Source organism: Apodemus sylvaticus, chromosome 16 (assembly GCF_947179515.1).
Source record: "Apodemus sylvaticus chromosome 16, mApoSyl1.1, whole genome shotgun sequence".
NCBI classification, from domain to species: Eukaryota; Metazoa; Chordata; class Mammalia; order Rodentia; family Muridae; genus Apodemus; species Apodemus sylvaticus.
Window position 1 is genome coordinate 67,464,047 of NC_067487.1, and position 144,179 is coordinate 67,608,225.

At 45.0% G+C, this 144,179-nt stretch overlaps 3 protein-coding genes across 3 annotated transcripts; 2 read left to right on the plus strand and 1 right to left on the minus strand.

The window, feature by feature from the left end:
* Positions 1 to 734: 734 nt before the first annotated feature.
* Positions 735 to 71,832, minus strand: Dmgdh (dimethylglycine dehydrogenase). The gene is made up of 16 exons (XM_052159686.1): positions 71,746 to 71,832; positions 68,371 to 68,539; positions 59,124 to 59,222; positions 57,672 to 57,836; positions 53,312 to 53,516; positions 45,407 to 45,655; positions 42,855 to 43,053; positions 40,711 to 40,880; positions 39,950 to 40,103; positions 37,856 to 38,021; positions 37,146 to 37,276; positions 35,844 to 36,061; positions 33,325 to 33,482; positions 30,424 to 30,483; positions 6,802 to 6,936; positions 735 to 1,075 (listed from the first exon to the last, which is right to left on the minus strand). Exons 1-16 carry the CDS (start codon positions 71,829 to 71,831, stop codon positions 830 to 832), a joined length of 2,610 nt encoding a protein of 869 aa, XP_052015646.1. The 5' UTR covers position 71,832; the 3' UTR covers positions 735 to 829.
* A 173-nt stretch (positions 71,833 to 72,005) lies between these two features.
* On the plus strand, positions 72,006 to 87,484 carry Bhmt2 (betaine--homocysteine S-methyltransferase 2). Its single transcript, XM_052159838.1, has 8 exons — positions 72,006 to 72,038; positions 75,804 to 75,936; positions 77,661 to 77,752; positions 79,880 to 80,071; positions 82,166 to 82,313; positions 82,703 to 82,885; positions 83,500 to 83,728; positions 87,403 to 87,484. The coding sequence occupies exons 1-8, from the start codon at positions 72,006 to 72,008 to the stop codon at positions 87,482 to 87,484; spliced, it is 1,092 nt and encodes a 363-aa protein (XP_052015798.1).
* A 17,329-nt stretch (positions 87,485 to 104,813) lies between these two features.
* Positions 104,814 to 122,914, plus strand: Bhmt (betaine--homocysteine S-methyltransferase). The gene is made up of 8 exons (XM_052159929.1): positions 104,814 to 104,992; positions 107,788 to 107,920; positions 113,597 to 113,715; positions 114,826 to 115,017; positions 115,354 to 115,501; positions 118,647 to 118,829; positions 119,715 to 119,943; positions 122,166 to 122,914. Exons 1-8 carry the CDS (start codon positions 104,960 to 104,962, stop codon positions 122,350 to 122,352), a joined length of 1,224 nt encoding a protein of 407 aa, XP_052015889.1. The 5' UTR covers positions 104,814 to 104,959; the 3' UTR covers positions 122,353 to 122,914.
* Positions 122,915 to 144,179: the final 21,265 nt, after the last annotated feature.

The window sequence follows — 144,179 nt, forward strand, 5'->3', positions numbered from 1 at the left end:
CTGTCAGCTCTTAAGCCTTTGTTTGACCTGTGTTGTCAAACGCTCTGTGAAAAGCTCTTCAGAAGGGCACCACGTGGTGTCAGCTTGCATTAATTCTTGCTCAAGGAGAGCCACTCAGTATTCAAACTGTGCTTGTGCTGGCATAATCTATTTAGCCTTCAACTTGGTTTCTGGCAATTTCCAAGTCCAGCTTCCTTGGGAAGATTCTTCTCTCTGCAAGCCTCGTGCAGGAAGCAGCTTAGGAAAGGCAAGCACAGTGTCCTTAAAGCCGCTTGCCGCAGGAGCCATTAAGAAACTGGTAGACATTTGAGGGAACTGCATGAGAGTGTATGTAACACAGTGATAACAAATGCTATTTCCATCATGCACATATAATGAAAAGTTCAATCTATCACTTTTCCACTTAAGGGGAAGTTTCTCAATAAAGCAAGTCTGCCCCACCATTGATTGCATCTGCATCTGTGAAAGATAATTTATTCATTTGTTCTCAGCTATCAGCCTGACATCCCGGAGTCCTTAATTTCCCACAAGAATCATGATTTCATATTGGCAAACACCTAATGTTTCTCCGATTGGGTTTCATAAACACCAATAATAAAAAGTAATAAAAGTAATAAAAAAGTATTTGTCTTAAATTCATTTGAATAATGAAATCAAACAATGCAAACCATTCAGTCATCAAACCATTGTGTTTAGGAAACAATGAAAAGGTTTTTTTTTTTTTTTTTTTTTTTTTACAAAGACACTGATCTGCATTTTGATGATTTTGAAGTGAAGGCTTGGCTGCCTTTATCCTGGCAAGAGCAGGAACCAAGAGCAGTTCTGTCAGCTACAACTTGGTTGTTGGGAATGGGTCTTTCTCAAGGTTTGTCTTTTTACCATCTTTCTGAAGCCTGGTTCTGGTAGGTTCTGTGAGTACCAGGGGTTCTTGTATAATGGTTGCTGGGTAATTTTTACCCAGGAGTTCAACCTCCACTTGCTGTCCCACCTCACTGAGCTCGGTTGGGACATAAGCAAACGCCAGACTCTTCTGGATGAGATAACTGTAGCTTCCAGATGTTGTGTTGCCAACCACCTGAAAAAGAACAGCTTTCCTCAGCATATCAGCATGGTTGTCACTTATGTGCCTCTCGTCCCCAGATGTTTCCTGAGCTATAAAGTTGGTTCACGGCAGGGAGAGGTCTATTCATTGTACAGAGTTGTGGGTTTCATTCTGAAATAGCCGCACACACGCACATCATGTCCTTCACTCCATCCTTTCTCCCTCTTCCTGCTGGTCCCTTTCTTCCCAGATTGTCTCCTTTCTACTTTTATGTCTTAGTGACAGATATTCTTAAAGTCTATATTCCACAGATGGAAGCAAACATGTAACATTGTCTTTCTGAGGCTGGGTTCTGTCACTTAACACAGTGCTCTCCAGTTCCGCACATTCTTCCTTATGGCTACTGAGTAAAACTCCACCGGATGCTCGCACTATGTTTCCTTTGACTCTCTTCTGATGGACACCACAGCTGATCCCGTGTGCTTGCTAGTGTGAATAGTGTGATTGTGGGTGTGATACTTCTGTGGCACGCCGATCAGACTCCTTTGTGTGCTCTCAGGAGTGATGTGGCTATCCTTTCTGATTTAGTTTTTAAGGAAGCTCCTCACGGATGCACACAGTAGCTGCACTAGTTAGACTTCCCACCAGTGATGTTTGAGTGTCTCTTTGCCTCTCACGTTTTCACCAGCATTAGTATTGCTTGAAGAATTAGTGTCTGGGGGAGAGCATCTTCAACCTTGCTAATTATAAGGCACCTAGGTTTAGTGTACTGTTCAGTGTTAGTTCTGCCCTGTTTCCTAGATGGCTCAGAAGTTTAAGAACATTTGCTTTGGGGTTTTGGCACCCATGTCCTGTGACTAACAACTACCCATAACTCCAGCTCCTAGAACAGTTGCCCTCTTCAGGTCCTTGGGCACTGCACACACATGGTACACATGCATACATGCCAGCAAACAGGCATACACTTAAAATAAAAAATCTCTTTTTGAAGAAGTCAGAATTCAAAACAAATTGTTAAGTCAAAACACTGCAAAAAGAATAGAAGACAGTAAAAGCAAAATATGATATATAAAGAAACATAGATGTACACATACACAGACACACACATGCATACACATACACACACATACACACACTCACACATACAGATACACACTTTCACATGCACATGCACACACACACAGACACAAACAGACACATACACACACACTCACACACACATACACACACATATACACACACATACACACACATTCACACATTCACACACACAGGCACACAGACACACACTCACTCATAAATTCTGCTGTTCCTTCTTGGCTGCCCTGTTCAACACTTAACTGGCTCTGACTGGCTCTCCCAGCAGGAGTCTGCCTGCTCACTCACAACTCAGCTTTCAAGTTGCTTCTAGTCTTGTAGATGTTAACACACTTACCAACTTAACCCGTGTTGCTGAGGTCTGGGTTCTTTATCTCTTTGAAACCTCGAAGAAGCTCTCCATGAGATTCTAAACTTATGATGAGAACTGGTTGGTTAAAGGACGTGAATGTTTTCACCTGGCATGTGATTGACAGCCAAAATACAATACCCGCTATGGAAGCCGCTTTGGGTCAGAGTCTAGTGACATAAGACAAGGATTTGGGTCCAAGAGGATGGGGGTTTACAGGCTGTCTGGGCAACTTTGGTTTCATTTCAAAGCCTGTAAACCAGAGATTTCTGTGTGGGGTGGGGGAGTTAAACTGGCTTGCCTCAGCAGCCTAAGAAACAGGAAGAGCTCTGGGTGACTCTGGCGCACACGCAGTCCCCTGATTCACAGGTCACAAGCCTGCAGTCACTTCAGAAACGCCTCAGCCATCCTGTCTCTGCTAACTTCTCCACAGCAACTTCCTTGCAGTCATTTCTGAGTTAGTCACCTAACAAGACTGTTCCTTTGGAGTGCTAATTTTTAAGTGGTCTTTGTGTGTTGGTATTGACTTTCATGTCTACCTTCTGATTCAGGGGTTAACAGGCAGGAATAGTTTCGAAGTCTGGCCCTTCCTTTTATCTCACTTATAAAATCTATATGTTTTACTATAAAATAGAAAATATTATTTCCCAGCACAAACTAAATAGCTCTACCTCAATTCTTCTGGGCTCAATCTGACTCATTTGATCTTCTCACCCAGGGCACACAGCTGTTCTGCCCCCTACCGAGGAGATCTTTGTATTTTGTTTAGTAGATTTATTTTAGCCTTTTCTCATTTGTCTCTTTGGGAAATGACCTTTCAAAGGAGTGACACCCTTTAAAATTGTGTGGTACCTGGGCTTCTTTCCCTGTCCTTAAGTATTGCAACTTGTTAACAGAGCAGGAGGAGGAGGACCAGGAGGAGGACGACCAGGAGGAGGACGACCAGGAGAAGGAGGATGACCAGGAGGAGGACCAGGAGGAGGAGGAGGACCAGGAGGAGGAGGAGGACCAGGAGGAGGAGGAGGACCAGGAGGAGAGTGATAATGACAGTGACCACTATCAGTATCTCCTGAACGCTTTACACTTTCCCATAAACCTCTTCCTAAAAACTTTCTTTGCTGCTTTAGTCTTTCAGCAATGTCTTGATTTTTAAAAACTTAAGCCAATTTAAGCACAGGCGTTGCCCAGCCCCCACTCGGACATTTCCAGAGGCTACACATCACTATTTGATGTGAATCTATTTCATGGACTTTCCTTGTGGTCCACCCTTCTGTCCTAGTGTATAAACTCCACAAAGACAATGGTTCTCTTCTGTTTAATTTGTAGTTATGCCGACAACATTGCTGGCACAGAGTAAACTACAAAAACATATGATGAATAAGCAGGTAAACTTATACTCTATCTCCAATATTAGGAATGTTTGCAGGGGACTGGAGAGATGGCTCAGCAGTTAAGAGCACTGACTGCTCTTCCAGAGGTCCTGAGTTCAATTCCCAGCACCACATGGTGGCTCACAACCATCTGTAATGGGATCTGATGCCCTCTTCTTGTGTATCTGAAGAGAGCTACAGTGTATTCATATACATAAAATAAAATAAAAAATTCTTTTTTTAAAGGAATGTTTGCAGGAATAGAGTATCAATTATCAAAAGCATAAGAAATTAAACCGAAATTGAGAAACAAAAAAGCAAAAAAAATTATACATCATTTTAAAATATAAAGAGTATATATGTAACCAAGAGGGATAGCTTCTCATGTTTGGTTGTATAACTGTGGCAATTGATAGAGAAAGCTCTAAATGCTCTCTGTCTTCTCTGCCTTCACAGTAACACAAGCCTTTAACCCCAGCACTCAGGAGTAGAGACAGCATAGCCAGGTCTACATTCTCTCTCTCTCTCTCTCTCTCTCTCTCTCACACACACACACACACACACACACACACACACCATCAACACCACCACAGACAACAACCACAACCAAAAATAAATGCTCTCAATACAGAGAAATGACGATGTCTGTGATATTGGAGGTGTCAACCACCTTACTATGATCCACACATGGTGCCATGCATTAAACTGTCACATTGTCCCTTGAAAATATGCATAATTAGTACGGCAATTCAAACCTTTAAAAACATTTTTAGAGGATGATCTAAATGAGGATTAAAGAAGAAGAAGAAAGAAAGAGGACCTTTTAGCATGAATGGTCCGACTAAACATCAAGAGCAGACAGGGTTATGTTAGGAAATTCAAGAGGGAGGATCCTGTAACTGGGTTAGAACTCCATTAGCAGCTGGCATGTGGTAAGAAAGGTGAAAGACAAACTGGTTAGGGATGTGATTCAATTAGGAGAGCACCCGCCCGGCATGCACAAAGCCCTGCGCCCCATCCCGAGCTCGGCATACAGCTGGGTGTGGCCGTATGCCCCTGAAATACTAGCCAGCACTTGAAAGGAAGGAGGAGGATCGGAAGTTCAAGGTCATCCTCTGCTACAGAGTGGGTTCAAAGCCACGCATTTAACATGAGACCCTGTCTCTAAATCACAGGAAAAGGGAAAACCAAAAAATATGTAAACTCAGCAATGTAACCAAGGCTAGCCTCAAATTCACTGCATGTCTCAGGGTGGCCTTAAAATGATAAATTTCTGGCCTTGGTTTGTTGAATCCTGGGATAACCAGAATTCCCAGCTAAGAACATGTATTAAGAAATGAAGTCTAGAGCCGGGGAGGTGGCTCAGTGGCTAAGAGCATTTGTTGCTCTTGCAGAGGTCCTGGGTTTGATGCTCAGTACCCACATGGTGGTTCACAACTCTGTGATGTCATTTCCAGGGGACCCAAAGCGCTCTTCTGACTTCGGCAGGCATCAGGCATACATGTGATGCCCATACACACAAGCAGGCAGAACACTCACACACGTAAAATAATACAAACAGATTTTTAAAAAGGCAACGAAAACATGCCTGAGCTGGGAGTAGAGAAAGCGAGGAGGCAGGGGATTCACGCGGGACAATTCACATGGATGAGTGAGCTCAGCCCTGGCTGAGACCGGAAGCGGAGGCCAGCCTGGAGTGGCAGAGGGAACGGGAGGTCTGGGGTAAGCCTGTTGGCTTCATCGTGTGCGATAACATGCCCAGATGGGGAGCCGTGGCGTATAATGAAGTTGCAAAGTGACTTCAGGGGTACACCAGCCAGGGCAGAATTAGGACAAACTGGATTAGTCAGTGTGCTTTACAGGAAGGGGCAAGAATCAAAGCCCAAATATAGGTAGACTGAATTCTGCTCCATCCACCAATCACTAGCCACTCAAAGAATTTACCCAATCTCTCTGAGCCCCAAAGGCTCTTATTTACAACAGAAATGGTCACATATATCTAACAGGGATGTTGTAAAACAAAACAAGAAAATGTGAAAAAAAAACTCTGGTGCGTAGGGCAAGTCAACCACATGAGTTCTGTCCAAAGGCCTGAGGTTGTGTGTCTGTTCACTGAGGTTCTGACCGGATGCCACAGGTTCCCCGTCTCCAGCCACTACCACGGAAGGGATGGAGAGAATGAAAGCCAACATCAGAGACCCTGCAGTGGGTGAGAAAAACTGCGGGCCCAGGATCTCAGAGTGTGGTGCATTGACAAAGCTGTCCCTGCTCCACACGGAATAACTAGCTCTTGGAAAAGCCTTGAAGGGCCAGGACTCTCCCATCACCTCACTGAGCAGCCCACAGCAGCCAAATCACATTCGAATGCTGAGCTGTGTTGGACTTGGCAAACAGAAAAGCTGAAGGGAATGGGGTCCTGGGGCTGGGCTATATCCCAGTAACCCCGGTTATACCAAACTTCCAGAATGACGTTGACAATGCAAAGTTGGAAGGTGGCCATTGTGCTCTTCCTGAAACACCAACGGCGGCTGCTTCTCAAACTACCCTCTAAGCTGCAGTCCTCTTTGTCAGGATGTGTCCACTCGGATTTGTGGTTGTTATGCCAATCGTATCTTTTAAAGAGATTCTTGAGAGATTAAATCAGATCACCACGTTCTTATAAAAGTCATCTTTTGCATTCGCAGATATAAAAATAAATTGCTTCCCAATATTTTAAAAACATTGGCTATATATTTTAATGCACATAGATTCTTTTGCTTGCCAAAAAAAAAAAGAGCAGCATTTCAGTTTTTCGTCAGTTAATTACTTTGTGTTTCTTTAATGTCAGCTCAGAAATCAAGTGTGTCATCCTTTCAATAAGTGAATAAATTAGAAAAAAAAAAACTGCCTGGCAGTGCCCGGAGAAGTGCGGTCGTGGGTGATGTGGTAGGCCTGGTACTCACCTTGCCCTTGTACCAAACGCTTTCATTTCCCTCCGGATCCACATCCTCCGTTGCCAAGGTGAGGCAGACCAGTCTCCGTTTCAGCCCCTGGGCGTTAATCTGCTTCAGGGCTTGCTTCCCTATGAAGTCGGCCGGCTGCAGGAAGCCACGGTAATGATGATGAATGAGGGCCAGGACTCCGTGACAAGGTTAGAGATGCACGCATTTAAATGTGTCTTTGCTATTTTCTCACCAATTACACATTAAGTAAAAATACAGATTGGATCAAACATCCAGACAAACATTTCTTAGTGCCCAAATGACAGTCCCAGCCACCTATTCCTTGGGAATACATTAAGCTTAATGTAATAACTTGGGCTGACAATCTTACCAGAACCTCCTTTGCAGAAAACCATAAGACACGGTACCATGATGGTGGGTTATAAAACAGGCCCCTGTAGCTAATGAGTCTGGACATTGAAATCAGTTACCTGAACAAAGGTCTCAATTTCTACCCAGTGGAAGCATTTGATGAGAAACAGACTTTTTTTTAAACACGCAATGCCAAAAGAATGCCCCACCCCCTGTCCCCAATGCTACATGTCTCCTCTCCTTCAGAGAAACATTCCCTGGGATGTATTCACCTATAGAGCTACCCTCATTAGTTCATTCAGGAGACATCTGAGCTAGATAACGAGCCAGACTCCAAGTTAGGCACCATGCCAGCCTGTGGGGTGACAAAGTGAGTCAGTCACATGCAGGCATTTGTAACAAACACCTTGTTCTTGAAACTTGCTTCTTTCCCCCTTTTTTCCTTCTTCCAGGAGACATATGACAGATGACACTCCTGTTCCAATGTGAGGATTTTCCCTTCCTTCACCAGTCACACACCCCACCACTGAGCAGGTGACACAGACAAGCAGTAACTGATCACTGGGGACACTGGATAATAAAAAGAAGAAGGTAGCTCTACCCAGCCAGAATGTCCGGGGACCTTAGATAATGTGAGGCACACTTACAACTCAGAGGCTTAGAGCAGGACACTGCCCGGGAAATAGGAAGACTCCACGGACGAGAAGATACACAGCCTACAGAAGCATGTCTTATGGGACGAACAGGAAATTCAAAACACAAAGCCTGACTCTGCTGAAAGATATTATAGATGCAATAAAAACAAAAGCCTCAGGATCTGTTAGCACGGACAGATTAACCACACTCAGAAACAAAAGCTAAATCAAACCAACAACAACAATCCCCCCACCCAAAGAAGCAACCTCGGGCTTCAGTTTCTTCCCTAGCTAAAAAGAGAACAATCAAGCATTCCAAAGATGTCCTCCATGGCCAGAACTAAAGATTTATATAGTGATTTCTCAACACAAAACTCTTAGGACTGTGTGTAATACACCCATGACCTCTGAAGGTCAGCAGGAGAGGTCTTCACACCCCTTCCACCTGATACTCCCTCATCACCCCTCCCCCAGCGTGAGGCTTCCCGGATGCAGCCACACCACTCGTGAGGATTGCAAATGTAAGCTGTGACCTGCGCAGGATGCTGAAGAAGGCTTCCATTAGCAAAGTTTAAATACTACAAAACCAAAGTCCAATTCTCTCTCCCTTCACAGCGTAACCCAGCTTTATTTGATATGATGAAGGCAGCTTTATTTCAAGCCCAGAGCATGACCAGGTTGTGAGATAGTTACTACAGGAGGAGTTGGAGAGGGGAGATCACAGAAAGAATCTGAGTAATTTGGATTCGTAGATAATTTTTTATTTTATTTTATTTTCAAAGAAAGGTTTTATAAAGGAATTAACTCTACAGGCTTAAAAGTCTCCTGATGAGGGCCTGGTGAGATAGCTCAGAGGGTAAAGACACTTGCCACCACGCCTGCTGACCTGAGTTTGTGAGGGAGAACCTTACACAGTAGAAGGAGAAAACTTACTCCCTCGAGTTGGCCTCTGACCTCCAAAAAATATGGCAAAGCCTCTCTGCTGTGTGCACACACAATAAATGAATAAATGTAATATATTATTCTATACGATCAGAACTGTAGAAGCTGGAAAATATAGACAACACAAAGCAAGTGAAGTATACTCAATGATAATAGTGATCATACCTACACACAACGCTATTAGCACATTGATACATTTCTTTACTATCTTCTGTGCAAAGCTTAGCATTGTCAACTTGACAGGATCTAGGATCACCTAGACAAGGCCCAGAATGTGCCCGTGGAGGATTATCTAGATTAGGTCCCCTGGGGTAGGAAGGCCCATTTCAACTGTGGGCGGTTCCATTCTGTAGGCTCTGGCTTTGGACTGGACCAAGAGGAGAACAGGAGCTAAGCACTGGCAGTGCCTCTGTCCTGACTTCTTTTATAAAGATTTTTGAAAGCATTTGTCCATCTACTTGTGTGCTGGGGAGGAATGAGAGGGTGACTGTGTGCCACAGGGTTCTGTGGAAGTCAGAGGAAAAGGTCAGGGAGTCACTGTTTTCCTTCTGCTCTGTGAGTTCTCAGGGATTGAACTCAGGTTCTCAGGTTTGGCAGCAATCGCCTTTATCCAGTGAGCTGTCTTACTGGCCCTTCCTCTGCTTCCTTACTTAAGTGTAATGTGACCCAGCTCCTCCTGGCATGCCTGGCCCTCTGTGGTACTCTGTTCCCTCAAGCCCTGAATGTCAATGAACCCCTTCTACTTAAGACTTTTGCCAGGCATTTTTGTTTTGTTTTGTTTTGTTTTGTTTTGAGACAGGGTTTCTCTGTGTAGCCCTGGCTGTCCTGGAACTCACTCTGTAGACCAGGTTGGCCTCAAACTCAGAAATCCGCCTGCCTCTGCCTCCCAAGTGCTGGGATTAAAGGCGTGCGCCACCACCGCCCGGCTGCCAGGCGATTTTATTACAGCAAAAGGAAAAGTAACTAGTGCACTCTACATATTCATATTGTTTTTTTAGATAAGAGTGTTCTAAATATTTATATATATTTTTCTCTAACAAGAATATTAGGTATATAAATGACACAAAGAATATTTCAACCTTTCAAATGATTATTCTATTACTTTATGGCCCATCTACCTAGGTTTTAAAATTAAAGTCATAGTAACCTTTAATGTTTAATGTTTGCTACGGTTAAACCATCTCAAAATACAGAAAAAAAAATGACCCTTTATAATGACAAAAACGTTTGTTCTTTTTTAAAGAAAATTTTCTACAACAGACAAATGATTATGGGAGTTTGTCATAGTCTTTCTTCTCATGGGAGACAACATCTGTGTGAAATAAAGTCAAAGGACCTCGGATTGGGTGGAAAGCACTTAGATCACAGGAGTGGACACTACATGGTGTGATTTGCAGAATGCTGGTGGCTCTGAAATCGGTCCTTATCTCCTGTCATGGAACCTGAGTCTTCATGACTGGAAATTGGTTCAATCTTGAAGGCTTTTGGCAGTTAAAGAATTTCTGCTGTTAAAGAATTTCCTAGCAGACCCAGGCACAGTGGCACAAGCCTTTAATCTCAGCATTCGGAAGGCAGAGGCAAGTGGATCTCTGTGAGTTCGAGGCCAGCCTGGTCTACATAGTGAGTTCCAGAACAGCCAGGGCTACACAGTGAGACAGTATCTTACACCGGTCTCCCCACAAACCCCAAACAAACAAAAAGAATTTCCTAGCAAGTACAGATTCAACTGTGAAGCCCTGTTCTGTGTCAGACACTATGTAGAATGTGGTCTTGTGACCTTAGGGAAGCTCCAGGAGGACTGTGGATTCCTTTTTCCCACAGAACAACATATTTAGTCCTGAAACTACTCATGTCTTAACATGCAAAGAATAACACAGACAAATGGGAGGTACCTGCAGTCAGCAATACACACGTGAAATATGAATTCTGCCCAAGTCTAAAGAGCACGGATGTTTCTTAAATTTAAAATGAAGAGCATCTAGCTGTTTGGTTTGGGACCCAGACAAGGGACTGAGGTGTATATCAAAGCAGGCCTGCCCTGCAGGTTCACCCAGCATCCTTAGTTCTTATTCGGCCTATCCTGCTCCCAGCCTGAACTTTCCAGCCCACAGGCTGGGCTGCCCTTCCCCCAGAGGGCTCACTCTTCCCTCTATAATCCAGACATTGTGATGTCCTAACTCTTTCCGCCCCCCCTCCCTCCCTCTTCCCCATGGAAAGACTCCCCTCACTCCCCATGGTGACTTCCCTGGCCTTGGTCCTTTGGGCCAGTGAACTAGTCCGAGAGCAGCTTCCCAATAAACCTGCATTTAATATAATCGAATCCATCTTGAATTGGCTCATTTCACCGGCGGAGAAATAACCTATCAGCAATGTGTGAATGCAGAATGCAAATGTGCATTCTGTAATTCTGTAATGGAGGTGTCCTCAGAGGGCACTCGGAGAAGTGAGCAACTGGGGCTGATGGCGGCAGGCAGCATCCTGTCAGGAAAGCACTTCACAGCTAAAGCTGAATTTTGAATTCAACGAGTCCCATCATAACTTAGACCAAAGGTGCTTGAGTCTACGTCATGAGTTGACCTTCACAACAACACAGAGGACAGGCTGGGGTTTGAAAGACAAGAAACAGCTCAGCCAAATACACACCATTTAGACAACTGTCCTTATCCATTCTTCAGATGAGGAACATCTAGGTTGTTTCCAGTTTCTGGCTACTATGGATAAAGCTGATATTGGACATGGTTGCACGAGTGTCCTTGTAGCAGGGTGGGACATGATTTCAGTATATGACCTCCGCTGTTCAAACCAATGGCATCATGAACTTTGCAAACAACTGGATAGACCGAGGAAAAATCATTCTGAGTGAGGTACCCCAGACCCGGAAAGACAAACATGGTATGTTCTCAGTTATAAGTAGACATTAGCTATTAAGTAAAAGTTAACCTTGGGACAATCCACAGACCCCGAGAGGCTAAGTAACAAGGAAGGCGCAAAGGGGAGGGGTAGGAATGAGAATGGGAAATAGAGTCGATTTTGTGGTTAGACTGGGGCGGGGCATAAGAAGGATGGGCAGGGGGTGGGGTGGAGGGAGAGTACTGGGAGAGACCACTAGAATTAGGGGAACATTTGGGATGTGATCGGGAAAAAACATTGAAAGAACAGAGAGCCTGTTCTAGCCCTCTGCTTCGAGCCAGCTTCACTGAACCACTGAGGTCGATGACTGTTTTACCCCTGAAGAGGTCACAGCAACTGACCGTGTCCGCGACTTTTAGAAACAAGGAACAGTGCATAAGAGCTACCGACTCTGGTATCAGGATGGAGACGGGAAGCTGGACTACAGCCTAACTCTGCCTTTGCCACATTCACAACTGAACCAAGAGCTAAGAAGAAGCATTGGGCGTGCCATCGAAGGGTAAGACAAGCAAAAAAGTACGGGCAGAAACTTCGTCTAGGAAAAAAAAAAACTGATAAGAACTCGGGATAGCTCGGATTGTAGACCCTTTACAGGCGCTAATCCTGAAAGCACTTCAGGAAGGACCCCAGTCCCAGTCAAGAATACAAGAAGAGAGCTCTGGTTTTTCATCTCCCCTAAGTGCACACACCCTGTCTGGAGGCAGTAGGGGAGGGTGTGACCAGAATTCCAGTTTCATCCCTTCTGAGGAACCACTTTAAAATTGGATCTCTAAGTTTTCCTGGTTACAAAAAGAAAAAAAGGAAATAGGTTATATCTGTTCCCCAGTTTCAGTGCATCTCCTAAGTGATTTTACATGCTTACAGGTTTATGTTATATTTAAGTATGTGTATATGTAAGTGCTGCAGGGGAAAGGGTATGTATACATGTGAGTTCAGGGGCCCATGGAATCCAGATTCCCTGGAGTTGGAGATACCAGTGACAATAGGTGAGCCACCCGATGCGGAACCGGTCCCCAGGGAGATAGCTACACGCTCCTAACCACCAGGCACAGAGCATTCACTACTTAACTCCCCAGGCTTTCCTAAGTGGTTACCTTTTCAAAGGAAGGAATGTTACAGTCGCTCAGGTAAGGTCATTTAAAGGAAAGATATTTCTGTGGGCAGGGTGGAAATGTAACCAAAAGTCCATTTTGCTGGTCAATCACTTTGCTAAGAGGCCGTGCCTCTGAGAGGGTGATTTATATATTAAGCCCTTTTAAAGAGATGGGAGGAATAATTATCCCTTTGAGATAATATATTTTTCCTACCTAGAAAGCCTGTTCCTGGCGAAGTTAAATCTGGAATCTCAGCCACAGGGTTGGGGATCATCTGCCCAGTATGCTGTATTAGAGAAGAATAACGTTTTCTTTTTCTCCTTTTTATCTTTGTCCTTTTCCCAGACACTTGACGATGCTTGGGCAGGCATTCCTGAACCCTCTGGACTCTTCCCCTTTCCCTGTATGCGGTTATTCTCCCTCCTCAGCCCCTCCCTCCCATCCCCCCACTCCCTATCCCCCCACCCCTCTTCTTCAACTCGGCTGCCTACAAAAGGCACAGCCCTCCAACCCCCTCCTCTGGGGAGCAGCTTTTCTTTTAAACTGCCGTTCTTCTTTTAAACTCTAATAAAATGGCCCTTGAGATTCCTTCTGAATCTGTTCTTAAATTCCTGTAATTAACTGTTAGCATTCTGTCTAGGCTCCGCCCCACAGTTACCTGGCAACAGCCAGGCATGCCTGACTCTATAAAAGGGGCCGCTTGCCCCCCACTGCCCTCTCTTCCTTCTTGCTCTAGCTCTGTCCTCTCACCTCTTCCCCTCTCTTCCCATCCCTTCCCCCACTCTCTCTACTTGCTCATGGCCAACCTCTACTCCTCTGCTCTCTCCCTCTGCCCTCCATTGTCTCTACTATCCTCTCAACTCCTTCCCCATGCTCTGAATAAACTATTCTGTACTATACCTGTCATAGGGCTGGTCCCTCAGGGGGAAGGGATGCCTCAGCCCGGGCCCACAGAGGCACCCCCTTCCCCACACCTGACTACAAATCCATCAGATATATTCCTTCTCTCCTTATCTTTTTTAAAACACAACATTAACAAGACCAAGAATCCAGAAAAGAGTGCCAATTTCCTTGGTAAAAGGTGGCTCCCCTGGTGGAGCTCCCCCAAAATTTCCAGCAACAAAATAACAGTCATAATTCAGTAAAGACTAATTCTTGGTGAGTAACCGGCTATTTGTCTTGACAGCTGTGTTCATAAACCCAGCCATCCTCACAGTAACCCTGAAGTAGAACCAGCAGGGCACCAGTTCATAGGAGAATAACTTGAGGCGACACAAACCACCATCTGTATACTTCATCCCTGGAAGGTGTGGCTGATAGAATGTTCTAGGGGCTCATGTCATATCTTGGTGCCCTCTTCTAACTCCTATTCCTGTTGGCCATGAGGTAAAGAAACTCCTCGCCCATGTGTTCTCACCACCATGATGTTATACTCAAATGCACGAGCCAAGCCCTCTGAAACCCTGAGCCAAAATAAATCTTCCTCTTTTAGGTTCTCTCTGGCATTTTGTCACAGCAATGAGTAAAATAGCTAATACACACACCAGGGCGCAGAGTGAAGCCAGCCTCTGCCCCTTCACACACCCCTTTCCAATCTAGCAGGGCTCCCGACTTGGGAAGACTTAAAACACCATCATGAGATTTCACCCGTTTTATTTGGTTTGTCTCCCAAGATGGCAGATTTTACTTTACTATCTACTAATCAATTATAAATGAGAAGAAATTTGTCTGAAGGTTATGCTGTTAATTAGAAGTGGTACTGTCAGAATGACCCACAAACAGAAATATATCTGTTTAATAAGGTATTGATGAATTACCTATATAAACAGCAGTTGATATCTTTGAGAAATGTACAGATTTCTGGGGCACTGGGACTTCAGCTTAAAAATAGTCTTGACATGTTTTTTTTTAATGTCAATAAAGGTCATTAAGGTGGCCACCTGTAATACATTCTAAATATAACATTCACACATATACAAAGTCAGTGTTGAGCAAGAGGTTAGAATTCATCCTCTATAAGCCCCATCAATGACATACCTGCAGCCTGAATGCTAATGCAAATGAATTAATTTAATCTAGTATTTTTAGGGGAGTGAGTCTTAGGACAATCAAGTGCTTGAAGACACGGATATAGAGTTGGGAAAGGAGTCCTCCGTAGACCAGAGGAGAAAATAAGGCCAAAGCCTCTGGCCTTTCCTTTCCATTTATATGGAGAAAATGCCACCAAGAAAATTCAGGGTCAGCATTAGTTTAACTTAAGTGTTTGGCTCATATTCCTTAAACTCAAATATTAAAAATTTTAAAGATAGAAAGAAATAACTTTCACATCCCACAACCAGAATCCCCAGGACCCAGGCATGAGCACCCCAATCCATTCTGGTTTTTCAGGCTTATAGACAGTGGTGTGGATCCTGCTGGTTACCAGCTACCACGGGACAGAATGGAGATGAGATTCCAGGTGGCAGGTTCCTGCCACTGTCCCTCATGGCTTCTGGTTTAAAATGGGCCCAGAGTGTTACTGAAGTCAGCTGGAGGAGGCCTCCCTGTGAAGCACATGGCCATGACCGGCCTGTGACTGGGTTAACTGTGACATCCTTGGGGCAGCTGTTCAGCCATCTGTGTGTCTGGGCGACTCGGATGCTGAGAGAGCATCCTTTGAGTGGCTCATTTGGGGAAAGGCTTGACTTAGCCTTTGCCCCATCAAGACAAACCACACAGTCTTACTTTTTTCCTACCCAGGGTTAGAACCACAGAAGCCTTCAGCAGCTTGTGGCTTGGGCCAGTCTTGCTGTAGTATAAGAACCTCAAGGCCAGCCAAGGCTGGAAGTCTTCCTGCAGTAACAGAAAGATTGAGCAACGAAGCTCAGACCTGGTGGGGTTGTTTGTTTGTTTGCTTGTTTGTTTGCTATGCAACCAAGCACATCTTCAATAGGCCCTTTGTAGCAAAATGTTAAATAATGAGTTTAGCTGGTGTTATTGGCTGGAAAATGAACTCTTTCACACACATAAAGTTTTCACTCCGCCCTTAGCACAGATGGCAGAGAAACAACTAGCGTTTTCCTAGCTAAGATTACTAGCCAGACAAGAATCCCACCCCGTCCCCAAGTCTTTAATGGAGCAAGAAAGGGGACTTTGCTGGGTACAAGGAAGGAGGGGACAGATCAGAAACCGAAGGAGCAAGGGTAGTGGCACACATCTGGATCCTAGCACTGGAGTAGCACACATCTGGATCCTAGCACTGGAGTGGCACACATCTGGATCCTAGCAATGGAGTGGCACACACCTGGATCCTAGCACTGGAGTGGCACACATCTGGATCCTAGCACTGGAGTGGCACACATCTGGATCCTAGCACTGGAGTGGCACACATCTGGATCCTAGCATTGGAGTGGCACACATCTGGATCCTAGCACTTGGGAGGCAGATGCAGGAGGATTGGGAGTGTATTGCCAGTTTGGACTAAGTAACAAAACCGTGCCTCAAGTCTTAACAAGACAATCTAGAAACTGAGCAAAACATCTAAAACAAGCCTAAAGCAAGCCAGTCACCAGGGTAATTACCATTTAAACCAAACCAGAATGTTTGAAAGCTAAGAGTCTCCACACAGGCATTCCGTGACCTTCATTCGGTTCAGTTTTAAAGAATTATCTATTTTATATGTACGAGTACACTGTCGCCATCTTCAGGCACAGCAGAAGAGGGCATTGGACACCATTACAGATGGTTGTGAGCCACCATGAGGTTGCTGGGAATTGAACTCAGGACCTCTGGGAGAGCAGTCAGTGCTCTTAACCGCTGAGCCATCTTCCCAGGCCCTTAATTCAATTTTAAAGAAAATACTAGTTAGGCTTTGAAGCTTATTACTGACAACAAAACAGTGTCCTGGACCTTTGGCTTTATCACTAATGCTTTTGTGCTTAACGTCAGCCACAGCTCAGGTTTAGCACTCTCACAATCCAGTTGACTATCTGCAAATTCTGTAAGATCAGTCAACCCTCAAAAATGTCCTGACCCCCCGCCCCCAAAAAAAATGTTCAGGAAAAAAAGCTGCCCTTGTGTTAAACTTCTGCAAACATTTTTCCTGTCATTCCCTAAACACTAAACTACAAGATGGCCCCATGTGAATTCATGTTGTGTTATGACTTCTGGGATTGTGAAGTACTCAGGAGGATGCGGAGGGCTCAGAAGCAAATGCTATGCTGTTCTCCAGAACACGGGATTCTGTATGCTGGAGGGGCAGGGGCTTCACTATGCACCCACCACAGGGATGGCTGGAGTTTTCACCTCTCTGTAGGATAGAGAGGAAAGCAAGTGCCCATTTCGTGTTTTAAGTATAGTCTTTAAATGCAAAGTAGATAAGTCTCCAGGAAATAAGCACGAGGAACTCAGTCCCGGCTGCAATCCAAAGCCCTCCTTGCTGAGTTCTTAACAGACACTGGGAGGGTTTCCCGCCTGGCTCCTTTCTTCTTTGCGCTTCACTTAGACAGCTTTAATCAGATGGAAAGCCACTGATGTTTAGTGTGGCGACAAATGTTCTTCAGCTCATCTAAGGCTCATAACCAGCTTGTGAGGTTTAAGCTTTCTTCATCATCTAAGAGAACTGAGGTGCTTGTAGATGAAATACCCTGTCTGTCTTGCACTAGCAAGTAGAACAGAAGCCACTGAAATCCTTCAGCAGCCCTGCTTAGCTGCCACTAAGAGGCTGCAGCTGAGGCAGCGGGTCCCCTGGAGCATGCTGAGCCCCATCGCAGGGCAGGTCCGCAGGAGTTCCAAACACCGCCTTTAATGTCCATGCCTATCTGAAGAACCCAGCTCCCAGAACAGAGCTCCAAAGGCTGCGCTGCTTTCCAGACCTTTCTACGTGGTTATTCCGCAGCCACAAGTCCTCCCATTTGCCAGCCACTTGTCTTGTGTTCCCAGATGCTGACAATATCCCTTATTGTTCCCTCCACCTCTTCACGTGCAGCCCCTCCGGTGAGCGCCATGATATCTCCTGATACCGCTCACCCCTGGGTGAGCGCCATGATATCTCCTAATACCGCTCACCCCTGGGTGAGCGCCATGCTTTCTCCTGATACCGCTCTCATTATTTCCTTTCCCACCCTTCAGCCTCTGCTCAGCTGACGCCTTTGCCCTTTCGCCACTAGACTCCTTCAGTAATTGGGGAAAAGAGCTTCCTGTCACACGGACAACTTTCTTTTAATCGGTTTTCCATCAGCAGAGTGTCACTTCTTTCTCAAAAGCCTTAAATCACACCTCAGGCTGGTGGATGAGAAAACCCCTTTGTGATGGGCACCTCTGCTCTCTTAATAGCATTTCTGGACATGGCTTTCAACAAAATATATTTACTGAACATTCTTCATATGCCAGCCCTGAGTTAGGTGTAGACAGTTAAAATCATAAAGCATATTTTGTATCTTTAGTTCCTGAATTGAAGTATACCATTCTGTTCAAAAGAAATAAAGAGAATAAGCTTATTTTTTGAACAAGTAAAATAATTTCAAATACTCAAGCCCTACAAGGAGATCATATCTGTGAAATTTACTTTGGGTTTCATAATTTACTTTAGAAATGATCCAATAAAAACCTGACAATATCTTTAAAAGATCAATTGTAATCACGAAGTTAATTTTATTCCTAAAGTGAAAAGGCATAACTTTAGAAAAGAAAATATAATTCAATAGATAACAAGTTTTAAAAAAATAGCTGCTTGAATGTATAAAAACCCTTTGATAAAACTAATATCTATTCCCAATTAAAAATACCAGGAACAATAGGGACCAACCAGTTCAACCTGATACAAAGCAGTTGTGGTTGCCTGTGTCAAAAACCTGGTGGAACCTACAAAAAAATCTACTAGAACTACTATGTAGAGTTAGTAAGATTGAAAGGTACAAAAAAAATGAATGGGTTTATTTTATTCAAGTGTGTGTGTATGTGTGTAGAGGTGTGTACATTTGTGTGTATGTGTGTGTAGAAGTGTGTATGTTCTTGTGGGGGTGCACAATATTATATGTGTGTGTACAGGTATGTGGGTGTGTGCATTCTTGTAGAAGGTGCACAGGTATGTGTCTATGTGTGGAGTGCGTGCGTATGTGTGTGTATAGGCGTGTAGTATGTGCATCTTGTAGAGGATGTACTTGCATGATATGTGTATGGGATATATGTGTGTGTACATCTGTGTGGATGTGTGCACTCTTGTAGAAGGTGCACATGTATGTGTATGCACAATGAAAACTAGACATTGGTGGTGGTTATCTTCCTCTATTTTCGCCACATATTTTTAAAGACAAAGTTGCTCACTGAACCGGAAGCTCACTGAATAGACTAGAACATCTGGCCATCGAGCCCCCAAGATCTCTTGTTCCTGCCTACCCAGTACTGGATAACATGTGCACACAGGCATGCCTGGCTTTTTATGTAGGAGCTGGGAATTGAACCTCAGGTCCTGATATCATGGGCAGCGAGCACTTTACCAGCTGAGCCATTTCCCATGCTCCCAGCTGCATGTCTATAAACTGAAATTAAAACAATTAAAATATGAACTTAAAATGCCGTTTGTGATAGTATTAAAATATGAAATATTTAGGTATGAATATATACAGGGATATTCAGACTTGCATACTGGAATCTACAAGATATTTCTGTCAGAAATTAATGATGATCTAAATGGACATACAGATATACATTGTTCAAGTACTGAAAGACTTGAATTAACTTATAAATGCAGTGTATTCCCAGTCAAAATCCCAATAGGGGTTTAAAAAAAATCAATTCACAATCTGATTCTATGATTTATGGGAAACCCAAAAGACCTAGTCTAGCCAAAATTAATCTGACTTAAACTGTAGTAATCGAGTATTATATAGTAATATATTATAATATTAGTATCACTAGCAGTTTGATGGAACACAGCAGAGCTCAGAAACAGGGCCAGAGCCGAGTCCTCCCTTACACAAAGGCAGTTAAGTGCACAAGGTGCAGCCTTTTCAACAAGTGCTGCAGGAAACCAGAGAGCACATCATGCAAACAAACTTAATCCACACCTTACAACTCATATAAAGATCAACCAAAAGAGGATCATAGACCTAAATATAAGAAGGTTGCTTCAAAGCTTGTTTTAAAATAATTAGTTAAGTTTAAATCAACTTATTTAAGTCTAAAATGTTTACCGTTTCTAGAAAAGAACACAGACGGCTGTCCCTGAGACTTTGGGTTAAGCACCAGGTCTTGGATAAGAACTAAGAACATTACACACGGAAGAGCAGTGGCCGGCAGTGGCTGGAGGGCAGTGACAGGCTCAGAGTGGGAAGGTGCTTGCTGACAAGTCTGACGGTCTGAGACTCACATGGTGGAAGGAAGGAAGGAAGGAAGGAAGGAAGGAAGGAAGGAAGGAAGGAAGGAAGGAAGGAAGGAAGGAAGGAAGGAAGGAAGGAGAGAATCAGCTCCAGCGAGTTGTCCTCTGGCCTCCGAGGTGCACATGTGCCCTCCCCTTCAATCCACTGATGAATCAATTAATATGAACTGTGTTAAAGTTCAATTGATAAAGACTTTACATTTCATAAGTTAAAAACTCTTTCAAAGACACAGTTCAAAAAGTAAATAAGAAACAGATTGCAAAAATATTTACAAGGCATGTACCTGATTAAAAATAAAACCTTATATGTAGAATATACAAGGAACTTGATAAACTCAACAATAAGAAAGCAAACCTCACTGAAAATGGGTAAGAGATCTGACCAGACATTTATCAAAGAAGACAGAAATGGTAGACAGGCACATAAAAACAATATTCAACATCATCAGCCATAAAGAAGACAGCTTACAGCCAGTCTGCAGTGCACAGAATGGCTCTGACTAAAGAGACTGTCAGAATAGACATCAGATAAGGCTGTAGAGAAAGTGAAATTTCCACATGCTGTTTTTAGAAATATAAAATAAAAATTATATACTTTGTAAGAATCAGCATCTTTAAACATTAAACTAGGGGCTGGAGGGAAGGCTCAGCAACTAAGAGCATTGGCTTCCAGAGGACTGGGGTTCAATTCCTCGCACCCACATAGCAATTAACAATCCAATTTCAATGAATCTGACACCATCTTTTGGACTCCATGAGCACTGCATGCACATGGTGCATATACACACACACACACACACATTACACACATACATGTACACGCACACACATACATGTACACACATACATACATATACACAATACACACATACATATATATACATATAAATATACACATATATACGCATATATATACACACACATACACATATACACACATACACACAGCCCAACACTCATACATATAAAAACAAATATTTTTAAAAATAAAATAAAGGTTATAATATATCCTTGCTATTTTCCTCAATAATTCCACTCCTAGGTTTCACCCAAGAGAAAATAAAATGTATGTTCACAGAATCACTTGTACAGAAATGCTGCTAGGCAGTACGATACATGCTTGTAATCCTAGTACTTGGGAGGCAGAGTCGGGATGGTGAAGAGGGCAAAGTCCTTTCAGCTAGTAAGTGCAGAGCCAGCCTGGCTAATGGGCCAACCCCACCTGAGTGGGGTTCCTTGTTTGGGAAGGGTGTTGTTTGGGAAAGAACTCAGTGCTAGTCTCTCCTGATGTCGGCTCTCTCTTCTCCTTCATTCATGCTTTCTCTCTACTCTCACCAAGATGGAAGCACATAAACTACATTTCCTTACCTGGTGACAGTTTGTTGTTGTTGTTGGTTTGTTTTGTGGTTTTTGTTTTTTATAGAAAGCAGTATTCATCTTACTCATCACTGTAGATATGGCCTGCTCACTCCGGTTCTTGCCAGGACTAACCCACAGGATGGACTATACTCTGAAACCAGCTAAAGTAATCCCTTTTCTTTCCCAAATTGCTTCTTGTCCAGGAATTTTATCACAGCAACATAATGAAATGGAACCCTGTTTAATTCCATTTATATAGACACTCCATTTATTCTAAAAGATGCAAAAATGAATTAGAGGGACAGAAAGCAGATAGACGGGCGCCTGGGGTTGGGTGGAGCCTGGGAAAGGTTGAAAGTGAGGATTTCCAGAGGTTGTCATTATCCCTTATGCCTCTAGGGTAAGGGACATGCTCTCTTCATTGCAATTATAATTTCATTTTGGTATGCATATCAAACCTGTCAAACTGTTTACTTCAAATGTCAATGATGCTGTTGACATAAAATAATATACATAGAAGAAAATCAGTCTAAAATTACTTAAAATGTCTTCTGAGACCAGAGTTTCCACAGATTTAAAAGTTTTAAAGCAGTTAGTAAAGAGCACACTTGAGCTTTTAGGGTAGAAATGTTGTTTCAGAACTGAAACTGGATATCTATGAGGATGATAATTCAATAGCCGTTAGTGTAATATATTCTGACAAGTGTTTGGGGAAGGACAAACTACCCTTCAGCGCAGGCCTAACCTCTCTCCTTTTTTTCCCCCTTATCACTCAGCAGTGAAAATGGATAGGAGAATAAGGATAGTGTAATTAAAAATGGCACAAATAAGCCAGGCGGTGGTGGCACACGCCTGTAATCCCAGCACTCTGGGAGGCAGAGGCAGGCAGATTTCTGAGTTCGAGGCCAGCCTGGTCTACAGAGTGAGCTCCAGGACAGCCAGGGCTATATATAGAAACCCTGTCTTGAAAAATAAACAAAGTCCAAAAAAAACCACAAAGAAAATGGCACACACACACACACACACACACACACATATATATATATATATATATATATATATATATATATATATATATATATATATATATATACTATCATAAAGGAAACATAATAGCTTCAACCTCCATGTCAAGTGACTTTTTGTAGAATTTGAGGCTTACAAAAAGGAAGCTTCATTTTACAGATCAGAATTCTCAAGTATAAAATGAAATTAAGTTGTTTTCTCTGGTCACATAGATAGGGTTGGATGACTTTTACAAAACACCCAGGGGCTCAGCAGTTAAAAGTTCTTGCTTCTCTTGCAGAGAATCCCTTGTTTGGTTTCTACCACTTACATGACAACACATCACCATCTCTGACTCCAGTTCCAGAAGATCTGATGACCTCTCATCTCAACTCCATAGGTGCCAGGTATGTACACAGTAGACAGATACACACACACACACACACACATACATGTGGTATTATATACACATGTACAAGTATACATTAGTATTATACACAAGTAAATCCCAGTGCTGAGATTCATGGTTCAGTAGATAAAGTGTTATATGAGGACCTGGGTTCAGCTAATCTGCACTCATGTGAAGTCAGACATGGGAATATGTCAATGTGACCCCAGCACTCTTATAGCAACGTGGATGGTGGAGACAGGAGAGTCCCAGGACTCTAACTGGCCAGCTCACCTGGTATACACAGTGACAAACAGTAAGAAACCCTACCTCCAACAATGTGGAGGTGAGGACCAGCACCCAAAACTGTCCTCTAACTTCCACGCAAGTACCACTCATGGCTAAACCCCACTCTGTCCACACATGTCTTTTAAAACCCACTCAGGACTTGTGCTTTCAGTCACTCAGTGGTAGAGTGCTTGTCTTGTAGGCGTGAGACCCTCGTCTCGATCTCTACCTTTCCCAGGGAAAAGAGCCCTTCGCTGCCCACCTCTGAAAGAACAGAACAAAGATGTGGGTCATGATCTGGGTGACAGACCAGACCTACTAGCTTCCTCTGACGCTGCAGATCCACATGCCATGCTCTGATCAGTCCTGTCGCTCAGGACTGTGACCACACAAAAAAAGAAAATGAAACAACACAGAACAACTCACGGGGGGTGGGGGGGGCATTGGGAAGCAATCTGGATCCTACTTTTAGAATTTGGTGTGGAAGAGGCAGCGGACAAAGTGGCTCAGCAGGTAAAGATAGTTGCTGCCAAGCCTGATAACCGAGTTGGAGTTCTAGAACCCACGGGACGGAAGAAGAAGAAAAGTAATTTCCACAAACTGCCCTCTGATCTCTACCTGGAGGTGGTGCCATCCCTGGGGAAATGACCCTGGGTTCTATAAGAAGGACTAAGTCGATAAGGCAGACTAAGAAAAGACTACGTCTATAAGGCAGACTAAGAAAGCCATGAGGAGCAAGGAGTGCATGTGTCCTCCCCTCTGCAAAACAAACAAAAGCAAAAACAAACAAACAAACAAACAAACAAAAAATGAAAACAAAACCAAAAAACCCAAAACTTTAAAAGAATAACATTGGCCTGGGGCAAGTCAGGTGTTTTCAAATCAACTACATCAGAATAACTGCATTCAAACAAATTGTTGAACGTCAACTGTAGCGACATACACTTGTAAGACCAGCATGAGTAAGAAAAGAAGCAGGATTTACACCAATTTATGCAAGATGATGGAAAATTTGAGGCCAGCCTATGCTACCCAGCAAGACTCTTGAGAATGCAGGATAAGCATTCTGCATTTGTTATATCTCTAGAACTCTTCTTTACTCTCTCCCCTTTCTTTTTCTTATATGTGTGTGGTGTATACATGTGTATCAGTCTGTATGTGTTCAGGTCCAGGTGAACATGTGTGCACATAGAGGCTGTAGGCTGATATCTGGTGTCTTCCTCTATCAGTCTGGGCTGGCTAGTTTTATGCCAGCGTCACTCGAGCTAGGAGTTATCCAAAAGGAAGGATCCTGGGCTGAGAAAATGCCTCCATAAGGTTTGGCTGTAAGGTGTTGTCTTAGTGATTGATGGAGGAGGGCCAGCCCACTGCGGGTGGCGCCATCCCTGGGATAATGGTCCTGGGTTCTATTAGAAGGCAGACTAAGAAAGCCGTGAGGAGCAAGCCAGTAAACTGCACCCCTCCGTGGCCTCTGCATCCGTTCCTGCCTCCAGGTTCCTGCCATGTTGTGCGTTGCTGCCCTGACTTCCTTCAGTGATGACCAGTGATGAGGAAGTATAAGCCAAAGAAGCCCTTTCCTCCCCGAGCTGCTTTGACCATGTCTATCATCACAGCAATAGTAACCCTAACTTTTGAGTCTCAGGGAGCCTAGATCCTCCTGACCCCTCCCTTCCTGCCCAGTGCCTGGACCCACTTATCTGGACGCTGGCAGTCCAAACATAGGTCCTTATGTTTGAGCTGCGAGTACTTTTGGCCTGGTCCTATGCAGCCCAGAGTGGACTTTAACTCACAGAAATCCTCCTGCCTCAGCCTTCTTGTCACTTTTTTATTTTATTTTATTTTAGGTTTTTTGGATTTGTGTGTGTGTGTGTGTGTGTGTGTGTGTGTTTTTCCCCCGAGACAGGGTTTCTCTGGATAGCCCTGGCTGTCCTGGAACTCACTCTGTAGACCAGGCTGGCCTCGAACTCAGAAATCCACCTGCCTCTGCCTCCCAGAGTGCTGGGATTACAGGTGTGCGCCACCACCACCCTGCTCTTGTCACTTTTTAAATTTTGAGTCAGTATAGCACTGTAGTCATCCTGTAGCTCAGGCGGGGCTTAAACTTGAGACCCTCTCCCCAGTCTCAAACTTGCAAGTAGCTGGGATTACAAATGTGTACCACCAGGGCCTGGCTGAGACTCGTGTTAATTCAGGTAGGGTGGAGAGTGGGCCTTGGGGCTTCCTTTTTAAGAGTATAATGTAGGAGAATCAGGGCCCATGGTGTCAAGGCTGACTGACCATCAATGAGAATGGCTGGCTTTCTGGACTCCTGGTTCCTCAAGTCTCCTTGTGGTAGACACCACCAACAGCATCATCACCTATCAAGACCTGCTTTCTAATTGGCTGCCCGGATCCACGTATTCCGCCATTTGGCATTTTAATACCAGCTTATGTTGTCGGCTGTGGTGTGGCTCAGCTTTAAGTGCTCACCTAACATGCACAAAGCCCATGTTTTGCCCCCATGATATCATATACCTGTAATCTCCACACTAGAAGGTAGAGCCATTGGTATTGAGGTTCAAGGTCATTTCAGCTCTAGGTCAGTTTGAGGCAGTTGGAATATGGAAGACCCTGCCTCAAAGAACAAATGTAGTTAAGTCTTACTGAATCCATAGGCAAATGTCATCCTCCTGATATGTGTTTTACATTTCTCTACTATTGGCTTCTGGAATCTGCATTGTCTTCTAACTTGTGGTCAATATATGTCATGTTTTATTCTGTGTCTTTGGCTAGAAAATCAAGACAGAAAGAGGAAGAATAGATGTATAAGGAAAAAATATGCTCTATCTAAGAATGTTTCTCTCAGCACTTAACTCTCTCTGGCTCTAGAGATGACAAAGATTTGGTAATTGTGAAGGAAAATTCCGTGAATGTCTATAGCATCCTGAAGCAGCTGCTGTCCCACAGCTCATGTTAGAATAATACATTGTTCCATTTCCAGTGATAACCAATGCCTGCTGACTTTCTCCCCACATAAACTTCTTTTGGAATAAATCAAAATATCATCAATAACAAGAGTAATACTTATTTTGTTAGTAGAAGTTTAGTTGTATTTCTAAAATCACATTTTTATTTCTGTTGACCTGTGTTGCTGGTTTGAAATTCTTCCTTTTGGGGTGCTATTCCTTACTTCCACAAGATGGCACTGCTGTGGGCCGTTGCAGGCCCCTCCCCAAGCAGAACAGTGTTTTTAGAATACAGGTTAAGAACTCAATCTGCAGCTTTCCTTCCTGAAAAGCCCAAACTTCTTGAGTTCTAAGAGGCATCAGAAGTGTATCTTTAACCTAGTACTCAGCAAGATGCAGAAATGGTATTTAATACATGTTTGAGAAGTGGATTTATGTGTGTGTGCTTGTGTGCAGTGTAAGCATTTGTGTGCATGTGTGTATGTGTATATATGCATGAGTATGCATGTGTATGAGTGTGTCTATGCATGTGCACGTGTGTATGTATGTACAGGTGTGTGCAAGTGTGTGAGTGTGAATATGTGTCTGAATGTGTATATGTATGTGTGTGTGCATGTGAGTATACATGTGTGTGTATTGTGATATGAATATTTACCTGAGTGTGTGTGCATGTACAAGTGTGTGATCATGTGTGTGCATATTTAATAATTGTGTGTGTGCATGTGTTTTTGAATGTGTATGCGTGTGTGAATGTATTTGCACGTGAATGTGTCCATTGAATGTGCATGCATGTGTGCCTGTATATGTACATATGTATAAGTGTGTCTGTGGACATGACAGTGACCACTATGATTGACCACCACAGTGACCACAAAAGTAGTGACCACTTCAGCTGACCACATCAATGATTCCCCCCACTGAACACTGAGTGATGATCACAATGACATCTATGACTGTGTGTCTCTGTATGTTTGTGTAAGAGTGTAAAAGCATGTGTGTGAGTGGTATGTGTATGTGTGTGTGTGAGAGCATATGTTTGTAGATGTGATGTATGCATTTGAGTGTGATATGTGTGTCTGTGTTTGTATTACAGTACGAGTGTGTACATGTTTGATGGTGTGTGTGTGTGTGTGTGTGTGTATGTGTGTGTTGTGTCTTTCACATAAGGCAGTGCCATAGAAAGAGATGAGCTGGTAATGGAAGATTCCTGTTCTTCATTTCTTCCTCTCTACCTCCTCAGGAGTTTTGACAAGAACATGGTTCATTCTAACAGAGCATGGAGACTGCTCTCCTCCCTCCCTTTCCTCCTTAAAATGGGTGTGCAGACATGCTGGCTATATATGCACACATACACACATAAACACACACACATATACACATCTGCATTTGTATACATATACATATACACATACACATACACATACACATACACATATACATATATTACACATACATTACACATACATTACACATACATATACATATAATCTATCTATATACACCATATACACCACCATATACACCATCATATACACCATATACATATACATTACATATACATTACATATACATATACATATAATCTATCTATCTCAAAGACATGCCTGAGGAAGATCTCAATTTATAAGACAGTTTATGGAGTTCCATAATATATGTTGCAAGGAAAAAGAAATCCAGGGTAGAGTTTCAGGTCCGCTAAGCCCATAGGAAAGAGGACTGTGTTAGAAAGCGGCGGGTGACCAGGTGTCACACTGGACTTCAGACCTGGCCTAAGGGGATGCTCTTCCTCGGATGGTCTTAGCTCCCTGTGGCTTGCTCCCACCCTCAAAGGCAGAGGAAATGCTGGGTCCCATCCCACCCACCCCTCCCCACTCCAACAGCCACCTCCCCATGTGGCTCACTGTGGCTGCTGCCACGCATTGAGCATTTAAGGATTTAGGGAAGCATTCTAATTATTAACTTTGGAGGTAAAGAAAGGAAGAAATGGCTTCAATAAAATTCTAAAGTTGTTTTCATTATCTAAAGTTGTTTCATCTTTTTTCATTATCCAAACCAAATATTCCCCTGTATTCCTTCTGCTTCTGCCTGGCATCTATTTTCCAAAGCAATGTGAATTTTGGATATCACTATCCTTTTAAATCTTATGGAACACCTTCCAATGGGTTTTGAAAGGAACAGCTTTCTGTATGTTAAATGTCTGAGTAACGGTTTTGGCTCATAGGCACAGGACTTGACTTATCAAGTTATAAAGCTTAGGTTACAGCATTTGATTTCCAGGAGGCTGTCTCTCATCATAGACTGACAAAGTTGTGACACCACCAGCAGGGTGTCACAACAGCCAATCAGATCTAGTCTCTTGCCCGAGAAATGAGCATGTATCTTCTCTCCCATGGGGTTGATAGCAACCAACCCCCTGAATTCATCCCATGGTGGAAAAGACCCAGCTCTGGTAGGTAGGGCCAAGTCCTTGGGCTCTGTTTATCCAACACAATCATCAAGAACTGACTCTTTGACACCTGAAGAAGAACCAAGAATTTAGCATCCAAAAACATGTCATCAGTCAAAATTGGCATCTTTTAAACAATTTGCTTTGGAGCTCAGTTTGGGTTATTTGATTATATCATTCAAAAGAGTTAATAAATTCATATGTGCACCTGCTGATCGTCATAAAGGAGATCTTAAAGCATTTATTTCCATATGAAGACATCATTCACTGAGACCTTCTTCCCACAATAATATCCAGAACACAGAAGCAGAAGAACCAATCTCTCCTCTCCCCATTAGGGGCCAGTAGCAGAGAGCTAGGTGCTTTGAGGAGTAGTGCATTTTAATCTTTATTTTAAACAGTCAAATTCAGACTTCTGTCACCACAAGGAGCAATCTGCTACCAGGGGCTGCTCAAATTCCAAGCACCTGCTTTCTCTAGTCTAAAGACAGATGGTACATCATAAAAATAAAAGACAGGGAAAATGCACAGAAAAAAAACGGATCCCTTCAAGAATTCTTTATGGGGTCCCTGCCCTTGAAATCAAACACAACAAGTACACACATTTCCTGTCAATACTTCGGCTGAGAATTTGGGAACTGATGCCAGGCATTAAAAAAGTTTCCATAGCCCGTTTACATAATCCCACCGGAGAGGAAACCAGCCTAGAGCTTATAAACATGGCAGTATATTTGGAGAATCCTAACTAATAGCCTGACAGAAGCTGTTCCTCCTAACCTCGACACTGTCAACTACTTAGGCAAGTCCTTTTAAATTCTTTCATAAAACTCTGAAGCTCTGAAGCACTGTTCAACAGCATAACCTCATCTCCATGTGTGGGGCTGGCTCCGAGGAGTAGGGCCATAATAAACTGGCCTCCTATGATATACATTTCCACAATAATTATGCAGCACCGTGTTTCTCAACTCTTAGGAACCCCTGCAGGGCTTATTAAAACACAGCTTTGGTGGCCTGGCTCCCAGAAATCCTGCTTTCAGTAAGTCTAGGATTGGACCTGAGAATTGGCATTTCTAACAAGTTTCCAGATGAGACTGAGCCTGGCAGTCTGAGGACCACTGATGTAGAGTGTCCCTTTGGCATATGGATGTCAACAATAAATCTTTGGACTTGTGTTGGCTCCTCAGTAAATACCCACTTTGTACTGGGCATATTGGAAGCACATCTTTTGTTTATATGTACATGCAAACCTGATTCATAAGCACCTGCTTAACTCAATGTGTCAAGGCTTCTCTGTCTTTTAGGCATCTGGAAAAATCAATGTCCAGACTGCTGAGCTAGCTGATGTGTAACCTCCCCAGCCATTGATACACACGGGACATATATACAGCACAATTTCTATAAAGATATCTGTTGAAATCTAGCTGTTAATCATCTTGTGATTTTTTCTAACTTTCCCCTTGGATTTTAGTCTTCTTTTAATTATTTTTAAAAAGTTTTTTGTGCATTGGGGTTTTGCCTTCATGCATGTCTGTGTGAGGATGTTGGATCCCCTGGAACCGGAGTTACAGACAGTTGTAAGGTACCATGTGGGTGCTGGGAATTGAACCCAGGTCCTCTGGAAATGCAGTCAGCACTTTTAACCACTGAGCCATCTCTCCAGGCCCTTGTGTTTTAGTTTTAACCCTCAAAGAAGATGAATTCTGTTGCCTTAAATCTCTGGGCACACTCCCACAGATGAAACTGGTCAAATTATAGTGTATAATTCATACAGAGTGTTGCGCGATGTTTAGTATTTATATTCAACCCGTTTCTTCGGTACTCACACTTGGCTAAGTTTTAAAGCGCGACTGCCGTAAAACACTGCCATCATCTTCTCATGTACACTGGGGAGCGTAAACATACCTTATTCAGCTTGACGAAATATCCCAGTCCAGCTTCCAAGGGGTTTGTGTCACAGTTCATCTGGAAGGAAAACAGGTTTCGAATCCCAGATGAGCATTGCTAGTGTGGTTCACATAAGAACTTTGCTGTCCTTAAAAGGCTTAGGACTTCAGAGAGCTCTGCCTGACTCTTCCTCCGGGTGGGGGGTTAAAGGAGTGAGTGTACCACCATTCTCAGCAAGTCTTAGTACAGGGCGAGGGGAGCTGAAAAGAACACTAAAACAGAAACAAACCCATCACCCTGACTCAGCAAACACTGACAAACACTGGCTCCCACCTTGAACTGACGTACAACAATGACTGAAACCGAGACATCACTCTCTTATATTATTCTTTCCAGAATCAAGGGCATTTGATGGTTTTTGAGTAAAGATTCTTTAAAAGACTAATTATGGACTAGTCTCCAAAGCAGTATTTACAATTCAAATGAAGCCTTTTGGCAAATGCTGTCATTTTTAAATATAGCAAACACGGAGACTGACATTGGGGCTGGTTTCCACTGCTCTTATTTTAAAGGGGTAATTAATTTATTTGTTTTTACTATGTGCACATGTAGGTCTCCATGTCTGTGTGTGGGTGTGTGCAGGTGTCCATTCCCAGAACTGGGGTAACAGGAGGCTGTGAGCTGCCCAGTGAGGATGCTGGGAACTGACCTCCAGTTCTCTGCGAGAGGAGCACACACCATTACTGCTCTTAGCCACTGAGCCATCTCTCTGGCCTCAGGTCTTTTACCTTAATAAATATTTGAAGGCTAGTACATGATGTTCCACAAACAAGAATCTTGTGTATATTATGTAATAATTTTAATTATATAATTGCAGTTTATTTTTAAAGTAACAAGTAACTTTGCTTATCTTTCAATTGGCCATGAATAGGAATAAAGGGAGAAAAGCAGATGAGAGAACATTGGCTTTTGCAGAGTTCAGAAAAGAAAAGGGGAAGCTAGGATTAAAGCTCAGAACTAGCTAAATCACGATAGGATGCACCAATTCCGGGGAAATCCAATATTTATGTCTAAACCTCAACGAAATCATAGGGTTTTGTCACTGTTTTGTTTTTAAGGGTTTTTTTTTTTTCCCTCCTCAAAATCTTATCAGAAGAATCTAATTTCTACAATGAGAACTGAGGAAAAAGGAAAGAAATAAACTCAGTGGGAACTGTTAAATGTATAGAAATGGGAACAGAATACCACGCTGTACTCGGTTAACAGTGTTAATGTGAGGAAGACCTTTCTGAAAGTCGGGCTGTTCGGTTGTTTCTTCTCCTTACAGCACTGAGAGCTGCCTGCTCTAACCTCCCAAAGAGTCGACATAAACAAGATAAACGCAAGACTGCTTTGCACCACTTAAAATTGTTCTCATGTTTCCTAAATTAGTTTAAGTTACTCTGAAATTATTTTCCAGTCTGCCAAAATTCGAGATTTTTTTTTTCAGGGAAACAGCGACTTCGGCGGCGTTTCTGCACTAGAGGGCGCTCTGGCACTGTTGGGAAAGAGGTGGAGCGCAGTCAGAGGAAGCAGGAAGGAAACAGAGATGGTTAACTCTCTAGGGGTGGCTTCTCTGTCCTTTTTCCTGAGCATGGGACAAAACTGTCCTGTTTTCTGAGGGCAGCCAGTCTCTTCTGAGTCCTGGCTGAAGGCAGAGTTCACGGCCGCAGGCAGGACCAGGCTTCCTGCAAGCTTCTATGATAAGGCCCAAGAGTACCTGAGCTTTCCAATTAAATTAGACATTAGTTTATGGTGTGTTTGTTCCACTGATTACTAACCATCTTTATGTCTGTACTGATTCTTTAGGATCAATACTCCATTTTACAAGAGAGCAGAGCATCCAAGAGATTGGTAAAGATTAAATTTAAACCCCAGAGCCCCCACTCTAAGGCTCATGTTTGCAATGGCCTCTAAAACATCAGTTCTCTGAAGAAGTTAGGGTTATATTTCTCCCACAAGGCAAAGAGGACCCTAATCACAGGAATATGGATATTGTGACTCAATGAATCCAGTGATTGTATGCAAAACAAGAGCCGTGGTAAAGGTAAGTCATGGAACAAGGGCTTCTGGGAATGCCCATAGGAGCTTTATCTTGATGACCACAGTCGATGAGGGAAGACCCATCATAACTGTGGACACCATATTTCCTGCGCAGGGGATCCTGGGTAAAGTGCAGGAAGCCAGCCTAGCAGCTGTCCGCAGGCATGCGATCATTCCGGATTCCGGATGTGAAGTGACCAGCTCAGGCTATTGCCACTGAGACTTCCCTGCTCCGAAGGACTGTAACCTGGACCTGTGAACTGAAAGAAACCCTGCCTCCCTGAAGTCGCTCTTGCCAGGGTATTTTATCACAGGAACAAAGAAGGAAACTAAGAGGAAGCAAAGCAGAATCAGTGCCTATGAAAATGTTGTCTAAATGGTTAAGCGTTGTTCAAGGAGAAACCCTTGGTTCCCACTATTACTGGTGGGGAAGACTAGACCGACACACGCGGGACCACTGTCCCTGTCCCTCAAAAGAAAAGGACATTAGTTCACCCAAGGGTGGTTATGAGAAGAAAATGAGACTTAACAGAGGAGAAAGCAAGGATTTGAAAGGTGATACTTAAATCTTCTGCCGTGTGCCTGCCAGAAAATGTCTGGGGGGTTCTCCACCAAGCAGGGGATATTAAGGCAGACTAAATGCTACCCCCAAACCCAGTCAGTGTTCATCTAGGAAGTAGAGAGGTTGGGGGGTGTCTTTCCCTACTCAATGTCGTCGAATGGCATTTGATTTCTCTGTTAGCCAGAGTTGACAGTAATGCTATGAAATCGAGTCCTCCACCAAACATCAGACACAATAAGGTAAGCATCCGTTAGTGGGGATGCTAGCGTGCCCACCTCTGAGCCCCAGGCTCGGAAAGCCTTCTCCAGTCTCAAGGCATTCAGGGCGTAGGTTCCAAAATTGCCGATGCCCTCCTCCTGGCCCGCACTCATGACGCGCTCATACAGAGCTGCAGAGTCTTCTCGTCTGTGGTACAGCTCCCAGCCCAGCTCACCTGAAATGCACGGGCGGAGCCCACACAGGCATGAGAGCAGTGTGTGCAGGGCTGCAGTGTTTGCTGCTAGGCCTGATGATCCGGGTCTGATCCCTGAGACCCAGACAAAGAAAGAAAAGAACTGACTCCCACATGTTGCCCTGGCCAGCCTCGCCTAACGTCCTAGTCTGTGATTCTCTGAGCCAGGAAGAAGCCATGTCTTGGAAAACAAGGCAACATACGTGGTTGATCGCTGCCTCCCCCACATGTAAACATGTGGCCCCCCACAAACATGCACAAACATGCGTGTGCATCCACAAAAATAAAGGAGAATAGAGTTCAAGGTTTAGACACTCCAGCTTGCAACCCAGGAACCCAAAGTCTTAAACATATAAAAAATAATGTGGAAGTATTCCCATGTCTTCCTTGGGGATAGCCAGTTGTAGTCCTTAAACTTCTTCTGTTTCTTGTCCTCCCCTCACCCCAAATCCTTTCATTCACGTTAGAGCTATTTTCTAAAAACCAAAGGGGGAAAAAGAAAAAAGAAAAGAAAGAAAGAAAATAACAACCAAAGAGACTCTCTCTCTCTCCGTGTGTGTGTGTGTGTGTGTGTGTGTGTGTGTGTGTGTGTGTGTGTGTGTGAAGAACTTCCTACACCAAAGATATACTCTGTAAGGCTGGATGGAGGTCTCCAGTGAACATACACTAAAGGAGGATGTACCAGGGGCCATTGTCCAGTGCAGCAGTTCCCAACCTGTGGGTCCTGTCCCCTTCTGGGGGGCTTAACAAACCCTTTCAATGGGGTCACTGGAAAGCACAAATATTTACACTACACAACACTAGCAAAATTAGAGTTATAAAATAGCCATGAAATAATTTTATGGTTGGGTCACCACAACACAAAGAACTATATTAACAGGCTGCGGCATCAGGAAAGCTGAGATCCACTGTTCTACAGAAAGCTTGCTGTGGTCACCTGTGGAAGCCACACTATCTGAGTGTTCCTGTATAGTGTGCTGACTGTGGTCTTCCATTCATTCTAAGGATGGTCTTTTGTTCCTGTCTCATCTACACTTCCAAAGAGAAGCAACTACAACCTGGTGGAAGCTCTGTAAAGAGTGGGCGTGGCCAACAGACTTCCTGTCTTAGAGTTGGGCAGAAAAATTCTTCCTTCAAACTCAGAGAAAGTTAAGCAGGGGGTGGGGGAGACTGAGCATGCATGAGTGTGCATGTGGATGAGTGTGAGTGTGAGTGAGAATATAAATGTATGTGTGTAGGTGAGTGTGAACATGCAAGGGTGTGAGAGTGTGTGGCTGTGTGTGAGTGTATGTGTGTGAGTGTGTATGTAAGCATGTACTGTGACTATGAGTGTGTGTGTGTGTGTGTGTGTGTGTGTGAGCATGCATTGTGAGGGTGTGACTGTGTATGACTGTGTGAGTATACATGTGTGAGTGAGTGTGTGCATGTGCAAACCTGTGTTGTGACTGTGTGTGTTTGCATCTGTGTGTGTGTGTGTGTGTGAGAGAGAGAGAGAGAGAGAGAGAGAGAGAGAGAGAGATTGACAGAGAGAGAGAGAGAGAGAGAGAGAGAGAGAGAGAGAGAATGCACTGTTAGGGTGTGACTGTGTATGGTTATGTGTGAGTGTGTGTGGGTGTGAGTATGTGTGAGCATGTACAGTGAGGGTGTGACAGTGTGTGAGGTTGTGTGTGTGAGTGTGGTTATGTATGAGTATGTGTGAGATGTACTATGAGGGTGTAACAGTGTTAGTGTTAACTGTTAACATACACTGTGTGTGTGAGTGTGTGAGTATACATTGTGAGGGTGTGACTGTGTATGTGGCTACATGTGAGTATACAAGTGTGTATATGAGTATGTGTGAGATGCACAGTGAGGGTGTGACAGTGTGTGACAGTATGCAGTATATGAATGTGTGTGTGTATGTGTGTGATGCACTGTAAAAGTGTGACACTGTGTGATTGTGTGTGTGTGAGTATATGTGTAGTTGTGTGTGACTGTGTGTGATATGCACAGTGAGGGCATGGCAGTGTGTGTGGTTGTGTGTGTGTGTAAGTGTGTGAGAGATGCACTGTGAGGGTGTGACTGTGTGACAGTCTGCAGTGTATGTGAGTGTGTGTGTATGTATATGTGTGTGACTGTGTGTGATAAGCACTGTGAGGGTGTGAGAGTATGTGATAGTCTACAGTGGGTATGAGTGTATGAGTGGTTATGTGTGAGTGTGTGTGGTTGTGTATGAGTGTGTGTGTGAGTGTATGTGAGATGCACTGTGAGGGCATGACAGTGTGTAATTGTCTGCAGTGGGTGTGAGCGTGTGCCCCATTTCTGGTAGCCTTCCCTTACTTTAGCTTGTTTCCCCATTCTTACCAGTGTAGGAGATCCTGATAGCAGTGACAGGAATGTCAGAGATCTTTAAAGACTTGGTTTGAAGAAACTTGAAGACGTCGTCGCTGAGATCTTCTGAGGTCAGCTTCTGAAGGACGCTCCTTGCATATGGCCCTGCAACTCCCAGGACCCCAAGCTCATCGGTTATGTTTTGAATTTCCACATCATATCCACCTCTGACGGCTGCTTCTTCAATCCATCTGCATCAGGGTCATAAGCCCTGGGTAAACGTTACTTGAATAATGCATGTTTCTAACATATTATGTCTCTGAAGTCTTCCTTCAAGTTTGGAATTATCAGAAAGTCCCTAGAGGGTCAGGGCACGCAGCCATCTCACTCTGAAGGTTGAAGAAACTGAGTTCCCTAGAGGCAAACTGCCCACTTTAGACTTGGGAGGGCATTCTTCCAGGTAACTAGAGTCTCCCAGTGTAATGAGCTTTGCCACGGTTATAAATAGTGATGGTTCTGTTGCATTTAAACTAATGGTCCCATCTTCAAAAATTAATTTAAACCTGAATTTGCTTCAATACCTGTACACAAGATGCATACTTGTGCTGCCAGCTATTAATAATGTGCCTGCCACCAGACACATAATTGCTCTGACAATCACAAGGAAAAGAGGAAAAACTCCAGTCTCAATTTCTAAGTCTTGATGAGTTTTTGGAAGGCAACTCTCAGGCCAGGCTATAATTTATTGAGCTGTCCCTGGAGCTCTGCGAGTCTATCATGGTGTTCCTCTAGACGAGAAGAGACTCAGTGGCTAAGGTGACCTCCACACCCCTGTACTTGATCATCAGATTTCCATAATTCTACCACTCAGGTGAAAATCCGAGTCAGAGCCTGATTAAATAATACTGTCCCCCACACTTTCAGGATATTAGACTAAAAAGACAGGAAGCTTTACAGTGGACTGAGGGTCCAGGCAAAGGCAGGTCAGCAATTTAGCTACGAGCCAGTGCACCCAGGGTATCCCAGAGGGAGACGCTTACTAAGGGAGATGGCTGACTGAAGGAAACCGGATGTGGCACCTTAATCAGTCATGCTGACTTGAGCAGGTCACTTTAACCCACACCTGTTTCCTCATCTGCAAATGAGGATAACTTGTACTCTGTAAAATCTTTCTATTTAGCACATGTTTGTTGTAAATGGGGTGTACATGTTTGCACACATGCTGTAAGTGTGTGCAGGCAAAGGTTGACACTAGAATACTAGCACGAGAAAAACTGTGCAAGGTTGAGTCCCTGTGTCACCTGTACAAAATTATTTCACCAGATGTCCGTTTACCTAAGATCGTGAAGTTCCGACCCAGATCCAGTTATCAGCAGGAACTCCCCAGGAGACTGGTGGGACACAGTCAGCTCAGCATACACTCGACCTCTGGGTGTCAACATGTGACTTATGTTTGTAAAACCCACCTGCACAAAAGAACTTAGAATCATTTGGGGATAGAGTAAGTGTCTTCACACACATGTCAATTGTGTGTACCATGGAGAGCCTCACCTCTTACTGTTTATGTCAAGTAGATGAACTAAACCAAAGATTTATTTAAGTTTTCCATTTAAGCAATCATGTGAAATTGTTTGTCCTAAAAATGGTACTTCAGAGTTAGGAAGATGGCACGGAAGCAAGTGTACTTTTGGTCAACGCCACCCTAAATTCAATCCCTGGAACCCACAGGTCAAAAAGAAAGACTTTTGCAAGTTGTCCTCTGACCTTTACATGCATGACACACATAGATAAAATAAGTGTAATAACTAAAAAAAAAACAACAACACACTTATTTAACTATAGCCAACTTTTAAGATCTCGTTGCCATAGTAAATGAAGTCATTAGTTTCCTAGATGACAATCTACTCAACAGAAATTTCAGTTGAGAATTAGCTTGCACACTCCTGGTCCCTTGAAGTGTTCTAGCATCCTCTTGGAATAAGTGGAGTCAAAGAAGGTTAGATCTGGGTTTTTAAAAGCCAGAATCCTGGACCTTGTCTGTTTACCTTGGGAATGACATTAGCAAAGAGATGGTCCAGAAGTCGGGTGGAATCTCGGCCTTTGATGCTGAACTTGCCAAACGGAGACAGGTCGATCACACCAACTCTTTGCATAACCTGTTTGTACTCAGAGCCCACCGGCTCAAACCAGTTTGTGCGGCGGAAACTTGGCCTGAAACACAATATTTACTGCCATGTTATCTAAAAATTATAAAATATAAAATAAGAATATTTTCATCAGTTTCCCCCATCTAGGAAAGCCTTCTGGAAGTAGGGGAGGGGCACCCTCAAATCTGTTCTGTAAATCATATACAGGTTTTGGAATCTGACCTTTTATAGCTTACTCATCCGTCTGTTTGACCCATTTTTATAGTGAATGAAGTGTTAATCAGTGAGAAAAACAAGACAGAACTCATGGGTACTCTGGTCTGGCAGCATAGAAGGCACAGCCCAGGGGTTTGGAAGCCTGGGTGCATTCTAGAATCACCTGGGAGTGTTTTTAAATACCAGTTGTAAAGCCTCCTTGAATCAGAATGGAGTGTGTGTGTGTGTGTGTGTGTGTGTGTACTTGTGTGTGAATGTTGTGCATATCTGTGTGCATGTGTGTACATATATCTCTGTGTCTGTGTGTATGCACCTATGTTTGTGTCTCTGTGTGTATGAGTATATATGTCTCTCTGTGTGTATCTGTGTATGACTATATCACATGTGTGCACATGCACACACATAGCTAGCCAGCACTGTGAATACAAATCATTTCTACTTGTTAAAAGGGGATGGGGCACCATGGCAGGTTCCAGGGGTGCCCAGCCCTGAGAAAAACAATGGTCTAGCCTGGAACCTTCTCTCTGCAGAGAAAAGGCACAGAGTGGCTTCTAGGTCCTTTGCAGTCACTAGTGACAGAGCAAGGTCTGGAACAAAGGTCACCTGACTCATCTCCACTTTAGCAAACGGACATCTAACATGGTGTTTTTTAGCTTCTGAACAGGGTGCTAAGTCTGCAGAGTTTTCCTGTAGCTTAACTATTAATTTTTTTTTAGAGAAACTTAAGCCAGATCTAAATGTCACAAGATGAAAAAGCTAGCATTGATCTGAATCATGAGAGCATTCCAACCATTCTAGACCAGCCGCCTCTAGAGCCAAACTCATCTACAGCATCCCCACCTCTTTATTCTACACCACTTAACTAACTTTAAAGTAGACATCAAAGCCTGTCATTTCATGTGCTTGTATGTTCGTATGTGAATGCATGTACACCTATGTGCTTGTACATGTTGAGGCCACAGCCAACCTCCATGCCCTATCTCAGGAACTGTTCACCTTGTTTTATTTCCAAGACAGGGTTTCTTGCTGGCCTAAAGGTCACCAACAGGCTAGCTGGCTGGCCAGCAAGGCCCAGGGACCCACGTGTCTCCGCCTCCACAGCATCTGCCCGTGCACCCAGCTTTAATACACGGGTACTGGGAATTAGACTCAAGTCCTCGTGTTTGCATGACAAGTGCTTTACCAACTAAACTATTGTTCTAGTCCCGAACCCTGTTTAAAATAGCAAAGTGACAGGTTGACAGGAACTGTAAATTAGCTTCTAGATTTGCTGTTCATGTTTTCTTAGTTTATGGGTTCTCATTGGGAAAAATAATCACCATTTAACCCCAAGTCCAGTCATGGCATGCAGCAATTCACAGGGACTCAGAGGCCTGTTTCAGTGGCATAGCTGGTTTATTTTGACCCCAAGTAGGGGCTCTGTGTGCTTCATGACCCAGAGCTGGGGGTCCTTTCCACACAACATCTGAATGCCACGAAATTTGTCCAGAAACCCCAAGCCATGACAAACCTTCAGCAGCCAATTAAAGCCATGGTTGTACTTGAGAAAGGTTCCTCTGAGATTCTGATAACTGCCAAGTAGACCGGGCATCTCTGAGACTGGCCAGTGTCCCCTGGGCTAGTCTAAGGAACACTTCCATCATAAGGAGGTAATTGATACCGAGTAGACTCGGTGTTCATCCGAGTTATGACGGAGAGGAGTCCGTGCCCTGTTGTCCCTCTCCGGTCTACCCCTGCAGTGGCAGCCCTAGTCAGAACCACAGGCAGGGTTCTTACCTATACTGGGTGTCCTGGCCGGGCTTGTAGAACCAGTGCGGCTGTTCCCAGCCTGCATGGAAGCCCATGGAACATTTGGACTCCAGGGTTTTGTAGAGCCCGCTGACTCTCTGGGTTGGCCTCCCAGCAAACCGCTCTTCCTTAGGATAACCAACTGGGAAGGGAACACCAGTGCTTTAATAGTTTATAACTGAAATGATGCAATACACTGGAGGGGTTTTAAGACTGGAAATGGTGAGGCTGACAACCCAAAAGCATATATATGTTTTTCCCTCAAAGATGTCAGTTACACCGATCATCCAAAGGGCAAAGTGAAAATACACTGTTTAAAATCAGCGATGGATCCAAAATACATTAACCACATACGATGACACATGCCCTGCCGTTTCTTAAGGCACAGTGCTGTTTACAGCCTCCCAGGCCCCCCCCAGTCCCCGCCAGCCCCAGCCAGCACCGCCCCTCTAGCACCCCCCCCTCCAGGCGCCCCGCCCCTGCCAGCACCCCTGCCTCCTCCAGGCCCCCCCCCCCGCCCCCTCCAGCACCCCCGCCTCCTCCAGGCCCCCCCCGCCCCCGCCAGCACCCCTCCTCCAGGCCCCCCCGCCCCCTCCAGCACCCCCAGCCCTTCCACCCCCCCAGTCCCCGCCAGCACCCCTTCCCCCTCCTCCCTCCCCCCCCCCCCAGCCAGCCCCAGGGAACAGCACAGAGGCTCTAAAGAGGAAGGCACTGCAGATCTTCCTAGAGGACAGCAAGTTAGTAGTCACCAATGTTGTTGAAGCCGTAGGATTCTCGGGCTTTGACCTCGGTGTACTGCGTCGTCGTCCACTTGCCATAGCGATTGGGGTCCAGTTCTATCAGGTCAAAAGGAGGTTCTCCATGCAGGATCCAGTCACTGAGGTACTTCCCCACCCCGCCAGCGTGGATTATGCCATATCTTTTGGATACAGAGATGTTTTGGATGTTACAAATGTGGTGCATTCAAGTGGTGAAACCTGTCCAAATACCTTCCAGGACATCAGATTTAAAGTCACTTACGCTCTTCGGGACACACAAGTAATACAATCGTTATGTCTTATTAATCTTTTTTTTCAGCTGGGCGGTGGTGGCACATGCCTTTAATCCCAGCACTTTGGAGGTAGAGGCGGGTGGATTTCTGAGTTCGAGGCCAGCCTGGTCTACGGAGTAAGCTCCAGGACAGCCAGGGTTATACAGAGAAACCCTGTCTTGAAAAAAAAATAATTTTATTTCCTCAAAAACAAATCAGTGCGTGTTGTGGCATGCAACTGAAAGGCACCTCACTAGGTTGCTGGCTTGCTTTTACAGTTTGTCTGGGGATACCATACCTACAGATGGCCTACGGCTGCCAGCCAGTAAAGATGCAGACTTCGGAGATGTGGTGGGTGCTCTCTCTTTCCTGTCAGCCTGCTCCAGCTGACAGGAAACTCAGTGGGGGGCGCCCACCTGCATCTCTTCTCAACTCAGTGTAGTGCTGGTTCTCTTAGGTGATGCCTCCACGCAAAGAGCCTTCAGCTCAGAAGCGTTCACACAGAGGCAGGCACACAGTGGGTACTTGTGGGAAGGGTAGAAGGGAACATGACCTCTGGCTTCTGTAACTAATCGGTCACTTGGAAGGGACGGTCTGTTTGTCTCCTATTTTTACAAGATGATGATGCTTCCGAGTCTTACATAAGCCAGGCTGGTCTCGGACTGACTGCATAGCCGAGGGTGGGCTTGAACTTCTGATCTTCCCAGGCCTCCGCCTCCCTACCCTTGGTATTAAAGGGATATACCATGAGGCCTGGCCTATAGGATACCAGGCATCAAACCCAGGGCTTTTTTGTATGTTAAGCCAGCACTGAGCTGTTTCCACAGCCATACAAAGACGCTTTAAACCTCTCATATGATTGAAATATCAAAATGACCGCTTCCAGCAGGCTTAATCTAACAGAGCCTTTCATACAGGTTTATCTATGATAACACAAAAAGGGGCTTCTGAGGAACTGAATGGAGTGAGAATCATGGAGAGAGAATCAAGGGAATCTGATGCTAATTGGGAGAACCCCATCCTCTCCCTGGGTTTGATCCCCACCACCACATCTGTAAAACACCCTAACACAAACACTCCAGCACCCCCACCGAGAGTAACCCAACAGCCAGAGTCTTGGTTCTAAGACACGTGGGAGGAATCTGGCAGAAAGCAAATGTTTTCTCCACAGCTGCACTCCTTTAGAAAAACGAATGTACCTTGTCTGTTGACAAGTCAGTTCTCTGGGAGAAGAAAAAGCTGTCACTTTTGTGTTTGTAGCTCGAGGCTTGGCGCAGAGCTGGTAATCATTAAAGATTATTTGAACAAACAGCCAAAGAGAATAGAGAGGAAAACTAGAGCATTAGAGAGTGTGATGTGATGGCGTGGTGAACTTGACATCAGTAGTCAGCATATTCATGGGACAGATATTAGAAACGAAGCACAGGCCAGGACCGGCATCTTAAACAGGGAACGGCCAAGGGAGTCACACAGAAGTAAATCACATTAGACAAACAGGAATCACGGTGAAAACACGTAAGCCCTGTTATCCATTTGATTTTTTGAATATGTCACATTTTGTTATGAAAATATTTCTGTCCAGTTGGGGCAAATTGACCCCTTGGAAGGTAGTGGCGTGAAGAGTAGAAGTGACAAGAAACACATGAGGAAAGGGACTGCCCTCCGTGTGCTAATCTTTTCATTGACGTGCTTAGGTGCTTAGCCAACTACACCATCAGTTCTTTCCTTCCTCCCTTGCCTTACCCTCACCGACCCCCATCCCCGGACTCTTCCACGGTTTCCATTTTGGGGCCCCATATTTGAGACTGGAATTTAGCAGTAAGCACTTCTACAAGAAATGGCAAACCTCAGGGGGCTACTCACCCAAAGCCAATCGCCACCCAGTAGTTCCTGACCCCCTGATGGGGCCCCACCATAGGCAGAATGTCGGGAGAATAGGTGATAGGGCCGTTGACGATATTGATGATGTCCGCCTTTCTCAAGACAGGGACCATTTCCATGGCAGCTTCCAGGTGGTCTGCGATCCGGTCTAAGTCAGACTCAAAAAGTTCCTTCCCAAAGCCTAGAGAGGCAGACAGCGTGGTCAGAATGTCCCCCATGTACAGACAAGTCTCAGGTCGATGCAGTCTCTGAAACAAGTGCCTGTATGGAACATCCTTCCTTTTTCTTTAGATGCTAAACTTGGGGCCACTGAGATGGCCCAGAGCATGAAGGCACCAAGTCTGACAACTTGGGTTCATTCCCTAGGACGCATGTGGAGGAAGGCGAGAGCCGGCCCCTGCAGGCCATCCTCTGACCCATGCACATGTGTCCTGACATCTGAATGACCGCATTCACACATCAGTCAGTCAATCGATCCATCAATCATCAATCAACCAATCAATCAATCCATTAGTCCATCAATGTAAGAAATATTAAGTCTAAACTTGGCACTCACTATCCCCACACCAGTACCCCTCACATTCTTGGGAACAACAATGCTATTTTTCATGAAACAAAAATAAAGAGAGAAAAAATTGTGCTTGTCCCCTCCCCCCAATATTTAACCCAATCATTAGGTTTAAAAGAACAATAAATTGGTTTGTCAGGATATTTTAAAAAAATCTTTCAATTAACAGAAAAGTGAGAGCAAATGGACTATACTGTTCTTCCAGGACACTGGAGGAGGAGGACCATGCTCCGGGATCTAGAAGGGAGGACCTGAGAGCTCCTTGAGCCGTCTTTCCACCAGACAACCTCCTTCCCTCAGCTTGCTCCCATGTGTGTCTGCACAACTACCACCATTTTCTTGTCCTAGCAGTCACTGTGACTCAAAGCAGGGTCACAGATAAGCGTCATGACATTTGTCCACACAGTATCCACCCAGCCCTTCTTGAGAACTACAGGTCAGGGCAGTGGCATGAAACCTCCAGGCCACCAGGGTTGCCCTAGGACACCTGGACACCCATGCCAGGAACAACTCACAGTCCGGCTCTCCCTCCCTCCCACTAGGATTAATTAAATATTTGTTCAGCATTTACTTGGAAGAAAAGCCACAGCATGGGCAGTGTGGAGAGAGAGAGAGCCCCCACCTCAGCCTCCCCTACTGGCTTAGCTCTCACTCTGAAGTCAGGAGCAATTCTGCTCAGGTCCAGATGTGCGGGGCCTATTTGGCAAAGCCAACGCCCCTTGGCTGATGGACCAACCTCTGGAGGAGGCGAGGTGGGAAATAACAGAAATCATTTTCTGTGACTTGAGAGGGAGACAAACTATCAACTTACAATGCCAGAAAATAGGGCTGGAGAGGTGGCCCTGTCTAGAAAAGAACTGGCCTTACAAACACAAGGACCTGAGTTTAAGGCCAGAGTCCATGTTTTAGATAGATAGATAGATAGATAGATAGATAGATAGATAGATAGATAGACAGATAGACAGATAGATCATAGATGGATAGATAGATAAATGGATAGATAGATAGATAAATGGATAGATAGATAATGGATGGATGGATAGACAGACAGTAGATAGATAGATAGATAGATAGATAGATAGATAGATAGATAGATAGAGCTGGATTTGGCTCTATTCTGGTATATCTTTGGTTCATGTACTATAATTCTAGCACTAGGGAGATGGAAGCAAAGTAGATTCCTGGGCCTCACCAGCACGCTTAGCTTCTGATGAGTTCCTGGCCAGCAAGAGACCTATCTCAGAAAATAAAATGTAGACAGTATCTGGGAAATGACGGCCAAGGATGATCTCTGGCCTTCACGTGTACACACATCGATACACACATGCACCTGTATGCATGGACAAGCACATATACACAAGATTAAAACTAGAGGTGTAGCCTAGACAATCTAAGTCTTGATTTGGCTTCATGGGAAAAAAATGCAAAACAAAACAAAACAAATTTTTTTTGTTTTTGTTCTGGCCCTTCTCCCCCACAGAACTAGAAAGCATGGCCCCTCTTGCTGAAGCACACAGCTCTGAGCCTCTCCCACCTGTGAGGCACAGAAGGGCCTCTGCCCATCGCTCCACCTTTGTTGGGACTCTGGCTATCCAGTTGTGGGTTGGATATCCTGTCTTGGGTACCTGCAGTGTGAACCACTGTCAGAGCACATGCATCTGTGTTTAGATCTTAAAACTAGGCTAAGCAGGCAGATCGAGGAAGAGGAAGATGGCAGAAGGTTGGCACAGGCAGATACCTAGAGCCTTTCCCAGCAGCCTCAGCACCAGTGCCAGTTTCTCTTCTCAATCAACTGTGTCTCTCAGCTTTCCTCCCGCCTGACTCACTCTCTACTATGGTAACCTCCAACCCCACCCTCATGCCGCCCGGACACCTGAAGGTCAGCACTGGGTTTTTGTCCTGTTCTATACCTGGGGGAGCTGATCCATCATCTCTGACCCACACACCATTCATTAGCTGAACCCACCTGGAGGGACTCCATGAGCGACCCAGGAGGCTTGGAGTTTCATCTTCTCCTGACTTTCATAGGGACCAAACAGAAGCCCGTCCCTTTCCTGTCGGAGGTAGTAGGATCCTTCCAGGTCACGGAGGACTGGGAGCTCTTGTTTCAAAGCCTTCACTTCCGGGATTGTTGATGTGACCACATACTGGTGTTGCACAGGGATGAGGGGATGGTCTAGTCCAATCATTTTACCGACCTCACGAGCCCAAAATCCTTAAGTGAGAAAACCGTTTTAAAAAGGCCTATGACATTGATACTGCAGTTTGTATTTGGAAATTTCATTGTTTATTTGGTTCTAGTGCTGGAAAGCAAACCAACGGCCTTATACATGCTTGCTAGGTGGGGCTCTACCGCTGAGCCACATCTCCAGCCTCTTAAATATTTTTGAGCATTGCAAAATAGAATGGGAAAGAGGATAACAATTTTGATAATATCTGAAACTCAAAGAAGCTCCTTCCATGAAAAACCTTATTACCCACAAGCAAAGGTTAAAAAAAAAAACAAAAGGTAACCTAAACATATAAAAAGTACAAATTCATATAAGAAAGGCAATAACACAGTAACTCTGCGTGTAGACAGACACAGCGAGATAGAGGGCGAGCCCTTGTGCCAATGTCATCAGCATAGTTCAGAACCGCACAGCACACAGCAGTCCTCGGAGTCAACTCCTAAACTCCCTCTTAAACCCTGCTCTCCTCCAGTTCCACAGACCCCAGGCTGTTCCGTTCACTTAAAATTTAGAGTCTATGTACTTTGGGAGGAGAACGCATCAAGATCTGCTACTTCAAGCGTAACGGTGAGTTTGTGATGTGCCTTCTAGTCAAGCACTGTAGTCAGAAGGCTAGAGAGACTTGTAGGTAGGCTCAGCGGGGAGACTTTCCCCGCACGCGTGAGGTGGGTTCATCCTGAGCACTGCGGGAAAGACGAGGAAACCTCAAGATGGAGACTGGGCACATCCGTTCCTGAGACAGATGTTTCCCCTTCTCATCATTTCCCAAGGTTTGCTTTTGCTGCTACTGCCCCAGCGGCGGCAAGGAGGGCTTGATCTCACTCTCACTTTCACTCCTCTCTCTTGCTTTTGTTCTCTCTCTCTCTCTCTCTCTCTCTCTCTCTCTCTCTCTCTCTCTCTCGTGTGTGTGTGTGTGTGTGTGTGTGTGTGTGTGTGTGGTTACATGTAGCCAGAGCTAACCTCAAACACATGTAGCCCAGGCTGTCACTGAATTTCTGAACTTCTAGCCTCCATATATCCTCCAGTGAAGGAGGACTACAGACACGAGTCACCACACCCAGCTAGCAAGACCTTATTTTAAATAAGCACCACAGAGTTACCCATGAAAAGGTATTTTAGAGCTGGGAGGTGGTGGCGCATGCCTGTAATCCCAGCACTCTGGGAGGCAGAGGCAGGTGGATTTCTGAGTTCGAGGCCAGCCTGGTCTACAGAGTGAGTTCCAGGATAGCCAGAGCTATACAGAGAACCCCTGTCTTGAAAAAAAACAAATCCAAAAATAATAAATAAATAAATAAATAGGATATTTTAGGATATAAAATGGTCAATGTATTTTTTTTCTTCTCTGGACAAAGGGATGGTGTGCTTATCCATCTGTTAATTATTCTTAGGGAGGGGCTTCTGATGAGCAGCTTGTTTCATAGTAGTTTTGAGGAATTATCAAAGGACTGGCAAACCCTCCCGATTACTGCTTTTAGATTGTAGTCTAAATTTTCTACTGCTTTTGTTTCTGCTTTCAAAAAGAAATCTGGCAAGGGGTTCTGAGAGTCCTGTCATTACATAGTTCAAGGCTAGGTACAGAGGTACCTGTGAGTCAGCCTGGGAAGCAGACCAGGTCCCCTGAGCAGCCTGCAGCCCTGAGCAGCCGTTTGTTTCTGTCTAAGCAAACACCACCTAAGCACTCTGTTGTGCTGCCCTGGCCTGTCGGGTTATTCAAGCTTGAGTAATCACCCCCTCACTGGCTCCCCGTTTGTAAACTTGAAATCCAACCTGTGGGCATCAGAGACATTTGCTGGTCTTTAATAATTTAGAGACTTAATTTATTGCAGCCTGTAGAAAGGTATAAATTACCAGTGTCAGGATTTTCTTTGTAGGAAAACATAGCAAAGCCATCTATTGTTGTTGTACATTGCCAGGACAGTTTTAGATCTAAAGTCACATTATTTAGCCAAGCAATTCAAACTACTGCAGTATCCCTGATCCAGTCATTTCTATTAAAAACATAAATTGAAGAAAATAAATCTGCCCTATTCAAACATAATTACGAATTTCCGAGTCTAGCGCCTGGCTTATTAATGCATTTTATCATAGAAACAAAGTCTACACATTTGCCCTCATCCTTAAATTCTATTTACCCTTTGGTGTTGGTATTTGAGAAGCCTCCTTTTCTGTTTATTGAACTGGTCTAAGTCTAGCCAAGACTATACTTCAACTCCTGCCAGAGCTCCTAGCGACCAAGGCCAAAGTGGAGGGTCAAGCGCAGAAAAAAATCATCCTAAAAGGAAAAAAAGAAACAACAACAACAACAACAACAAAACCCCACTCCTCTCCACCTGCAAAGCAACTGAAGGGCCGATAAAAATGAGCATTGGAAATGTCTTCTGTGTAAGAGTACAGGGATAGCCATGCACCTCAGTGGTAGAGCATTTACCCAGAGGGCATGAGGCCCTGCGTTCTACGGCCAGATGCAGCAGCAGCAGCACCACCACCACCACCACGTATACAGGATAATTAAATACAGGTCAGCTATTGCTAGAAATGAGGTCAGAATGGAGGCTGGTTCAGGACCAAGGTCACGTCTTCTAGACAGCTTGCACACTATGACAATGGAGGTCTCCTACTCTGGTACTCTGTGACAGACAAAATGGAGCAACTCTTCTGCTTCCTGATTGGTCACATTAGGAAAATTCTAAGTAAGATTTACAAAGTCCTCCCAGGTTTAATGAGTCAACTAGAAACAAGGTCAACGGGCACCTTCCTTAACATATACAAGAAAGCTTTACTTCATAGTAAACAGTATCTCCTTGTACTGCACTGTGCTGTGTCCCTGTGCTGTGCTGTGTACCTGTGCTGTGTCCCTGTGCTGTGCTGTGTCCCTGTGCTGTGTCCCTGTGCTGTGTCCTTGTGCTGTGTGCCTGCACTGCGCTGTATCCCTATGATGTGTCCCTGTGCCCAGGCAAGGGTTTGGGGAATGATAGTAGAAGCCAGCTCACTTGTAAAGCTCTGGATACTAAAAGGCAGCTAGCGTGCTGCACACTAAGATGAGATGGTGGAGGTGCTGAGAACCTCTCCTTAGCCTGGTTGGTCATAACTATGGTCGCGTGCGCGCACATGCGCGCACGCTCCTCAGAAGACATTTTAGCATGATGATATGGGCTATGTCCATACGATATGGATATGTCATCCATACGTAATTGGGGTGAAAGCAAAATGATTTCAAGTTTGGAGCCACTGACATTATATACAGTTTGAGGCCACTTGGGCAGTTCAACAAGATCTTAGCTCAATTTAAAAACAAACAAACAGGTGTAGCTCAATGGCACAGTACTTAATGTGAATGTGGCCCTGGGTTCAGTCCTCAGCAACCTCGAACCCCCACAGCAAAAAAATGCGGGGAGGAGTCCTTGAAAAAAAATCATCCAATATAGACAGTGTCGTTTAAAATGCAGGTTCTAAAGTGGGAGCTTCAGCTCAGCAGCAGACACCAGCGCCCTGGCTAGTTTTATGTCAACAAACCAGAGTCATTTGGAAGAGGAAATCACAACTGGGAAAACACCTCCATAAAAGTGGCCTGTGAGTAAGCCTGTGGAGCATTTTTTAAATTAGTGATTGAGGTGGGAGGGCCCATCCCATGCGGGTGGTGGTCCTGTAGTGTTCAGGAATCAAACTGAGCACAGGCTGTAAGTAAGCACAGTCCTCCATGGCTTCTGCTTCAGTTCTGGCCTCTGGGTTCCCGCCCTGGCTTCTCTTCGTGATGGGCTATTACTGGGAAGTATAAGATGAGGTAGACCGTTCGTTCCCCAAGTTGCTTTGGTCATGGTGTTTTATCACAGCAATAGAGACCGTAATTGAGACAACCATCCTAGCTTGTGCAAGGCTGTGGGCCCAATCCTTAACATTTCAAAACAAAACATGTATAATAAATATATCTTGCAAGCCCCGGGGTAGACTCCCTAAATTAAATTTTTCCTGAAGCCCAAGAAATGTTCCAAGGTAATTCCCAGGTAACCTAACTTGACAACCAAGTTCCTTGGAAAGCCATTTACTAGCAGATGTTTGCTAGATGGTTTGGGGCAAAAGAAAGAAATAATCTCATGAATAGCACCGAGAAGTCATGGTACGCGGTGCTAATGTTTCCCCGACAAAGACGTAAACTCTCAAGAAAATAGGTACCATAATCTCAATTATTACTATATCTATTTTTTTACTGCTTATTTTAGCCCTGGGTATTTTATGTTATTAGCTGTTTATTATCCACAAGAACTTTTTGGGACAATATTATTATCCCCAGTTTATAAATTGGTAACTTGCCTCAAGTACAGATTTGGCAATGCATAGGTCTCTGGACAGAGAGCCCCAGTGCCTTGGACAAGACTAAAAACACATCAGCAAACTCACACAGCTCTGTCCTCACCCATTCCTTCTTATGGGCATCCCAAAGACTCAGCAAGCAGCCTTTACATCTAAGTGTGACTACGTTTCTGTGTCTGCATTCTGGTTTCATTAATTGGATTACCAAGCTACCCTGAGGATTTTGCCCAAAGGTCTGTGGCATCTTCCTCTCACTGAGTAACTCTGGGAAATTTTCCAGCTGCCACAATCTGCAACCATTAATGCAATGCATGCTTTTATTCATAAAATTGATCTTATTAAAGCATCTCAGTGCTATAAGAGGGGTGGGTGTTGCAGATCCCTGTTCACAGCAACCAATACAAACACACACACACACACACACACACACACACACACACACACACACACACGCATGCAGGCCTGCATACACACACTCCTCTATACTTCCCAGCGATTACCATTATATAAACAGTAACTTCTGCCCAGTTGAAGAAAAGGAAGAGAAAACGAAAGGGGCAGATCATAGGTTGAAGATTTGGTATGAACAGGACAAAGAGTGAAGAATTGAAGCAGGCAGTTCACATAGCTCTCAGCAAAGAGCTTACCAGAATACCATGGAAAGAGTAGAGGTGGTTAGGCAGCTTTGAGGAGCAAGACCCACTTTGAGGAGGATCCCCAGTTTATGCAGGGCCCTCATAGAATAGGTCCCTAGAAGACATCTTCCCAGGCAGCACAGTCTTTTTCAAGGGCTATCTGCCACTGCTCCCCTGAGCCCATCAACCTCAGAATTTCACAGACACATGGGGGACCCCACCTGATAGCCAGTTCCTGGGTTTAGGGCAGATCTCTTTGGAGCACTCTTACTTTGCTCTTCAGAAATGCCTTAGATGTCCCAGTATATGCTTTAGAAAAACATTGCAATGCTACCTTATTATATAAGTAATTTTATCCATTTTAGGAAAGCAACTGGGACATGTGTTAAACATAGAGTTATTTCTTGAAATGTACATTAAAGCTGCATGAGGTCCTGAATCGCTATCTTGAAACAAAGCACAGTAGGTTCTCTATGAAGCTTGCCTAAAATGAGCACAGCTATCGATTACTAACGTCTGCCACTGGAACTGGATATGGTGATCTCTGTGTTTGCTATCACTATGATAGCAACTAAATGTTTTTAGGACTGAATTCAGAAGACCATAAGCTGTAAACTTACAAAGAAACTTTGCTATCTGGTGGGGAAAATGAAGGAGTGATTTCCAAACCCAGTCTTCTAAGATACCTTGGACTAGAGGTTTCTGAGGATAATGGGATAGAAGAGCAACAGACAGAGAATCAGGGGAAAATGAGGTTCAAGGTGAGGTATTTATTCAATTGTTTTTACTTTTTAGTCAAGTCTTATAATACTTTTAGTTTCAAGTATCTTTGTTTTGGTTTGGCTTGATTTTATTTTGGTTTGCTTGGTTGGTTGGTTGTTTTTCTGGTTTTGAGACAGGGTTTCTCTGTATAGCCCTGGCTGACCTGGAACTCACTCTGTAAACCAGGCTGGCCTTGAACTCAGAGATCTGCCTCCCTCAGCCTTCTGAGTGCTGGGATTAAAGGTGTGCCCTACCATGCCCAGCCCATTCAAGCGTATTTTAAAAGAATAATATTTTATGCTTTTCCAATAGGAGTCATGACTTCAGAAGAATCTGCAATACTAACGTAAACTTTTAAATATTAAAGACAATGCTTTTTCTAGGTCCGTTTAAAAAGGTTTTTAAGGGGCTGATAAGATGACTCAGCAGGGAAAGGTGCTTGCTGCCAAGCCTGACAACCTGAGTTTGAGCCTTGTAATTGTGGAAACTTTGATTGTGAAAACCAAGTCCAGCAAGTTGTACCCCAACCTTTATATACAACAGTATAGCGTGTGTCTCAACCTCCTAAAACCGATTAATAAAAATATAACTTTAATAAATAAAATGTTTTTGTTTTAAAACTGATATCAATCAGATTTGTGGTTCAGGGGAGGATCTATAAGAAAACATGTTTCAAGTGTATTTTCATAGTATACAATTTTTCTGATAACAATAACAGTAATGATAATAACATAGACTATTTTCATTTGATAATTTAAACAATAGCTCAAAAAATCCTTTGGTGGCCTATGATTGTTTTAGGTTTAAATGAGCTATCATGAACTGTAAGAAAATATAAACTGGGGCTGGACTGATGGCTCAGCAGCTAAGCACACTGGCTGCACTTCTAGAAGACTAGGGTTCCATTCAAAGCATCCACATGGCGGCTCACAACCATCGGTCCCAGAGGATCTGGTGAGCTCTTCTGGCTTCCAAGAAAACCAAGCATGCACACAGTACACATGCATACATTCAGGCAAAACACTCACACACAGAAAATAAGAATATATAGATACATTTTAAAGAGAATGAATACATTATAAACCCAGTCCCAGCAGCACAGTATTTCCATGGACTCTCTTTCTGAACATGTGGAACCAAGGATGACTTCACGTGTAACCAACACATTTAAAAGTGTCTCAACACAAAAATTTAAAGACCAGTGTCCAGTCCTGTCCCCTCCCCACTCCCGCCCCTGCCAAGTCCTGGCCATGTAGCTCAGCCGATGGCTCTGACTATACTGGGTCCTGGCTCCACAATTAGAACGTGGGTTGGTCATTAGATCATCAACTAAACCTCCAGCCTTCACTGCCCCATGAACAGTAAGAGAACAGCTTAGCAACAAGACTGAAATGTGCTTAATAATGCTCTGAAAGGAAAAGGGTTAGAAGTTTTTGACTAGTCAAAGTAATCCAGATGGGTAAGAGAGACAAGGAAAGAACAGAAATGATTACATCTACGATAAAGACAACATTAAGAACAGTCATATAGTAAGAAACTGAAAAGGTGAACCTTAGTCTACTTGTTTGTTTGTAGTTTGTTTGTTTTGAAGTAGGATCTCAAGCATCCCAGGCTAGACCACCCCTCCCGCCAAATAGAGCCAGAAAGGACCTTGAACTTCTGATCTCACTGCCCCCATCTTCCGAGTGCTGGGATCTCCAGGTGTGCTGGACAAGCACTCAGTCAATTGCCAACTGAGTGGCATTCCTAGTCCCTGAGTTTAACCATGAGCGTTACCAGTAAAGAACAAAGAAAAGCCTTGAAAGGAGAAAGCTGCCTAAGTTGTCCGGATGCAACTAGAGCAGAAAAGAATGGAAACCTGGGAAGCAGATGCAAGGATGGAGGGAACAGCCGTCGGGGATGGGGAGGGGTGGAGGGGGAGAGCTGGCGGCTCACCTGCAGCATTCACAATCCTATTTGCTCTCACAGATCCTTGTGGAGTCTCCACATCCCATGTTCCATCTGGCCTGGGCTTCAGAGACGTCACTGGCGCAGGATACTTTAGAAGGGCCCCATATTTCCTAGCCCCAGCAGCCAGGGCCATTGTCAGAGAATACGGATCAATGTGGCCATCTCCTGGGTTGTACAGTCCAGCTAAAATCTAAGTCAACCATAAGAAAGTCAATATTCGAAGAAATGTGTGCTTATTATTCAACGCAAATATAGCCTGCTGACAGATGCTTAACAAAACTAGACTTTAAACGCGTGTCAGTGGCTGAACGTATGCAGAGCAGAGTGACAGAGTGCTTGCCTGGCATGCTTGGGGTTCTGGGGTTTGCTGCCAGCACAGAGGGAGAGCATCTTGGCAGCATTTAACACGACGTATCCTTGCTAAGTCGTACTCAGACTTGAGCAAGATTCACAATTTCACTTGTCACCATGAAGCCACTTGATAAAGCTTTGTAATGGTCTCCAATACTTGGGCACATGCCACTAAGACAAAGACTATAGTTCCCAATCTTCCAGCAGCTATTCTCTGCAGTCAATGGCTAAAGCTAAGGTTAAGTTCTAGCCAATGGGAGTGCAAAGGGAAGGGAGGTGCAATGCAAATATACGGCAGCTTCTGTGAGCCACTCCAAGAAGGTAAGTAGTGTACGCCCATCGTGGTTAGTTTCTCCATCCTGGGATCTGGAATTCAGATGTGATGGCTGGGCTCCAACTGACACATGGAACACAAGAGTCAAATCCCTGGACCAACAATGTAATGATCTAGAGGGCGGCTTTATCACTGAAGCCTTGATGGCTCAGTGACTATTCAGTGCTTTCTTAATTAGGGTTTCTTTTTCTGTGATGAAACACCGTGACGAAAGCAACTTGGAGAGGAAAAGGGTTTTTTTTTTTTTTTGGCATAGGCTTCCACACCACAGTTCATGACCAAAGGAAGTCAGGACAGGCACTCAAGCAGGGCAGGAACCTGGAGGCAGGAGCTGAGGCCATGGAGGAGGGCTGCTGACTGGCTGGCTGCTCATGGTCTGTTCAGATTACTTTCTTACAGAACCCAGGGCCGCCAGCCGAGAGGTAGCACCACCCACCGTTGGCTGGGCCCTCCCCATCAAAGCCCTCCAGGCTTTTCTCAATTGAGGTTCCCTCCTCTCAGATGACTTTAGCTCGACTCAAGTTGGCATAAGACTAGTCAGTGCAAATGCTTAAAAAATGAGAAAAAGACTTTCTTCAGCATTATTATTTTTCATGTTTAAACCCAAATCTAATTCTGGTTGACATATCAGTTATAACTTTTTTTTTTTGATTTTTCGAGACAGGATTTCTCTGTGTAGCCCTGGCTGTCCTGGAACTCACTCTGTAGACCAGGCTGGCCTTGAGCTCAGAAATCTGCCTGCCTCTGCCTCCCAAGTGCTGGGATTAAAGGCATGTGCAATAAATAAATAAATAAATAAATAAATAAATAAATAAAAGGCGTACGCTACCGCTGCCAGGCCAGTTATAACATTTAAGTATTCAACACTGTAAATATGTTAGTGTATATCCGATATCAGCTGGGTCTGATGGTGCAGGTCTGTAATCCCAGCTATTAGAAAGGCTAAGGCAGGATTACAAGTTCAATACCTGCCTGGAATATAATCAGTTCAAGGACAGCTAGGAAAGCTTTTGGAGACCTTTTCTCAAAATAAGAAACAAAAAAATGATCTGGGGTTATAGTTCAGTGCCAAAGTGGTAGCCTAGTATACGAAAGTGCTAGGTCTCAATATATATGCTTGATGAAAATTTATGCTCGGTTCACAATTCAACAATGGCTTCTTGCACACCTACTCTGTGTTAGGACTTCAGCTTAGGTACTCTGGGGGAACGAAAGGGGACAACGTGAGCTGGCAGAGGCAGCATAGCAAATGCTCTAATGAGATCTCATCTATTTGCCAAGAATTTGCCATCAACTGTGAACAGGGAGTCTTGACAAATATTTTTTCTGCATCTGTTTAGATTATTTTGTGCTCTTTGCCCTCTGTTCCTGTGATGGAATACATTGATTAACATTTAGACTTTAAACCAACCTCGCATTCCTGGGACACTCTCTATTTGGCAATATCACAGAACTGGTTAATTCAATTTACTAGATTTTTATTAAAGACTTTCACATTTACATTCAGAAAGAACAATAGTATGTCTTTTCTTCCTTTGTTTTTGTCTGGTTTTTATATCAGAGACATACTATATCAGAGACATACATCAGAGACAGTGTTATAGGTTGTATAGGAACATATTCAATTCTAATTTTAGAAGACTTTGTGAAGGATTCACATTAATTCTTCAACTATCTGTTAGAACTTATCAGAGATATCATCTGGGCCTAGGTCCTTCTCTGTCTGAGTTTTTTGTTTGTTTGTTTTAACTAAAATTTAGTCTTTGTACTTATGGATCCAGTGCAAGAGACTTTGGGTTTTAATGGAATTCACACCATTGCTGATTCACAAATGTCATGCTGATGTTTTGTAATGGCTTTGTGCTTGCTGTAGTGATCCCATGACTGTTTGGTTTGGCATGTCCTCGTCCATGTGTTTCCATTGCCTACTATCTTTGAGGAAATCTGTAATGATGAAAGCTTCTAGGGAAGTGTTTCAGAGTTGACATATAAAGAGATACAGGCTGGCAAGCCAAGGACGGGTAAGATTCTACACAGAGTTTTACCAGCCTAAGACAGAGACAAGAGCCGAAAGGCTGTGATTGTTCAAATAAACACAAGCTGTGCATGTCCTTAATGACGGGTAAGGAAGGCATTCTCGTCAGAATGGCCTAAGATAGTCTCAACCTTGTTTATGAAATAAAAAGTGGGGAGATGTAGAGAATCTTTTAGGGTGCTGCTTAGCAGGAATCTGACATTGGCCAAGGACAAGGAAATGGGCTTCAGGCAGGAATCTGACTAGGCCATGACAAGGAAGTAAGTTCAGGCAAGAATCTAATTTTAGGTTATAATAGGGAAGTAGGTTCAGGCAGCAATTGTAATTTTAGGGTAGAACAAAAGAAGTAGGCTTCAGGCAAGAGTCTGATTTTGGGCTTGGACAAGGAAGTGGACTCAGATATTTTGGTCATTTTGACCAGCCCTTGGAAACAGCTGTCACAGGACTTTGCTTACTGCCTGGCTTGCTCCTTGGCTATTTGTGTTTATTGTCTTCCTTGTTCCTCATTGTACTACTATTGCCCTTAATACTTGCATGTAATTAAAATGGTATAAAAGTGGATTGGGAAAAAATAAACTTGCCTCAGCCTCAGAACTGGCTGGCATCATGCTACTAAATACATACATACATACAAACATACATACATACATACATACATACATACATACATACATAAAATAAAGAGATATAAGTGGATTCTTAGTAGAACAGCAGAGGTGGACTTCAATGAAGACAATGCCGTCACACAAACCCATGGACAAGAGTCCCTGCAACCTGTAAAAACTCACAAGAGCACAAAACTCCAGCACCCACGGCAGTTACACAAACACTCAGAGACAGGAACTACTGACACAGTCACTAGCAGGGAAACACAGCTATCTGCTTCCCCAAGCAACCCGCTGTCTCCCCATACACAGGATAGAGTCAGAGAGAGCCCAGGGTTCAAAACTTTCCTCCAGCTCTTCTAAACTGAACAAACTTACCCACTGTGTAAATTGTTTAAGGTTCTGTTTTCCGGGTCATAATAGCCAGAGCTTGCATAGAAAGGGCTTACCATGATCTCTGTTTACATAAATACTACCATTGTAAGTGGTAGTGTTGCTACTATTCAGTTAAAAAAAAAAACACAAAAACAAACTGCTCACCTGGGAGAAGAAAAAAACATTAAGTTCCCTGTGAAGTGAATTCCCTTAAGGAAATTCAAAGCTAGTCTAGATCTGTGCTTAGCACAGTCTGAGAAGGAAGGATTTCCAGGAGCGGTCAGTGTTGGGGGAATATTGCACAGAGCTTGTTGACTTAAAACTTCAGTAATCTCCTTCTAGAATCATCATAGCGGACTGCCACTCCCCAGTGGAGAAGCACTTCAACCTGAGGGATTCGGTCATAGAAACGTTTCCTTAGTTGTCACAGGCAGGGACTAAAAAGGGTTTCTGTTGCTCCTGCATGCACCCCTTAGTAAGGACCTACCTTGTGATCTGCCCACAGTCTAATACCTACCATCTAGTGTTGCCATTCCGGATGTGTACATTGATCATTTCTAGTTTTAATTTACTCATTAAAACACGTTTTTAAAAACACAATTTTAGTTTAAGTTGACAGCGTGAAATTGCCCTTCAAATAAATACCTTGTCCATGTTGAGCAAAGGGAACAGCTCTTGGATTTTTTCAGGCTCAATAATATACTGCTCCGTGGGATGCCAGTTGGTTCGCGTCATCTGGTATTTAAACTCATCCACCCTTACAGGAGTTGTAGCCAGCCTGATACTACCTGGTTGATGGAAGCCCACCACCTGTGACAATAATTCCAGTAAAAGCACATAAATAAATTGTCTTCAGGCAGTCAAACAGTTCTCTAGCACAATGAAAAACCTAGTGAGTAAGAGAGTTTCATTAGGCGACAATCATAATCATCACACAAGATGTTTGCATCTTATGAAAAGATATTCATTAAGCAGCAATTTAGTAAGTCAGGCAGTACTGCAAGCCTGAGGTGCTAGGTGGATGAGAGAGTCAAAGCCCTGGAGTGATGGAGCTGTCCACCTGCAGGTAACAGTAGGGCAGTTAGAGCAAACAGTAGCACAGGCTGAGGGTTCGAATGCAGACTGAAGGGGCAGGATACAAAAGGGAGAAAGCCAGCGGGTGTAAGGAGACTACGGAGAACCAAAGTGCTGTTGTGGTGAGAGGGATTGTAACCTAACAAAGTGCTGTTGTGGTGAGAGGGATTGTAACCTAACACTCAGCATCTCTGAAAGTCTTTCTGTTTCGGTGAAGCCCTGGGTCACCAAGCAGGAGGACAGCCCTGGCCTTCAAACTGCTCACACTCTGCAGGGAAGACCAACGACTACAGCTACAACAGTGACATGCAACAGTGTGTTAGAAGAGTGTGCGCACATGAGGTTACCAGCGTGGAACAGGGGTGGGCCATCTGTGTCGGGTGAGGGGAAGATGGTTCCAGCCAGAACAGGAAGAAAGAAAACAACACAGACTTAGAACGCAGATATGGGAGAGCACTCAGAACATTCTAGAAGTGCATGCTGTTGACGGTAAGTGAAGCACATGGGGAGCAAAGGGAACAGAGGTAAGAGGAATGTTGGAGATCACGTAGGGCCTAGCTAAGGAAGGGCAGGCCTCAGACCCCGCTGAGACTTTGATCTTGATCCTGAAGACTCTCTGGGAGCTTTTAGTCACCCTCCGTGAGGATAGGAGCACGAAAACATTAAGGAGCCTTTGATCTTGGACCATGAAAACAATCACTATGAGAAGAGATAAAAAATAAAGGTCTTAATGTGCTGCTTCTGAAGGCATGGGCAGTCAGGGCCTGAGTAAGCTGTTTGCTGACAGCCCTGACTTCATATTTTCTAGATATGGGAACTTACTAAACAAAGTTTGGAAAGTTGCTATTAATTATCTCTTCCTTAACAACAACAACAACAACAACAAAGGATAGTTAGTTACCTAGTTAGAAATGAACACGATGTTAAAATGGACCCAGAAACTGTCTCTACCATAGCAAGCACTGCACACATGCTGTATCTGAGCGGCTAACCTCACACACATTGTCACCTTAGTGCATTTACCTGTCCTGTTTCTTCTTCCAGCCTCTCGTAAAGTTTGATGCTGTCATAATGTATCTTCTTCAAGTTTATCCCAGGGTGAAAGTAAGTGGTTAAACCTGCCTTAAAAGGAAATACAGAAATCAGATGACGTTGGCACACTATTGGTGACGTTTCTCCTAAGCAGCATTTTCATCCTGCTGAGACGTGAAGAAGTATCAGGAGATTGCACCAAGGACACATTGGTGGCTGTTGGAGACCCCGGAGCAGATAGCTCATCACACAGTATGTAAAGCAACTTCAATCACATGAGCTGACTGATAGCCAACCCCTACACATGTCCAGGAAGAGCCTAAAAGCCACTAGGACAAGGGCAAAGGGATCGAGTTATGTTGAAGGTTTAGAATACATGCTGTTGTTGACTATTTTTTTATTGGAAATGCGTGGGACCAGAATTTTTTAATTTGGAGATCAGCAAGAAGGCCCTGTGAGAAAAGACAACCTGCCACCAGACCTGATGAGCTCTGTCCCAGGATCCCTTGAGCCCATTGCATAGTAAGAGAGGGGAACCAATTCCTGCATATGGTCTTCTCATATATATGGTGCATGTTTGTGAACAAGTGCATGGATACAATTAATTAATTAATTAATTAATTAATTATAATAAAATATAAATTTTGAATTTTATGTTTTGGATATTTGTACATTCATCATACTGCCTTGTTATGAGAACCCTGGTCTATACAAAAACCTAGATGTTTTATATATATATATATATATATATATATATATTATATTAGCATAAAACAAGGTTTGTTTATATGGAGCCGTCAGAAACCAGGTATGGAAGTTTCTATTGTGTCTCTCCAGGGCTCACAAAGTTTTGAGAGTAAACTTTGGGATCTTGGATTTTTGGATTAATGATGCCCAGTTTGTAACAGGAAATGTTGGGGGCGAGTCAAGTGATGGGGACTTGAGTTAGAAACCTATGGGCATGCTCCCCAAAGCAGAAGTACTGTGGTCTGGCGGGGTGGGGGGGTGGGAGGTGGGGGGGGCTTTACCTGGTCCCCAGCTTGCTCTTGAATGGGCAGACTTGGTCCCTTTCCCAGACTGCAATTTCTAGTGATTAGAGGCTGGTGAACAGGTAATATGCTTATTCAAGCTTAACCTGTTCTGAAAGCACATAGGCACACCTACACATATTTATTGAATAAATACTAATTAGTTATTCTTTGGAAAAGATTGCTAAATATTAGAAATGTTGCAGCCCCTTCCATCAACTCTGACAGATGCAATGTAGCATCCAGACCAAGAATTTTAGGCAATTACATGAAGTAAGAGTTTTCTTAATTAAGTATCTGGGGTCTCATTTTTCAGCTAATTTATCTTGGGGAGCTCATCAGAACACAATCTGTTCAAACTCAAATCCATTTAGAAATATTTATAACTTTCTCCTATGGGAATTTGATTCTCTGAAACTTGAAACTATTCCCATTAATGTCAGTCAGCCGCCATTTCCAGACCAGAAGACCCGAGGCTTTCATTTAAACTTGTCCAAGCATCTAACATACACCAGTGGCTTCTGACAAAAATTCCACCCCAGTCCCTAAGCCACCATGTAGCTCCTGTGAAAGAAGAGAAATGCTTCACTACAGGAACTGTCTGCCAGGGTCTCTGAATCATAGCAAACCCTTCTTTTCCTTTCACATATTTGATATTCTCTCTCTCTCTCTCTCTCTCTCTCTCTCTCTCTCTCTCTCTCTCTCTCTCTCTCTCTGTGTGTGTGTGTGTGTGTGTGTGTGTGTGAACTTTGCTCATTCAATCAGAGAGCATCTCTGGCCTTTGGATATCTGCCAGTAACCCTAATTCTGTCTTCAATGCATCGTCATCCCATCTGTTGAGGAAATGAATGCTGTTGACTACTGACCAGAGCTCTGGTTATGCCTAGAGATACTATAAGCCAGAATCCTGGTAAGTTGGGTGTTTTAATCAGTGTTCTATTGCTGTGAAGAGTCACCACGACCACAACAACTCTTATAACGAAACCATTTTACTAAAGCTTGCTTGTAGCTACAGAAATTTAATTCTTTGTCATCATGGTGGCATGCAGGCAGACATGGTAGCTGAGAGTTCTACATCCACAGGCAGCAAGAGAAGAGAGAGACATGGGGCCAGGTTTGAACTTTTGAAACTTCGAATCCCACCCCCCCCCCCCAAGTGATAGACCTCTTCCAACAAGCCCACGCCTACTTCAACAAGGCCGTCTAAACTCTCTCAGGTGCCGCCTCTCCCTAATGACCAAACAGTGAAATATATGAGCCTGTGAGGGCCATTCCTAGCCAGACTACCACACCAGGCCTTCAGAAAGTTCCCAAGTTTCATTATCTACATCCATCTATTCTGTGTCCCCTGTTCCCCTGCCTGAGGGGCTAGTGAATTCTCATCTGAAAGAACCACGTGGACTCATCTAAGACATTTAGCTCTGTGTACTTTGTTTAGGGAAAAAATTCATTTGGAAATGCATGGCCAAGAAAAAGTTAACCAACTGTCTTACTGAAAGAGAATGCTGATGTAGAACAAGCCATTCTCTCTGTTCCTCATTGTCACAACAGTCAGGACCAGTGTGAATGGGTGTTTCCCAACCAGAATAGCTAGCTTCTTGTGTTGGCTTTTGTTTCTGAATTTGTGTTTAAAATTTAGAGTTATCCATATTTCTGCTGCATTCAAATTATTTGAATCTTCTTGTATATTGTCTATTATTAATTGAATACCTGTCTACATTTACACATGTAAAGCACACACTGTCTTTCTCTTCTGTGACTTCAACATGGATATAGTAAATGAAAAGTTTGAGAAAAAAGAAAATGCTGGTCTTATTCTTCAGGTACATGGCTAAATGCTAGGCCACAGAGCCGCGGACATAAGAAGTGAGGGAGCTGAAGAGATGGCTCATCAGTTAAGACTCTCAGAAATGGGAAGGCCAATGAGAGAGAGAGAGAGAGAGAGAGAGAGAGAGAGAGAGAGAGAGGAGGAGGAAGGGGGAGGGGGAGAGGGAGAGGGAGAGGGAAGGAGAGGGGAGGGGGAGAGGGAGGGGGAGGAAGAGGAAGAGAGAGGGGAGGGGGAGAGGGAGGGGGAGGAAGAGGAAGAGAGAGGGGAGGGGGAGAGGGAGGGGGAGGAAGAGGAAGAGAGAGGGGAGGGGGAGAGGGAGGGGGAGAGGGAGGGGGAGAGAGAACAAAAGAGACAGAGTCCTTCAGAAATTGTCTTAGTTAGGATTTCCACTGCTGTGAATAGACACCATGACCACAGCAACTCTTATAAAAGGAAACATTTAATGAGGGATGGCTTACAGTTCAGAAGTTCAGTCCATTATTATCATCACGGCAGCGTCCAGGCAGACATCATGTTGGAGAAGGAACTGAGAGTTCTACAACTTGATTGGAAGGCAGCCAGAAAGAGATTGCCTTTTGCAGGCAGTCAGGAGGAGCCTGGGTGGAGCGTAAGCCTGGGCTACCTCAAAGCCCACACCCACAGTGACGCCCTTCCTCCAACAAGGCCACACCTCCTAACAGTGCCATTCCCTGTGGGCCAAGCATTCAAACACATAAGTCTGTACGGGTCAAACCTATTGAAACTACCACAGAAGTGCAGTGCTTTGAAGCTGTGTGTGTGGTTCAGGCTGTAATTCCAGTACTAGGAAGTAGAAGCAGGAAGATCAGAAGTCCAAAGTCATTCTTGCCTAGAATAAGTTCAAGACCAGCTTGAGCCTCAAGACCATACATGAGACCCTGTGTCAAACAAATGGCAGATAGAGACACACGCATATGCATGCACAAACACTCTTTCGCATGCATATCTTCAAGTAAGTTTAGAATTTGCAAGTGTTTATTGACATAAATTTAAAATAGCAAGAAGAGAACGTTCTTCCCTACAGTGTACTGACAGTTATCAAGTATGAAAAAAACTGCATGAGTTAGAAAAAGATCCAAGGGTGCTAAATAATGGAGAGGGTGTTGGATGCTAACTTGTGGTGTGATCCCTGAGTCTAATAATCCTTCCTGACTTTCAGGGGCCTCTGCTACCTCAGAAAACTCAGCTGCTGGCCATCACTTATCCCAGCGGATCTGAATCTTTTATTCATACACTTATACTCAGATGTCTGCACGTAACCACCAAAGTATCCTTACCCCTTATTTACACATAACATGTAAGTACAGGTTACTATATTAATAGATATTGTAAAGCATAGTAAAGAGCTTGGGGTGAGTGAAATATTTTAAATAAGTTTTGTCTTACTTTGCCAGAAAGCTTTCGAATAGTAAGCTCATGAATCACATTTTTGTGATTATCGTATTTCATTATTAAGCTGTGTACACACTGGATTACCTGTAAAGATACAGCCTGATTCTAGGCTTGCTTTATGTCTGAGATTGTTCATTCATTTATTTATCTCTGTGTTTATTTGTACATGTATGTATTTACTTGTTTTTTTTTTGTTGTTGTTTTTATTTTAAGTAGCATCCTTGTATAGCCCAGGCTGACATTAAACTTGTTTTTGGTTTTTTTAAGACAGGGTTTCTCTGTGTAGTCCTGGGTATCCTGGAACTCAGTCTGTAGACCAGGCTGGCCTGGAACACAGAGATCTGTTTGCCTCTTCCTACAGGGTGTGGGGATTAAAGGTGAGCGCCACCAACAGTAGCAGGCACTGAACTTTCTATTCTCCTGTGTGTTGGTTTCTTCTCTCATTGTTGAGAACAAACAGCAGACAAGAAGGCACTAAAGGAATGAAGGGTTTATTCTGCCTTCCGGCTTGAGTCTGTCAAGTGGGGGGGGGGAGGCACAGGAGTGTTGCATCTGCCCCCAGGGAAGCAGAGAGAGGAATGCTGGGTCTTGACGCTCCTTTCCCTTCTTATTCAGCTGGAGACCCTGGAGGGAGACACAGTGTGTTGCTATCCACATTCCTGTGGGGTTTCCCACCTCCCTTAACACAATGTAGCCACAGATGTGCCCAGGGGGTTGTCTCAGGCGGTCCTAGAGCCTGCCTAACAATTGTGATTAAAACTGTAGCATTCTCCCAGGCCTCCTGCACTTTGCATTGTCTTCAAAGACAGCAGAAGACAGCCTCTCAATCGGTGTTCTCTTGGCTGTGTTTTCTGTGTTTTAAGCCCCCTCCTCCATCCCAAGCACCTGCCACTGCACCAACTGACCTACATACAAAGGTTTCTGCTGACTGCCAACTATCATGCTCCCTTGTCTCTCTGTTCTTGCGACAACTTAGAAAGTATCATGCTCTTTGTATTTTAGATAAATTGGGAACAAATCCTACTGGAATTCCATATCAGAAAAAAATTTAATAGGTTAAATATTATCTCTTACATAGGATAGCCCACCCACACCACACCACACACACACACATACATAAGGAAATATCATTTAGTCTAGAAAACTTAACCACAATATCCATATTTCAATAATATAACCTTTAAGTAGGAGTTTACTTTTATTTTATGTACGTTGGTGGTTTACCTGCTTGTATGTCTATGTAAGGGTGTCAGATTCCCTGAAACTGGAGTTAGAGACAGTAATGAGCCGCTCTGTAGGTGCTGGGAATTGAACCCCGGTCCTCTGGAAGAGCAGCCAGTGCTGTTAACTGCTGAGCCGTCTCTCCAGCCCCTATCCACATTTCTGAACATCCCTTTTAACGTGCTCTCTTCCCAGTAGGACTGTTTTGCAAGCCAGCCGTCCGCCTTGTTAAAGTGTCTCCTTTCCTTGGAAGCAGCAGACCACGCCTATTTTTCCCCTGGAGCTAGGACCATGCCTGGAGCCTTCCACATGTATCCTAGGAACACACCCTACCATTAACTGCTCTCCCAGACATATCTTTTAAAGCCTATATAACTGTGACATGGAAGCCACCCACATCCATTTGGATTTCTAACAAAGGTCAGCACCTTTGCAACACTTGTCTTATTGTAAAAGATACGTGTGATTAAATGTCACAGCCCTTTTCATTACTGTGGGGTAACGATCTTTCCATAGTGCTAATCTCACTTTCAACCCCCTCTCTTCCTTTCTCCACATACTAGACTATAAGTCTCAGTGAAGCTAGTCACCATGGTGGCTTCACGTAGCAGTCAAAGAGCTAAGAAAAACCCACTGTGCAGTGCTGGCCTGCCTGCCTCCCCCCACCCCCGTGAACCTAGGAATCTGAAGCGCTATGTCAATCATATCAGATACTGCTTATGTTAGTAAAGTTTAATTTCTTTCTCAGGTATGTATATAAGTGCAAAGTTCTAGATTATCCTCCAACACTCCAAATGGAGCATCTTGGGTCTTCCATCCTTGCTTGGATCTTGAAAGACTGTGCTGGAACATCATTCCCAGGGAGGTGGAGGACCCCATTGTCCAAAACCATTTGTGGTATCATCCGTCATGTCCTGACAAAGGAGCCTTGTTAAAGTGAGCAGGACTCGGGTTTGCAGACTTGGTTCCACTTTGAACATCCAGTCTCAGGCTGCATGTCTTCCATCCTCATTGCCTGGGAACACTTAAATCACGGAAAACACGCCCCACCCCAGGGACCTGCAGGGATGCGCCTGCCTCCCAGACTGTTCTCACCGGCTGTCCATTTAGCTGGTGCTCCACCTCTGCACACTCCGCATCTGTCCCCAAATATCTCTGGGCTGAAAATTCTTGGCATGGGGGACTTTCTGATGCCAGGACTTAAAGAGAAGGCTCATGGACTTGTAAAAGCTTCCATAATCAGTTCCGAGGACAGGTCCTGTTCTGTCCTTTAGTCCAAGGGGACACAAAGCACCCAGCTGCTGCTGACTGACTCCACACTGGTCCCCCATTTGGCTCTGGCTTAAAGCATTATCTACAGGGGGCAGAGGTGCTAGTCCCACTGTTTTGATATATCTTTGCGTGGGGAAAAATGTTTTACTAAGTTAGTTTTGCTTAAGAGACTAACATTTTAAAATCCCTGCCTGCTTTTCTATAAAGAGTTCAGGCTAAGATATGTATCGTGTTTGGAGGCACATTTACTGAAATCTCAGGGAATTCTTCATCTACTCTAGAATGCAGGCCATACCCAACCGCTGTCCGTGAACAAATAAACCATCCCAATTTTAGCGTGTAGCGGCCTGCCCTGACTTAGCAGTCAGGAGGTGTGAGGCTATATATATATATATATATATATATATATATATATATATATATATATAGTCCCTGGGGATCTAGTTCCACTTGCTTCGATTTGCCCCTGCCTAAATGTTCCTGCCTGTTTAGCCCCAGAGCCCGTAGACCCCGGCCCCTGCTTCCCACTCTGTTGGTGTCCCCTGTCAGAGTTGCCTTCCTAACCACTCCTGCTGCGTTCTGTCCTCCTTACAGAGCTTCTCTTTTCTTTAAGGCTCATGTCCCACTCTGAGTGTTTTCATCCTGTGCCGAGACCAACTCCAGGAGGAAAGGACTGCGTTGTTTCCTTGTGTCCTCACGTCTCAGAGACTGTGGTGGTTTGAATGAAAATGGTCCCCCTGGGCTCATGGGCAGTGGCACTTTGGGGAGGTGTGGCCTTGTTGGAGGAAGTACGTCCCAAGGGACAGGCTTTGGGGATTCAGAAGTCCAAGACAGGCCCAGTATCACTCTCTGTTCCCGATGCCTGTGGATCCGAATGTAGAACTCTCAGCTCCTTCTCCAGCACCATGCCTGCCTGCATGTCGCCACGCTCGCCGCCATGATGAAAATGGACTAAACCCCTGAACTGTAAGTCAGCCCCAAGTAAATGCTTTCCTTTAGAAGAGTTGCCGTGGTTATGCTGCTTCTTCACAACTGACTAAGACAGCCATCACGATGTCCTAACGTCCTAAGGTCCTTCGGTCTGGAGTAACAGCAGAACGCACACTGTGCTGACTGGTTTCTGTCACCTTGACATAACTAGAGTCATCTGAGAGGAGGGAACCGTGGTTGAGAAAATGCCTTCATAAAATAGGGCTGTGGGCAAGCCTGTAGAACACGTTCTCAGTGATTGCTATGGGAGGGCAGTGCCACCCCTGGGCCGGTGGTCCTGGGTTCTATAAAAACAAAACAAAACAGGCTGAGCAAGCCATGAGGAGCAAGCCAGTAAGCAGCACTCCTCCACAGCCAACGCATCAGCTCCTGCCTCCAGGTTGCTGTCCTGCTTGAGTTCCTGTCCTGACTGCTTTTGATGACGAACTGTGAATGAAATAGACCCTTTCCTCCCCAAGTTGCTTTTCCTCATGGTCTTTCATCACCATAGCAACCTTAAGGCACACTCAAAGAAAAAGGTAGAGGAAGTAGGCTTGCTTTCAGACAGACAACATGAAGTCTACATAGAAAATCTAGTTTGGAGGAGTGAGGAGAGGCCTAGAGTACTGGGGCTTCTGCTGGCAGGAGGAAGGCAAAAGGAAGCACCTATGATGGGAGGACTGATATGTGCAGATGATGGACAGTGTCCATCTTCCCTCTCACACTAAGGGGAAGGGATAAAGGGTGGGAGGGAGAGGAGCTGGGCTTGACTCTTTTTTCCGGGAGCACTGGCTGACTGTGGAACTGAGAGACAGCAGCCAACAGCTTGCGCCTGGGCCGTGCTGTTCGTGGGATTCAGCCTGGGCTACCAATCCTATCCAGGCACCTGGCCCATGCTGCGAGTGCATGCCAAGCACCAGGAGGCCCCGGGAGACAGTGCCTTGTCCTTTCCTAACTACAGGAAAGCTGATTATGGAAAGAGATGGCCAAGGAGGTCAAGATCTTCAGTGTGTACATGTGCGTGCATGCGCGCGTGCATATATGTGTGTGCGCATGCATGCGCGTGTGTTGTGTTGTGTCTGCCGTCATCAAATCTTCCTTCCCCATCCCTCATTGACAATATGGGAGCCATGTTGATCCTTTATCTAAGTCATTCTCCAGCACACTGCCTCACTAGAGCAATGACATATGCGGGCCACCGGGTGAGACTCAATCACAAAAATACAGAGCAAAACCAACTCAGAAAATGGAAATGGAAGGAACTTTCTGGAAGTTACAGAGGTAGAAAGTGGTAAAAAGCCAGGATCCGAATCCAGAATCCACATGTTTAACATAACGGACATCCTAATAACGATCTCCCACTTCCTGGAAGCACTCCAGTCATGTGACAGGACGCTTTCTGGTGAGGTGAGGCGGTCGTGTCCTCTGGAGAGCTCTCTATGGAGGGTTGTGAATGGGAAGGACTGGTGCCCAGGTCAGGGCGCAGAACAGTTTGGGGTATTCTCCTTACTGCGTGCCAGGTCGAGCCAGCCGTGAGCTCAGACTTCTCCAGCAGGACCACGTCTCTCATTCCTGCCTTGGCCAGATGATAAGCCAGGCTGACGCCCACACAGCCGCCTCCGACGATCACAGTCTCTGCTCTGTCCTTCCATTCTGGAGGTGAGGGTGGGCTTTCCTGTCTGGAAGACAGCATTTTTACCAGCCTTGACTCACACAGAGATACCAGGCCCAGTTTGGGTCTGATTCCCTCCCCTGCCAGGCTCTGGAACAACCACAGGCTACAATTTGCACATAAAAACCTGGGGCGGCTGACCTCCAACTGGGAGACCCACACTGATTGTAGCTAAGGAAATGAGCCCAGTGGTAGCAGCAGCGGCTTTCTTCTTTCTTCATCTAGACATCTTTTTTCCCCCTCATTTTAAAAACACATTCTGGATGGGGAATGGTGGCGCGCGCGCCATTAATCCCAGCACTTGTGAGGCAGAGGCAGGCGGATTTCTGAGTTCGAGGCCAGCCTGGTCTACAGAGTGAGTTACAGGACAGCCAGGGCTATATGGAGAAACCCTGTCTCGAAATACAAAACCAAAAATAAAGAAATAATATATATTTGTAATAATAATAATAATAATAATAATGATAATGATAAACACATTCTGTGGCTATGGTTCAGCTGGTAAAGGCAGCCGGGGTTCAATGCCAAGAATCCATGCAAACAAAACTAGGCATGATAGCTCTCACCTGTAATCTCAGAGACAAGGGAACCCTTAGGTCTTGCTGGCCAGCCTTCCTGGCCTAATCAATAAGAGCCTCTGTCTAAAAACAAACAAACAAAACCTTGGAAAGCAACTGAAGAAGGCACTGAACCCCTGGTCTGCACATGTCTGCATCGCCAAGAACTTCTATTGATTTTCGTCTGTGGAAAAGCCCCTTTTCTCCAGTGCTTCCCAAGCTAAGAACAGATGGAGAAGCATCCTCCTCTCTTGGCTTCTCCAGTCATCAGGCTGCAGGATGGCCTTTCTGGCTGCGTCGTGAACTTTTAGAAGGCAGGGACAATATCATATTCATCACTGAAGTCAGCTCCCTCCCGCTGCCCGCATCCAGTACGTATGTCCAGTGACTGCCCCTGACCATTTCCTCTCACCCCTGCACTGGCATGCCTGCCCTACACAGGTCACTAAAGCACCCCGGCATTAGCGGTGCCCTGAGGTTAGGGTAGCGCTCCTGGTTGCCATCCCCACACTTCCTTTTTGATTTATCGAGAGTTTCCTGTGTCCCTGCTGTGCAGAGGGCTAGACACACACACACACACACACACACATACACACACACACACACACACACACACACACACACACACACACACACGGGGCCTCAGAGCTCTGAAGCTTACAGCAGACCCTTACAGGAGCATCCGTCAACAGGAAGGCATGATGGGAGCGCATGAATGAAGCAAGCAAACGGAATGCGAAGGCTCTCAGACTGCAGGGGCAATCAGCACAGGGAGGGCGCGGCTCTGAAAGGCCACTGGGGCTGCATGCGGAGAGGCCCCGCGGGTACCTCTGGCTCTCCTTAACACAAAGGGCTCTCAGTAAATGCTGTGGACCATGACCCAAGAATGTGATTTATTAATTGCTTGGTCCTTAGGTTCTCTCCCAGGTACCAATCTCTTCATTCCATTGGTGTCTAACAGAAAGTCACAGGATAAATTAATAAGAATTCTGGGAAGATGCTCCATCATTTAGTTGGTGACATCAGATCCAAGGGCTGACATTTTAAGGATAAGGTTTTTTGTTGTTAGTTGGTTGGTTGGTTGGTTTTTTTTTCGAGACAGGGTTTCTCTGGGAAGCTCTGGCTGTCCTGGAACTTGCTCTGTAGACCAGGCTGGTCTTGAACTCACAGAGACCCACCTGCCTGTGCTTCCCAAGTGCTGAGATTAAAGGTATGCACTGCCGCTGCATGTTTAAGGATAAGTTTTAAGGAACCTTCCCTGGAAATGACATGTTCTATCTGTCTTATTTCTCCTTATTTGGGAAAAGACGATACGTCTGTCTGACAAAGGCTAAATTGTTGAGTGTCTTGATGTCTAAATTCTAATCTGCCTTTATAATTTGTCAGACAAGAAACTCACATTTTCTGCACAGGTTTAACAACATGGGGTGTAACTGTATATTCAGACGCACTGACAGAAAAGTAAAACTTGTAGAAAGAACTCTTAGACTTATCTCGTTTTGGTTTTGGTTTTTGAGATAGAGTCTCACGGTGTATCTTCTGTAGCCTCTGATGGCCTTGAGGCCGATATTGTCCTCCTCTCTGTGATTACTCTGAATATTCCAGGATATATGCAAATGTCATATGCATATGAGCACAAGCACATAATAGTGAATAAAGATGCTAATATTACACTGTATTTATCTACAAATTAACCCAAGCTCCACGCCTTCCTAGTTCTTTCTGTATCAGCTGCACTGTCCCAATTGTGATGCTCCACAGCTTACAAGTCTCCCTTGCGCACTCTTCTCTTGGGTTTGCAGTGCTCCTGTGAGACTGTGAGCACCCTCTCTTTGTTGATGAGATACTGCTCAGCAGGCTGAGTCCGATGGAGCCAGAACTGCAGTTCTGTGGGCCTTGTCTTCCCAGTGCCTGGAATGAGCCGGCTCCCCACAGGCGCCACGTCAAAAATCTGCCCATGAAAGGACGGCTGAAGGCAATTCAAAAACCGGTCTTGCAGACCATAGACTGTAAAATGCAAACTGAATCAGCTCACAATAGTGTTTGTTGAGTGACTCTATGAACAGAAACTTCACCTTGCCGCCATGGATGACGTCAGGGGTGACGTCGTGGATGACGTCAGGGGTGACGTCGGGGTGACGTTGGGGGTGACATCAGTACGGGAATTTCAAAGATGCATACAGACAGACACTAAAGGAAAATGCCCTCTCACACGGATGCTGTTTGACAATCCTTCTCCAGAAGCCCAAGAAGATATGGACGACAAGCACCGGCCGCAGGGGCATTCAAATCTCACAGGAATCCTACTGTCTTTGGGGAAAATTGTTGCTGTCTTTTACCTTCAAATAACCCAACTGCTTCCCCAATTATTTCATTTCTTTAAAAAAAAAACTATTTAAAACAAAACAAAACAATGGTAACAACCACCATCAAGGCACAAGTACACCAGAGACAAGAAACAGCCTGCAGCCCTCTGCGCACAGTAGACTCTTAGCGACCTGCACACACCGCGCGCTGCTCACAGGCCAGGGGGCTGGGGCCAGAGACAGTTTTACCTAGTAGTTAGCAGGTAATTCCAGGAGAGCCCCAGCCCATTCCTGGGAGCCAGAAAGCCTGCCCTGCCCCTCTTCCCAACCCGCAGGCGGCGGGCACTCACCCTTTCCGGAGGCCAGCGGAGCTTGTGCGCCCGGGGGAGCCCCGCAGCGCGAGGCTCCCCAGCCGCAGCGCGCCCGGGCGGAGCATGGCGAGGTGGCAGCCGAGCATGGACAGATCCCGGCCTTAGGAGGGAGGTGGAGGGGGTGGAGGTGGGGTGGGGGCTGGAGGTGGGGCGGATGAGTCCTCCCACGGAGGGGCGGGCTCCGACAGCGCCTCCAGGATCGGTGCCACGGGGACCCGCGCCTGCACAGTGGCAGCGACATGGCACCAGCTGGAGGCCCTCGAGCCAAGAAGGTCAGTGTCGATCAAGTCGCTTTCTTCCTTTCTTCGCGGAGTTCGAATCCTGCTTCAGCTACTAGACAAACCCTAAGGTCTTAACTTAGCTTGGCAAGGGGGCTGGGTGGCCCAGAGCCTCAGTTTACCGGATCTCCGGTGGATTAGCATTCCTAGAGCCCTTACCCTGTTCAGAATTGCTGTGTTTGTTGGTATTCCCAGTTAGCCAGTGAGGAAACTGAGGCCCCCGGAGAGTCAGACGATCTGCTTAGAGTCAGTGTTCACAGAAGAGAGATCTGTCTGAGGTCAAGCTCTTGGACTCAGGAGACCCTCTTTTTCTTGCTTAAGGAAGTACAGGCAGCATCCCCTGGGGATTCATCTGCCGGTATTGGTGTCAGTTTCCCTCGGGTTTGTAAGTGCATCAACCTGTCCCTTTGGCTTCACACCTGCCCTGGGAAATCAAGGACACCATGCAGTTTGCAGGGGTGGGTATGGGGGTCCACTCAGTTGCCTTCAGCAGACACACTCTGTTGCCTTCCCCTGTGGCAGCTTCCCACAGCTCTGAGGACTTCTTGTGGCAGCAAGGGACAGTCAAACAACCAGAAAGGTGTGAACTTGGAAGAGGGGCCTCCCAGGACACTCCCCCTCCCCCACAGGCCACCTGGACACATAATTCAGAGTCCTGGGGGCATGCACCTCTGCTTTACCAATGCTAAGAAACTGGAACCAGAGGTGACCTACGGATAGTGATCTTAGTAAAGTCCAGGTTCAGTCACTTGCTAAGTTGGTCATCCGTTAACACCTCCAAGTGAGAGCGGACTGAGAGGCCTCAGATCCACCATAACCCTGAGACACACCAGCGGAGGACCAGCCATCAGGGTCCTAAGAGATGCTCTCTAATGACAAAGGCTAAAATGCAGGGAGGAAGCGAGGTTAGTAAAAAAGACTTCTAAATGTGAAGAACACCGCGGCTTCCCTCACCTGAGATTCTGTACATTCATTTTTTTATAATTCACTTTTAAAAATTAATGTTATTATATTTATGTGTGCATTTATTATTTATTTAGTGTGTATCTGTGTGGGCATGTACATACATGATGTGCCTGCAGAGGTCAAAGGACAACTTCCACACATTGGTTTGCCTCTTCAACCAAATGGGAACCAGGGATTAAATTCTATTGGGGACTGAACTCAGCCGTAGTGTTTTTACTACGCAATTTAATTTACTCAATAAATCATCTAGGAAGCCCCTAGATGATTTTATTTTTTTTAAAGATGTATTTATTTACTATATGTAAGTACACTGTAGCTGTCTTTAGATATACCAGAAGAAGTGTTGGATCTCATTACAGATGGTTGTGAGCCACCATGTGGTTGCTGGGATTTGAACTCAGGACCTCTGGAAGAACAGTCAGGGCTCTTAACCGCTGACCCATTTCACCAGCCCTTAATTTTAATTTTTACGAGAGGTTTTTAATTTTCAGGCAAGGTTTCACTCTGTAGCCCTGCATGGAACTCTCTATATAGCAGGCCAGACTCAAACTCACAGAGATCCACCTGCATCTGCCTCCCAAGTGCTGGGGTTGAAGGCTGCACCACCACTCCTGGATGGTCACTTTTTACAGGGCCAGTGTGATGATACATGCCTTTAATCCCACCACTCAGGCTGCAGAGGCAGATAGATCTCTTAAGTTTGAGGCTAGCCTGGTTATATCAGGCTCCCCAGGGCTACTTAGTGAGACCTTGTCTCAAACAAACAAAAAGTCCAAAACAAGATTTTGAAAGCATTCTGTCCCCATTCCTCTGGGGACTCTGCTCCTGAAACAGCACACTTATCACGTCGGCCCCTGTTAATGTATTCCTAGAAGAGAAGGAGGGTTCTTTCTCTCCTCAGCTGACAGGTCGCCAGTGCCTTTGGTGCAATTGGACAGCTGATACCTCCACCCCATTCCTCAAACTGTGGACAACACCCTGCCAGAGAAGCTAGACAGATGGCGGGTGTTCTAGGCAGATTGACTCTGTGTCCACCACCTCCCTCAGGGCCATTGGCCTCCTCTGAGGATCAACAGCCTCACCCTGAGAGCAGATGGTAAATCTAGAGGTGTCCAGGTTGATCTAGTCAGAAGGGAGGTATAAGGAACCCCAGGTCCTCACACTCAGCTCAACAGACGTCCTGCCCACCCTGGAAATGAGTGAGGAGCCAGACTCCCACAGGAGTATTCACCGCCTCTGCACTTGACTCTCCCAGTCCCCGACCCCTGACGCTGTCACTAGAATTGGTGAGGCGCTGTGGACAACCCGAAGGATGGGCTACAGGCTGCTTTGGCCTCAAATATCCATGGCCTAGTTATTTTGATGACAATGAAAAACAGATAATTTTAAATGTTGGGCAAGGGGCTAGGGAGGTGGTTCAGCAGTTAAGAGCCTTCACTGCTTTTCCAGAGGACCTGAGTTCAGTTCCAGCACCCATGTTCAGTGGCTTACAACCCTCTGTAATCAGTTCCCAGAGATCTGCTGCCCTCTGACCTTGTAGATCACTTCACGAACATGGCCACAAACACCCATGCATACAAATAAAATTTAAAGAAAATATCTGACAAACTTTAGATAAGAAATGAAAATGTCTGACCTATCCTGCCTCATAAAAACATACTCAAATTCTGCATTATGTTCCTCTTTTTGTTTTTTTGTTTTGTTTTGTTTTGTTTTGTTTTTTTAAGGCCTGCTAATTTTTGATCAAAGATAGTTTGGTTTTCCTTCTCAGGACACAGATCCTATCACTTGTGATGCATCTGATGTTTTCAGAACTATTTGGTACCTCTACTCAGTTCATTAAGGATCTCTCCTTCATTAGATGCTAATAGAGGTGGGGAGGGACATAGACAATACGATATATCACCTGCCTTATCATTCGACCATCAAAGTGAAACAGACACTGCTGGACGGGTCGACACATGGATGAAGATGCCGAAGGTGTGAGGGCACAGGAAGAGCTGTGACAGATAAGGGGTGTGTTAAGATCATTCAATAATCAGTGTCTGTGACAGTAGGGGCATGAATCCAAGAAACACTTGTCAGATTGGGTGCAAGAAGGGACCGAAGCTAGAACACTAGAGTAACCCTTGTCCCCTCACGCACTGTTCGTGTGTGCTCTTAAATCTGATTCTCAGATTGGCATAAAGGTGAGGCACACGTGACTGCTGTGGCTACTCTAGGCTGTCGTGAAAAACCACAGCATCTGTTAGCTCCACCTGACAGCGTATGTAGCTAAGTGTGCCATAGCTACAAGATGGTTCTACACCCAGGCGTCATAATGACATTCCAGTCAGAAGGGAAAAGAGAAACAAGATGGCTTCCACTTGATTCATTGGTCAGTGGTGTGACAAGGCCATGCACAGCAGCCCTGGGGCTTATGGGTTTGGGAGTTTAAGTTGAAGGTATTGTATCCCTAAACCTAGCATTGTTTAAAATATACAATGTACTTAATCCTAGTACATTGTCAGAGGAGAGCGGACATGAAAAACTAACATGACTGTCAGGTTAATCAGCACTTTCAGTAGAGTTTGACCCAGAAAGTGTTAGTTGAGAAAAAAAAGTTCTCATAGCTCCTTGGCTGCACAAGACAGATATTTCGATGGGTCAGGAACCACACTGTAATGTCTTCTGAAACACTCTTAGACATAATTGCAACACACCAACAGGCTGCCATTCCTAAAATTAGAAATGATGTTAAAAGAAATGGTGGGTTGCGGAGAGAGCCTGGCGAGTCTCTGTTCTCTTCCCCAGGGTATCTTGGAGCGTCTGGACAGCGGGGAGGTTGTAGTTGGGGACGGTGGCTTTCTCTTCACTCTGGAAAAGAGAGGCTTCGTGAAGGCAGGACTCTGGACTCCAGAAGCAGTGGTAGAGCATCCAAGTGCAGGTAAGTGCTGGCAGCAACAAGGCGTGTGGAGGCAAGTAACAGTTAGCTTAAACACCGTGAGGGAAAATCAAGGGATGCTAGCTAGCGTTTCCAACAACTGTTTTCCTTGCAGAACTGCCAAGAGATGGAGGCCATGACAGTTGTGTGGACAAGGGAAATTATCTGTTTCCTCCTCTGTCTCTGTTTCTCTCTGTCTCTGTCTGTCTCTTTCTCTGTCTCTCTGTCTCTGTTTCCCTGTCTTTCTTCTCACTCATATCTTCTTGAACAAGCATTGTTTAAAATACGCAGTTCAATTTTCATTCCTTGAATATTTCCCTTGTGGCTATTTTAAGGGTTTCCTTAAGTTAGCAGAATTCACCAATGGATTTCGACTCATCCTGCTGAAGGTTGTGTTACATTCCCAAGCCCATCAGTGATGTAGATAGCCAGGCTATGGGGACCAAACTGCAAAGAAAGGAATTAAAATGCAAGAGTCAGAAGTAGAAACCACTGCCATTGGTTGGTAGCATCCCATTGGTGCTTTACCTCTCCCTGGATTTGTTGATTTTCCTAGAGTGGGGGAAACAAAGCCAAAGAATGTGGCAGGAGATCAGGACACACACTGGAAATACAGGTTTTGAGTCTACCTGATTTCATTTACATGGACATATGTAATGCAAAGCCGGGTCCTTGCTGATTCTTTCCCAGACCAGCTGTGTGACCCTAGGCAAGTCACTTGACCTCATTGAGAACCTGCCCCTTCTCCTGCCACATGGGGCGGGGAAGTGGTCCAGTTGTGAGGACAGATGAGTTTACCCCCATGAGCTGTCCACACATCTTTAGAGCTCTGTGGCCATTACTGCAGTTCCCCCAGTTTGCACAGACGCTCACTTTGGGGGCGGCGGGGGGGCGGGGGGGGGAGGGAGAACAGAGTAGTTTTGCTTCTCTGGTGCCTCGTAGGAATTTTTCACGTTGTTCTTAGGTTTGGAAGTTCTTTCAGATAAAGCAAAAATGAGGAATTAGCCAGGAGAGGGTGAGGGTCAGGAAGAAAAGTAGTAGAGGGGGACTTCCTCTTCTTTTTTGCTACTTTAGACAGGGTCTCACACATCCTAGGCTGGCCTTGAGCTAGCTGTGTAGCTAGGGACGGCCTCTGCCTCCACATGAGTGGAAGCGTGATTGCACCTAAGATTGCAGGCGTGAGCTACCACACCTGATTTACAGGTGCTGAGGAGCAAACACAGGGTATTGTGCGTCTAAGGAAGCTTTCTACCAACTGAGCGACACCTCCAACCCCAGAGGGGTGACTAAGAGACTGGTGCAGCCCAACTGCTTACCACGTGGCTCTCGCAAATTCACTGTCAAATCAGCCTGCTGTGGGGTGTTGTGCACAAGCATGCTGCCCTCGTGTGAGCGTCTTCACTCTTCCCACACTGGAGATAATAGGCCAGCAGTGTGCACCACACATTGCTGTGTCAATAAACTCTAGACAAGGGGCGAGGGAACAGAGAACCAGCCAGGCCTCAAGCTCTCCATGGAACCTGCTTGGGGTGGGTGAGGAGGACCCTGTGGACTGCTCCATAGTGCGTGCTGTACTGTCACAGCAATGACAGGAACCTGTCACTTTATCATTTCTAGACTTGAAATACAGTCTGGTAGGGAGGGAAGAGAAGAAGGGTGTGTGCTGCTACTGAGAACCTTTGCTTCTGGAGTTTGATTTTATAATTGAAATTTCAACTGTTTGGCAGTTCGTCAGCTGCACACAGAATTCTTGAGAGCGGGAGCTGATGTCTTGCAGACATTCACCTTTTCTGCCACCGAAGACCGTATGGAGAGTAAGGTAACGGGTGAGGGCAGGGAGCAGCTACTAGGGGTGGAGCCTGCTCGTGTGTGGGAGGTGGTAAAAATGGCCTCCTGTCTCATGAGAATGTTGGTTTCTTTAAAAAAAAAAACCATAGAAATATTATGAGACTATGAGACTGTATTTTCATTATAATCCCAGGTGTGGGATTGAATGGGGCTGCTTCAGATCGTCCACAGCAGCTGACTATGATTTGACTCGTGCTCTGGCAGGGGTGTGATTGCCAGCTGCAGATAGTCTGTCTGTGATTGTGACTTGGGATTCTGGGCACCTTTTGAGAGGGCCCTGAATGATAAGGTTGTTGTGGTGGTGGTTGGATTTGTGGTTGGTGGTTGGATACGGTTTGTTAAGTACTCATACACACACACAAACCCACAAGAAATTAGATACCCCAATAGTGAAGATCAAAATCACTTAAGGAACCCGACACCCATAATGATAGCGCGTAGATAACCACTCGGAGCGTGGTCTAATGATAACGTCACCCCTTTCCCCTCTATCCTTTTTTCTTTCCTATCTAGTGTTAGGGGGTTTGAAAGGGTGGGAAAGGGTGAAAGAATAAAGAACCCACAAAGTAGCCAAAAAACTGATTACACTTCTGTGCTACTGTACTTGTTAGCAGATCACATCTAACTCCTGTGAATTCACCATTCCAGAGACATGTGTGAACCAGAACACTGTCAACTTAGGTGGAAGAGGTCAGGACCAGACAGAACAGGCTGGTGGAAGGGCGATGAAGCCCTTTAGAGGAGGTGTTTTGAGGAGAAAGAACATTTGACTAGATCATTTTTTTTTTGCCTTTTCATTCTGTATTGTTCTTCCTACACCCCACCCCCACCCCCTCTCTTTCTGGAGGAAGGGAGGTCCTTGGGAACTTAGCACTGACTTACAAATGATGAAAACCAAGCCTGAATATCCAACTTTGCTGTCTCTTGCCTGTGTGACTTCATGTAAGACCATCCCCACATGGCACATTGGCTTTAACTCTGGAGAAAGATAATGCGTGGTGCGTGTTCAGACCTGTCAGGAGAGCAGATGCGTGTTCAGACCTGTCAGGAGAGCAGATGGAGTGAAGGATGGAGAAACATTTGCGAAGCCAACTGTTAATGATAAGTGACTTATCATTAACATTATCATGTTCATTTCAGAAGCCCAATATTGGTTCCCACTAAATGGGAGCCATGGGAACCACTAAGTGGTTATCCATTCACTATCATTACGGTGCTCTCTGTGCTAATAGAAAGACGATAGAAAGGCTTAGACCCGCTTCTAAAGAGGCTCATGGTCTATAAAAAAGGGGAACAAGTAACATTATTAAAATCCAGTGTGGTGGGAGTGCAGCATGACTCAATGGTTAAGAGCACTTGTTGTCCTTCTGGAAGTCCCAGATTCAAATCCCAGTACCCACATGGAATCTTGCAACTGTCTGTAATGCCAATTCCTGGGGATCTGATGCCCTCTTTGGTCCTCCAAAGGCATCAAGTACATATACAGTACACAGACATAAGAGTAGGCAAAATACCCATATACCACATCACCACTACCACCACCACCACCATCATCATCATCATCATCAGAAGAAGGCCACTATCCCTCATAATTAGTCTAAAAATCCAGTGTGGATAATAACAATAATGAGAATATGAAGTCACGGTGGAGGAGATGGCTCAGTCAATAAAGTTCTTGTTATATAAGCACAAAGACCAAGTCTGGATCCCCAGAACCCACATAAAAGCCAAGTGCATTGGTGCACATCTGTAACCCCTTTGTCAGGGTTGGGGGTGGACAGAGGCAGGCAAATCCCTGGAGCTCTTTGGTCAGTGAAGCTAGCTAAATCCACAAGATCCAGACTTTGTGAGAGACCTGTCTCACACAGAGAGCAATTGAAGTTGACTTCTCATGTTGACTTCTGGTCGCCACAAGTACATGTTACACACACACACACACACACACACACACACACACCACTCACACAGGAGTCACTGGAAACAGAGGAGGTTATGCTCAATTCTTGACTGACAGTTTGCAGGCTTGACTTGCTCCCTTTGTGACTTGTTTTATTTTACACTGATAACACCAGGCCCATGTTTCTGCTTTTGCTCTCAGTGGGAAGCCGTGAATGCAGCTGCCTGTGACCTGGCCCAGGAGGTGGCTGGTGGAGGGGACGCTTTGGTGGCAGGGGGCATCTGCCAGACGGCACTCTACAAGTACCACAAGGATGAAACTAGAATTAAAAACATTTTTCGACTACAACTAGAAGTTTTTGCCAGGAAACACGTGGACTTCTTGATTGCAGAGGTAAGACTGGTCTCAGAGGAACTGGACGGAGCTGTCCTACACCCTCATTTCTTCTGTGTGGACGCTCAGCGGTGTGGGTTCACACACTACAGTCCAGGCAATGCTCTGCCTTGTGGGTCTGCGTGGTGGGTTCTGTGAGGCAAGGGATGGGCCCGTGCGTGCCTCCCTGTGTGGTTTGCTTCTAAGGTTTAAGTGGTTGCAGGAACTGACATGGGGGGCAATAGGGTGAGAAAAAGGAGGACAGAGCTTTCCCACAGAAGCCAGGCTGGAAAGCAGGGGGGGGGGGCGGAGAGAGTTGGGGAGCCGCGAGGTCTAGCAGGAAGATGGCTGCTCAGGCTCACCAGGGCCTGCCCTCTCCATCCAGCCTTGCGCGATGTTTCTCTGGCCTATCACATATGAATGGCAATTTAAAGAAAAGGACTGATACATTAAATTAGGTTTTTGTTATTTGTTGTTGCTATGTACCCGAGACAAAACAAAAACAAAAACAAAAACAAAAACAAAACACTTAAAGAGAAGAAAAGACTCATTCGGGCTCCTGGCTTTGAAGGTGCAGACCTCGGCCAGCTGTGTCTAGGTCACATGGTCTGTAGCCAGGCTGACCGTGGTAGAGGAGTAAGGCTGGGCAACCAGGCAAAGGGGAGGGCAGAAGGAAGGAGCCAGGGGCAAGATGGCCCTCAAAGGGACACCTCAGGTACCTACTTCCTCCCACAAGACCCTGCTTCCTACTTCTGCCCAAAGATGCTGTCAAACTATGAATCCACCCATATCAAAAAACATCGATGAAGTCACAGCCCTTGAGGTCCAATCCCTTCTCAGTGTTGGCTCTGCCAGCTGAGTTCCAGGCCTTCAGAACATGAACATTAAAGGACATTCCATATCTAGGCTATAACAACTGGTCTGACTGGACATGAAGGACCCTCTCTTCTCTTCCCGATTTCCCAGCAGAGTTGGCTCAGCCTGATATCAAGCCCTCGACTCAGGTCTTGGAACAACAAAAAAAATTAGCTGTCCAGCTACCATTTCTCCATCATTCCGTGTGCTAATACAAACCAGCTTAAGACCCAGGGCTGTCGGCGCCTTGCTATGGATTCTGGGAAACTGTGTTCCCAGAACTGCGTTCTCCAGTCGGGTGTGGAGTGCCGCTGTTTTCAGAGACTGACCTGATTATCTTTTTCATTCCTCAATGGGAGTCCGTAGAATTTCTTTCAAGAGCAAAGAAAGAAACCTGGTGTGGTGACACACACCTTTAATCCCGGCACTGTGGAGGTAGAGGCAAGCAGATCTCAGAGTTCAAAGCCAGCCTGGTCCACAAAGAAAGTTCCAGGAAAGCCAAGGACTGTACAAAGAAAACTTGTCTAGAAAAACAAAAACAAATGAACAGAAAAGTGAAGACACAGGGGGGTTGCTGCTGGCTCGTGTCCAGTTACTTTAGGTCACCCTTCTAATGGTGGCAGCAAAGGCTCCTGGGAAGCACCCCTCCAGCTGACATGGGTTCACCAGACACAGCACTGTAGCCACCATCAGCAAGGGCACCCGAAGCTCTGTCTCACGCTCGTAGGCTAACCTTCTGGGAACATCTTTCCACTTTTCCCTTCATATTTCAGCTAGGAATCCGAACCAGAAGTGATATAAAAACACTGTAAAGTATAATACACGATAAAATATGTTTTCAGAGCTAACACCAGTTTCATAAAAGATCCCCAAATCAATAAGTAGAATGTTTATTCGTAGGTGGTTCTGTGGTACAAGGGATAGCACATCAGGCTGCTGGTGATGTAAGTGTTTGTTCCTTCAAATTTTTATTTTAAATATATAACTATCTTTTAAAGCCAACCTTTAAAATGGTATGATTTTTGTTTTACTAATAGCTGCAGTGTTGCCAAATACTGACCTGAAAATAAAACTTCAGATATTCAGATGTTTACTCAGAAAGTCTTTGTTGGTATCATCTGTTGGAGACACACCTCTCCACAAGCTGTATCACATACTATATACTTGGTCACCTTTATAACAAGTTTTACAGCATCTGTGGTTTGCCATTCAGGAGTCGACTTTAACTTGAGACCGATTTTAAAACGTGTTATCTCCTAGTATTTTGAGCATGTGGAAGAAGCCGCGTGGGCTGTGGAAGTCTTGAGAGAGGTGGGGGCACCCGTGGCTGTGACCATGTGTATCGGCCCCAAGGGGGACATGCACGACGTGACACCCGGAGAGTGTGCGGTGAAGCTGGCGCGAGCAGGTAAAGTGGCCCCGTGCCCAGATAAAGTGGGCGGTTGAGTGGCTGCTTGGGAAGTGCAGAAAATGTGCGTAATATTGTCAGAGAAATAAAGGAACCAAAGGAAAAGTCTTGCCTATAAATCCTAATGTAACTAATCTCTAAGCTAGCTTCTAAGATAGATAGATTGATTGATTGATTGATTGATTGACCATTAATTGATTTGAAATGAAATTAAATAATTTCTAATCACTGTAGCTTACACAGGCCAGCGTTGAGTGTGTGACCGCCCTGCTTTCTGCTGGTGTAATCACAGGTGTGTACCACAACCAGCTGGGCTTATAATTACAAAAAGAACGACCAAGCAAAGGATCGCACGGTCAGTTGTAATGGTTCTTTATTGCCTTGCACAGGGGCGAACATCATTGGGGTCAACTGTCGGTTTGGGCCCCAGACCAGCTTGCAGACCATGAGGCTCATGAAGGAGGGCCTCAGGGATGCCGGCCTGCAAGCTCACCTCATGGTCCAGTGCTTGGGTTTCCACACACCAGATTGCGGCAAGGGAGGGTTTGTAGACCTCCCAGAATATCCCTTCGGTAAGCTGGGGTTTGTAGAAAGTCCCTGACATTTCTTATTGTGATTAAGTTGATACAATTTTATAACTGTAAGGCCATGTAAGGAAAGAACTTTCAGTGTTAACCGAACAGAAGCTACCTAAAGAATGCATAATCTTTCTAGCATTTATATTAGTTTTTGTTTTTGTTTTTAAACCGAGATGGTTGTGTAGTGGTGAGATGGAGAAAAAGCCCAACCAGTCAAGAGCCTACCATTTGGGAAATGGGGCTGCACTGCTCACTCTGGTCTATGGTTTTCATCAAATACCTGGCCAGAAGCAACTTTAGGGGGGGGAAAGAGATTGTTGTGGCTCAGAGTTGGAGGATGCAGCCCATCACAGTGAGAAGGTGTGGCCACCGCAGGGGTGTGAGGTTGCTCCTCACATTACTTCCTTAGCCAGGAAATTGAATGAAAACAGGAGTGGCTTGCCTAAGATGACCCACTTCCTCCAGTAAGGCTCTACCGCTGAGGATTTCACATTTCCCAGCTTTCTATAGCTGGGGACATTGTTTCCAAACCCATGAGCCCATGGGGACATTTCACACTAAACCACAACAAAGGTGGTAACATAAACACCACAATCATTGTATTACAGGCCTGGAGCCAAGAGTTGCAACCAGATGGGATATTCAAAAATACGCCAGAGAGGCCTACAACCTGGGGGTCAGGTACATCGGCGGCTGCTGCGGGTTTGAGCCCTACCACATCAGAGCGATTGCAGAGGAGCTGGCCCCAGAAAGGGGATTTTTGCCACCAGCTTCAGAAAAACATGGCGGCTGGGGAAGTGGTTTGAACATGCACACCAAACCCTGGATCAGAGCAAGGTAGGGCTGCTTTTAGGTTGCCGTCGTAATTCCTCTCGAATCAGTTCTATGTATTGCTGCAAACACATGCGCGTACCAGGCATGAGAACTCAATCAAGCAAGGTCAAGGTGAATCAGAAGGAAATCGAGCAAGCTGCCCCGCCCCAATGCCAGGGGAGGCCTGGTCTGCTCAGACGACTCTAACAAAATGCCATCCACTGGGTGTCTCAGAAGCTACATGCCTTTAGAACCAGGATGGCCAGTGGTGACCTGTGAGTGGAGAGCTTTTTAATCAAAGCTCTCATGAAATAAAGGCGTGCAGATTCTCAGAGAGTTCAAGCCCAGCCTGGTCTTAGACAGCAAGCTCCAGACTTAGCCACAGCTACAAAATGAGACCCTATCTCAGGACAAACAAGCAACCCAAAAAATTTGTTCCTGGTGGAGTTCTGAAGTCCAAACTCAACCTTCCTGTACTTGGAATGTCCGATGAAGGTGCCACTTTCTCAAAGAGTGACTTTCTGCTGGGGACTTTCATAAAAGTAGGGTCAAGGCAGGTTCTCTGGAGCCTCTTTGGTAAGAGTACTAATCCCATTCACTACGGCTTCACCCTTGTGATCATAATGATTGGTTTCAAAATACATTTTTAATAGTACAAAAATTACACATATTTATGGATGCCACATGATGTTTCCATACATGTACACAAGTCAGGATAAACCAACATGTGATTCTATCTCCTCCAATAATTATAATTTCTTTGTGGTAAAAATATTTAAGCCCCTTTCTTCTAGCTTAATATATATATATATATATATTGTGTGTGTGTATTATTACTTATATATTATATATATTTTATACATATATATTATGTTTCTCTTCAACTTTTGGGGCACCTCCTCCCCACTGTGTGTGTGTGTGTGTGTAAGAATATTCTGGTGCTTGTGGACCCATAGAACAACCTCAGGTGTTGTTCGTCAAGTGCCACCCACCTTGGATTTCTGAGACGGGGTTTCTCACTGGCACCTGTACTTGGCCAATTCTATTGTGCTGGGATTGGCTAGTGAGCCCTGCCTGTCTCTGCCTCCCTAGCACTGGGATTACAAGCATACACTGTCACACTTGGCGTATGTGGGAGCCAAGACTTGAATTCAGGTCCTCGTGTATGGCAAGTCCTTTCGGAGTAGTGATCCCCTGGGCCCATTCTTCAATCACTTCAAGTTATACCGCTAACATTTTTAACAACTATGTCCTATTCTATAGTCACAATTAAGTTTTCTGGGCTTTTTATCTGTAGGTTTCTTCTAAAAATACACAGCCAGAGAATGGCATTTGCAGCATTAGTACAGTTGTCATACAAGCTCACTTTGTAAACTGTGTAAACTCTGAGCCAAGCGAAGGAAAATGTCAGGGTGTGGTGGATTCTCCTTTCTTATACTTCATTGATCGTCCAAACTCTTGACAGGAGTAAATTAACTTTATGGTTGGACTGACATTCTTTGTGCTGTGTGACATCTGGCTTTCTAGGAATTTCTAAATAACTTTTCATGGTTAAAAGAAAAATCACAGACCTTCATCTTCTCCAGATTCTACGTTATCCTATATGTTAAAATCACTTTATTATTAAAGACGTTTCTCTCAGGGCCTGTAAACTTTGTTCTGTTTTGGCTTACTATGTATCTATTCATTCTCTTTCCATTTCTATGGATACACTACCATCTCCTTTCCATTTTCTAGACACTGCTCATGCCTTGAGCCACCTTCTCAGGGACTCCTGCTTCCTCAGTGATGTTAGGTAGTAAATACATCTCCTTTGTCCATCCTGGTGAGAGCTGAAGAGATAATTGCCAAACCTTTCTGTGGGTGTCTGTCAGAAATGATGTTTTTCACAGGCAGGAGTCATAAAAATATGCTAACTGCAAATGTAATCCACAGAGAAAGGAAGGATGCTTTGAGGATGATTACAATTTAAATAAATGAAAGTAGCTTATTCTAGTTGCTATCACCTTTGCATCCTGAAAAGTTATAAGTCAACAAAATTAAAACATTTGTCTAAAGACCAAAGTACCCCCTGCACCCTGAACTCCCAAAGCAACTAATGTCTGTAGGAAGTCATGATTCACAGAGGCCATTATAAATCACGAGTTCTGGCATTATATCATAAAAAAAGTATTAACCTTTCTCCTAAGTTCCCTAAGTAAAGTGAGGGACCCTGTCAGAGCAGATGTAACAGCAAAGTGTCCATGCCCAGGAACCCCGTAGTTTTTTCCCTTTGTCTTAAAAAACAAGTCATTTGTGCTCTGTTCTTGGTTACTTTGTGGAAGAATTATTCCTTGTCTTCATTAAGTTTAAAATTGTCTCCACAACTTGACTCACAAAAATTCTGAGTAGAGTTGGGAAGACTTTGCTAGATATTTCAGGATGAGATATAACAACAACAACAACAACAACAACAACAACACTAAGAATAATAACTCCTCTAAGTGAAATACATTGTTTCTGAACCGTGGTCTGAAGCCTAGAGACCCATAAGAGGATAAAAGATGGAAGCATGGAGCCATTTGGGCTTTTCATGCCTGTCCTTGTCCTGAATAATGTCCTGGGGACTATATGTATTTATTTATGCCTAAGTCTTAAAGCTATGCTTGTTCCCAACCAGCTTGCAAGTCATATTATCCTGTTTATACTAATCAAAGTTCTGCCACGTGGATGGTTACCTCTCCTCAGTTTCATCTGTCCAACTTTTGTTTGGTTGGCCATCTTCCATCTCTGACTCTTTCCCAGAGTTCCCCTCTCTGCCAGCGTCTCCCTTACTATACTGCCTTTTGCTATAGGCTCTAAGTTTTTTTTTTTTTTATTTTAACAATGAGAAGGTAGGTAAGGAAGGACAGAGACATATCTTCACACACTGTATAAAAATATCACTCCAACAGAAACAGACTGAGAGATGGCTCAGCCAGTAACTGGTTTACTATGAAAATAGTGAGGGCCTGGGTTCAGATCCCCAGAACCCAGATAAAAAGCCAAGCACACATCTGTAGTCTTGGTCTTGGTGCTGGGGAGACTGGCACCACTGGCCAGCTAAATTAGTTAAGTTCATGAGCATTTTACAAAAGACCTTGTCTCAAAAAATAAGGTACAAAACAACTGAGGAAGGCAGATGGCCTCTGAGTGTGCACACACACATATACACACATAAACACACATGTGCTCATGAACATATATACACACATGTACACATGCATACCACATGCACAATTGTGAAAAAGCTACTGGCAGAAATATACAGAGTTCTTCTGGCCGTATATTAAAACAAAAATTCTTGCCAGGCAGTGGTGGTGCATGCCTGTAATCCTAGCACTCTGGGAGGCAGAGGCGGGCGGATTTCTGAGTTTGAGGCCAGCCTGGTCTACAGAGTGAGTTCCTGGACAGCCAGGGCTACACAGAGAAACCCTGGCTCAAAAAAACCAAAATCAAAAAAACAAAACAAAACAAAAAAACCCAAAAAACAAAAAAAACAAACAAACAAACAAAAATTCTTCCTTAGTCTGACATCTCTTCCTTCTTTCCTTCCTTCCTTCCTTTCACTCCCTCTCTAACACACACACACACACACACACACACACACACACAACACACAGAATTTGTAAAAGTGAGTATGAATTTTTAACTTACTGGTGCATATTTTCCAAATCCAGGGCTAGACGGGAATACTGGGAGAATCTGCTGCCAGCCTCAGGAAGACCTTTCTGTCCTTCCCTCTCAAAGCCAGATGCGTAAGAAGCAATGAAAGAGAATTGTGAAGTGATGGAACAGGAGGAAACGGCCTCAAGCCCCTTCTGGAACCTTCCTCGCTGCTGTCCCCGTCTACCCCGCTCTTCTGGCTACTGACCATCTATGAGCTGCTGTCCCTTCAGTTCGAGTGACACACCACTCCCGAGCATGCTCATCAGATGCCGTGGAGATGCAGAGGCACCTGGATCACACACACACACACACACACACACACACTTACTCTCCACAGGGCTTCCATTTGAAAGTCATCAGGCATGGCCAGAGTCTCAGGGTGGATTTGACTTTTTCACATAATCAGAAGTCAGCAAGAAGCAACCTTGGTGACTAATTCTGGTGTCTAAGCTAGATGCTTGAGCTACAAACAGTCTCAGGAGTAGCTGTTGCCAGTGATAGCAGGATTACTGAATAATCGTGATGCTTGGTTTCCAAGGATGATTTTTTGCTTTAAGATCCTAGAATTTGTAAGTGCATCTTTATAATCATGCATAGCTAGATTATAAGCCATTGATGGCCGAGGACCATATAACATACTTCTTATATTCCTCTCTGTTTAGCATTTTGCAAAACACAATCACCAGTGCTCAGGGAAACACTTGTTGATTAAAGTAAAACACATGAACCTTGGAAGACCTTTTTAGAAGTCAGAGATCTTGTTCTAGCACTTTCTACATTCATGTTTGTTTTGTACACTGTGCCCCACTTTTCTGTCCCCCCCCCCCCGCTACAATGTAGCAGTGTGTAACAATTAGTAAGATTACAAATAATTTTCCTTTTCTAAAATTTGAATGGTCTAAATTTTATCAGTTTCTTTGGAACAATGATAACAGATGTGTGTCACTTGTCATGTTTTAGCTTTTATGTTTACCATGTCGTGTCAAACCCCTTCATATTCCCCTCTTTGAGTACTTCCTAGAATATAAAGTATGAAGTTTAAGGTCTTTTTTATCACCTGTCCTTGAGACTGAATCAATCCTGCAGTCCTGATGTCATTGTTTCTATAATGCTAACAACCTGGGACTCACTCACCGGTACCACCTGGCAGAAGGCCAGCTGATGCAGTTAGAGAATGATTATCCATAATTACATCAAGACCTCTGGAGTCCTTGTGGGTGACCAATCTAAGCCACTGATAGAATCCCCGACTATCTCTGCAAGCCTCTCCAGCCAGGACTTACTCTCTGAAGTGTCCCAGCACCTCATCACCCCTAAAGATCACTTGTTTCTTTTTAAGATACATCTCACTCTTAGACAGTAATGTCATAGTAACCAGAAGTCTGCTCCCTACAGCCTTCACTTGGTCCAAACATAAGGCTTGGGAAATCCATAGAGCAAGCTACTGTCCTTTGCACTTAGTGACTCTTTCTGCTCAAAGATAGCCCTCAGAGGGCCCAGAGAGGTGACTCAGTGGCTAAAAGCATGCTCTGCTTTGGCAGAGGACCGTGGTTCGATTCCCAGCACCCTTGAGGTGGCTCATGACTGCCTGTTAATCCAGTTCCGGGGACCTCTGCTCTCTTCTTACCCCTCAGGCTCTGACATACACATGCTGCACAAAGACTCAGGCTCACACACACATAAATAAAAATAAAAAATAAATCCCTTTGTCTCAATATTTTTTTTAAAATATCTGTTAGGTGTCCTAGACTTCTTTCTCTCTAAACCTAAAAGCTTTAGAGGTATCGTTTGCCATACCATCTGTCTGACAGTCAGTTAACTTTCCTGTCAATATTCTCTTCTGTAAAATGAAAGGAAGAATACAAGCATCCTCATGGAGATGGTATGGGGATTAAACAGGATAACAAGGAGCTTTAAACAGTGCCTGGCATGTGCTAGACATGCGCTGTCCATTTACTGTGCAGGGTGCGTGAGCAGGGTTGGAGTCCCTGTGTCCTTGTGCTGGCTCAGCATGGGTCAAAGCCTCTGCCTATGTCAGGACATGAGATTCAGCCCTCACTCCGGGTCATGTGAAGAGGGAAGTGTATGGCAGTATGAGAAGGGAGCGTGGAGAGGCTACACGGGGGAAGGGCTGTCCCCTCTGGGGTCTGCACAGTCCTTTCCATTTGGTGCTGTAGCTTTAGGTATGGAAACAATGTAATAAGTCTAAAAGCCGCCCGGCACACAGTAGATGGTGAAGACGTGTTTTTAAACCTAGGTCCATCAACCTATTAAAAGAGGAAAGTCAGGTGCGTCTCAAACGATCAAAGGGCAGCTTGACCTTAAGAAGGCGAGGGCCGCGCATCAGCTTTCCAGGTTGACAGCTATGACTGCTGCAGAAGTGTAAGTGAGTGATGTGTATTGTTCGGAATGCGAGCGTTCCAGGAGCGCCTTGTGACAAGGGACAATAACAAGACAACGAAGCTCAAGCAGATGCTCAGGAACATCTGGAAGGAACAGGAGAAGATGAGGAAAGCAAGGAAGACTGGTCTGAGCAGCCTGTCCCTTGCGCTCCCTGAATGAAACAGGGCAGAGCCACTGAAAACTGTGCCAAGAAGACTTGGATAAGCTGGTCGTATGTGACGTTTTGTTTGAGGATGTGTAGTTGGAACATTATCGATAGGACAAAAGTCATCTCACGTTGTTAAACACGCAGGTTTCACTTCGGGTGCAGGGTTTCAGTGGCCTTGCCTAGGATGTCGGTGTCACTAGAGCTGATAAGGCTCCCAAGAGATAAGCAGACGCACCAGTGAAGCTCCGTGTTTTTGGTGCTCGGGGTTGAACACAACTCCGTACGTGCTAACCAGGTACTCTCTACGACTGAGCTACATCTCCAAGCACCAACAAAATTCAAAGGAAATGTTTTGAGATAGTGCTGATGGTGTAGCCTGGCCAACCTTGAACTACTGATTTTTCTGCTTCAACTTCCTGAGTCCTGAGATGACAGAGCTGTGTGAGCACAGTTGGCTGCAAACATTCTTGAAGAATTAATTTTCTATGTGGAAAGACTGAAAAAAATTATATATTGATTGGATCACAGTTTAAATCACAATAGAACTTATTAGGGAAAGGAAATTCCACTCTATTAAAAAATAACAACAATAAAACTATCCCTCTAAACAGCCTGGAACTTATCATAGCGCTTCCTGCTGTAGTCCCCTTGTTCCGGTAGTACTAGATAACCAATTTAGATAATTTAAAATATCAGAAGAGCAAAGCTGAAAGTGTTGTTTGGGCAGAAGAAATGGCTATACAGAAAGACCATCCAAAACACTCTTGTAGACCTCAAGAGAGTCCAGGAATGTGAGGATTAAATTTCTATATACAAGCCCTTGCTCTTTTATGTACACTTGACAACTCTTTTGAAAGTATAATGGAAAATATTCATTTCCCATTTTAGTAAGATAATAGCTGTCTAGAAATAAAACTAGCACATGGCACATGAGAACTACTGAAGGAGATCATCAGGAAGAGGCTGCTGTGAGGTGCTGAATGCTTCCATAAGTACACGCACCTGCTCAAAGAAAGGTGTTGAGATGCTCTGAACTGACAACTATCATAGGACCATGAGGAAAAACACCACCAGCATTGAAAGGGAGGCCTGCAAACTCACGTTCATACGGAACACAACTACAGAGATGGAGGTAAACTTGGAAAAAAGAAGGGTGGGAAGGCTGGTGTGCCATTGCCAATCACTGTGCTTAATAGAGTAGTTACAACCGTGGGGCGTGGACCTGAGGAGACGGCTCAGTGACGTTAAGAGCACTCATCGCTCTTCCTGAGGATCTTAGATCCAACTCCTGGCCCCCACATGGAGGTTCACAACCATTCGTGACTCCATTTCCAGGGGATCTGATGCCCTCTGCAGGCCTCTAAGCCCACAGCATGCACGTGGTGCACAGACATGCATGCACAGAGAATATGCACACGCTTAAAATAAAAATAATTGAAAAATAACAAAATTAAATTTAAAAATGCACAGGCTACCTATGTTTAAAAGCAGTGGGAGAGAGTGATGCACAAAAGAGGAGCATTTCATATCAGCAAGGGGAAATTGGATTAGTTAGAAATGGGGACAACTGATCATCTATCTGGTGCATGCGTGTTTTCTCTCTCTCTCTCTCTCTCTCTCTCTCTCTCTCTCTCTGTTTAAATTTAAAACTGATCAAATTTTAACCAAAATTCCATGAAGAAAAAAGCATAAATGAAAAAAATCTGTCACACAGAAATGTTTAAATGTGTGCACACACACACACACATCCTCTAGTCTAGGCAGTAGCAAAGGAAATGGGGAAGTGTGGTGGCATCAGAAAGCACTCTCCCATGAATCTCGAGTCATTTTAGGCCAACCTTTCTCTGACTCAGGCACATATTACAAGGGAGGTGCAGCAATACCCAGGACTCCTTGTCTTACTGAGCTCCGTAGGGACCCAGACAAAGCCCTTAGCTCAGCACTGGTACTGTCACCATCCCTTCTCCATGTTCAGGGCAGCATAGGACCCTGTCACCTAGAAGCTTGGGAAAGCACAACACACAGGGAGGAGACTGTGTGCCAGGCTGGGTATTGGGTCTGCAACCACTGATCCGACACACAGGGAGTATCTGAGGAGTCACACACAGTCCCTAACAGAAACTGGGCAGCCTGACAGGATGTCCCCTCCCAGGTCACAGGCTCTCCCTTTGAGCAACTCCTGTGCTCAGAACAATGAAACGTTTTCTTAGAAAAACCTTTCTCTCCCCTGCCATTAAAGGTTTTCTTAACAAACAACGTTTGATGTGTTATTTCTATAGACATACCATCAAAAGCAATGGAAATGGGCTTATCTTTCCCTCAAACATGCTCTGCTGGAGGAGTGAAGAAGGCTTACTTTGTGTCTTTCTGGAGCCAGGAAGACAACAGGTGATGAATAATATGTATACAGTATACATATATACATAGAAAAAATCCAAGACTTACATCCTGACTAAAATGTTGGCATTTGTTTAATAAACTAACAGAAAATTTGCTGAATTTACAAATTAGAGAATAGATTACCTCAATCCATCAAGCACAAGACAAGATAAGCAAAATAGCGAGATGCCTTTTTCCCCACCTGTGTTGACAAGGCCAAGAAGTTCATGATCCTGTATATCGATGAGGACGCAGGGAACTGACTGGCACTCCTGGGCAAGCACACTGTAGAAATGTAAAATATCATTTGGATATGTGGAAAACAGTTTGTCCATAACTACCAAAATTTCAAGTTACACATCCTTGTATGAAGAACTTCATGTGTTCAAAGGTGCCTGTCTGGAAACCACCTAAATATCTAACAATAGCATATGTGTCAGTGAATTCTCAAACATTTACATATACTAAAGCAGAGTCCTTGAAAAGCATTCATTACAGCTGGAGAGACAGCTGAGCAGGAGAAGATTCATCCCACCAAGCATGATGGCCTGGGCTTTCCCTAGAACCCACATCTAGAAAGAGAGAAAAGACCTACCGTGTCAAGTAGTCCTCTGACCATACTTGTGTGCATGCACACCCATGTATGTGCACACATGTGGAGAGAGAGAGAGAGGAGAGAGGTGAGAGAGAGAGGAGAGAGGTGAGAGAGAGAGGAGAGAGAGAGAGAGAGAGGAGAGAGGAGAAAGAGAAGAGAGGGCAGAGAGGTGTGTGAGAGAGAGAGAGAGGAGAGAGGAGAGAGGGCAGAGAGGTGTGTGTGAGAGAGAGAGAGGAGAGAGGAGAGAGGGCAGAGAGGTGTGTGTGTGTGTGTGTGTGTGTGTGTGTGTGTGTGTGTGTGTGAGAGAGAGAGAGAGAGAGAGAGAGAGAGAGAGAGAAGAGAGAGGACAGAGGGGAGAGAGATATATTGATGTTGGTATATTAGATCAGCATGGCGTAAAATAGAAGAACATTTCTAGATGTGTTATGTACCCATGTGTGAATTTAGAACATTCCTGGAAGGAACATTTCCCTTCAATCAAAGTCTAATGCTAGACAAGGACTCCCCTTCACCCATGACCTGTTTAGTTTTCTGAATGTGTTTATGTGGCTATGCATTACCTTTTCCAGGAACTAAATCAGCTTGGCAAGGTATGCAAAGATTTCTGCTTGTGAGAAGGGTAGCCAGATATCACGAGTCCCTGTAACAGCACAGAACAGGAAGTCCACACCACCAATAATGCATAGCAACCAAGAATGCCAGAGTGAAATCTAAGTAAACCAACTAAGAGGACAGAGGAACTTCTTTTGTCCATTTTCCATTGCTGTCACTGAGTGCTATGGCTGGGTATGTCTAAAGAATAAATGGGGTTCCAGGGGTTGGGAAGTCCCAGAGTATGGTGTCCACGGATGAGGGACATCTTACTGTATCCCAGAGTGGTGGAGGGCATCAGATGAGTTGTCTTGCTGTTGTTTTAGTTGGTATTTGTCTTCTATTAAATCCACTATGCTAATTTGAGGAGCCAACCTTCATGGCCTCCTGCATTCTGGATCACATGCCAAAGGCCTTCCCTCTGAATGTGTGACATGAGACTCTGGAGGCCGTCTCAATATGAGTTTTAATGGGGGGGGGCATTTAAAGGGTAGTATCAGGCTGGAACAAGATAAACACCACCAAAGGAAACAACCAGGTAAAGCATAGTGCTTGGAGCGACTGGTTTCTTTTTCATGCCAGTGGCATGGGGAATATCTGGCTAGAAAGAGTCAGTCCCATATACCTGTGAGGTTTCATACCTGTGCATGCAAGTAACTTCAGATGGAAAATACCCAGGGGCTGGAGCAGGGATTGGACCTGTGCTTAACGTGTGCAGCAATTCCTTTATTAACAGTGCAGTGTACACAGTGTAGTAGTCATACACTGTGCACTGTGTTTGTGCACAGAGGAATTAAGAGATTTGACGGCTATGGGGAAGAAATCTGTAGGTTATGTGTGAAGGTCCTACGCCATCTCATAAGAGGAAATTGAACATCCCCAAGAGACAACACCATAATGACCTGATGCGCTGTGTGGCTGTGTGGGCTCAGATGGGCACCTGCTTGGGACATGATGGACCTAGGAGAGGTCCCATGGGAACAACTATGGGCATTAGAACATAAATGAGGAATCAAAATTAATTCTAGCAATGCAGCAACAGATTCTTAACTTTTTGGATTAAAAAAAATAAGATATATACTAAACGTTAAAATAGTCTTTATAATTTACCTTAAGTATTTTTAAGACCAAGTGCCTTTTTTTTTTTCAGGCAAGATTTCCACATATTCTGATTTGGTAGGAAGAAATCAACAGGGAGGTAATTGTTAACAACACCGCCCTCCCCCCCCCCCCCACACACACACAAGACTGATGGTCAGTGAAACTGAGAAAATCTGGTTTGAACCAGCTCTTTCCAGTTCCGCAGCAGGTATTTGCTGTCCTAGAGAGTTATCTAGAAGAGCAGATGGCCCTCAGATAAACTCTCCTGTGAGGAGAAGCACAAATGCAAACTAGCAAATAGCTGGAAAAGATCGAAGAACTAAAGGAGAGCCAGGGGTGGAAGCCAGCCAGGGGGGAAGGTCAGTTGGAAAAACAGTTCCTGCTTGCCTCGGTCACAGCCGTGGCCTGACACCTTCTGCAAAATCACAAACCAGGTTAGGCAACCCATTTTGGCTGTACAGTCAGCTGCCTTGAAGACGGGCACAGAGCTTTGTTTAATCAATAATGAAAAAGAGGACTTTCAGAAGAGCACACACGTCTGCCCGACCTTGGGCTTTTTCTAGTGGCTTAGGAAGGTCAGGAAAAGCTGACAACAGAATCCTGGCCAGCACATTTTAGACCTGGCCTCTTATCTGGGCAGTGCAGAGGGGCGGGTACAGGAACTTGTGACAAGTGACAGAGCAACACCTTATTGTGTGGTCCAGTGACAGTGAAGTTGAGGATACTATGTTGATCCCACTGCATGAGAATAAGACTGTAAGACTCAAGGGAGTCTTAGCTTACCGGAGAGACCCCCTAGGTGGACCACATGGAGACAGGACTGACTCAAGGCAAAAAGAGAGAGGATTTTTATTTATTATCCAGCATGCTGGGGCGCCCTGCACATACAGACAGAATGACATGCACTCCGGGCTGCGCGGGCCTTATACAGTTATGGGGCAGCTGCCATTAGGCACAGCGTGATTGGCAGAACAGTGTTACCTTTAAATTAATTGGTTGATAGGGGATGAGGTAGGTGGCCAACGGACTCTGGGCCTTTCCTAGCTGCAGGGACCACCCTGTGGTCTGAGGACTGTAATTTAGCCTCTCCCTTCTGGGAGGGGGAACACTTGCCCTTCTGGGAGGGGCCAGTGTTCTATGACTTTTTCAAAGTTTCTAAGTTAACCCTTTCACTACTACAAAGTATGAGCCAAATTGGAATCCAGCTTGGTTCTTAATGGGGTACACCCAAGAACTGGCCAAGAATTGCTTCCTAAGTCAAGTTAAAGACAACAGCCCTGAGTCCATTTCTTGGGCCCCTTTTAAGGAGTAAAATCACAAGTGCTTGCAAAGTAGGTTTACAGAAGAGAGTCAATGGGACTACAAGGAAGTACAGAAAAATCTCCCAACACACACACACACACACAAACTCATTTGCCATGCAGTTAAGGAGGTTGACTAGGGAGGGGGAGTAAGGGAGGGTAAGGTTGTTCTCAAAGGTCGTGGTTTGAGGCAGGTCAGGCTCCAGGAAACAGCCTTAAAAACAGCAACTCAGCTCTTCTGGTGATTGGAAACTTACTTTAAACAATATAGCACAATGGTTCCTGCCTTCACCGTGGCAGTGTCCTAGTGATCTGCAAGTTGATGGGATGGAGGGTATCAGGAGTGTCTATCTGGGATGGACCAGGGGAAAGAGGGCCCGGGACAGAGGAGACAAGAAAGCATTGTGGTAGAGCAAAGAGCTGGGACTCAAGATGAGCAATTAAAAATACACAGGCACCTGTAAAATGCAACTTTACTACTTACAATATGGCTTAAAATGTGGGGACTATTTTGTATGTTGGTGACTTTGATTGGCTGGTTCTGTGTATGTGTGTGCATGTACCTGCATGTAGTAGAAGCATGTGTTCCTGTGGGTGTGTGGAAATGTCTGTATAAAGCAGAGATCAATGTCTGATGTCTTCCTCTACTGGAAAACAGGGTCTCATCAGCCAAAATGGCTGACCAACAGGGCCTCATCAGCCAAAATGGCTGACTGACAGGGCCTCATCAGTCAAAATGGCTGACCAACAGGGCCTCATCAGCCAAAATGGCTGACAGACAGGGCCTCATCAGTCAAAATGGCTGACCGACAGGGCCTCATCAGCCAAAATGGCTGACCAATGCATCCCAAGGATAGGTCTGTCTCCACACCTCACATGTATACTGTCATACCCTGCCAGGGTCCACTCTGCATTCTCCTGCGCACTCTGCTTTTCTCCTGTGTACTTTTCTTTTCTTGCACTCTCTTGTTTATACACACTTCTGTGTGTTCCCCTTTCACTCACACACACACACACACACACACACACACACACACACACTCTTCACACACATCTCACACGCACACCACATGCACTCTCCTTTCACCCACACACATACTCTTCACACACACCTCACATTCTCTCTTCACTCACTCTTCACAAGCTCTTCTCATGTTCCTGCATTCGCTCTCTCACTCGCTCTTCACATGCTCTCTACTCGCTCTCTACATGCTCTCTACATGCTCTCTGCATGCTGTCTGCATGCTGTCTGCATGCTGTCTGCATGCTCTCTGCATTCACTCTGCATGCTCTCTACATGCGCTCTGCATTCTCTCTGCATGCTGTCTACATGCTCTCTGCATGCTGTCTACATGCTCTCTGCAGGCTCTCTGCATGCTGTCTACGTGCTCTCTGCATTCTCTCTGCATTCACTCTGCATGCTCTCTGCATTCTCTCTGCATTCTCTCTGCATTCACTCTGCATGCTCTCTGCATGCTCTCTGCATGCTCTCTGCAGTCTTACTACATTCACTCTGCATTCTCTCTGCATTCACTCTGCATGATCTCTGCAGTCTTACTACATTCACTCTGCATTCACTCTGCATGCTCTCTGCATTCTCTCTGCATTCACTCTGCATGCTCTCTACATGCTCTCTGCATTCTCTCTGCATGCTGTCTACATGCTCTCTGCATGCTGTCTACATGCTCTCTGCATTCTCTCTGCATTCTCTCTGCATTCACTCTGCATGCTCTCTGCATTCTCTCTGCATTCACTCTGCACGCTCTCTGCATTCACTCTGCATTCACTCTGCATGCTCTCTACAAGCTCTCTGCATTCACTCTGCATGCTCTCTGCATGCTCTCTGCAGTCTCACTATGTTCACTCTGCATTCTCTCTTGCCTTCTTCTTGCCCCAGTCTTTTATTGATACTCCAAAAGCAGATAAAAAGACAAGCTGGGCAGTGGTGGCGCACACCTGTAATTCCAGCCTTTTAGGAGGCAGAGGCAGGTGGATTTCTGAGTTCAAGGCCAGCCTGCTCTACAGAGTGAGTTCCAGGACAGCCAGGGCTATACAGAGAAACCCTGTCTTGGAAAAAAAACCCAAATCCAAAAAACCAAAAAAGGACATTGTATAATCGTTGCCAAATCAAATTCAAAAGAATAACCAAGTCCCACAAAAAATCAAGAATTACAATTGTTCCCCAAAGTTTCAAGCTTTCCTATTCCCAGGGCTATAGCCAAAATAATAATAATTGCAAACTTATCATTATTTAAACTTTAACTTTAACTATTATACTTCAGAGCTCAGAGCTCCAAGGCCAGCTACTTGCATTTCCTTGTAAAGCTCTAATGATAAATGACATGGGCAAAGCTGTCAGGCAGTGGCCAGAAAGAATCAAGTTAACCCTTAACTCCGTAGTTCCCCTAGCTTTCTGCTTCTGCACCTTACACACAACGAGTCTCCTAAGAGTCCCAGTGTTTTGACTTAGTTAATCTAACCAGGAACCACTCTCAAATGTTGTGCAGAACTTATTTCATAACTTTAATAGTTTAGTCTTTCTTTGGGGTCCCAATGTTGGCTCTAATTCATTTTCTAATAATTTTGTCAACTTTTCTTTGCAAGTCAAGCATTAATCTGGAACTACCATTGTGCAGTTATTACATTGTTTCTAAGATGAGAGCACACAGCAGGCATCTGGGCCATTAGGACTGTGCTGTGTTGTGCTGTGCTGTGCTGTGCTGTGCTGTGCTGTGCTGTGCCCCATGCCTCAATTGTTTGAGAATCATTGCATCAGGGAACATCTAGTTTCACAGAACTCACCAGAGCAGAAGGAGAAAGAAGTAAGAAAGTCAGATATAATAGCATAATTATGCACACCAAGGCCAACTGAAAACCAGTCACACACAAATGAAATCTATACAGCTGTTGTCAGGCCTAAGGTTAGGAGAAATGGGAACAATTGTTTTTCACAAGGAGCTGCTTCGGGCTACTGAAGATGTCTCCATCCAGGCCCACTGCAGGCAGGCCCTTATTTCAGATGGCAGGTCCCCTGGAGGGATGTGTGTCCTGCTTCTCAGGGTCCCAAACACCATCCTTTTCTACAAGGAACTGCTGCGGGCTTCTGAGATGTCTCCTTCCTGGTCTACTGCAGGCAGTTCCTGTCATTGTTTGCTGTCCCCAGCAATACCCCCACCCCCAGCACTGGAAAAAAAGACCTACTTTCCATTCCTTCCTTCCTTCCTTCCTTCCTTCCTTCCTTCCTTCCTTCCTTCCTTCCTTCCTTCCTTCCTTCCTTCTTTCCTTCCTTCCTTCCTTCCTTCCTTCCTGTTTCTTTCTTCTCCCTTTTCTCTTCCTCCCCCTCCTCCTCCTTCTCTTCCTCTTCCACCACTTCCTTTTTCTTAGTTCTGAGGATTAACCCCTGGGTATTATGCATTGCTACTCGGCCAAACCCTGAGCTTTACAACGAAAGTCTTTTTTTTTTTTTTTAAAGAAAGCAGTTATGTGACAGCTGTTGGTGGGTGATGGGGTAAGGGTGTGGTAGGGGCTGGTAGGGGCTGGTAGGTGGTGTTGCTTAGCACCCCAAGCAGTCTCTCTGACACAGCTCTGGCCCCTGTCAAACTTTACCAATGAGAATGGAGGGAAAGCTGTGATCTGCATTGTGGACTCAGTTTTGTGTCTTTAAAAAAGAGCAAGAGGGCGGGGCGGTGGTGGCGCACACCTGTAATCCCAGCACTTGGGAGGCAGAGGCAGGAGGATTTCTGAGTTTGAGGTCTACAGAGTGAGTTCCAGGACAGCCAGGACCACACAGAGAAGCCCTGTCTCCAAAAACAACAACAAAACAAAACAAAACAAAAAACAAAACAAAAAAATTATTATTAAAAAAGAGCAAGAGCGGAGTCTGGTATCTTTACTGGTTTCACTGTGACCTCTGGCATCCAGCTTTTATACCCAGAGGGAAGAGCATGAAGAATTCAAATGAGGTTCTCTAAGTGACTAGGAATGTCTGCTACAGGGGAGCTAAGGATTCCAAGTGGTACTCTGAAGGGAACAGACCATCCCTGTCCCTTGGCTCTGCCATCTCCAGCCAGGTGCCTTGGACAAGGATCCTAGCGTTGGCAAACTGCTTATCTCATCCTTAGGAATAAGAACTGCACCAACCCCCACAGCCACAGGGAGGATTCCATGGTGCAAACCAGGATGACTCCTTATTTATACAGGTACAACTACTCATGACACCTTCCCAGATCCAACCCAGAAAGCAACACCAGAGTCTTCATATTATATCAGAAGGAAATAACGCTGGCTGGATAAAGCCTTCTAGATGGATATTTAACTTCTCTGGAGTTTTTCCAGAACATAATGATCAGTGTTGAGGCAAAGGGAAGGGCAAGGGGAAGAGGAAAGGGAAGAGGAGAGGATGTGGAAGACCGTTCCAACGCTAGGCACATCCTGCCTAATTTCATTTGAATCATTCAGCAAGTATCACTGACATCCAGGCAAGAGATGTATTTTCATCTAACAATTATTATTTGCTTATATCTAGAGAATGGTGCTATGGTATATTAATAACCAATAAATAATAATAATCACAAATAATTGGGAAATAATCACAAAAGTAAATGTATTAGAAATCCCACATCCTGGGTTTTGTACATTGATATGTTATTTAGTGGGTAAACCAGTTTCTTCTCTCATCTACATCTGGAAGCTTCCTTAAATAGGTGTAAACAGAGATGAGAGAGAGAGAAAGAGAGAGAGAGAGAGAGAGAGAGAGAGAGAGAGAGAGAGAGAGCTCCAGCCCTCTGAGCAGTTCCACTAGTATAAATATTCCCTCGAACACATGTAAAAGAACGTTTATAGTGGCCAGGCAGTGATAACACGTGCCTTTAATCCCAACTCTCCAGAGGCAGAGGCAGGCGGTTCTCTGTATATTCAAGGTCAACCTGCTGCTCCCAAAAAGTGTTCTCTGAGATTATCATAGCAAAGGTCACGGAAGGTCACACAGCTCTCAATCTGGCCAAAAGGCAACACTACCACAGGGACTGAGCCTAGTCCTGCTGCTAACTGACTCAGAAAGAGTAAGAGGAATCTCCCTCTCTATGCTAACAGCTTTTTTTGTATGAGAATAGAGCGTGGCTTTTGATAAAGAGCAGGTAACTGGAGTTGGAGCAAAAATCTTAAAGGTGACTTATCCCAGAACAATTCTTTCCTAGGCACAACTCTTGTCAGCTGTCTCTCAAACCCCTCCCAATTCCTCTTAGATGCAGTGGACTAGGAAATAGAAATGAGAGAGTGGTGTGTGTGTGTGTGTGTGAGTGTGTGTGTCTGTGTGTTATACATGTGTGTGAAATGGTATCCACACCCATGTGCAGCATGTGTACCTACACACACATTAGCACAATATACAGTTAGCATATATACACACACAATCAACACATACACACAGTCAGCATACACACACACACACACACACACACAGAGAGAGAGAGAGAGAGAGAGAGAGAGAGAGAGAGAGAGAGAGTTGATTTCAAACTCCCCTATGGGGCTGAGAGCAAGTCATAGGCGTTCCCTGGGTTACAAGTCTCCAAATCAGGAACTACACATTCAGGCTGTTGAACTTATAGATTTCAGGTGACAATCTTGTGAAATAGGAGACTTCATCCTAACCTGCCCCTCTACCCCCCAAAATAAAAAAAAAGCAAATAATAGACTAAGGCAGAAAGTTTGAGCTCAGTAGTTCAGAAGTAGCTTGGGCAAACATGTGTGCATGCAAATACACACACACACCTTCAGCAGAAGCTGAAAAGCACACAACAGATACATGTAGCACAGTAGTCATAGTGTGGGTGGCACACAGGAAGGGGTGAATGCCCTACACAAAGGAATCGCAGTTCCCCTTGTAATAAACACTGGCTTTGCCAAAAGTAACATGGACATTGGCTACACTTCTATGTCACCAGTTTGCAGCGAGTTCTACACAGGTGTCGAATGTGATTAAACCTGGCATTTAAATACAAAGCATCTTCAAATTCAAAGCTCAGTGACTCATGATTTAATAAGCATATAAAAAAGATCTGAGACAGTTTCACATTTAATTGCTTTATTTATTCAGTTATTCACGTATTTCTCTCTCAGAAGGGCCTGAGGTCAAATCCGGAGCTTCATGCATGCAAGGAAGACATGCACTCACTATACCCCTGAGCTATATCTCAGCCCCAACTCCATTTCAAAGGAAATCCTGACTGAACAGGAGATGGACAAAGGCAAAGGCGCCTGACATCTCCCATCTAGACATTGATAAGAGAGGCATTAACATTGGCGCACTGTATCATCTATTTCTTCACAGGGGAACACAAAGAGGAAGGTACCCTTTACCTCTGGCTCCACGCACAGTGTCTCAAATCCTGCCTTACAGGGCTTCATGTTTGTCAAGTGGGATTTAATAAATGCTCTGAGGCTCTGGGCAGATCAAAGCCAGAACCATAATCTCTCTTTTGAGGTTATGAAACTCAGGAGTTAAATTTCCAGATCGAACCCATCTCTTTCCCTTGGGATTTATTTTTAACCCTGAACATTTTGCACTAGGGGAGGACTTCAACCATATGACCTCCCTTGTCGTGTTGTGGGGGCAGAGATCAAAGAACACAGGCGTTCTCCTAAGACCTGCTTATTACAGAGCATGCTGTTGCGGACTTAGTTCTTTGGGATTAGGCAAAGGAACTGGAGAGCTGCTGATTGTAAGAGTTCTTCCTATCTGCCTGTCTCGGGATGCCTGTAGGGGAGCCACTGCATAGCCCTGTGGAGAAATAAATAACTGTCTGGCAAAGACACATCTGACGCCTGGGCGTAGAGGCATTCAGCAAACTGTGGGTTTAGTATGCAACATGGAAATAATGGTGGATGATGTTTCAAAGGACCTAGCTTAGGGGTGGAAGAAAAGGTAGGAGGCTGAGGAAAGATAAAAATCTTTCAAAACAGCTGCCTATAAATCATGTGGGGAAAGTAGGAGCGGGTGAGCATTCAGAGAACAAAGAATCCCCGCGTTCAGATATGAATTTTAATAAACACGCTTATTCTGAAATAGGCATAGCATTTCCCCAGAAAGACGGTGGGCTGGTCAGAGGGGTTACTTCCTGGGCTAGGAGAGATGGCTCAGCAGGAAAGAGCACCTCCTGCTTTTCCAGAGGACCTGATGGGTTCTCAGCAGTCTACATCCGGATGCTAAAACTCCAGGGGATCTGCTATCAGAACTCATCGGTTCTTCACGGTCACCTGCCCTTGTGTGCACACCTCCATGCACATAGACATAATTCAAAGCCTTGTTTTTAAAGATGGTTGTCTCCAGAGCAAGGACTTGAATTTGCAACAGCAGCTAGGACAATCTTTTGTTTTTTAATTGCCATATGTTTATATTATTTATTAAAACTTCATGATTTGTTTTCAGTGGTGGCTGTTATGTTCCAGCCAGCAAGGGCATTAACTAACTAAACCATTACTCACTTCGCTTCTCCAGGACAGTAGTGGTGGAAGATGTGAACCCTGCCAAAGATGGCATTAATACACTGTTAATGCAGCCGGGCGGGCGGTGGTGGCGCACGCCTGTAATCCCAGCACTCTGGGAGGCAGAGGCAGGCTGATTTCTGAGTTCGAGGCCAGCCTGGTCTACAGAGTGAGTTCCAGGACAGCCAGGGCTATACAGAGAAATCCTGTTTCAAAAAAAAAAAAAAAAAAAACCAAAAAAAACCAAATCCAGAAAAACAAAAACAAAAAAACAAACAAACAAAAAAAACCCAAAACCACCACCACCAACAACAACAACCCCCCCCCCCGACTGTTAATGCACCTCATTCTTCCTGACTCCTGAAAGTGTATAGGGTTGTAGGATGGGGGTGGCAGGGAGGGGTAGTAAAATATTGTCTGTCACTTGAATTAATTTCAATATATCTTTCCTCTTTTTTTTTTCCCATTTTTAAGTTTTTTATCAGAGGGAAATGGACTTTTCAAAAAGCTTTCTCATTGTATATCATTCATACATCACTTTAAACTTTTACCAATGCATTGCCTGCTACTGTAATTTCTTCTGTGTGTATGAAATTGAGACTATTGTTCCACGTGGAAAATATCCTCCTGTGATTATTTGGATAATAGTTTCTGAACCCCAACTCCTTTGTTGTCTTTAAGTATTTACTAATATGGACAGTTTTTATAAGTGATATTTCTAGTGTTTTTAAATCATCATGTTATAGTTTTTTTTTTTAATATTTAGGGAACTGTCATAAACCACCTAAAGGTTAAACACATAACCTTTTACATCAACAGACAGCTGCTTCCCGTTCCCCTCAGGCCTGCTTCCATTTTGTTTTTCTTGTGGAGACTTAAGGTCTTCAGGGTCTTTTCCATTTTGCCTTTACTTGTTGGACTCTGCTTGTTAGACGGTGCAGTATTCCTGCTAGAAGTCACAGTTACCAGAGCCGTAAAGCCTTCCTGTAAGGTCACTGACAAACCCACTACTTGACCATTGGCATCGAACGCTTCTGCAAAGGCCAAGTTTGTGTTACTTGTGCCAGGTGTAGGTCACACAGATTGCACTTTGTGCGACGGTCTTGCAGGGCACCACATCCTCATGCACTGATTTTGTATCATCGCCTTTGTCAAATATTTGGGCACTGAGTGGAATTCTTAGGGGCCTGGTCGGGCCGTTTAAGTAGGTCGTGGGTACCTGACCCCAGATCAAGGTCGGAGGCCTGCTAGCGGCCAAAGGTCAGTGTGCAGACAAGCAAGCAACGACCTCAGTATTTTTTTTTCTTTCTTATCTTACTTCGTGTTTCCACCCATCTAGGAGACCAATCTCGACACCTCCTCCTGCAGGCGGCTTCCCAGTTAACCCCTGGCCTGCTGATTCAAAGGCTCATGGGCGTGTTCCCTGCCTGAGGCCGTGTGTTGGACCTGGTCAAGGCTGGGGAACCCTAGCTGCCTTATAAAGAGACCAGCAGCAGCGGCACGGCAGCACAGACGTTGGCGAGGACCGCTCTGCTCCAGTCCACAACTGTGCTCACTACACGGGAAAGATGGCACCGGTGGCCGGCAAGAAAGCCAAGAAGGTGAGTGAGAGGGAGCCCGAGGGCGCTCTCAATACACCATCAGCTGGCTACCCCGATGTCAGCAAGTGCAGAGGGGTGCTTGGACCCAGCATCCTTCTAGTTGGCAGCGTTAGGTCAGAAGAGACAGCCAGAACTTTTGTCTGACCCGGAGCTTCTCCTACATAGGGCACTCTAGATGGTCTCTGGCCCCCTTGCACTCCTGGCTCCACTTTGGACCATGTCGTACCCTGAATGTGTGGAGTGATTGCTTTCTGGACACAAGGCGCCCCCCCCCCCCACCCCGCCAGTCACTTCGTATGTCAGGGCGCCCCCTTCAGCCAACCTTCCTGACTGCAGACCAGAGAAATATTCCAGAGAAGCTGCTCAGGGACCCAGGGGTGCAATTTCCCACAGGAGGAGGTGGGTCTGGCTGGTGGCTTGCAGGGTATCGGTGCAGGAGGAGCAGGCAGCTGTAGAGCCTGGCTGACTGCCTTACAGTTAGTTCCTGGCTTGCGTCACCTCTCACCCAACACCCAGCTAAGTTGCCACCAGGAGGACAGGACTGTGGGAAGGGGGTGATCACAGGAGCCCCAAAAATAGTTTCAGGAACGAATAAGTAGAATGATTGCAAGACACTGAGGAAGGGCTGTTCACAGAATTCTAAAAAACAAAATGCCTGCTGGACCCAGGAGCTCAGTCCAAATCTGACCTTTTCTGTGTTTGGGAATGGAGGGATAGACGGGGAAGAGGTAAAGTACTTGGCTCTGATATCAAGCCCAGGAGGGGGCTGGGAGACAGATGGAACCAGGCTGACTCTAACCCTCTGTACTCCCCTGCTGGGAAACCACCTGAGTGTGCCCAGTTTGTAAAGGGACAAACACCAATTCAAAAAGACATCCACAAGAGGAAGAAAGCTAACCCTGTTAAAATTTAAACACCATGCCCCCCTGAGGTAGACTGTATGTAGGTGTGTGAGAAGGGTATGTGATTCAAGTGTTGAATTACTTTACTACCAGCCCATAGATTTACTAAATGATATCTTACAGACTGCAAAGATGGTTATCTTTGTACACACACACACACACACACACACACACACACACACACACACACACCTGTTTGGTCCCATTTGTAGAACCATGCATTCTAATCCACTTCCCAGACCCAAGCTTACAAACTTTACCAGCCTCTCTAGTAGGATCTGAGGGGGCCTGGATGAAATCCCAGCACTCAGGAGAAAGGCAAGAGGACCAGAGTTCAAGACCAGCCTAGACTACACAGCGCTACAACGTCTGAAAACACAATACAGTGGGGGGGAGGGGCATGATGGGAAATCTTTAGAGAATTATCAAGAACTGAGTGGCATAATGGCACTTCCTCAATATCTCTGTCTCCGTGTAAATGTCAAAACAAGGGCTACAATATGCATTTAAAAGATATGACAAGGACACTTTATTCATTGCAAAAAAACAAAATAAAACAAAACTGGATAAAATACAAAGAGCAGTATCTGCAACATTTTGATATACATTCTGCAAGTTGTCCAGGCAGATATATGCTTAATAATTTTCACACACACACACACACACACACACACACACACACCCTGAACTTTTCATAGCACATCCTCTGTTTAATTTAGAAACAAACAAAAAAAAAATCTGAGGTTTAGGTGATTAAAAACTTGTAGCATCTGGGGGCTGGAGAGATGGCTCAGTGGGTAAGGGCACTGACTGCTCTTCCAAGGGTCCTGAGTTCAAATCTCAGCAACCACACGGTGGCTCACAACCATCCGTAAAGAGACCTGACACCCTTTTCTGGTTTCTAAGACAGCTACAGTGTACTCACATGTAATAAATAAATAAATAAATCCTTAAAAAAAACTTGTGACATCTAAGTGTACACTGACATAATCACTCCACAATATGGTTGGCATGATGAGGAAATCACCCCTGTTTCCAAAGATCATATTTCTGGCTGTGCTGTGTGCTAACATGTCGTGTACTAAAGCTTGAAATCATGTTCAATGAGATGTTAACTGCCATTGTGTCATAGCTATGTCCACTGGACGTGAGCCATAGCTGTTTATAGGACCATTATTTGTGTGATATATATTTATATTATACATGACATATAGCTACATATCACTATCACATGCATATATTTGTTAATTTATATATATGTATATGTTTAATTTTAAATGTAGTATTTAGACACATTGTAATCATGATATATATTTGAATTTCAAAATCCACATGAGCAATTCTGTATCTTTATAGTTGTTTACTCACACAGACTTCCAGGCTTGGCAGTAGAGAGCATACATCCTCGTGTGATTCCCAGTTCCACAGTGAAGATGCCAATGGTTTCTCTCTGAGCACTTGCAATCCTGACATGTGGGGTGGGGCTATGGAGGATGAGAGTTTAAGTGAAAGAGTTGAAATTTTACTGCAAAAGCCTGTGGACCCTCATGTCGTTTATGTAGCCTTTGTTGTCTTCCCAATTCTAAAGATCCATCGGTCTGGCTAGTAAATGGGATGTCTCTGTCTCAGAGTTGTCTCACTCCCCCCCCCCACCTCTATTTGAAATCAGATCTAATGGTCACAACGATGTACAGAGGGTTTGCAATATTTCAGCCTCTCCACATCCCTGAAGCCCTGATCTGCCAATCGGCCCCACAGAAGGTGGAGACTTGTACTCACACCAAGAGTGCTAACAAAATTATACTTCTCAAGAACAGACTTGCAAAATCACTATAAATAGGACTCGTCTTTGGAACTCAACTCCTTTCTCTCCCTCGTTGTAACTAAATTCAGGGGATCTTAGAACGCTTAAGTGCTGGAGAAGTTGTGATTGGAGATGGAGGATTTGTCTTTGCACTGGAAAAGAGGGGCTATGTAAAGGCTGGACCCTGGACGCCGGAAGCTGCCGTGGAGCACCCCGAGGCAGGTCGGTGCACGCTCTACTCTATACTATGATGATTGTGCTATGTTGAATGAACTGTGAGAGCAAACCATGAGACAGGGGCGTGCCTGCAATGTTTTCTGTCCCTGATATTGACCCTGGGCACTGCCAACCATCAGTACAGACTCGCATGTTTTGCAGTACAGTGGCTTTCTCTGCTTCTCTCGGTAACCCACCACCCAGCTCCCGCTCTTCACTTTGGATGAGTCTAGAACTTGGATCACTGTATTTCCCCCTCTCACTCTCCTCCTCACCAGTCTAAGCAGAGTTCATACAGACTATGTGCTCAGCGGTTTGCTAATGCCTCAACCTCCTCCCCAGGGACCTTCTCTTTGCTGTGCCTGAGCCACCTGCTCTAGAATTTGCCATCACCAAGAGATGTCCTCCTACAGTGTGCAGACAGCAAGCCCTTTTGATACTCTCCTCCTGTCTCTCTGCTCCTTCTCTGTAATTCTCCCCGTCCTCCATCTCCTCCAGACTCTCCATCCTCTGTTGTAGCCAGCTTAGTCTCTGATCATTGTCCTCCGTGTGTCTGTCCTTCTCACCTTTTATGACCCGTGTACCCCATTCCATCCCTCCATTGTATATTTGACAACTAGTCCAGTTCACCCTGCTGTAGCCCAGGCCTATTTGCAGTCAGGGATCTTCCTGCTCTATCCATATCCCAGGCGCCTTATTTCCAAAACACCACAGAGTGGTGACCAGGAAGGAATAAGCACCGCCTCCCAAGGCAGAGGTCTTTGCAGATTCTCAAGCTTTCTTTCCTTTTCAAAGGGAGAATCTGGGACTGGGAAAATGTCTCTGTTGGTAAAGTGCTTGCTCCTCAAGTAGTAGGACCTGAATTCTACTCCTCCCTCCACACAGCCCACATTAGAAAGCTGGATACCCATAATTCAAACACTGGAGAGGCAGAGATGGGAGGATCCCTGCAGTGGAGCCTGCTGTCTAGACTCTCGGAATCAGTGAGCTTCAGGTTCAGTGAGACCCTGTCTCAAAAAACAAGGCAGAAGGCAAGTGAGAAATACACTCAGTATCAACCCGCTGGAGCATGCAGACTTGCGTACACACCCACACGCATGCACGCAGGCACACATGCGCATACATACATAGCAAAGGAATGGACAACTTCTTCAGCCTAGAGCATTCTGGGAGGCATCAGGGCTCTCAGAGTTCCTGGGTGAATCTACTCATATGCTTCACCCCTGTCTTGAGGACCCATTTCTTTAGAAAGAAATCAATGTCCCAACTTAGCATAGCAGGCCTATCTGGCTGATAATCAGGCCTTTGGGAACCTGGCTTCTGTGTAATTTTGTCCAGAGCCAAATCTTCGGCTCTTTCTGTTCTCTAGACGCAGGAGATGTGCTTCTGCCCAAGCCTTCCCGGAGGTTCTGGCCTCCACGCTCTGCCTTAAATGGGCGTATTTTACCCCTAGTCTCTCGTTGTCTCCCTCTAGTCTGTTGATGGAACCCAACAGAAGATTAACAGGGCCCCAAACCGCACACATTCTTCTGAGAAACCGTCCCTATTAATGCTCTCCCTTTCAGAGGCAGCCACCACAGTTCACCACAGGTGAATATTTTAACTGTGTCACCTTGAGAGCCTGCCAGGAGCTATCGTGGGGGAGGATGGCGCTGATTCCTGGCGTGGGAAGGCTCAGGATTCTTATCTTTATCAGCATTCTGTTGCTTTGAGCCAGTTTGGTGCATCAAGCATGTACGCTGGCTTACTCTTCAGGGAGGAGCATGCTTTTCAAGAATGAATGGAAACCCATGACACTGAACCATTTGGTCTCATCTGCCGCAGACTGAAATCCCATATGGTATCTGACTCTGCCAGCACCCCACTAGCAGACTCAGTGGACTCCACGTGAGTCAGAAAAGACAGATCTGTGACACATCCTTTCTGGGACCATTCTTACAGGATGGTAGCTGTTTGCCTTTTGGGGGAAAATAAATAAATAAATAAATGTTTAAAGCATTGAAGCTGAGAGCCCAAGGACCTGGGTTCAATCCTTCCCACTGTGCAAAAAGAAAAGAACGAAATACTCATGCTCCTCCGAATGGAGGGGTGATTGGTTATGTGCATATTTTATGGACATAAAACAATGTGTCTACAGGTGATTTTTTTTTTGTAAGTTTGAACGGTAGCTAGAATTGACAGAGGCCCCGAAGAGCTTTCTGGCAAGCTGGACTTGATCTGAAACACTTCTTGTGAGCAGAGCAAAAGCTGAATTTTCAGTGCTAGAGGGAGACTGAGAAAGGACTGGATGCTGTTAGGGGGCCCCCCATGCAAACCACACGGGCATCCGATGTGGGTGTGGCTTCTAGAAACGTGAGGACTGCAGAAGGATGCTTCTGTTATAGTGTGTGTGCTGCTCGTTACACAATACTCCCGCTGGGCCCTAAAGCGGCCCCTTTAATCAAATGCATTGATACTCCACCCTGGCCCCCGTACTGGGGATTGAACTCAGGGCCTCACACATGCTCAGCTTCTGCTTTAGCACCAAGTTACTTCTTCAGCCCAAGATGAAGTTGTATTTATTTGGTTTGTTTTGAGATGGAGCCTAGGCTGGTCTGAAATTCAGGATCCTTCTGCTGAACCTCCTGCTGGGATTACAGAACCCACAATGCCCAGACATCATTTTACCTTTTTGTTAAAAAGAATATTATATATATATATATATATATATCCATGTTTTCCAATGAAATATCAGTATACATACATATATATGATATGTATGAATACACTGTAACTGTTTTCAGACACACCAGAAGAGGGCATTAGATCCCATTACAGATGGTTGTGAGCCACCATGTGGTTGCTAGGAACTGAACTCAGGTCCTCTGGGAGAGCAGTCAGTGCTCTTAACCGCTGAGGCATCTCTCCAGTCCTACTTTTTTTGTTGTTGTTTTTAAAACATCAATATATATGACTACTGACACTAATACTTTGGTATTAGTTCAGGTCACATTTGGGTCCTGAGTGATATTTCTGCCAACTTACATTCCACAGGAGAACTGTCTTTGAATCTGTAGAGCAGTAGTTCTCAACCTGGGGGTCAAATGACCCTTTCAGATGGGTCACCTGACACCATTGGAAAACATGGATAATTACATTATGATTCATAAAAGAATCAGCAAAAACAATTTTATGGTTGGGGAGGACCCACATCATGAGGAACTGTATTAAAGGGTGACAGCTATTGAAAGGTTGAGAACTGCTGTTGTAGAATGTGCTTTGGAATTTCAAAACCTTAGATTTCTCAGCTGGGCATGGCGGTATACACCTTTAATCCCAGCACTTGGGAGGCCAGAGGCAGGTGAATTTCTGTGAGTTCTAGGCCAGCAGAGTAAATTCTAGGACTGCATAGTAGGCTCTGAGGGATGGGGGAGAGGAAGAGAGAGAAAGAAAAAACAAATTAGCTCAAAGTAAAGAAATATCATCAGTTATTTTGGATCATTGCCCCCTAGGAAAATCTATGGCAACATAGACTCTCTGTGTTGTAGAATGTGAGTGTGCACATACAGGTCGCTTTCCTCCCAGGATGTTTTCAGGGGCCTTCTGGAAATCCACCCACAGATGATCTTGGTGGGTTTTCTGATGATAAACCATGCCATCCTAGTGCCTGGCATCCCAGCCTGCACTCTTAATCTCGTTCTAAGATCCCTCCCCACCCCAGCAGCTCTGTGCTTGTTTGATAGACAGGAGCTCCCCACGAGTTGTTTGTATTTGATTCCTGTGCTAATTAAAATAAGCTTTAGAGCTTAGATGTGTGTTTTAAGCTCCTTTCCCACTGAGAGCTAAAGTTTCCACCATTAAAAGAGAGAAAAATCAAGAAAGGGCTGGCTTCAAGCTTGGGAAGCTATTTTCTAAAAAAAAAAAAAACCAGAAGCTTTTATTTTTCTTGTTTGTCCGTTCACTTAAAAACAAAATCCCAGGTTTCCATCTAGGCACTCCCCAGTCGCATAGGAACAGCTCCAGCCTTGGCCTTCATCTCCCAGCTACTTTCCAGGTCTCCAACATAGCTGCCCCTGACTGGGTCTCACAGGCCTCTGACACTTCAGAAGACACTGCAGATCCTCGGCAGGATTGCCGGTTCCCCCGACGAAACAAACACCAAGTTTCTCATTTTATAAGATGAGTGTTTCCCACCTCCTGTCTTAGCAGGACAGTTCTCCACAAGGCTGAAAACAAGAACCAACCAGGGAACCTTCAAAAGAACAAAAACAGAAGGCAAAAAGTGATGTCTGAACCCCCTCCCCCCAAACAAGCCAGAATATCTGTGGGGTTGACCTGGCCTCAAATCCATCAAGCATGCAGGGGACTCAATGAGCACCAAGGCAAACTTTAGAACCAAGTATTGCTCTTTAAATTGAACATCTGTAACTATATGGGGAACACACTCTTCTTTTTTAGCAATGAAAGCATTTCCATTTGCCATTCATTCAAGGGCTCGTGGTTGGGACCAGTGGCGGGTAAGCTGGAGCAGCCACCGAGGGCTCACATGTCACAAGAAGGAGGCAAAGTGAACTCCAAAAATGGGGAGAGGCTTTTTAAATCTCAAAACCAGCCATCAGTGATACACTTCCTCCAACAAAGCCGCACTTTTCCATCCTTCCTAAATAGTTCCACTGCAACTGAATGGAAATCAAGAATTCAAACATGAGATTGTGGGGGGCATTCTCAGTCAAACTGCCACGAGACTCTCAAAAAACCAAGCAAACAGAACCGTCTTTCAAAAAAACACTAGGCTAGGAGGGGAGATGGAGTAAGGCTAGGAGGGGAGATGGAGTAAGGATGTGGGTGGGGAGGTGACAGGGAGGGGTAGAGAGCAGGACGTAAAGTGAATAAGTAAAAAAATTAAAATTAAATTAAATAAATAAATAAAACAATCAAAAACCACTGGGTTAGTCCCAGTTACCACCTAAGATCCAGGGCATTATCTGTGGGGTACCAGATTGGCAGGCCATTAGAACTCTGCTCTAAGCCCTCTTGTCAACTGTATCCCTACCACCTCCTAACATCTCTTAATTGTCCCATGTAGATTCCTGTTATTTCCCCAAATGCCAAAGCTGATGCTACATTGTGTTTCCTAAGCTGTTCCCACTACAGAGGGAATCTAACCCTAACCCTAACCCTAACCCTAACCCTAAACCTAACCCTCACCCTAACCCTAACCAACCCTAACCCTAACCCTAAGTCTTCCTCACCTCCACCCAGTGAGAACCTGGAATTCTTCAACTTGCAGCCCAATGACTTCTCTTCCCATTAGAGAGCATCTCATGCAGAGCCCACCCCCGCAGCGCCTTGGTCAGATATCCTTGGCTGGATCATGGGATTTCCCAAGGACAACACAACAGATTGCTCCCCTTCTTCCTAGTGCTTTCCACGAAGAGCCAACTAAACCAAGAGTACGGGGGGGGGCGGGGGGGGGGGACAAGGGGCAGCAAATACAGTACAATGAGGCCTCTCCTCTCTAATCACCCAGCTATGACAACTTTGAGGAAGGTTCCAGGAGATCCAGATCTCCCCCTCCTTAGGCCCAGACATACAGATGACAAGCAGCCGGACTGGCCATCTTGATGTTGTTACCCCTAAGCCTCTTGATGGTGTCGCAGATTGGTGAATGAGTGAAACCCTAGCTTTGCTGTGTTCTCTCAGTCCGCCAGCTTCATCGGGAGTTCCTCAGAGCCGGGTCGAACGTCATGCAGACTTTCACTTTCTACGCAAGTGAAGACAAGCTGGAAAACAGAGGGAACTATGTGGCGGAGAAGATTTCTGTGAGTACCACCCGCCAAGGCCACAACTTGTGAAGGGGCAGCACAGACACTCCCCGCCCCCAAGTTCCCACAGAGGAAAGCTAGATCTTTGTTCTTTTACCAGAATAAGAGACATGTGACTCAGGTTTGAGCTGCACTCTAAAATTAACAGGAAGGCCTTGGTGAAGCGGGTACTCAACAAGGAAGGAGTCCTGTCTGCTCTTACATTGCTAAGCAAAGTGGCATCTTTACAAGTCCATATATTTATCTCCCGACACTTTTGAGACAAGCTCTGATTGTGCAGCCTGACTGACCTGGAACTCACTGAGATCTGCCTGCCTCTGTCTCCTAAGCAAGAGCCCTCCCTCCCCACAAGGTACACCCCAGAGCAGGCAGGCCTGTTGGCCGCTGTGTGCTCCTAGCCACTCAAGAGACTAAGGTAAGAGGATCCTTGAGCCCAGGAGTTGAATGAAAAGGCAACAGAATGAAACTATCTCAGCACAAAGACAAGCTGACCTGGGCTGTGCATGCTGTGATCTCAGCACTTGGGAGATGAAGGCAGGAGAATCAGGAGTTCAAGTACAGCCTGGGCTGAATGCGACTCCATTTCAAAAACGAAACAAACAGAAACGCTATCCTCCAGGCCAGCTCAATCTTAAATGTCTAAATGGTTAGAATGCTCCTTATCAGGCAGGTACTTATTATGGGAGTGATGTGCAGTAGTCATGAATTGGGTCATCATCCTAATTGAACTTTAGTCATATTAATCATAAAAGCTATTATCCATTGTCACCACAATTATTCGCTAAGTACTGATCTAAGTGCAGGTTGGTATTAGAAAATTCCAGATTATTTCTTTTCGTGTAGAAGCCATTATCCTCTCACAGATTGTTGACAATGGGCTGCTGCCCAGATATTACTCCTGCACCTATTGCTGTTTCCATGGTAGGAGAGTTGCTTTGCAAACTGCTAGACCTGATCAGCCATCGATCCCCATAACCTTTGCTTCCTGGGATAAAAACGATTTAAAAAAAAATTAAAAATAAGATTGAGAGGTGGGCCTGCACCTAACACTTTGTTTTTCCAATTTCACCTGTCAATTTCGACGTGTCCCCCACTTACCCACTCTAGGGGCGCAAGGTCAACGAAGCTGCCTGTGACATCGCACGGCAAGTGGCTGACGAAGGAGACGCTTTGGTGGCAGGAGGCGTGAGCCAGACGCCGTCGTACCTCAGCTGCAAGAGCGAGATGGAAGTTAAAAAGATATTTCACCAACAGCTAGAGGTCTTCATGAAGAAGAATGTGGACTTCCTCATTGCAGAGGTGAGGGAGGAGGATCCACTCAGACAGAACCCCTCCTTACGCGCCTACACAGGGTGGCTTCAAACCTCAACCGGGAGCAACAATATCAGTTTAGCTTTGGAGATCTTTTTCCATCGAAGACTTCTACGAACTCTGACTCAGCTCTAACACAGCAGTTCTCAAATCTTTCGTCTTCTATTCACACTAAGAAACTGTCGCTCTCTTCTATTCTGGGTCAAAAAAAGCTTAGAAACTGAGTTATCACTAGACGGTTCCTCAAATAATAATTATAGGATGGTATTCTTATCGTTTTGGGGGAAACATGATTAAAAGCGTTCCGCCCTTCGCTGATTTCAGTATTTTGAACATGTTGAAGAAGCCGTGTGGGCAGTGGAAGCCTTGAAGACATCCGGTAAGCCTGTAGCGGCTACCATGTGCATCGGACCAGAAGGAGATCTGCACGGCGTGTCCCCTGGAGAGTGCGCGGTGCGCCTGGTGAAAGCAGGTAATGACAGATCTCTGTCAGTTTTGCCATTGGCGAGACTTTTAAGATAACATAAAAGGGAATGCATGCTGTTCTAGGAATCAATACGTACTCTGGTATATACCAAGAAATTATACACAGGAAAAAAAAACACAGATTGACTTTGTAAACATGTGGAGGGAAATATATATACATGTTCGTGTGTGTGTGTGTGTGTGTGTGTGTGTGAAGGGGAGAGTGTGTGTGGCATTTGTGTGCACACGCGGAGGTCTGAGGTAAAAGTCATGTCTCCCTCTAGCTCTTCACCTTACTCCTTTGGACAGAGTCGCTCACAGAACCCAGGGCTCACTGATTGGCTAGGCTGGCTTGCCCCACCCCTGAGCTCCTGGCATCCACTTGTCTGTCTTGACCATGACAACGTCCGGGGCCATCGTGGTGCGTGCTGCCACGCCCCGCTTTTGGTGTGGGTGTTGGGAATCTGAACTTAGAAAACACTTAGCCATCTCCCCTTAAATGTATGCTTTAAGGAACAGTAAGCTATCATTCTTGAATCCCCCAAGCCGCGCAGGCATGGCAGCTTTTTGGAAAGGTAGTTAGGCACACGCTAGAGGTTAAACAAGAAGAAGGTTTGGTTACAACAACAGAAATGTTAGGAGAGATTGTGTTTTATTTAAGCGTGTCTCAAGTCGAGGTTCTTTAAACATTCATACCTTCAAAGTTAGCTGTTTCTTTGCCAAAGTTTTTCCTTTCTCATAGCGGCTAGCTTGCTTTGCTTCATGTAATTGGTATAATAAATCAAAAGACACTTTGATATGAAATACTGACCAACTAATATATCTTTTTATCCAATTTCTGTTCCTAACACTGGGTTTCATTTCAATTAGGGGGAAGTCACAGGCTGTTTTCTAAACTGTCGCATTTTAAATCCAAGTTATAACTCAGTGTCAGGGGAAGAGGGAACACACTCGGTGAACTGGAGATATGTTGGGGATTTGTTTAGTTTATGGTTCTTATTCACATCCTAATTTTCCATAAAAAATCTTTTTAATATTTACTATTAACAGTAACAAATATTTGTATTTAGGAGGAAATTGTAGAATACAAACCTTTATGGGAAGTATAACATGAGAGGGGATAAGGTATCTGTCTTCAAGAGCAGCTGGGACGCCATCATTTGCTGTGGTGATTGGCAGGTGGCCTGTGCCTGAAGGTGGCCCTCCCATCATTCTGCTGGTCTTTTGTATCCTGTGCTCCAATCACAGCCTCATAGGTAGCCTTATTTACATCATTTATCTGTTTAAAATCACCCTCACTACAGTAACATCCATGAAGGTGGAGACTAGGTCAATTTGGCTCAGCCCTGAACGTGCTGTGGCTAGAACACAGCACATCCCAGATCCTTAACAACACCTGTCTAATCAACCCAGACCATCTTCCAGTGCTTAACTTGAATTCTACCTCCATGAATCTGATGTGAACATCCCTGGCTCCTAAAACACATCACTTTCTAGTTACACTTCTCACTTGGAATATCTTCAGTCGGCATTTTTCCATCTGTGGAAATGTTGCTAGGTCAGATGTATTTAGATGACACCACACTAAACTTACTTGTGCACGGATCTCCACTCCAGACTCAGCAGAGTCTTTTTGGCACGTTCTTGTGTCTTGTTCTACAAGAAGGAGATGTGATGAATAGCCACTACTTAGCATAAATCATCATAAAACCTTATGTTCATGGGCCAAGTCTTGGGAAGCCCTGAGCTAAAATATAAAGCCTGTGATGGCAGATACCAAATTCTATCTATATTTCCTCTTACAATGAAGCTTACATCTAACAAGTATTTAATAAATAGCCAATATATAATTAATTAATCAGTATAATTAAAATTGAACAAGGAAAGAGAAGCTACGGGTGCTCCACATTCAAAACCAAAGCCAAAGGTCAAGATCCAGATGAGAATGGGTGTGGTCCACACCTAAAACCCCTGAGCTGGGGAGACTAAAGCAGGGAGATTGATTATAGTTCCAGCCTGGGCTACAGGGTGAGACTTAATTCCACAAAAATTCCAAGTGAAGATGTTAGGTAGGAGGTAGGATCTCTCTCACAGAACCTGAGGTCTATCAGTTAGGTTAGGCAGGACGGCCAGCTAGCTGCTGGGATTGGCCTGTCTCCATCACACCGTGATAGACACCCAGTGCCGCCTGTGCTCACAGGCTTGCAAGGAGATGCCAGCAGGTTGGCACCGGGGATTTGAACTCAGATCCTCTGGTTTTCACAGCTCACCAAGCCAGCTCCCCCACTCTTTACTGAAAGTTCTTAAGTTGAAAAAGAAGAGAGAGAAGCACTATTTGGGAATCCCTCTCATCTTGAGAGGGTGAAACTGTTAGCAGCATCCTGTCCCTTCAAATATACTGGATGACAAAATTTCCAAAAACCACATCTAATGCTGGGCAGTGGTGGTGCACGCCTTTAATCCCAGCACTTGGGAGGCAGAGGCAGGTGGATTTCTGAGTTCGAGGCCAGCCTAGTCTATGTCACAGTTGGTTGTCCTGGCTCCAGACACAGTTAAGGACATAATGACTACAAACATCTTTGTTTTTTAAATGAGACATCTAAAGCATATTTTGTATCATTAAATCAAACATCACCACAACAGGTTTCAGAAGGACACATTAAGGTGCCAGCTCTGTACCTCTCTGGTCTGGGAGGCTGACATGCCAATGAGCATTTATCCACAGGTTTGACAGGTGTTAAAAAGATTAGTCACTTCAAATTAAAGGAGTTTTTGAGATTTTTTTCAAATCAATAATCCTAGTCACATAATTCATTTTCGATAACATATTTTAAAAAAAAAAAGCCTTTCCCTAAGTGACTTTCTGCTGTTTGCACCCAAGGAGCCTTTGTGAACTTACTAAACATGCCTCGGACGGCCAGCGTAATGTTAAACACAGCTCCAATCCAGCAGCTGGGAGCATTGACAAATCACGTGCTTGCCACATAATGTCCCACTTTTCTCAGAAGGCATGTCCTGGCTGCTCTGAACTGCTCTTCCCCACAGGTGACAGAGGTTCTGTGAAGACCAAGCACTGTCCTTCAGTTCCTGCTGAGTAGGAGCGTGATGGAGACTCTGGTGCCTCCCACACTAACCCGCCCCCTCACTTCCAGGCGCCTCCATTGTCGGTGTGAACTGCCACTTCGACCCCAGCACCAGCTTACAGACCGTGAAGCTCATGAAGGAGGGTCTGGAGGCTGCTCGGCTGAAAGCGTACTTGATGAGCCAGCCCCTGGCCTACCACACCCCTGACTGTGGCAAACAGGGATTTATTGATCTCCCAGAATTCCCCTTTGGTAAGACAGACCTTCTTATAAATTGTCTCAATATCTTTGCTTGAGAAATTTCAAATGAATTTATATAGCCAGAGAGCTTTTGTCTCGGGAGAGAAATCTCTGTACCTGTCATCTCTTGGCTCTGAGTTTCTGTCCCTGCAGCCAAAACTCCTTTTATTAGGCAGTGGAAGGACAAATAGAACCGCTAAGGGGAACAACAACAACCATGAAATTAAGTGTGGAACCAGAGGGGACAACCAGTGACTCGTGCCGTAGAGGTGATGACAAGCTGTCCTCTGGGGAGGGTGCGTCTGTAGAGAGCTCTTCTGGCTCTACCTTGCTGCTGAAGTATGTGACCTTAGGAAATATCCTTTCATCCGTACTTTTATTTTTTTAATCACAAAAATAAGATTAAATTAATTATTTCCAAAGCCCTGCTCCCTCTTAAGAATTTTTATGTTCATTTTGTGTGTTAGGGGGCCACACAGTTTTACATGTATCCATGTATTTACATGTGAAGGCCAGAGGAGGGCGTCAAATATCCTACTCTCTCACTTTCTACCTTTCTTAAAGAATAATTTTTAATTATGTATGTGTGGTGTATGCATGTGTGTGTGTCTGTGTATGTGCACATGTGTGTCCATGTGCGCAGACACACACACACACACACACACACACACACACACACACACACACATGAGAGCAGGTGACAGCAGAGTCCAGATCTGGAACTGAAGCTATAGACTGTTATTTGTGGACCGCCCAACATGGTCCCAACATAGGTCCTCATGCCTGAGCAGCAAGTGATCTTATTCACTTAGCTAGCTCTCCAACCCTTTGTTGTTGTTGTTGTTTTTCAAATATTTTTTATATAAAAAGAACTCAGCATAATATTATTTATTCCAGGATTGGAACCCAGAGTTGCGACCAGATGGGATATTCAAAAATATGCCAGAGAGGCCTACAACCTGGGGGTCAGGTACATCGGCGGCTGCTGCGGGTTTGAGCCCTACCACATCAGGGCGATCGCAGAGGAGCTGGCCCCAGAAAGGGGATTTTTGCCACCGGCTTCAGAAAAACATGGCAGCTGGGGAAGTGGTTTGGACATGCACACCAAGCCCTGGATCAGGGCCAGGTCAGTACCTCCCCACTCCAGCTGGTTCCCCAAGGTCCATCATCAAAGGTTCCTTTCCATTTCCTGTGTAAAGAGAATGGTCTGACTCCTCCACAGTTTCTCCCTGAGCTGATTATAAAGCATCTTCCCACATGACTTATGGAGAAGGATTAAGATAGACTGCAAAATAAATAGCATGCAAATGTGAGTCTGTGTTCCGGTAAGGTACCATCCATGAGGTGTCCACTCATGCTGAATTTTAAAGAATGAGGCTGGGCCTGGTGGTGGCACATGCCTTAGATCCCAACACTAGGGAAGTAGGGTAGGCAGATCTCTGAGTTTGAGGCCAGCCTGGTCTACAAAGTGAGTTCCAAGATAGCCACAGCTACACAGAGAAACCCTGCCTTAAAAAAAAAAAGTTGAGTATAACTCAGGCCTGGGGCAGATCAGTGGGAAAGGGCTTTCATGTTATATATCAAAGCTTGAGAAGAAATAAGCTCCCAGCAGCAAATCGAAAATTGAGTATTGCTTTGCAATAATAATTTATATTAATGCTAAATGTTTTGCATCACAATTTTCAGAGCTGGAATGAGGTTATGGTGTGACAGGCGAGATCTCGCCTCATAGCTCACTTTCCAACGGGGGAGATGAACGAGGGAATCAGCCTGGACCTGGGCTAGGCCCCGACAGTTAGGAACCTCTCATTTCTGGCTTCCAGAGACTCACAGGGAGGAATGGCTCAGAAAATCAATGCCTGGCACGTTGTTCCACACCTGTAACCCCAGCACTTACGGGGTGGGAAGGAGAAAACGGGGAGTTCAAGGCAAGCCTCGGCTACAGAGTGACTTTAAGTCCAGCATGGGCTACATGAGACACAGACTTAGAATAAAAAGGAAAAAAGCAACAAGAGGAAGGAAGATAAAGTCATTTATACCACACTGTGACTGCTTGGGAGAACTGAAGAAATGACTCTCTGCCGACGAGGACCACATCTTAGAAAAGGAGCTCTTGAAAGCTGGATTCTGGAGGCTAAATAGGATCCCACCAAGTAGAAAAGAGGATGGGCGCCCCGGTCCCCAAAGAGCTAACCTAAAAGACAGAGATAAACAAGGAAGTTCAGATGCGTTCATGTACAGAGAGATGCAGCAGTGTGGGCTCTGAGCTAACGGCAAAAGGCAGCAGGGGGCTTAGAAAGGATGCTGTAGAAGCTGCAGCCAGAGCTGAAGGATGAGTTACCTTGCCAGACAAAAGGACAGCCTGATGGGAGGCACTAAGAGGTGTGAGGAGGGCGGGAGAGAGGGAGGGAGGGAGGGAGGGAGGGAGGGAGGGAGGGAGGGAGGGAGGGAGGCTACAAGTCTGAGAGTGGAGACAGTTTCCTAGAGAGCAGACTCCAGCACTAGCAGGGGTAGGTCCACTATCATCAGTGAGCTGGTTGGTGCGCAGCCCCATTCCCAAGGCGACCCCATTCCCAAGGCATGGAGAGCCTAGGGCAAGGTGGGATTTTCAGGAGTTTAGCAAATGTAATAGCCAGTGCAGATGCTTTCTATCCTTCTAGCCGGGCTACCAGACCTGATGAGACCTGAAGCAGGAGGATGGAGGCAGTGCCCAGCCAAAGGGGCCAACTAGTCTCCAGACAAGTTCAGATGTGACTGCAGGGAGAGAGCGGCAGACGAACAGAGGGGGTGGGTGTGATCATTGCAGGTCACACACGTGTGAGAGCGCCATAGAGAACACGCGCACACACACACACACATGCACACACACACACACACACATGCACACACAAGAGCACTATAGCAAAACACATGGTTCCCATAATTAATACATTCTAGTAAAAGTTCTCTGTGTAGCCCTGGCTGTCTTGGAACTCACTCTATAGACCAGGCTGGCCTCAAACTCACAGATCTCTGCCTGCTTCTGCTTCCCAAGTGCTGGGATTAAAAGTGTGCACCACTGCCACCCAGCTAATACAAAATTTTAAAATGTGGCCAGGACACCAGGACAGATGGGTTGTATATACTTGTTAGAAGATATCCTGATCCTAAATTTTAGGCTTTTAATCTCTATGCTTGGGTTTAAAAGAGACCTAAAGGTTTAAGTGGTGAAATGCTTCAGTCTGGATTAGTAAGGATGTATTCACTGCCAGACGTTCAGAGACTAATAAAGGCTCTAAGGATGTTCTAGGGATCCTAGTGTATGCTGTGGGTATATTGTGGGTCCTGATGTGTGTTTTGTTTCCACAGGGCCAGAAAGGAATACTGGCAGAATCTTCGAATAGCTTCTGGCAGGCCATACAACCCTTCGATGTCCAGGCCGGATGCTTGGGGAGTGACCAAAGGAACAGCCGAGCTGATGCAGCAGAAGGACGCCACTACTGAGCAGCAGCTGAGGGAGCTCTTCGAAAAACAAAAGTTCAAATCTGCACAGTAGCCACGGGGCAATGGCTTGGGGTGAATTCGCCCATGTCTGGGCTACAGATGGAAGTCAGCGTCTGTGCTAAGACCAAGCTACACCTATGATTGGCGCTAGCTAGACAAAATGGAATCACAAATAGCATTTACAGTTACAGAACAGTTTCAGAAATTTACTTAGAAGCAAAGAAAGGAAAAGTTCACAGTAAATTCCAAACAGATTTCCTAAGTACCTCCCATGTAATAGGCATACAGAAGTCACTGCAACAAAGAGAACGTCACCTGGATGTCAATCCCATTTCAAGTAGGAACACAGGACACAAACCACCCTAAGTGTCATAATAACTACTCAGGGACTATACCACAGATGACACAGCAACCAACTTTATCTAAGGCACTTCTGGCAAGGGACCCCAAGATCTTTTGAGCACAGCCCTTAGAAACATTATACGCACCAGCCCTGTAAAACTTAACATATAACCACAAAGAAGAAATGACAGATCCATTCTGGAATTTTCTGTTCTGGCTTCTTCCATTCCATTCATTAATAAAAACATGCTTGCTGAAAACCTTCAAGATAATTTTTTGTGGCCTGTTAATGGTCTTGATTATTGTTGTGGTAAACGTATTCTTATAGAAAACCAGTCATGGGACATGCAGACCCCAGAGTCCTGTTCTGAGAATCCCAGCGTTCTCCCCATTCCCAGACTCACTCTGACCACAAGACACTCAGGCATGGGGTTGGTGGTGGTGGTGGGGGTGGTGGTGGTGGTGGTGGTGGTGGTGGTGGTGGTGGTGGGATGGCAGGAGCAGAAGGCTCAAAACTGGTGCTCAAACTGGACCCACGGCAGTGCTTTGGTGAACCAGCCAGATGTGAAGCTAGAAGTGGCTTTATCATTTTGCTAGCATAAAAAAATGTAAAAAAATATATATGAAGCTGAGTGTGGCAATGTATATGACAGGAGTTTCTGGAGCAGCGGCTCTCAACTTGTGGGTAATGACCCTTTTGGAGATTGAATGATCCTTTCATGAGGGTTGCATATTAGATACCCTGCTTATCAGATATTTATATTACAATTAATAACAGCACCAAAATTATAGTTATGAAGTAGCACTGAAATAATTTTATAGTTAAGGGTCACCACACATGAGGAACTGTTTCAGCATTAGAAAAGTTGAGAACCTCTGTGCTAGAGGAACAGAATAGAATGAATCTATATTTATTATGAGGAGTTTTATTAAAGTTGTTTATGATTTGTTACAATGATGTATGGGCTGTGGTCTGGCTACTCCAACCATGCCTGTCTCCCAACACAAAGTCCACAAGGCTGGATATCTCGTCTGGTCTGTAGTATACATTCGAATCCTAAAGAACTGGGTTCTACCCTTGAAAGAATGATTCCAATGAACCTGTCAATGTGAGAACCAGCAAGCCAAAAGCAAGAGCTTCCTCCCCCATGCCCTGTCATACACTTCTACAGGAATGTGCTGTCCATATTTAGGGTGGGCCTTCCAACCTCAACTGATCCAGATTTAGGATGGGTTTTCCCACTTCAAATAATTCCATCAAGAAAATCCTTGAGAGAGAGAGAGAGAGAGAGAGAGAGAGAGAGAGAGAGAATGCCTGAGTTTTAGTTGGTTTGAGATATAAAGTTGACAACTAGGATTAGACATCATAACGGCTTGTGCCTTTATTCATAGCACTCAAGGTGCTGAGATTGTGAGTTCAAGACCAGCTTGGTCCCCTTATCAAGTTCCAAGCCAGCTAGGGCTACACAGTAAGACCCTGTCTCAAAAAATAAGTAAGTGAAAAAAATTTAAAAGACAGGGCTGGAGAGATAGCTCAGTGGTTAAGAGCATGTACGTCTCTTTCAGAGGGCCAGACTCACCGGTATGCGGGCAGGTGTAAGGTCATCTACCCGAGAATGAGTAGCTTTATCCGGTCCATATCCCTAAGAAAACGGATTCTCCCACGGAGGAAGGTGTCCATTACCGTTGCTCTTCAGGCAGGGGTGGGACTTCGTGAGCCCCTCCCACAGCGCATGCTAGGGTTTGGGGCTGGACTGATCTTATGCAGGTCTTCCACAACCACTGCAAGGCAGTGTGTGTCATCACCTGTTGTGTGAAACCACTGCTGTGCTAACTAGTTTTATGTGGGCATGATACAAGCTAGTCATTTCTCAGAACCTTTACTGAGAAAGTGCCTCCACCAGATTGGCCTGTGGGCACGTCCCAGGGGGCATTTTCTTTATTGATTATTGATGTGGGAAGGCCCAGCCCATTGTATGTGCTACCAACCCTGGACAGGTGGTCCCAGTATGTATCAGAAAGAAAACTGAGCAAGCCTGTGTTCTTGCAACGCTTCTGCATCAGCTTCTGCCTCTAGGTTCCTGCCTTGAGTTCCTGCCCAGACTTCCCTAGATGGAGGACTACAAGCTGAATGAGGAAAGAAACCCTTTCCTTCCCAGATTGCTTTTGGGCTAGGCCTTTTATCACAGCAGTAGAAATCCTAAGGGCTGGAGAGATGACTCAGTGGTTAAGAGTGCTGATCGTTCTTCCAGAGGTCCTGAGTTCAAATCCCAGCAACATGGTGGCTCACAGCCATCTGTAATTGGATCTGATGCCCTCTTCTGATGTGTCTCAAGACAGCTACAGTGTACTCATAATTAATATTTAAAAAAAAAATCTTAAAGAGAAAAAAAAGAAGAAATCCTAGCTAAAACACACTGTTTCCTGCTTCTACCTCTGGTTGTTACAATCTTTCCACACCCTGTTTCCTGATGATACCTGAGCCTTAGGGAGAAGGGAGTGAGATAGCTACTCTGGGACCAACCGGAAAGTGATTGGTTACTTTCCCAGCTTTCATGCCACTTTTGCTCCAGTGGGGTGGGGGTAGGGGTAGGCTGTGGGGGGTGGGGGATGGGGACTGGGGAGTGGGGGGACACCTGACCTTGCCAGGCCAGTTTGTTACTGCAGTTCAACACTGTAACCCTTTTCAGCTATTAAACGGAGCAGCAGTCATTTGATGTTCCTGTACCCAGCCACACCCTGCCAGTTCTTCTGCAACTCTGGATCTTTAAAAGGCAGCCTGAAGTTGAGAGGGGGACGTGTGGCAGGGATATGGGAGACGCTGGGAGGGAGCGGGATGGATTTAATTAAGATACACTATATATGTGCATACAATTTTCAGACAATAAAAAAGACAAATGAGACACGCGAGACTGTTTTGATTATACTTGACTGGTTGTGGCTCTGTAATTCTAGTCCTGTATAAAATCTCTACACTTCAATTTCTCCAGCTATAAAAAATCACAGCACTGTTTACTTCATTGGAATGTTAGAATATTAAAACAGATAGTGTGTATGAAGGGAAAAGAAACTTGTAGAATCTTCTCGCAGTTAATCCCCTGCTCCCAGAGCACAGAGATAATACATTGGGAGCCCAACCTGGATTTCTTTGCCAACTGCTGTCTTCTATCTTTCTTATATTTTTAAAGCAAGTTCAGTATTTTTCCATCTTAGATGATAGAATGGCCTACTGGACTTCCAGATGTCTTACTCTGAAAAATGTGTTTTCCTTTAATATCCTTTCCAGAACTTTATTACAGCACAAAATATTATAGCCTTTCATCATTCTTATATCCTTTGATTTAAAAAATGTCATCAGAAGGAACGATTATGGTTAAGATAGCCTTGAACTGTATATCAACACTGTCTCCTAGTGGTAGGTTTCTCCATTTGACTTTAAAAAAATATATTCAGCCTCTCCTCCAAGCACATATTTCTTCCAGAACTCTTGTTCATTAAGAGAAGGCTCATTTAATGCCTAAGAGTTTATTTGAGTTAAATAGATAATAAATAGTTTCTTTTCAGTAAAGATTTTTTAAAAAAATGGAACCAGAGCCCATGGCGGCTTAGACATCAAAGTCCAATCGCTCCCTTTTAAGGGCAGCGAGCTGTTGTGAGAGGCCAGGTCAGGAAGCGCTGCTTGCTAGTCCAAGGCTGCCAGGAGGGATGGGTGGCGAACTTAGCCTCTCAGGAGAGTGGAACCAGAACAGTTGGTTCCCCAAGCTAAGGACACATCCTCTACCCGGGAAATAGAAATCCTTCGAGTTACTCGGATTCGGCATAAACGGAATAAACTTTTCAGATCATGGCCTGGCATGTCTTCAAACTTCAGCAAGGACACATTCGCACAGGACAGACAAGCAAAGGCAGCCTCTAGAGAATGAGACCTGGAACAAATCAAAAACTTCAGTTCCCAACGTCTCCAGATGGGGGCAGCAGCTCACCAGCAGGAAATACCTGAAAAGTCCTGCCTTCGCTTTGAAGATTGAAGAGCTATTTCATTAGCATAGATTCACGTTACTTGGCAGAAATGTCTGTATCCCTTTTTGTTTTGGTCCGTTTTTTTTTTTCTAGTCCTAAGACATGTGAATCCTTGGATAACATCCAGGACAGCTAAGCCAGCAAGAAAAGCCTTATATGTCTCCAAACAGATTCCCTAGAATTCTCCCCCGCTGTGAGCACGCTCACGTGCTTGTCAACTTTACAGATTGTTTTCCCAAATAGCCACCATTACTCAACAGCATGCCCTCAGCCATTCTGGAACGTCCCACAAGCTGCTTACCAAAGCAATGAAGAAGGAAAATAGAAGCGCCCGTGAGCTGCTTCAGGAGTAAGCACGTAGGATCTTGTGTTAAAGAGCTACCCAATGAAGAGTCTCAAGTTTCTCAACATCTTCAGAATGAATGTTCAGCATCTTAAAAACAACAAAACATCGAAGACATTCAAATGCAAAGAGTTGTCACAAAGGCAATAGGTAGGGCAGAACAACCAGGACTCCTGTAGAAATTTACAGGCAGGGTGAGAAGTAACAACCCCAGATGTTTATGGTTTCAAAACAGCCCGAGGCACTCTGCTGGCCTTGGAGACAGAAAGCTAAGGGAGTAGAAAATGATGAAGACAGATGTCACGGTGTACTGCAGTGAGCTACAGAAATAGTGCCAACCCAGTGGAGCACAGCAAAACTGGAGAGAGAGAGAAGGAGAGGGAGAGGGAGAGGGAGGGGAAGGGGGAGGGGGAGGGGAGGGGGAGGGGGAGAGAGACTGTATTTTACTGATAACTACCCTCGTAATAACTCTGATCAGGCTGATCATGCAAGATTCTTAGGATGAAAGCGCCTATCCTTAATGTGTAGTAAAGAAATTGTGCTGCTTAAAAAAAAAAAGGCTAATTGGGCTGTTCTGGTTTGACTACTGTTGCTGTCAGCGATTAAAATTGAGCACACTGAGTATATTGACGTATCCCTATAATTCCAATCCTGAGGGAGGCTGAGGCTGAGAGGCTACATAGGAAGACCTTGTCTCAAAATAACAAAGAAAGAAACGGGAGGAAAAGGGGGAGGAGGAGGGAGAGAAGGGGAAGGAGGAGGAGAAGGGATAATGGGATCTGAAGCTCTCAGTTGTATTTAGCTTTATAGTTTGTCATTAAATTTAATTACTCTATATACCATAAAGTCATGATAATTTTAATGAGTTATTTGGCCTATGTTTACTTTTTAAATTTGAGTTTCCCATGTACATTTTTACATAAAAATAAGCTTTTCATGTTTGTTTGTGTTTGTTTGTTTGTAGGCAGGGTTTCCTTGGCTGTCCTGGAACTCGCTTTGTAGACCAGGCTATCCTTGAACTCACCTGCCTCTGCCTGCCTACCATGTGCTGGGCTTAAAAGTGTGCACCACCACACTCTGCAAAAATAAACTTTCAAATGAAAACGCTAGTTTATTTTTAACAACAACAAAATGTTTCCCCAAATTCATAAAATATCTTTAGCAATCACCAGTTACATGAAGATTATTAATGTGCCATTTATAGTGTGTGTAAATATTGTTTTCTGAGCCGGTTCAGTTAGAACTCCCCGGCCTCATTCTGTGCTTATTTGTTTTAATTTACTCCACGGCCTTGAAAGGAAGACGCTGAGAATCTTTTTAAAATAGTTCAAACCTTTCCCTAGTTCAGCCTAAACATTCTTCCAATTATTTGGACTTAATGAGATTTTATTGTTCTTTGGAGTAGTTGACATCACAAACTTCTGAACCGGTGTGGTGGGTCTCGACCATTTCTCGGAAAAACACCAGGGCAATGAAGCAGAAAAAAAAATAGCAGGAGCCTTTAGAGTCTGGAGTTCTCTGTCCTGCTGTGAGAGGTCACACCTCCCTCCCCTCAGGCTCTCTGAACCGCACCTCCTCTGTGAGGTTACAGAGCCTCAGACACCTGACTGTGGAGTGTCACCATCTCTCCCTAATTTGAGGACACCAGTAAAGAGAAGCCTCAGTCTTTGTCAGGATTTACTGAGTGCCACTTGGTGGTGCGTTTCCAGGAGAATTAATTGTTAATTAATTATTCATCCCTGGCTAAACAGACATCAGACTAAAATAATGATATTTAGGGGGGCAGGGACAACTTTGCCTGATACCAAAAACTGAAACTATCACATGTACAAACCAAGCACCGTTTCTTAAGGGGGTTTGGGTCTGTCTGTGGCTTTTTACAGCATAGCTGTCTGTCCCCAGGGCTGGGGGGGGGGGGAGCGGGGGTTGTAAGCTTGCATAAGCAATAGAAGTTCTAGAAACTGCTGTGAAGACAATCCCTGTTTTAGAGTTCTGTGTCTTCCTAGGAAGAGACAGAGCCTGCTTCTCACATATTAGGAAGAAGATCAAAGTTTGGGAATGAGAACTCTCAGAATTATTCCATCTCACGAAGCTGTTTTCAGCAGTGTGATGATTCCCAGAGGAACATTTCCAGGCTGGACAGATCCCAAGGACGTAGGCACACTTCAGTACAGCCTGGTGACTCAAGCCAGCATGGCTGCCTGGGCCCCAGGTTCCTCCTCAGGGTTATCCAGACAGTGGTCCCAACCTGGACCAGGTTCTATATGACTTCTGGTGGACAATGGTACCTTCCTCAAAACTCTCTCCTCCTCTAGGCAATGAGTGGCCAGTGCCAGCTGTGCCCCCTGGGAGAGGCACCCCTGGGAGAGCCTGAAGCTGATGACACAGGACCAGTCCTGACTTCTGCATTTGATTCTCTCATCCTTCATCTGCATCCTACCCTGAGAAGCCCTGGGATGAATCACATAGGCCTGGGTGACAGGAGGGGACCCCAGGGACTGGATGATTCTCATAAGTCAGCAGGCCTGCTGAGAATGGGTTACCTAGTATGGGATTCTAGTTTGGAGTGTTTTCGTGTCAGACACAGGACAAGGTCAAGGTTCCAGGCCACAGAGGTTCCTCTGCTGGCCCTTGCCTTGAGTGGCATATGGACACTGCACTGCTGCTCCAGCCTACAGTGTCACTCATGGTAGCTCATTCACCCCTCACAGGGTCCCTTGCCCCTGTCAGGCCATCTCCTCAGAATGTTTCCACCTTCTCCTCTGAGCTCACAGTGTCAATGGGTGACTACAATCGGTGTCCCTGGCCTCATGGAGGCCAGGCCGGTGTGCTCCCTAGGCTGGCCTGAAGTCAAGTCAGACAACGAAGAGGCGTTCCTGGAGTGCACGAGACATCTCCAGTCTCATCCAGACTCGCACTCTCCTAATAGAGCATGTGGCTGCTAAGAGTGTAGCCAAAATCCAAGGAGGTCACGTGCTCCTGCCAATACCTAAAGAATTAAAGACAAGTTTAAAAGATGTGTTCTTCCACACTTAGACTATAAAATTCCAAATGACAGGGGCTGGAGAGGCGGCTCAGCAGTTATGAGAACTCGATCTTCTTCCAGAGGATCAGTGTTCAGTTTCCAGCACCCACATGAAGCAGCTGGAAATTATCTGTAACTCCAGCTCCAGGGGGTCCAACAGCATCCTCTGGTTTGGCTAAGATCTGCCTTTTTCCACATCAATGGCTCACCAACGATGATATGACGTCAGAGTCACAACACAATCAGCATTAAACAGATGGTGTTGGCGTGCTAGGAAAGCAAGATCATAGTGTTGCCAAAGGCCCTTGGCATTGTGGGTAATATTAGCGGTGCTACCTTTTTCTTGCCGTGGGAGACAAAAATGTAGACTATTTGCCAGCAAAGACAAGGCCTCTCTACTCTTCTCCCTCACTAGGAGCAGGTAGGCCTGCCGTGATGGACTTCTGTGGAGACTGCTGGCAGAAAGCCAGTAATAAAGACCTACTCTAGACTATTCTAAATTCTCAACTATTCTAAATCTTCTCAGCCATGCCATCGGACCCCACAGGGGACCCCTCTTTACTCTTTAAACCCCTCTGAACTGTTTCAATCTCAAGGCTTTGCACTGGGTGATCCTCAGGCAGAGAGGTGATGCTCTCCAGATTTCCATAAGGCGCTGGCTTCCTGCCAATCATGCCTCAGATCAAATTCTTCCCAGGAGGCCCCCTTTCAGCACTCAAAGTGATCCACCCACTCTAGCGCCTCCTTGGCCAAACAGCCTTGTTCTCCTCCTTGACAGTGTTCACGAGATCTGCTCCTTTCCTGCAGTATCTCCTCAGGTCTATGCCTTAAGCCCTGTGAGGACAAGGACGTTGTCCTGCTCATCTCTTAGGTTAGTTACTTTTTAGGTCACTGTGACCAAAGACTTGGCAGAAGGGAGGGGACATTTATTTGGGCTCATGGTTACAGTTATGGGAGTGAAGGCACAGAAGGGTGCATAGCAGAGAATGTAGCAGAAGCTCTCATACCTGGTGGGTCAGGAGGAAGAGTGTTAGACAGACACCAGAAATAATCCCACTGTGATGGGATTATGCAAATGTTTGGCCCAGGGACTGGCACGATTGGAAGGTGTGGCCTAGTTGGAGGAAGTGTATCACTGTGAGAATGGGCTGGGAAACCGTCCTCCCTGCCTGAGGGTGCCCACTCTGTTTCTGGCTTCCTGTAGAACTCTCCAGCCCCACGCCTGCCTGGAAGCTGCCATGCTTCCCACCATGATGATAATGGACTGAACCTCTGAACCTGTAAGGCAGCCCCAGCTGAATGTTGTCATTTGTAAGACTTGCCTTGAACATGGTGTCTGTTCACAGCAGTAAAACCCTAACTAAGACACCCACATCGAAGGCCCATGGCCAGAGAGCCACTGCTGCTGTGTGGGCTGTGTGACTCTAAGTATCACTGGGAAGCACATGTTCAAAAGCATGAGCCTGCTCCAGACATTCCACATCTCAGCCACGCCTGCTGTATGTAGCTCCTGCACACGCAAGAAGTCCAGGCACATATGAGGGGCTCAACAGTATCATTTGGATGGTTATTTGGGAAATAATGATGCTTCTACAGAGACAGAGAAAGTAGGAACCTATCAGGGTGGGGGTCAGAGCCAGCATTTTACACCAAAGGAAAGTGTGTGTGTGTGTGTGTGGCCACTCATTATCTGCCTGGAGGTCTCAGCTTCAAAAGCCTTCAGTTACAGATGATACAGTGTGATACAATGAATCATAATCTCAATTTTTGGAGTTAGAAATGTTTCATAATAAAAAAAAATATGTTAAAAAGTCCTGGGGCCCAGTAAGAAATCTAACTACATGAGACAGATCAGTCTAAAGTTTAAAGGGCTCTGGGGATGCCACCTCCGGACCAAGCGATCACACCCAATCATTTCTCTCAGCTCAGGTGGGAACTCAACCAAATGAGCTAGAATTCTGCCAGAATGTAGTCCCAGTGCGGCACAAAGAACCTCCTCACTCCACTCTGTAAAACATTTACAAGGAAATTGGCTCAGAGGTCAAACTGTCGCCAGTGCTGAAGCTGATGTCTATTGCCCGGGTAGTCCTTCCCTTTCAGTCCCATTCTGGACAAACCACACGCTCCGTTTTTCTACTTTCTCACACACTGTCCACAACAGAAAAGATTCCTTACAGCTCCTCCCGCTGCTGTGTCCAGCCCTCCCTCTCCCCACCCTTCTCTGAGGCTTGTGCCTACAGCCACCCACAGTCCCCAGGTTCATGTTCTCTCCGGTTCTTTTCCAGGCCCTTCCTCTCCAGGCCCTCCCACAGGATCAGTGAAGTCTGACTACCTCCCTCCAGATGATGGTCATCATCCCGGAAAACTAGAATCATCCAAGTGACCCAACCCACACTCTCCTTCCCCACCAGTTTACTCCAGCAGTCCCTTCCCGACAAAGCATCATTTACCATTCTAACAGCCCTGGCTTGGAGGTAACCTTCAGTCCGGAGCCTCTACAGCAGTGGTTCTGAACCTGTGGGTCACTACCCCTTTGGGGGAGGTCACATGACCCTCTCACAGTGGTCATGTATCAGATAACCTACATATCAGCTATTCCCATTAAGAATCATAACAGTAGCAAGATTACAGTTCTGAAGCAGCAATGAAATAATTTTATGATTGAGGGTCAACATAAGGAACTAACTGTATTAAAGGGTCCAGCATTAGGAAGGCTGAGAATCATTGCTCTGTGGTATCTGTGGCCCATGCTTTGCCCTTCAGACTTTCACAGTCCTTCAGTTCTCATTCCACTCCTTTTCTTTGGCTAGGGCTTTGGTCTGGCATCTTAACTAAACATTAGAAACCTGGGGAGCTTCCCTGACTCAGGATGGAGATCCTCCACCCCAGCACCCAGAGGCTCCTCGGGTGATTTCCAAGAGCAGCCAAAGTGGACAGACCCTCAGTATTCTGTCTCCATTACACCCCCGGGGGTGGGGTTCATCACTGAACACTTTCCTGGCTCTACCCTCGTTTCTTCCTCTCTTCTTTGCTGTGTGTTCTCGAAATGCCTCCATCTTGGAGCTATCCCACCCACAGTACACCTAGATTCCTACATGAAAGGCATAGAGCTCTGCTCAAATATGCCCACTTTCTAGGAAGGGCAGGTCTTACCTGAGGGGCTGTGTGGTGGAGACTAAAGATTCCCAGGAAGTGAGGGCAATCTACCAGCCTACTTCGTATTGAAGGAAAGGGCAAGAGCTGTGAATCCAACAGGCACTTGACGTTTTCAGATGAACGAATCTGATTGGCAGGTGAGATCAGCCGTCTATCCCTAGTCCAGCCCGCTGACTGGAGCCAGGTGGGCACACAACAGAAGAACGGAAGACTGACTGGCTGCTAATGAGGGAGGCAGGCTGAAAACTGAGCACCTTCCTCATGGAAGACAGGAAGCTTTAAGAGCCCCGAGTTTCTGAGGACCCAAGGCACACTGCAGTCCTCAGAAGGGAAGGAGAAATAGAAGAGTGAGACACAGAGAATGTGGCAGGCAGCCCACCCTACTGTGTGCCAGGCCAAGTGAGACAGAGTGTATAGCAGGGTGATCCTCCCTACTGTGTGTCAGGGCAAAGGAGACTCAGAGAAAGTGTAGCAGGGCGACCCTCCCTACTGTGTGCCAGGCCAAGTGAAACACAGAGAGTGTAGCAGGTTGGCCCTCCCAACTAGGTGTCAGGTCAAGTTCATCCACTTTGCCTGAACAGCTGCTGCATCTTCCACTGTTTTTGTCTGCAACCTGCAGGGCTCCACGGGAGTCATCTTGGACTAGTATGTTACCAGAGCAACGAATTACTGTTTACAAGATAGATGAGAAAAGAAAAACAACATAGAGACAGCACAATATCTGAAAGAATGTGGGGAAGGCTAGAAAAATGAGAAAAATGCTACCAAAATACAAACAAAGAAACAAAGGCAAAAACTCAAGCCCACTAGGGTAGGAGAAGGACTACAAATACCTTTAAGGTATAGACAAGCAGCTGGAATTCTGTCACATCTTCTGCCAGGAAAACAAGGGTGACACATCGCACCACTGTGAAACATAGGTGCTATTATAGAACAGTGTCTCCAGGTGACTGCCCAGGGGTATCCACCTGTCGGAAGCAAATGACTGTCGGGATGAATCAGAGCTGTGTAAATTAGCTGGCGAGTACATTGTAGGCAGAAATATGTGTTGGTGAGAGACAGGAGCCTTGAATCTGTGGGTGGGAGTGGGTGTGCAGAGAATGAAAAACAGTCAGGAAAAGAACAAAACAAATTTCCAATTCTTCACTTCGACCGGGTGTGCAATTCAGCATCTGGGCCTGAGTTTTCCAACAGGATTAAAAAAAAAAATTGCCAATAGCAACATCGGCTAAAGGGCCAGTTGAACCCAGAGAATGGCTTCTGTGCTTTTCACACCAGGAAACAAGTGTACTAAAGAACAGTGGTGTTTACTTTGAAGGAAACTCAAGTACGCATTTCCTCAAGCAACTCAAGACGTTCCATGCAGGCAGACAGAGTCATGGGCACGCCTATTCTCCACACTCAGGTTTCATTAAGTTTTTAAGCTGTAACAACCCACATACCCAGCTTACTGCATACGAGCAGAGAACAGGATCTAAATCAGTATGAAGAACATTAAACCAAGGATGGTGGTACACACTGCAATCGTAGCATAGAAGAGACAGAGGCAGTAGGATCAGGAATGCGAGGCCAGCCTGGGCTACTTAAGACCATGTCTCTAAAAGCAAAACTAAACAGAAAAAAAAAAAAAAAGAATACAGCCGGTCATTGGCGGCGCACGCCTTTAATCCCAGCACTCTGGGAGGCAGAGGCAGGCAGATTTCTGAGTTCGAGGCCATCCTGGTTTATAGACTGAATTCCAGAATAGCCAGGACTGCACAGAAAAACCCTGTCTCAAAAAAATAAAAAAATCCCCAAAAAAAGGAAAAAAAGAAAAAAGAATGCACGGTATTTCAGGCAGCAAGGGAGCACAGGATCGGATTGGCCTGTCTCTCAAGGCTCACCCTCTCAGGTGTCATTTCTTCTCTTCCATGTTCCCAGTACCACTCCATAGGTGTTGTCCTTGGAGGGTGTGGTCAGAGGCAGAAGGGGCTGGCCAGAGGGGAGCAAACACAAAGAGATCCCAAGGAAGACCTCGGAGGCCTGAGATTTGAGCCATGAACCTTGGAAAGTTGAAGAAGTCCATCCCATCCCATAACCCCAGACGATATAAGAAAAGTGACCTGGCAATGATGTATTTTCTTTGGTACTAATAACTTTGATCTCAATAAGACTCTAAAGTCATGGCCTCCCCACGTCCCCTCGGGAATCTTCAAAGATGTGAAAGGCTTTTCCTACTAGATCATTATGTTTCTAGGAAACCTTCAGATTTCCTGGAACAATTTTGTATAATTTATAAAGAGCCTACAGATTCACACACCAAAGACTCTGCTAATAAAAGAGATGGTAAAATGTTTGAATAGCCAAAAGGCTATCTGACAGAGAGATTTATGACTCCTCTGAACAGTAAGAGAGAAAGACCCGTGATAAAGATATGTGGTAAAATAACACATTACACGGTGTAAATGGCGCTATATGAGAATACCCTGCCAACCATGTCCTGCCTTTTATTTGCAAGTGGGATGGATCATTAAGATGGGTGTTGCTTTCTCTTGTCTGCCAATTTGTTTGCTGATTCAATAGCATTTATCGAGTGTCTGCTTCTCTACACTGGCATTGCTGCAGGTGCCTGGGGGGAAGGAGAGAAACATTTGTGATAATAATAACATCGTTGCTTGGGTGCTTGCTGCGTGACTATTAGAGTCCCGAAGCAAGAATATGAGCAGCTGAGTATTGCTGTTTTCCAGAAGAAGAAATTGAGACTTGCCTGAAGCCTACCATGTTGGAAGGCTACACCCCGAGTCTATCTGAAAGAGGCCAAGTGTCTGCTAATTTTTCCTGATTTTATGCACACCTTCCTGCAATAAGCTGATTAGTTTAGAATTAATTTCAAGATCTTCAGCTGCCAATATATTCTTGGCACATACTAGACTCAATAAATATTTGCTAAATAAAACATTTAGCGAAATTGACAACTGAAAATATTTGCTAAATTTAATAATTGAGATGAATGGTATAAATTGGAAATATCAAACTAAATCATTGAAGACCTTGAAAATATTTGCTAAATGGAAATGAATCATCAAACCACCAAATAGTTTCATTTCAGTTTAATTTCATAGAAGTGTGATACTTATTTGCGGAATGTAGTTTTGAGGAATCTTACTCTTACTCCAAATGCATATATATATATATATATATATATATATATATATATATCATCCTGGTCACCCAACTGTCATGCCTGGGCCTCCAGGATATGTAGGTTCCTACACTAAGCTGTGTAATTTAAAGATGTGTGCCAGGTCACTGCAGAGCTCAACACTCCTTTTCCTCGCTGGTTATTCATAGTTTGGCCTTGACTGATGTTTCTGGTGTTAGCATTCTGTCTAAACTCCACCCACAGTTACCTGGCAACAGCCAGGGATGCTCCTCCCTACAGGTACCCCGCCCACTATAAAAGGGGCTCCTTGCCCCCTCCTCTCTCTCTCTTGTCTCTTGCTCCTTCTTGCTCCCTCTCTCTCCCCCCGCTCCCTTCCCCTGCTCTCCACGTGGTCATGGCCAATCTCTGCTTCTCTACTCTCTCCCTCTCTCTGCCTTTCTCTGCCTCTACTACCCTCTTAACTCCCCTTCCCATGCCCTGAATAAACTCTGTTCTATTCTATACCACATGGGCCTGCCGAGACATTCCCTTCCCCAACACCTCACCACGCCCCCATAGAACATATTCTACCTCTTTATCTTTTTATAAACACATCAGCTGGAGCTCTGAAAGCTAATTGTACTTGAGTATTTCATTACACACACACACACACACACACACAACACACACACACATAAGGGTGAAGGTTAGAGAAGTGTGGCCTGCATACTTGGGTCCCAACCACATCTTCCATAACCCATGATGTGACCACTGAAGCACACAGCTCTGGACCTGATTCAAAATGCATGGTTTTCCCACAGAGGCTGGCACAGTCCTGGGGGTGGGGGTGGGGACACAGGTGGTTGTTCAGTTTCCAATTCAAAGGATTCTTCCTCCATGAATCTTCCAGGAAACTCACCCCGGGTCCTTCCGCCCACCTCTCCTCTAATAATGACTCTTTGCCATTAAAACAAAACCATAAGGAGACACTGCCCATCTCTCCCAAGCCTCTCTATGTACTTGGATGTAAAACCCAGCTTGTCCCGAGATGTAAAAGCCTCTGGACCCCAAACACAACAGGCTACGGACACTGGCGCTGTGGACATGAACAACTTTAATGAGGGACTGAGTGATCTTTCAAATCAGGTGGCTCCCCTAATTTGTCATCAGTCTCATGTAGTGTTTTCCTGCTTATTGTGTTACCCAAAAGACCTGTTTGCAGTGTCCCACGCTTAGGCTAAAGAAAGCCTGCCCACAGCTGCCTCTGATTGGTAATAAAGAATTGCCGTACAGCCAATAGCTGGGCAGACAGAGACCGGGAGGGACCTTTAGTTTTGCCTGGACTAGGAACTAGAAAAATGGAGACTGAATACCGCCATCCTTCGGAGGGAGGTGGATCAGATTTAGAAATGCAGAAGGAAACTTCCGAAATGTATGTGAGAAGGAATGTGGTCCCTGGAAGGGGTGCCCAGAAGCATCTTGGGCAGCAAACACTAGGGAGCCGCCCAGAAGGAGCCAAGGCAACAAAGATAACACATAAAATTAGAGGGCGTTAAGCCAGGACTACAGGGGGGAAATGTGTAAATGTGTGCTAGCCACGGCGAGGATCAGAACTGCCCAGCCTTGGAGTTAGCCAAGGCATTTTAAAATTAACTGGTGTGTGTGTGTGTGTGTGTGTGTGTGTGTGTGTTCCATTCGAGAATCCAGATAACTCCTGGGCAGGTGTGCGAGTGCGACCCAATGGGAGCCAAAGTGGTGTACCCAACTACCGCTACAGTCTCACTGGAGCAGGGGTGTTCAAGCCGGGAGGAGCACCACTAAGTCTTAGTGACAGGTCGCTGCACAGTTTTTGAAGTAACGCTTGGAAGAAGCTAAAAGTAGCAAGGGATCTCATAGCTGGGGAATAGATTAACATAGTGGTAGATCTGCCCAATCTAGGTGTACAGCCCATAAATACTATAACTGAGTTGTGGTGTGTTTGCACGGGCTTATTGGGGTTGGAGATTTACTACAACACCACACCAACATATAACATGCACACAGGGCACACGTGACACATACAGATACTCCTGCAAATATACCCCCATCACATACCACAAAGCCCAAACACTTAAAAATTCCCTAAAAATTTAAAGCTACTAAATATCTATATAATATATAATAAATACATATTTATTTATTATTTAAGATATAATAAATATGAAATAGACATTTAATATATACTAAATACTAACAATCCTAGAATGTTCATGATATTACTAACAATGAATAATGAACTATAAAAGTTGTTTCTTATTTGTTACATAGAAAATGCCACAAATCATTATGTATGAGGAAGTAATCAATGACAGTGTATCAGAATCATGTGGTAAACAAAAAATGTATTTGTCAGGTAATCAATAAAAATGTGTATTCTTCTGGCTGGGCTATTTAACAATTTTTTAGCTTTGCTGTGATTTCTTTTTCTATCTGGTATTTGCTTTTGTATGACTTATTAGATGTTTAATTTTGTATTCTCTTTCTCAAATTATATTAGCTTCCACACCTACAAAACATTTGGGGTTCTGGGGTAGGATTATTTGAGATGGAAGGATCTAGAAAACCCTTCCAGGGTTGTTAACTTGAATGCAGTGATCATTCCTGGAGGATATGGTGTGCGACTCTGACGGGAGAAGTGGGGAGGCAGAAGGGATGAAGGCAGCAGCTCCCTTCAGCTGTGACCACTGCTGTGAAGTCTGGGTCTCATTCTACATACAACACGTAGCCATGCGATTGACACTTAAACAGCAACATCAATGTGAAATGTGGAATATGAAAATGGCCTCCGGTGCTAAAGGTGCAGGTCTTAGTGTGGGTTTCATTGCTGTGAAGAGACACCATGACCACAGTTAACTCTTACAAAGGTAAACTTTTAGTTGGGACTAGCTTACAGTTACAAAGGTTTAGTCCATTATTTGTTTTGGCAGGAAACATGTTGGCATGTGGGCAGGCATGGTGCTAGGGAAGAAGCTGAGAGTTCTGCATCGTCTTTTTTTTTTTTTAGATACATTCTTTATTTACATTTTAAATGTTGTCCTCTTTCCTGGTACCTGCCCCAAAAATCCCATAAGCCATCTCCCACCTCCCCACCCCCCACTCCCCAATCAACCCCCTCCCGCTTCCCTGTGTTTGTATTCCCCTACACTGCCACATGGAGCCTTTCCCAGACCAAGGGCCTCTCCTCCCTTTGATGTCTAACAAGACCAGCCTCTGTTGCCTATGCGTCTGGAGCCATGGGTCCCTCCCTGTGTTCTCTTGAGCTGCAGGCAGCAGAAGGAGACTGTGAACCACACTGGGAATAGCTTGAGCATAAATGCCTCAGAGCCTGACTCCACAGTGATCTACTTCCTCCAGCAACCCCACACTTCCTAATAGTGCCTCTCCCTATGACCAAGCCTTCAAATACAGGAATCTACAGGGTCCAAACCTATTCAAACCACCACAGCATCTACTTAAACACGGGTATCTTCTCATTCATGGGGGCATTGAATCATTGATTCTTATGTCAAGAGCAATGCTCCTTAGAGCCTTTTTAAAACTAAAACCAAGTGTGGTGGTGAACACTGCAAACCCAGCTTCAGCAGGCTGAGGCAGGAGGATCTCTAGTTTGAAACCAGCGTTGGCTACATTATAAGAAACTGTCTCAAAAACAAACAAGCCAAATAGAATCAACAGAGAAAGAACAATCACTAGGCTAGTTTAACAAGATTTTGTCAAAAAACAAAAACTGAAATTGTAACTTCCCCCTGCCCACTGCTCTCAAGAATAGCAGCCAGAAACCTGACCACCCACCTCCTGAAGAACAAGAAGAACCGGTTTCCAGCCTTCAAGGGAGGGGCTTGGTCTGCCTTTGTTTCTTGGGAGAGAGGCATCCTTAAAGATGGAGACTTAAAGCAGAAGCCATGTGTTTTTGTGTCTCTCCATGTAATTTCTCTGGCAGCCTGTTCCTTACCCATCTCTCCTTCCAGAGAACCCACGATTAAGATGTGTGAGCTGGCCTCTACATGAAACAACACAAAAATTCAGAATAACATGGTTTTGAAGAAAGCAAAATAAGAATTTTCCTTGACCTCTTTTCCCCACAAAATATAAAACCAAAATAGTCAATTTTCTGTAAAATATAAAATTTAAGGCAATTAGACTTTTACCAATACAACTTTGAAGTTGAGTTTTCAGTCTGAGAATGCTACTCCCAGACACCAATGAGTGATCAGTTTGTTACAATTCTCTGAGGACCCAGTAGGCATTCCCTGCCCGCCCATCTTTCCTTGGTCCCTCACTAGTTCCCTTCTGTTCTCCCTCTCCCTATTCTTTTCTCCCTTCACCCACTGCTGACAAGTGTTCCCTGGATGACTCTGGCAGGCATACACACAGCATTCAGGCATCACCTGAACACACACCAGGTAGGTAATCTTCCCGTTGCCCTTGTAATGTGCGCTCCTTAGCAAAGAGAAGCTGAGGTCCCCATCACACCACACCTCTCCGAGGACAGCAGGGGAAAGGTCTGCCTCAAAAGGGCCCCATGGGGAATTGAGCAAGGTGAGGGCAGGGGACAGACACTCCTGGCAGGGGAACAGCAGTGTCAAAGGTCACAGGATGGGAAAGGGAATGGGCTCCAAGAACTAAGATGACCAGGGGAAGAGGGGGAGACTGAGTGACAGGTGGGAAGAGGCAGGCGGAGGTTCAGTCACAGCACACTCTGACAAAGACTTTGGACTTACTCCTAAAAGCAACAGGAGAATTGTAAAGCGTTTAAGAAATGGGTCAAATGTGTTGGGGGAGGGGGGTTGTTTGCTTTGTTTTGTTTGGTTTTGTTTGGTTTTGTTTGGTTTGGTTTGGTTGCAAGTGAAAAAAAATTAGTTCCCCATTACCTCTCTGCCTAGATACCTGACTTGGAGGAAGCCAATACACTAGGATTTGTAAATCCCTACAGAAATATATGCATAACCTACAAGTTTGTCAACCTTTTCATTGTGTAGGATATATAGAGTGTATTTAATACTGTCTAGAACTCTTTTTTCTTCTCTAACCTGTCTCTCTCTCTCTCTCTCTCTCTCTCTCTCTCTCTCTCTCTCTCTCTTGTGTATGTGTATGTGTGTGTGAGATTAGATTTATTTATGAGTTGAGTGTTTTGCCTCTTTGTCTATATACCATCTGTGAGCTTGGTGTATCTGGAGTTCAAAAGAGGCCATCAGTTCTCCTGGACCTGGAGTTAGATAGTCATGAGTTGCCATGTCTGTTGGGAATGGAATATAGGTTCTCTGCAAGGGTAGTTCTTAAACACTGAGCCATCTCTCTGGCTCCTTTTTTCTTAATAATGTATTTTAGCAACTGTATCATATCAGAACATATAGAACTGCCTCCCGTCTCCCTCTGGACTGCATTGCCTCATGTGTGGCTAGTCCATTACTTAAAAACCAGTCCCTGAGAGTGGACATGGAGGCTGTCCTCAGGTTTTTGTTAGTTTCCCAATTAGAGCAATGCTCTAATATAACTCCTTCCGGGGCACTTCTATAGGTGGGCTTGCTGCCCAAGGGAGTGTGCTTGTGACTTCAGTAGACATTGCCAGAATGCCTTTTCTCAACAGATTCAGTTTACACAACCAACAGTCAGGACACGGCAGGTGGAAGACAGGGCTCTCAACAGAGCTTTAATTTGAACTTCTTTTACTAAATACCTGAGAAGATTTGCTCTGATTAAGGAGAGAGCTTGTTCTGAATTCAAAATGACCCAATTAGGCTGAGAGCCAAGTAAAAGCCTACAGCTAGAAATGACTCAATAGTCCAGCGACTTCTAAGAACCACCCTTTACCCTAGTACAGGTCATCGCTCTGATGACTCTGAGGTAAGGAGTCCGGTGTGCCCTGGATGTGCTTCAGTCTAATGAAGAAGGGTGTGGACAGGTGCTCTACAATGCCATGGGTTATTAGCACCGTGGAGGGATGATGTGGTGGTTGCAATGAGATGACCCACCCACATAGTCTCAGCATTCGAACGCTTGGTCCCTATTAGTGGGGCCATTTGGGAGGTGTGGCCTCGTGGAGGAAGTACGTCATGAGGGGTGGGCTTTGCCGTTTCAGAAGCCTACCACATTCCCTGTTAATGCTCGACTTCCTACTTGTGATTTAGGATGTGAGACCTCAGCTTCCTGTTGCTGCCACCATGTCTGATGCTTGTGGCTGTAATTCCCTGTCATGATGGAGTCTTATCCTGCTAGATATGTCCAGGTTGCCTAGGCCATGGTGTTTTATCACTGCAACACAGAAGTAACTGATACAGATGGGAACAACGGCAATGACTGCGCTAATCCCTCATGTGCATTTCTTGGGGCACCAGGCAATTTAGTGCAGCTTCATTTGGTAAGGTTGACTTGAAACTCTTTAAAAATGTGCCTATCTGGGCTGTCATGGTTGATTTATTAGAGCTGAGGTAATAAAAATGTTTAAATAGTGAGTTAAAAGTATAATATACAAACCAGTGGCATAGTTGTTGTTATTATTATTATTATTATTATTACCATGTTGTGTGCTCTTATCCTCCTGAAATGGCAGGTCAGCTGGCCTCTTTCCACCAGCAACACAACCATGTGAGTATATGGCACCCAGGTATGACTAGAAGATAGGAATTTTCCAGCAACTTCATAGTCTTCTGTGACTATTCATCATATGCATAGCCCATATTTGACTGAAGCATTACTGGAAACTTGACCATATGCAGTAGGTACTTACTTAGTGATACTTAGTACTAAATCAGGCTGGGGACACAACATCCTCTAATTTCTCCATGGCTTGTGGAAGAAGATAAAAATGTACTTCAGAAAGATTGAGTCTTAACTTACATGTTTCTCTAAGTTCAGGGAGGAAAGAACTGAGGGGTTCAGGGCACTACAGCAAAAGAATGCTGCAGGTACCACTTTGCCAGCTGTGAGGTAAAAGCCAGCCCTTCAGTGAATACCTTGAGCAGGTGTCCTTTTCTGCCCATCGGAGGACCATCCAGGCAGCTGGGTGGGGACCTGAGCTCACATGGGTGAGGGGAGGGTGTGAGTTTCACCTGCTACTGGATTATGAGCTTCTCCCTCTTGGGCAGATTATTAATAATCATAGTTATAATTTATAACTAACAGGACCAGGTATAGATTTTTTTTCCTAAATCACGTATAGATTTGTTTCTATACCATGTGTAGATATTACTCACAGATATGTGGATTTGTTCCTAGTGATGACAGTTTAAGGCTTACCAGATTTACCACATGTTACAAAAAGCTGAACCTTGGACCCTGAGGATGTGTTGCCTGTCTTCTGTGAAGTCTGTCTTGATCCTGCTCCCACCAAAGGTGTTTAGAAAGTTGACAAGTCTTAATAGAATTTGAGTTTGTATTTTTGTATATGCTTGTGAGCTTGTGTGTGAGCACACACACATGTACAAGCACCTGATGAAACCAGAAGATGGCAATGGATCCCCTGGAACTAGGTTTCACGTGATTGTGAGCCACCAGATATGGGCTCTGAGAACTGACTCAGGTCCTCTGGAAGAACACAAATGCTCTTAGCCTCTAAGCCATCTCTCAAGCCTCTAGAAGTGTTAATTGAGGCTTTTTATTGACAACTTGTCTATACATGACTTGTCAGGCGCCATCTTTGTCCAGAGAAGGATTTTCCTGTTAGTATGAAGTTGACTTTATCTGTATCGTGGTTTCAGGGATCTTTCATTCTGTTCCCCCAGTCTTCTCCACAAACACGATGAGCTGGGGACCGCCATCACCATCTCACATAGGGAGGATTGTCTGTCTTTCTGCCGGGGGATGCGGGATCTGACCATGTAGCCCAGGCTAGGC

Excerpts from the sequence above, each read along its gene's own strand:
- Dmgdh (XM_052159686.1), bottom strand. The coding sequence starts at position 71,831 with ATGCTCCGCCCGGGCGCGCTGCGGCTGGGGAGCCTCGCGCTGCGGGGC. Across the intron at positions 45,656-53,311 it reads TAGGATTGTGAATGCTGCAG|GATTTTGGGCTCGTGAGGTC; the intron begins GTGAGCCGCCAG and ends TTCTCACTTAAG. Across the intron at positions 43,054-45,406 it reads CGCTCATGGAGTCCCTCCAG|GCTTTGGGAAGGAACTTTTT; the intron begins GTGGGTTCAGCT and ends CTGCCTCTCTAG.
- Bhmt2 (XM_052159838.1), top strand. The coding sequence starts at position 72,006 with ATGGCACCAGCTGGAGGCCCTCGAGCCAAGAAG. Across the intron at positions 75,937-77,660 it reads GGTAGAGCATCCAAGTGCAG|TTCGTCAGCTGCACACAGAA; the intron begins GTAAGTGCTGGC and ends ACTGTTTGGCAG. Across the intron at positions 77,753-79,879 it reads AAGACCGTATGGAGAGTAAG|TGGGAAGCCGTGAATGCAGC; the intron begins GTAACGGGTGAG and ends TTTTGCTCTCAG.
- Bhmt (XM_052159929.1), top strand. The coding sequence starts at position 104,960 with ATGGCACCGGTGGCCGGCAAGAAAGCCAAGAAG. Across the intron at positions 115,018-115,353 it reads TGGACTTCCTCATTGCAGAG|TATTTTGAACATGTTGAAGA; the intron begins GTGAGGGAGGAG and ends CGCTGATTTCAG. Across the intron at positions 119,944-122,165 it reads AAGCCCTGGATCAGGGCCAG|GGCCAGAAAGGAATACTGGC; the intron begins GTCAGTACCTCC and ends TTGTTTCCACAG.